General features: G+C 42.1%; 1 protein-coding gene and 1 non-coding gene across 2 annotated transcripts; one reads left to right on the top strand and one right to left on the bottom strand.

The window, feature by feature from the left end:
• Positions 1-53,895: 53,895 nt before the first annotated feature.
• On the bottom strand, positions 53,896-123,701 carry Efhb (EF-hand domain family member B). The gene is made up of 13 exons (XM_040729574.1): positions 122,750-123,701; positions 117,562-117,624; positions 111,251-111,394; positions 108,819-108,999; positions 103,430-103,540; positions 95,600-95,729; positions 88,592-88,675; positions 87,841-87,908; positions 84,221-84,375; positions 71,121-71,328; positions 58,498-58,710; positions 57,819-58,000; positions 53,896-54,122 (listed from the first exon to the last, which is right to left on the bottom strand). Exons 1-13 carry the CDS (start codon positions 123,611-123,613, stop codon positions 53,949-53,951), a joined length of 2,577 nt encoding a protein of 858 aa, XP_040585508.1. The 5' UTR covers positions 123,614-123,701; the 3' UTR covers positions 53,896-53,948.
• LOC121133406 lies at positions 69,744-69,875 on the top strand. Its single transcript, XR_005870232.1, has one exon. It is a non-coding gene; the product is annotated as a small nucleolar RNA SNORA70 (small nucleolar RNA).
• Positions 123,702-144,179: the final 20,478 nt, after the last annotated feature.

The raw sequence follows: 144,179 nt of genomic DNA, 5'->3' as shown, positions 1-144,179 counted from the left end.
AGTGGTGTTTTCTGGACATGACAGGGAAGTTACACACATGAATTCACAGAGACTGCGACAGTGGGTACAAGACCTGTGTAAGCCAGACAAGATCCCAGGATGGAGTTGTGAAGGGGGAAATGAAATCCCTCCACTAGTGGGGGAAACTGTTGGCATTTTATAGCTTCTGAGAGAGCAGCAGCAGCAGTTTTCTTTGATAGTACGTTCCCTGGAAAGCTGACCACACTCCTGTGCCAGCTCCATCTTCGAGAGCAGTTGGGCAACAGAAACTGGCCAAGGCAGAAAATGAAAGAAATTTAAGGTTGTATGGGTAGGAGAGTATAGAGCATTGATATAAGAGGAGTGAGGGCATGATTATGATCAAACTACATTGTAGGAAATTCTCTAAAAAATAATAAAATGCATATTTATAACATAATTCTTCATTGATTCTTTGGAAATTTGACATCATGCACCCCAATTCCACTCATTTCCCAGTCCTTCCGTGTCTGCCCTCCGTCTTTGTTGCCTTCTCACAAAATGAAATCTTAAAAAAGAAGAAAGAGACCAGGCAGCAGAATACCCTCCCGCCAACTATCCCGCTCTGCATCAGCAAACACCAGAGCCACAGGCCCCACCAGCACCTGGAGGAAAAGGTGGATGTCTGTGCTCCGAACTCGACAGCTTGCTCTCTAGGCCCGGACTCCAAGGGGCGCATCCTGTGCTCCTCCGCACTCACTGCAACCCCAGGGACTGAGGCAGCTGGATTCCCCCCAATCATCCTCCACCACATCAGTGACCAACAGAGCCACAGGGCCTTCCTGCACCGATTGCAGGAACAGAGGCCCTGGGAAGCACAGGCCCCGCCTGCACCGACTAGAGGAAGAGACGGGTAGACAGCAGTGTAAGAACGCATTCAACAACACAAGGAGCAGTGAGGCACCACCGGAAACTAGTGGTTCTACATCAGCAAGACCTGAACATCCCAACACAGATGAAGTAGAAGAAAAAAGACTTCAAACTAAAATTAATCAAAAGAAATGGAGGACGTTTCAAAATCATCACAGGAAAAACTGATCAAGATGAAGTCTCAGTTCTGAACATTTTCACACTTGTAAAAGAAACATACTAAAGCTTAACCATAAGGACAGTTCTACCTCTGTGGAAGCCAGAGAAGGTCGGGACCAAATCTCCCTTGCCTACACCAAAGGGGCCAGTTCTCCCAGGATAGAGCTGGGAAGCTCTCTAGCTGAGGCAGCCAACAAGGGGTGGAACTCGTTCTCTGATGCCCAGACCACTGGGGCCAGCTCTACCATGGACCCCGGTGGTAACACAAGCCATGGACATCAACACAGACCTCAGCTGCCATAGGACAACAGACACAGACATAGCCCTTGGACATCATCACAACCCTGGGTAGCAGCGTAGCTCACTCAGATAGGTATGGCCTCGGTGGCATTGTGGGGCTCAGACGCTAACATGGCCTCAGGTGGCATCCCAGACTCCAGGCATCCTCATGGATTTCAGTGGTAACACGGGACACAGACATCATCACAGATACCAGCTGCAGTAACACCATGGACCCAGACATGGCCTCAGCTTCACCTCAGGCCTGGACTTCAGCATGGCCGTGGTGGCCCCAGAAGCCACTCAAATTAGTTTGGCCCCAGCAGCAACAGGCATCTGCTTGGACTTTGATGGTAACAGGAGTCATGGACATCAATGCAGACCCCAGCTTCTGTGGGGCCACAAATCCAGACATGGCCCACGGTGGCTGCATAGACCACCCAGGTCAGCCTGTTCCTTACCTCCATCGAGTCTTCGGTTCTGCTTCTCTCTCCACAGTGCAAGGACCACTCCTTTTCATTCTCTCCCATTTGTCCACCGCATACCTGTTCATTGTAGTGAAACTCGCCCACTCCAGCTCACTTCTGAGCCACCAGGTGCCCAGCAGCTTGGGCGAGCCTGGGGCTGTCTTCCAGCCCACCTGGGTCACTGGGAAAATATATGTTTTTAAAAGAAAGCTTCCTACATATGAGTGGGCCAGCAAACACTGCTCTTCCACACCTTCTGCTTCAAGGTGCTGATTGAGTTTCTACCCTGACTTCCCTGAATGATGGGCTGGGACCTGGAAATGTAAGCCAAACAAATTATTTCCCCTTCCAAGTTGTTTTGGTCAGTATTTTATCACCACAACAGAAATCATGTTTACCCCTTTAGTGCCAAGCACAGAGGGAGGCAGATTTCTGTGGGGTTAAGGCTATCCTGGTGTAAAGGCCAGGGACACCCTGCCTCAAAAACAAGGGAGGAAGGAAACTAGAACACAAGACTCCTGAGTGTGGTCCCTGCAGACGGGGAGATGCGTGCAGAAGCAGGAGTTAGTATTTAAAGGCAGATTTGCTTCCCTGTGTTTCCTAAGTGCTGTGTCCTCACCTGCCCATTGGTTTAGACATGCGGTTTAACTGTTTGCTAAGTGCTGTGTCCTCACCTGCCCATTGGTTTAGACATGCGGTTTAACTGTTTGCTAAGCTAAACAATGTGAATGACTTATCTTGAATAACGTCTGTTTAAGGTTTCTTTTGCCATGGCCATAGCAACTCCTATAAAGGAAAATATTTAATTGAGTCTGGCTTACAGTTTCAAAAGTTTAGTCGGCTATCATCATAGCCATAAGCATAGTGGCATGCAGGCAGACATGGTGCTAGAGAAGGGGCTGGGGAATCTACATCTTAATCTGCAGGCATCAGATGAGACTGCGTGCCACACTGGGCATAGCTTAAGCATATGAATGTCAAAGCCTGCCCCCACAGTGACAGGCTTCTTCCAACAAGGCCACATCTACTCCAACAATGCCACACCTCCTAATAGTGCTGCTCCTTATGGGACAAGCATTCAAACATATGAGTCTATGGGAGTCATTTATACTCAAACCACCATAATATCAATTTTGTCCAAATTTTGCAATTCATACAATTATATTTCTCCATAGCTGGCTGTCAATATCTGCTACCAGCTAAATTCTTTTATGGAACTAAGCTATCTTCAGGATCGGTGGTATATTTCACAACAAATTACAGCTAAAGAACAAAGAAATGTTATAAATAAAATCATTTTTCTGTCACAGAAGAGCTTTCCGTGTTCATTACCAACTCCATTCACCTCATTTCATCTCCCTTTTGAAGATAAAAGTCATATAAAATTAACTCAAAGCATTCTTTTCTTGGAGGAGGGTGATGTTTATTTTGATAATCAAGATAATATTGACATATAGCAAACAGAGGCAAAGTAGCGAGTCAAGAGTAATGAACTGTAAAGATAGCAGTGCTCCGGCTACTGAAAGTCATTCCCAGATGCTGTTGAACTTCTCTAAGCCATGATTGGAAGAAGCCCTTTAGCTCGTAATTCCCTCTCCAACTTAAATTTTGTCTTCTTAGTCATTGTGTATGTGAGTCCTCCTCATTACTGTTTATGTGTGCCCTTATGTCTTTACCTCAAATCCTGACAGAAACTGCTGAGTTTCGTGTTAAGAGTTAATACAACAACTTAGCACTTATCAAAAACAATATAAGAAACCCAAGAAAGACAAATAACTTCTCTTGTTGAGGATGAGGAAGCCAGTACACCATGGGAAATAGCTTTTCAATTCTGTGTCCCTTCTGGATGGTGAAGAATATCAACAGGAGACGCTCTGTTGGGAACAGGAGAAGCCATGCTAATTAATTAGCAGCTGCGAGACTCTCTTAAGGTTGACATTTACAGTTTTCAAGATGAGGAGATGTTTTATGCACCTGCTGATATTGCAAATACTTTTCTTTATATATTTTTTATTATTTTAATTTTAAATAGCTTGTTTTACATGTCAATCCCAGTTCCCTCTCCCTCCCCTCCTCCCGCACTCCCCATCCCCCCCATCCTCCCACCCTATTGCCAATTCCTTCCACATAGGGGATATCTAGAGTCTGTCATTTCACTCAGGGTAGGGTCCAGGCACGCCCCTAAGAGTCCAGGCTGAGAGAGCATACCTCTTTGTGTTATGGACACACAATGTCTGTTAGTATTCGAGGGATAAACACTGGTCCACTGCTCAGGACCCCATAGGTTGCCCAGGCCTCCTCACTGACTCTCACATTCAAGGGGTCTGGATCTGTCCCATGCTGGCCTCCCAGCTGTCCGTCTGGGGTCCAAGAGCTCTTCCCTGTTCGGATCAGCTGTCTCTGCTGGTTTCACCAGCCCTTTCTTTGCCAATTTGCTCATCGCTCCTCTCTCTCTGTCGCTGGGTTCCTTGGGTTCAGTTCAGTGTTTAACTGTGGGTGTTTGCCTCTGCTTCCATCAGTCACTGGATGAAGGCTCCAGGATGGTTATAGACATCAAGTTCATTATCAGGAATGGGCATTCGGAGTGGTCTCTCCACTATTGCTTAGCTTGCCAATTGGTGTCATCCCTTTAGATCACTAGAGGTCACAATGGTGCCTGATCTGTCTTCTAACCTATGATTCCCTCTTCCCACTATCCTACCCCCCCAGTCAACCTTCCTGTTCCCCCATGACCTACTCTCTCTTCCTCTTCTCCCCCTCTCTATTTCCCAGCTCCCCCTCCCCCCACCTCTCGCCGTGTTCCCCATCTGTTCAGAGGATCTTGCCTCATTTCTCTTCTCTTGGATACCATGCATATCTTTTATGTTCTTTCCTGTTTCCCAGACTCTCTGTCATTGGAAGTGCAGACTGGCACTCTCCTGATCCTTGTCTAAAATCCATATATGAGTGAGTACATACCATGTTTGTCTTTTTGCGACTGGGTTACCTCACTCGGGATGGTTTCTTCCAGTGCTATCCATTTACCTGCGAATTTCAAGATTCCATTGTTTTTTTTTTTCTGCTGAGTAATACTCCATTGTGTAAATGTACCACATTTTCTCTATCCACTGTTCAGTTGAGGGGCATCTAGGTTGCTTCCAGGTTCTGGCTATTACAAATAATGCTGCTATGAACATAGTGGAGCAGATGCCCTTATTGTATGAATTTGCCTCTTTTGGATATATGCCTAAGTGTGGAATTGCTGGGTCTTGTGGTAGATTGATTCCCATTTTCCTGAGGAATCTCCATACTGATTTCCAAAGTGGCTGTATGAGTTGGCACTCCCACCAGCAGTGGAGGAGTGTTCCCCTCTCTCCACATCCTCTCCAGCATAAATTGTCTTCGGTGTTTTTGATTTTAGCCATTCTGACAGGAGTAAGATGGTACCTCAAAGTTGTTTTGATTTGCATTTCCCTGATGGCTAAGGATGTTGAACACTTTCTTAAGCATCTCTTGGCCATTTTAGCCTCCTCTATTGAGAATTCTCTGTTTAGTTCTGTACTCCACCTTTTAATTGGATCCTTTAGTGTTTTGGAGACTTGATTCTTGAGTTCTTTGTATATTTTGGAGATTAGCCCTCTGTCAGATGTGGGGTTAGTGAATAACTTTTTCCATTCTGTGGACTGCCTTTTTGTCTTGTTGACTGTGCCCTTTGCCTTACAGAAGCTTTTTAGTTTCATGAGGTCCAATTTGTTAATTGTCAATCTCAGTGTCTGTGCTATTGGTGTTATGTTCAGGAAGTGGTCTCCTGTACCAACTCGTTGAAGAGTATCTCCTACTTTCTCTTCTAAAAGTTTCAGTGTGGCTGGATTTATGTTGAGATCTTTGATCCATTTGGACTTAAGTTTTGTACAAGGCAATAAACATGCAGTCTTCTGCATACCAGTACCCAGTTATACCAGCACCATTTGTTGAAGATGCTGTCTTTTTTCCATTGTATAGTTTTAGCTTCTTTGTCAAAAATCAAGTGTTCAAAGGTGTGTGGGTTAAAATCAGGGTTTTCAATTTGGTTCCATTGGTCAACCTGCCTATTTTTGTGCCAATACCAAGCTGTTTTCAGGACTATAGCTCTATAATAGAGCTTGAAGTCAGGTATGGTGATGCCTCCTGAAGTTCCTTTATTGTATATGGTTGTTTTGGCTATCCTGGGCCTTTTGTTTTTCCATATAAAGTTTATTAATGTTCTTTCCAGGTCTGTGAAGAATTGTGTGGGATTTTAATGGGGATTGCATTGAATCTGTATACTGCTTTTGGCAAGATTGCCATTTTATTATGTTGATCCTACCAATCCAAGAGCATGGGAGATCTTTCAATTTTCTGGTATCCTCTTTGATTTCTTTCTTTAAAGACTCAAAGTTCTTGATATACATGTCTTTCACTTACTTGGTTAACATTATCCCCAGATATTTGATGCTGTTTATGGCTATGGTAAAGGGTGAGGTTGCTCTGATTTCTTTCTCAGTCACTTCATCATCTGTATATAATAGGGCCACTGATTTTTTGAGTTTACCTTGTATCCTGCCACTTTGCTGAAGGTGTTTATCAGCTCTAGGAGTTCCCTTGCAGAGTTTTTTGGGTCACTTATATAAACTATCATATCATCTGCAAATAGGGAAAGTTTGACTTCTTCTTTTCCTATTTGTATCCCCTTGATCTCCTTTTGTTTTCTTATTGCTGTAGCTAGAACTTCAAGTACAATATTGAAGAGATATGGAGACAGTGGACAGCCTTGTCTTGTTCCTGATTTTAGAGGAATTGCATTGAGTTTCTCTCCATTTAGTTTGATGTTAGCTGTTAGTTTGAGGCCCCAAGCTCACCTGGCTGGGCTGGCTGGAGTTTGGGGCCTGGAAGGCAACTCAAAGCATTCTTTTTTTTTTTTTTTGAACTGAGTAACTTGTATTTATTTTTTTTTATTTATTAATTTTTTTATTTTCCATTTTAAATTTAGATAAGAAACAAGGTTGCTTCACAAGTCAGTACGAGGTCCCTCTCCCTTTCTCTCCCCTCCTCCCGTGCCCTCCCCCCCATCCCCCCCCGTTATCCCCTCATTCCCCCAGGGAGGGTGAGGCCCTCCATGAGGGTGTCCATAGTCTGTCATTTCATATAGGGCAGGGCCTAGACCCTTCCCCAAGAGTTCAGGGTGAGAGTGCACCTCACATTGTTCTATGGGAGTCCAGAGACCGTGTGTATACTTGGGATGGGTACTGATCTGCTGTCCAAGGCTCAATAGATTACCTAGGCCTCCTCACTGACACCCGGATTCAGGGGGTCTTGATCAGTCCCATGCTGGATTCCCAGGCTGATGCCTGGGAATCATGAGTTAACCTTTGTCTGGTCAGCTGTTTCTGGGGGTTCAACCAGCCCAGTCTTAATCCCTTTGATCATCAGTCCTCCCTCTCTGATACTGGCTTTCTTGAGTTCAGCTCAGTACTTAACCAGCCAGTAAATGAAGTTTCTGTTTCCCAGACTCTCTGGCAATAGGATTGTAGGCTGGCACTCCCCAGATCTATGTCTAAAATCCATATATGAGAGAGTACATGCCATGTTTCTCTTTTTGTGACTGGGTTACCTCACTCAGGATGGTTTCTTCTAGTGTCATCCATTTGCCTGCGAATCTCATGATTCCATTATTTTTTTCTGCTGAATAGTACTCCATTGTATAGATGTACCACATTTTCTCTATCCATTCTTCGGGTGAGGGACATCTAGGTTGCTTCCAAGTTCTGGCTATTACAAATAAAGCTGCTATGAACATAGTGGAACAGACATCTTTGTTATATGAATGGGCATCTTTTGGATATATGCCTAAGAGTGCAGTTGCTGGGTCTTGTGGTAGGTTTATTCCCATTTTTCTGAGGAATCTCCATACTGCTTTCCAAAGTGGCTGAACCAGTTGGCACTCCCACCAGCAATGGAGGAGTGTCCCCCTTTCACCACATCCTCTCCAGCATAAATTGTCATTGGTGTTTTTGATTTTAGCCATTCTGACAGGAGTGAGATGGTATCTCAGAGTTGTTTTGATTTGCATTTCCCTGATGGCTAAGGATGTTGAGCACTTTCTCAAATGCCTCTCAGCCATTTTAGACTCCTCTATTGAAAACTCTCTATTTAGTTCTGCAGCCCACTTCTTAATTGGGTCCTTTGCTGTTTTGGAGACTTGCTTCTTGAGTTCTTTGTAAATTTTGGAGATCAACCCTCTGTCAGATGTGGGATTAGTGAATATTTTTTCCCATTCTGTGGGCTGCCTTTTTGTCTTGCTGACTGTGTCCTTTGCCTTACAGAAGCTTCTCAGTTTCAGTAGGTCCCATTTATTAATTGTTGATCTCACTGTCTGTGCTACTGGTATTATGTTCAGGAAGCTGTCTCCTGTACCAGTTCGTTCAAGGGTACCACCCACTTTCTCTTCTAAGAGGTTCAGTGTGGCTGGATTTATGTTGAGGTCTTTGATCCATTTGGACTTAAGTTTTGTGCATGGCGATAAACATGGATCGATCCGCATTTTTCTACATGCCAGTCTCCAATTATGCCAGCACCATTTGTTGAAGATGCTTTCTTTATTCTATTGTATATTTTTAGCTTCTTTGTCAAAGATCAGATGTTCGTACGTGTGTGGGTTAATACCCGGATTTTCAATTCGATTCCATTGGTCTGCCTGTCTATTTTTGTGCCAATACCAAGCTGTTTTCAGGACTATAGCTCTATAATAGAGCTTGAGGTCAGGGATAGTGATGCCTCCGGACGTTGCCTTGTTGAACAGGGTTGTTTTGGCTATCCTGGGTTTTTTGTTTTTCCATACAAAATTGATTATTGTTCTTTCAAGGTCTGTGAAGAATTGTGCTGGGATTTTAATGGGGATAGCATTGAATCTGTAGATTGCTTTTGGCAGGATTGCCATTTTTACTACATTGATCCTACCTATCCAAGAGCATGGGAGATCTTTCCATTTTCTGAGGGCTTCTTTAATTTCTTTCTTTAAAGATTCAAAGTTCTTACGATACAGGTCTTTCACTTGTTTGGTTAGCGTTACCCCAAGGTATTTTATGTTGTTTGTGGCAATTGTAAAGGGTGATGTTTCTCTGATTTCTCTTTCAGCCCTTTTATCATCTGTATATAGTAGGGCTACTGACTTTCTTGAGTTTATCTTGTAACCTGCCACTTTGCTGAAGGTGTTAATCAGCTGTAAGAGTTCCCTGGTAGAGTTCTTTGGGTCATTGATGTAAACTATCATATCGTCTGCAAACAGTGAAAGTTTGACTTCTTCCTTCCCAATTTGTATCCCCTTGATCCCCCTTTGTTGAGTAACTTGTATTTATATATTTAGGAATACACACACACAAGCATACACAATGTATGTATGTATATATATATATATATATACATATCACGCAAGCATATATATGTAACCACCATTTTTTCTTTTTTTTTATTTTAATTTTAAATAGCTTGTTTTACATGTCAATCCCAGTTCCCTCTCCCTCTCCTCCTCCCGCACTCCCCTTCCCCCCCCAGCCTCCCACCCTATTGCCAATTCTTTCCACATAGGGGATATCTAGAGTCTGTCATTTCACTCCGGGTAGGGTCCAGGCACTCCCCTAAGAGTCCAGGCTGAGAGAGCATCCCTCTTTGTGCTATGGGCACACGATGACTGTTTGCATTCCAGGGATAGACACTGATCCACTGCTCAGGGCCCCATAGGTTGCCCAGGCCTTCTCACTGACACTCACTCAAAGCATTCTTAAGCAACAATGTATCCTTTTAAAATTCCGCAAAACTTCCTGTGTTACCTTTCCCTTTGCAGACATGACTATTTGTAGAGTTAGTCGGATCTAGTTCCCTAGTCTCTGATTCCAAGGCTAGGTTGAAAAACTTTCCAACTGTTGGCAAATGGAGAACTACCCATACTCCAGAACTGGTGTCTCCCACCCACCTTCAGTGAGTGACTGAGCACCAGTGACCACATCATCACCAGCCACCAAATGTGACACATTGTCGCCATAAGTCACATATTCTTCCTATGCACACGTGCTATGCCCTTTATAAAGCCTGTGCCTACACAGTCTGCACCCATCCTTTCCATCCTCATTCAGAGGTAGCCTTTCATATATCACTCCCAAACACATCTCTCACATGATTTTGTGGTGTTCCTTGGCCCTCCAATCACTGCATAAATAGATAAATAAATAAATGAATAGATAAATAAATAAAGCTTACATGAACAGTCTTTTTTAATATATATGTATAATTAAAATACAATTACATCATTCCCTTCCTTCCCATTCTTCTTTCCATCCCCTCTCAAGATCCCTTGTTCCTGCTCAAATTCATGATCTCTTTTCCTTTGTTATTGCTAAACACACACACACATGTGCACCTACCTGCTCAGTCCATTTACTTTTACTTGCGTGTGTAAGATTGTGTAATAACCAAGTGGTATTAGACAACCAATAAGGGGTCTCATCTCATCCCTGGGAACGACTATTTCTCCTGCTCTCAGCACTCCTTAGTTACTTGCAGTTCTTTGCTTGGGTGGGCAGGGATGATGTGAGATTTCCTCCTGTCATGTCAGTTGGTGTTTTCCTTGTTCTGGTCTTGTCTTGGCAGCCATACTGTGAAGGTGTCATGACAAAGCATCCATGCCACGTCTGTCACTTCTGGGGGACACAATTTCACAGCAAAGTTCATGGGCCTCTTACTCTTACAATCTTTCTGTCACCTTTTTCACAACATTCTGAGAGCTTAGGTGAAGGAATTGTATTCTCACTGTATCTGTTGGTGCTGGGCACTCATGATCAGTTCTTTGCATTTCCATCAGCTGTAGCTTTACGCAATGGTCCCCATTTGCTGAAAAGAGAAATTCCTTTGTTAAAGGGTAAGAACTACACCTGTCTGTGGATATAAAGACAAGAATGTAGAATGCTGTTAGGAATTATTTTTGGTCTCATAAAGTGGTAATAGTAGGTTCTCTTCTAAGATCCATGGTCTTGTTATCCAGGGAAGTTGTGGGTGCTTTTTAAGTATTGGTCATGATTTTCCTCCTGGTGAGCAGTTACCACCAAAATATGAATTCCACTACTGTACCCTTAGGGACAGCTTGCCACACTGGATATTCTAGAATCCTCAGTAACTAGAGTATGTTAACACACTTCACACCTGGGTTTTCTCCACTGCCCTTGCTGCACTCTCACAACTCCTTGCTGTGTAGCAAAAAAAAGTCCATGTGTTTATTTTGCTTTTAGATTTCTACTTCAGCTGAATGAGACTCATTCACATTGGTTCCCCAGCCAAACTGGCTGTGCTATTGCTATGTGGTACCCCACATTTCACATGTATAGCAACTGTCGTGTGTGTGTGTGTGTGTGTGTGTGTGTGTGTGTGTGTATGACCCAAACAGCTTGGGTCCTGAAACCCTGACTAGAGATGTCAAGGGAACAAAGAAAGGACAAACATGTAGACAGTGAAGCTCAGATCAGGTTGGGATAAGGTAGGGTTTTGCTACCACAACAACCCCTAGCAATGCTTATTATGTACAGCAAAAGGTAGAGGGGTGAGCAAGCTAAGTGGTAGATTTCTGTAGGCATGCAGCTGGCTGGTAGTATCTGGGAAGGTGGAATCTTGTAGTTGCTAACCAATTGTTCATAAAAACTCACACTCAGACCTCCAAAGGAAGTTTAGTCATCCCTCTTGAGCCCTACCTGGGTAAGGCTTTGCCACTCCTGTGAGGCATGGCCATGCACTAAGGCCTTCAGTCAGGGCTTCCTGCACTCACTACATTAGCCTGCAGTACCAGTTGTTCATTGACATGTCTATTGCTCTCTGGGGTACAAAGTTTCTTTTAAAGTAAAGATTGCTATTATAAACTCAGTTGTATCCCTCCATGTAGGGAGATTTTAGATACCTGTGCTGCTGACCACCCCCACTTTGAGCATGGCTAGAGGTTCATTCGGATGTAGAAATAAAAGGCTATGCAGGAGAAAGGCACGCTCAAGAGACGCATGCTCTTTTCTGACTTCAGTTTAGTCTCAGAAAGCTGCTGACTCACCTAGGTTGCCAATTTCTCTCTTAAGTATCTTCCACAATAAATAGTTACCTATACCCTCATCAAGTTTGGATGATAATGGACTAAACCTCTGAAACTACAAGCAAGCCCCAATTCAATGATTTCTTTTACTTTTATTTTTTCATTTAAATTAGAAACAAGCTTGTTTTACCTGTCAATCCCAGTTCCCTCTCCCTCCCCTCCTCCCCTGGCCCCCATTGAACCCCTATCCCATCCCCTTTCTGCTCCCCAGGAAGGATGAGGCCTTCTATGGGGGATCTTCAAAGTCTGTCATATCACTTGAAGCAGGGCCTAGACATCCCCCATGTGTCTAGACTGAGAGAGTATCCCTCTAAGTATAGTGGGCTCCCAAAGTCCATTCATGTACTAGGGATAAATACTGATCTACTACCAGGGGCCCCATAGATTTTCCAGACCTCCAAACTGACATCTATGCTGGTTTCCAAGCTACAGAATATAAGATATGGAAGAGAGAATTTCAGGCATTGAAGATACATGAGGAGAAATAGATTCACTGACCAATGAATTCCTAACACAAAACATCCAGGAAATATGAGACACCGTGAAAAGACCAAACCTAAGAATAATAGGTATAGAAGAATGTGAAGAAACCAACTCAAAGGTGCAGAAAATATATTCAAAAAAATCATAGAAGAAAACTTCCCCAACCTAAAGAAAGACATGCCAATGAAAGTACAAGAAGCTTACAGAACACCAAATAGAGTGGACCACTAAAAAAGTCCCCTTGTCACACAATAATCAAAACCCCAAACATACAGCAAAACTTTCAATCACTATAGATGGAGAAAACAAGATATTCCATGACAAAAACCAGATCCACTAATCCAGCCCTACAGAAAGTTCTGGAAGGAAAACTCCAACCCAAGGAAGTTAACTACACCGACAAAAACATAGGCAATAGATAATCCTACTTTACCAACAGTCAAAAGAATAAAGGGGTGGAAATCCACAGACAATACCACAACAAAAACAAATCCAAAACAAGCAAGAATGAACAATCAATGGTCATTAATATCCCTCAATATTAATGGTCTTAACTCGACAATAAATTGACACAGGCTAACCTCAACTTCAAAGACAGATGTTACCTCAGAGTTAAGGGTTGGGAAAAGATCTTCCAATCAAATGGATCCAACAAACAAGCAGATGTAGCCATTCTAATATCTAACAGATTAAACTAAAAACAATCAAAAGAGACAAACGATTTCTTTTATGAGTTGCCATAGTCATGGTGTCTTCTCACAGCAATATAACACTGACTAAGACAGCACATAAGAACCAAGAAAAGGGAAGCAGCTGTTCCTCCGGCAGCATCAGGTAAACAGGCCTGCTTCCTGGCCTGTGTTCCAGTGCCTGCAGATCGCCTGGGAACTGCACAGAGCTCCCAATCACGGCGGGAGCCAAGCACCCCAGAATCCAGGTCTTCTCTTCCACCAACAAGACCAGGAAACGAGAGGATGCTGGGAGTCCAGGGAAGCAGCTGTTCCTCCAGCGGCATCAGGTAAACAGGCCGGCTTCCCGGCCTGTGTTCCACTACCTGCAGATCGCCTGGGAACTGCACAGAGCTCCCAATCACGGCGGGAGCCAAGCACCCCAGACTCCAGGTCTTCTCTCCCACCAATGAGACCAGGAAACCAGAGGAGCCAGGGAGACCAGGGGAGTAGCTGTTCTGGATCAGGTACAACAGGACCCAGCATAGGGTCCAGGGGTCCAGGTAGGAGGATAAGCGCCCCAGATTCCTGTTCTACTTCTCCTCCCACGGGACCAGCATTTGGACAAGGAATAAAAGAACCACCAGATTATTGGACTTGCTAGCACCCACCAAAAGGGAACTCTGGTCCCCAGACCAGTAAGGGGCGCTTTCTGCACCCACTAGAAGAAGAGATGGGAAAGAGACAATACAAAAACACAGTCAGCAACAGAAAAACAAATATGACACCGACAGATTCTAGAGACTCCACACCAGCAAGACCCCAACATTCCAATGCGAACGAAGTAGAAGAGAATGACCTTAAAAGCACTTTCATGAAAATGATAGAGGCCCTAAAAGAGGATATTGGGATATCCCTCAAAGAAATGGAAGAAAAAACAAACCAAAAAAATGCAAGAATTGGAAGAAAAAACAAACCAAAAAAGGCAGGAAATGGAAGAAGAAATGAAGCAAAAAAATGCAAGAAATGGAAGAAAAAACAAAACAAAAAATGCAAGAATTGGAAGAAGAAACATACCAAAAAGGCAGGAAATGGAAGAAGAAACAAAGCAAAACATGCAAGAAATGGTAGAAAAAAACAAAGCAAAAAATGAAAAAAATGGAAGAAGAAACATACCAAAAAGGCAGGAAATGGAAGAAGAAACAAAGCAAAAAATGCAAGAAGTGGAAGAAAAAGCAAACCAAAAAATGCAAGAAATGGAAGAAAGAACAAACCAAAAAATTCATAAAAGGCAACAAATGGACGAACAGATAAACAGAAAATTGCAAGAAGCAATGCAAACACTGCAAGGGTTGAAAACTGAAATAGAGACATTTAAAAAAACACAATCTGAAGAAAGGCAGAAAATAGAAAAGCTGGACAAACAGTCAGGCACAACCAATACAAGCATTACCAACAGAATAGAAGAGATGGAAGAGAGAATCTCAAGTGTTGAAGATACACTAGGAGAAATGGATTTATCAACCAAAGAAAACCTTAAATCCAACAAATCCTTAACACAAAACATCCAGGAAATATGGAACACCATGAAAAGACCAAACCTAAGAATAATAGGTATAGAAGAAGGAGAAGAAATCCACCTCAAAGGGGCAGAAGGCATATTCAACAAAATCATAGAAGAAAACTTTCCCAACCTTAAGAAAGACATGCCAATGAAGGTACAAGAAGCCTAAAGAACACCAAATAGAGTGGACCACAAAAAAATCCCCTCGCCACATAATAATCAAGACCCCAAACATACAGAATAAAGAAAGAATATCAAGAGCAGCTAAGGAAAAAGGTCAAGTAACATATAAAGGCAGACCTATCAGAATTACACCTGATTTCTCCATGGAAACTCTGAAAGCCAGAAGGTCCTGGATAGATATTCTACCTGCACTAAGAGACCATGGATGCCAGCCCAGACTACTATACCCGGCAAAGCTCTCAATCACTATAGACGGAGAAAACAAGATATTCCATGACAAAACTAGATTCAAGCAATATGTGTCCACTAACCCAGCCCTACAGAAAATTTTGGAAGGAAAACTCCAACCCAAGGAAGCTAACTACAACCAGAAAAACATAAGCATTAGAGAATCCCTCTCTACCAACAGCCAAAAGAACAAAGGTGTGAAATTCCACACATAAGTCCACCAACAACAACCATCGCAAATCGAAGAAGGATGAGCAATCATTGGTCATTAATATCCCTCAATGTTAATGGCCTTAATTCACCCATAAAAAGACACAGACTGGCAGATTGGATTCGAAGACAGAACCCTTCCTTCTGCTGCATACAAGAAACACACCTCACCCTTAAAGACAGACATTACCTGAGAGTTAAAGGTTGGGAAAAATTTTTCAATCAAATGGACCCAAGAAACAAGCAGGGGTAGCAATCCTAATATCTAACAAACTAGACTTTAAAATAAAATCAATCAAAAGAGATGAAGGAGGTCATTACATACTCATCACAGGTGAAACCCACCAAGATGAAGTGTCTATCCTGAACATCTATGCCACAAATACAAAGGCATCCACATTCGTTAAAGAAACATTATTAGAACTTAAATCTCATCTAAAGCCCCACACAGTTATAGTGGGAGATTTCAACACACCACTCTCACCACTAGACAGGAATACCAAACAGAAACTCAACAAAGAAGCAAAAGGTCTAATAGAAGTAATGACCCAACTGGGATTAACAGATATCTATAGAACATTTCATCCACATAAAAAAGAATATACCTTCTTCTCACCACCACATGGAACCTTCTCAAAAATCGACCACATACTTGGCAACATATCAAACCTCAGCAGCTACAAAAAAATTGGAATAACTCCATGCATCTTATCAGACCACCATGCTTTAAAATTAGAATTCAACAACAACACAAATTGCAGAAAACCTACAAAATCATGGAAATTGAATAATTCTCAACTGCACCATCCCTGGGTCAAAGAGGAAATAAAAAAAGAAATTAAAGACGTCCTCGAATTCAATGAGAATGAAGACACAACATACCCAAACCTATGGGACACTTTGAAAGCAGTGCTACGGGGAAGTTCATAGCACTAAGTGCTCACATGAAGAAACAGGAGAACAGTTATACCAGAGAATTAACATCACAGCTGAAAGCTCTAGAACACAAAGAAGCACACTCCCCAGGAGGAGTAGACGCCAGGAAATAATCAAATTGAGGGCTGAAATCAATAAAGTAGAAACCAGGAAAACAATACAAAGAATCAATGCAACGAAGAGTTGGTTCTTTGAGAAAATCAACAAGATAGACAAACCTTTGTCCAAACTTACCAAACAGCAGAGAGTGAACACGCAAATTAACAAAATTAGAAATGAAAAGGGGGACGTAACAACAGAATCTGAGGAAATCCAGAGAATCATTAGGTCATACTTTGAAAACCTGTACTCCACAAAATTCGAAAATTTAAAGGAAATGGATGACTTCCTGGACAGCTATCAATTGCCAAAATTAAATCAAGAACAGATAAGCAATTTAAATAGACCTATAACCCCTATGGAAATAGAAGCTGTCATCAAAAGTCTCCCAACCAAAAAAAGCCCAGGTCCAGATGGCCTCACTGCAGAATTCTACCAGAAATTCAAAGAACAGCTTATACCAATTCTTCTCAAAATGTTCCACACAATAGAAGCAGAAGGGTCTTTGCCAAACTCTTCCTATGAGGCTTCAATAACCTTGATCCCCAAGCCACACAAAGATACAAGTAAGAAAGAGAACTTCAGACCAATATCCCTCATGAACATTGATGCAAAAATACTCAATAAAAAACTGGCAAATCGGATCCAAGAACACATCAAACAATCATTCACCACGATCAAGTAGGTTTCATCCCAGGGATGCAGGGATGGTTCAACATACGAAAATCCATCAACGTAATCCACCATATAAACAAGCTGAAAAACAAAAATCACATGATCATCTCACTAGATGCTGAAAAAGCCTTTGACAAAATCCAACACCCCTTCATGATAAAGGTCTTGGAGAGATCTGGGATAACAGGGACATATTTAACATAATAAAAGCTATATACAGCAAACCAACAGCCAACATCAAACTAAATGGACAGAAACTCAACGCAATTCCTCTAAAATCAGGAACAAAACAAGGCTGTCCACTCTCTCCATACCTTTTCAACATGGTACTTGAAGTTCTAGCTATTGCCATACGACAACAAAGGGGGATCAAGGGGATACAAATTGGGAAGGAAGAGGTCAAATTTTCACTGTTTGCAGACAATATGATAGTTTACATCAATGACCCAAAGAACTCTACCAGGGAACTCTTACAGCTGATTAACACCTTCAGCAAAGTGGCAGGCTACAAGATCAACTCAAGAAAATCAGTAGCCCTACTATATACAGATGATAAAAGGGCTGAAAGAGAAATCAGAGAAACATCACCCTTTACAATTGCCACAAACAACATAAAATACCTTGGGGTAACGCTAACCAAACAAGTGAAAGACCTGTATCGTAAGAACTTTGAATCTTTAAAGAAAGAAATTAAAGAAGCCCTCAGAAAATGGAAAGATCTCCCATGCTCTTGGATAGGTAGGATCAATGTAGTAAAAATGGCAATCCTGCCAAAAGCAATCTACAGCTTCAATGCAATCCCCATTAAAATCCCAGCACAATTCTTCACAGACCTTGAAAGAACAATAATCAATTTTGTATGGAAAAACAAAAGACCCAGGATAGCCAAAACAACCCTGTTCAACAAGGCAACGTCCAGAGGCATCAACATCCCTGACCTCAAGCTCTGAAAACAGCTTGGTATTGGCACAAAAATAGACAGGTAGACCAATGGAATCAAATTGAAAATCCGGGTATTAACCCACACACGTACGCACATCTGATCTTTGACAAAGAAGCTAAAAATATACAATGGAATAAAGAAAGCATCTTCAACAAATGGTGCTGGCATAATTGGAGACTGGCATGTAGAAGAATGCGGATCGATCCATGTTTATCGCCATGCACAAAACTTAAGTCCAAATGGATCAAAGACCTCAACATAAATCCAGCCACACTGAACCTCTTAGAAGAGAAAGTGGGTGGTACCCTTGAACGAATTGGTACAGGAGACAGCTTCCTGAACATAACACCAGTAGCACAGACAGTGAGATCAACAATTAATAAATGGGACCTACTGAAACTGAGAAGCTTCTGTAAGGCAAAGGACACAGTCAGCAAGACAAAAAGGCAGCCCACAGAATGGGAAAAAATATTCACTAATCCCACATCTGACAGAGGGTTGATCTCCAAAATTTACAAAGAACTCAAGAAGCAAGTCTCCAAAACACCAAAGAATCCAATTAAATAGTGAGCTGCAGAACTAAATAGAGAATTTTCAATAGAGGAGTCTAAAATGGCTGACAGGCACTTGAGAAAGTGCTCAACATCCTTAGCCATCCGGGAAATGCAAATCAAAACAACTCTGAGATACCATCTCACTCCTGTCAGAATGGCTAAAATCAAAAACACCAATGACAATTTATGCTGGAGAGGATGTGGTGAAAGGGGGACACTCCTCCATTTCTGGTGGGAGTGCCAACTGGTTCAGCCACTTTGGAAATCAGTATTGAGATTCCTCAGAAAAATGGGAATAAACCTACCACAAGACCCAGCAACTGCACTCTTAGGCATATATCCAAAAGATGCCCACTCATACAACAAAGATGTCTGTTCCACTATGTTCATAGCAGCTTTATTTGTAATAGCCAGAACTTGGAAGCAACCTAGATGTCCCTCACCCGAAGAGTGGATAGAGAAAATGTGGTACATCTACACAATGGAGTACTATTCAGCAGAAAAAAATAATGGAATCATGAGATTCGCAGGCAAATGGATGACACTAGAAGAAACCATCCTGAGTGAGGTAAACCAGTCACAAAAAGAGAAACATGGCATGTACTCTCTCATATATGGATTTTAGACATAGATCTGGGGAGTGCCAGCCTACAATCCTATGGCCAGAGAGTCTGGGAAACAGAAACTTCATTTAGTGGCTGATCGAAGAAGAGGCGGACTCCCTTGGCTAAGTACTGAGCTGAACTCAAGAAAGCCAGTAACAGAGAGGGAGGACTGATGATCAAAGGGATTAAGACTGGGCTGGTTTAACCCCCAGAAACAGCTGACCAGACAAAGGTTAACTCTTGAATCCCAGGCATCAGCCTGGGAATCCAGCATGGGACTGATCAAGACCCCCTGAATCTGGGTGTCAGTGAGGAGGCCTAGGTAATCTATTGAGCCTTGGGCAGCAGATCAGTACCCATCCCAAGTATACACATGGTCTTTGGACTCCCATAGAACAATGTGAGGTGCACTCTCACCCTGAACTCTTGGGGAAGGGTCTAGGCCCTGCCCTATATGAAATGACAGACTATGGACACCCCCATGGAGGGTCTCACCCTCCCTGGGGGAATGAGGGGATAACGGGGGGGGGGAGGATTGGAGGGAGGGCACGGGAGGAGGGGAGGGAATGGGAGAGGGACCTGGAACTGACTTGTGAAGCAACCTCGTTTCTTATCTAAATTTAAACTGGAAAATAAAATATAAAAAAAAGAACCAAGAAAAGGTACTGCACAATAAACCCTTCCTTGCCAGTAAATTGTGTACTTAAAAGCCACTTCTGCTGAAATAAATTAGCTCCTCACCTAGGGCAACATCTCTCCTTATTTTATCTGTATCTCCTGTGCTTTAGCTAAAGATATAAAGATGAATAATATTTCTGAATCCATGCTCCCCTTAGATTCCAAGAATAGCAAATTATTAGAAGACTACCATTCCTCCCAATCAGGACAGTTGTCCATGAAGAAGAGGTTGAAATTCCACTTTCGGTTATTCTCAGATTAACAACCTAACAGTCACCTTTCAGGACACAGCAGAGTTGAAACAGTGATGTTGTTAATGGTGGACAAGACAACACCTTAACTAGAATGACTTAATTCTGCAAACTCCTTGCACTCTATTTGAATATAAACCTAATGTCTGTGCCCTCAAAAGTGGAATTAGGCATCATGCGACCCCTTTGTTTCCTGATGTGGCCATATTCAATAAACCTTCTTTCTCTCCTTTTGTCTGTTAGTCTTCTCATGATCAAACCTATCTGGTTTTTAATCCTAAAAGCCTGGTAACTTCAGCATCTTGATCTTGCCTACCATAAAAACTATGAGAAAAATATTGTTCTTGTCTACGGTGTTTTGCTGATGAAACCTAAGCTGACTAAAATAGTCACATCTCCCATGCCCCTATGTCCATCATCACCTGACACACTGCCTGGTACATAGGCTTAGAAGTTGGCTTTGGATGAAATGTGTTTCCATACTACTTACTGTCTAGTGGAAAACTAACACATAGTATTTTTGCACCATCTGTGTTATTAACTTTAATTGCTATCTGTCTAAATATGGACTTCAATGCAAATTTATATTGCTCAATGAGACCTCTCCATCTGTCTTCTCTTCTAAGAAATGTATTACTTCAAGGATATGCTTGATTCCATTTCTGTTGCTGTAAATTCCTTTATTTGTCTGTTTACTTGTTTTATTTTTCAGTTTTTAAAATTTATTATTTTGCTGAGGAGTAAAGAGTGTGTGAGAGTATGAGCACACATTTATGAAGGTCGGAGGACAACTTTAGGTCAGTTCAGGGGATCAAACTCAGGTCATCAGTCTTGCATAGAAAACACTTTTCCCCACTGAGCCATCTTGTGGCCTTTTCTGTTGTTGCTGTTGCTTCTTTGGACAGGGTCTCCCTCCATGGCCCTGGATAGTCTTGAATTAACATAAATGCTCCTGCCTCAGGATTCTGAGTACCAGATAACAGACATGAATGATCATACCTGATTGCGTCCTCTTTATGTGTAATGCTGAGGACTGAACGTAGGGCCTCAAAAATGCTAGCTAAAAAGTGAACTGTCTGTCCCGGGAACCAAACCCAGGTCCTCCTGTGTGCTTGTAAAGTCCTCTGCTACTGAGCCACAGCTCTAGGCTTGCATTTTTAGCTTCCACTGCATTCTTTATCATTGGCCAAGGGAATTATTTTTTTCAAGTTTCTCTCTCGTTTTATTTTAAGGACAAAAATTGTTATTAAAACATCTGCATTATTATCAAGGTACTAGACCTTATTGATATTTAATATTAAAGTGTGGTATTCTTAAATTTTAATACAGGCATTTAAAAGGTCCATTAGATTGACTGCCCAGCTGAGAAATGCAGCATCCCTTCCACTGGCCCACTCCGTGTCTGCTGTGCTGTCTCATTCTCCTAGGCTCCGGCTCAACTCTGAGCCTTCCAGCAAGAGGCAATTAACTATATTCACCATTTAAGATGTTTTGCTGTCTCCCACCCCAGGCCATCCCTGTATCTTTTTTCTTCTCTTCCTTGGGAGTGAATGGATGGGTGGGTCTAGAATGCAAGAGAGCCCAGGTCTGGATTCATCCCTCTCTGGTGGGAAACAAACACTAATCAAGTCCTTTTCCTGAGCACACTGGTACTCCCCTATAGACACGGATGTGTGGGAAACTAGCAGCCAGAGCAGGGCCCAGCTGTGGGCCACCCTGCCCTTTCTTCCCAAATCATCTCTGAGCCACGGCTCCAGTCCCAGTCCCCTAAATAGCTAGATGACCTCATCAGTACCCAAAACTCACAGGGATGTCTGCATTTTTTTTGCCAAATTCTTTATCTTTAGCTCTCATCAGAAGAAATCCCTTGGATACCACACACATACATACATAATATTATATAGAGCAATATATTTAATACCTGTGTATATATGCATCACAAGGGCAACATATATACCACTAAAAACAAGGCTGGTGATGACAGACTGCAACACCACAGGTCAGGATAACATGTATCATTGACTGTCCCCACCCCTCCAACCACACCTTCAGCACCCAAACTCTGCAGTGCTGGCCAGCTAAGGGCAGGGCAAAGGGGGCAGGGAGAAGAAAAGATGTGTGCCATGGTTACTGGGAGGTTGGGTAGCGGCAGCACGAGGAACTCGTCCTTTGTGCCCCAGGTACCTATCACTATGCCATCAAGCATTAGCAACCCTGGCTGCAGGAAAGATAAGTGTGTCTGTTCATTCCCTCTCACTCCTAGCTAGTCTTACTTTCTGGTTCCTTCTGGGGGTGCCCGACTTCTTATGCCAATGGTGTGGAGCATTCTGGAATGTCTTAGGGAGCCAGGGGAGGCTGTGTCTACTCATGGGGAGTGGGATGAAGGGTGAACACACACTTTAGATGATGGACGAGACCTTAGTAGGTGGGGCCCTGAGCTGGGGGTTAGCTAGGGTCCTAGGCAGCTGGCAGGGTTAGGAATAGGGTGGGGCTGGGTAGATAAGCATAATAATACAGTTGGGTCTTTTGGAGAAGATTACAGTAGGTTCCCAGGAAAGAGAGGCTATGGCCCATAATGGCCCATGGATCCCAGGTCACCTCCTGCTCTTAATATTACCTGGACTCTCTCCATGCTTTGTACCTTGTGCAGAACCTGAGCTCATGGTGCCTGTATTCTGCTACCTCTCTATGAAAGTTCTTGGAAATACAAGCTCTTCCCCTTACCCCAGCAACATCCCCCCCATAGGTTGCCAACAAGACCAACTCTTGTCTCAGCAGCCCTTCCCTGTTTCCCAGGTTATGCTGCATGGGGCTGAGGAGGCCAGAGGCTTCAGCTGCTAATGGGTGGGGTCTTTTGATCGGTGTTTACATCCCAGATCTGCAGCAAACTGAGGCTAGAGACCCTGGGCAAATCACTCCTCCTGCTAGTCCACAGTTTTCCTTTCTGCACAATAGGGTTTGGGCTGTGTCTACAATAGTGGCTTACAAAGATGGCTGAGTATGGGGAGCACCTAGAATCCTTGGTCTAGCTTCAGATATTACCTGCCTTCATTCTTGCCCCTTTCAAAGGCCAAGGGAATTATTAAGGAAGAAAGATCTAAAGGTTTTTGAGAGTGTGTGCTTGCTTGTTTGTTTGATTGGTTGTTTGATTTCATTTTGATTTTGTGTTTACCCAAATAAGTGAATACACTAAGGCCCCCAAACTTCGGCTGAATTACTAAGGGCCCACTATTTTGACTAAATGTTAAAGGTCCTTTGGAAATTAGAGGAGGTAATAAGAATATACTATGAGTCCAAGGGACTCAAATGCTGTCTGAAACCAACTACTTCCCTCAAAAAAAAAGTTCCTATCAAAAATATAGAGAGAGAAGAAAAGGAAAGTTTTTTCTTAGGCTTGGATCCCAATAGCCAATTGGCTGGCTTTGTGTCAACTTGGCACAAGCTAGAGTCATCAGACAGGAGGGAAACTCAGGTGAAGACATGCCTCCTGGAGATCCAGCTGTAAGGCATTTTCTCAATTAGTGATCAATGAAGTAGGGCCCACCCCATTGTGAGTGATGCCATCCTTAGGCTGGTGGTCCTGGGTTCTATAAGAAAGTGGGCTGAGAAAACCAGAGGGAAGCAAGACAGTAAGAGGCACACCCACCATGGCCACTGTATCAGCTCCTACCTCCAGGTTCCAGCTCTGCTTGGGTTACTGTCCTGACTTCTTTTGATGAAACCCTTTCCTCCCAACTTGCTTTTTGGTCACAGTGTTTCATTGCAACAGTAGAAATCCTAAAACACCAATACAGAATAATAATTGGCTTCATCAAGAAAGCTTTCATAAGTCTAAAGCCAAAGCTGACTCCCCCCGCCAGTCTCAAAACATTGTCTCATAAAGTATTTATTACTTCAGAAAGAAATAAAATAAAAATGTATAATGCAAGTACTTATCAGGGGTCTAATGATTAAAATTAACATATCTTTTGGTATGAAATAAAAATGCATAATATTATTTCATTGGTTTAATTGACAAAAATACCTGATCTCAATAAGATCATGAGAAAACATGAAACAAACCATTTGTGGGTCACTTTCATGAAAAGACTCACAGCTAATTTCCCAAGGTATCAAGGCCATAAAAGAGAAAAACAGGGTAAGCATTGCCAAAACTATGATTCACTAAAGAGGCAAAACCATTAACTGCAATATGGGATATTAGATCAGACCTTGGGTCAGGAATAGGACATTGGTGAATTAAGTGGAACATTTAACACTATCAGGGCTGCTTAACACTGTTCTACATACATTATTTTTCTGGTTGAAATCATTATGTTACATTCATATGCCATGTTAACATTATAAAAACTTCAATGAAAGTTAAAATTAACTTTTAAAGTAAGTGACTCCACTTACTTTTTCTGGCAGAATAATTTCCCTAGTATGGACATCAATATGGCTAAAGACTATGTTAGTGATATTTGTGGTTTTGAAAACTACAGGAGAGAAATCTTTCGTACCATCAAATCTGAATGCAAAATTCCAAGGAGAATAAAGACCTGAGAAAGTCACTGTTCACAGTACTCGTTTAGAAGCTCAATCAAATTTAATCAAATTTAGACATAATTACCAGACATGATAATACAATGGTTTTACTGACTTGAATTATTACTGTAAAGAACCCAAAAGGTCATATTTGATGAAGCTGAATAGGACTCAGCTGTTAATAACTCTTGCTGCTCTTGCAGAAGACCTGCATTTGATTCCCAGAAACCACATCAAGAAGCTCACAACTGTCTGTAACTCAAGCTCCAAGGGATCTGATGCTCTCTTCTGACTTCTTTGGACATCTGTATGCAGGTGTCCCACATGAACAAGCATAAAAACACAAAGATAAATAAATACAATTTAAAAGTGAAAGTGTACAGTGTGGTGTCTCTATGTTGACCTCTGAGAAAGGAAAAGCATCTCTGTCATTTGGGTCCTGATGGTAAGAATGTCCACATCTTTCTCTGTGCTGATTTTGGAACTCAGTGACCACTGAGGCTGTAGCTGCAGGTTTTACCCAGGAGTGGCAGGTCTTGCTAGATCTTATTCGGATGTACTTTTACAAAACGCAGCTGGAAACCTTCTGAAACCTAGACTTACTAAAGGCGTGCTGCGCAAACCCCATCTGGTTACCCACTAGGAACAACAGGAAGACCTGCAGGGAATAAAAGAGAGAACTGTGCCAGGTCACCTATAAAGTGGAGCACCTACAAAATCTTAAGAGTCAACCAACATCAAAGACTTGGTTGTTCAAGATGTCAATGGATAAGTGAAATTTGATTTTTAAAAATTGGTAGAATTGACAAGAAATGGTTCTTTGTCCTTTACATGAAAACTGGCTAGCCTATTGTGCTAATTTGAACAAGAATAGTTCCCATAGGTTAAGATATTTGTATACTTAATCACCAATTAGAGGAACTTTTTTTTTCTTTTTTGGTTTTTTGAGACGGGGTTTCTCTGTAGCTTTGGAGGCTGTCCTGGAACTCACTCTGTAGACCAGGCTGGCCTGGAACTCACAGAGATCTGCCTGCCTCTGCCTCCCGAGTGCTGGGATTAAAGGCGTGGGCCACCAGCGCCCCGTTTAGTGGAACTTTTTTTAGAGGATTAGAAGTATTGACATGTGTGGCCTTCTAGGAAGAAGTGTGTAACTAGGTTTTAAAGCATACTCCAGGTCCAGCATCTTTCTTCGTCTGCTGCCTGCAGATCAAGATGTAAAGGTCTCAGCTATTGCTCCATCATCATACCTATCTGCTTCCCACCATAATAATCATGGACTATCACTCTAAAACTATAATTAAGTCCCAAATTGAATGGTTTTCCTTATAAAAGTTGCTTTGCATGGTGTCTCTTCATGGTGACTAAGACATCCATAATATTAATCACCAAAAAGTAAGACTGTAGAGTTTTGAATGAGAAATATCTCCCAAAGGCTTGGACATTGGAACACTTGGCCCCCACTTGACGGTACTATTTGGAGAAGTTATGGGGAGGTATGACCTTCCTGGAGGTGAGAGCTTTGGGTGTAAATTGTCTCAATTTCCTTTTCACTCTCTCTGCTTCATGCTAGCATTTGAAGATGTAGCATCAGTGGTACTAAAAACCATTGGTGTTAGATGCCAGGTCTCAAGTGTAGACACACATTGTCTTACTTAGGGTTTTATTACCATGAAGAGACACCAGGACAACTGCAACTCTTGTAAAGGAAAACCTGTAATTGAAGCTGGCTTACAGTTCAGAGGTTTAGTCCATTATCATCATGGTGAGAAGCAGTCTGTAGGCAGACCTGATGCTGGAGAGGTAGCTAAGAGTTCTACGGGCCTGCAGACAGCAGACAGAGAACTGGCTTGAGCTTCTGAGACCTCAAAACCCTACCTACTACTGACACACTCCCTCCAACAAAGTCACACCTACTCCAACCTGGCCACACCTCCTAGTATTGTCACTCTCTATGGACCAAGTATGAGTCTATGGGAGCTATTCCTTTCAAACTACCATGCACATAGTCAGTCTCACCAGGGCTGGATATACAGTGGAAGTTCCAGCTTCAATGGTGGGAAATCAGAGGATTTGAAGCTCCTGTTCTATAGAACACAGGATATCTGGCAGCAGGTATCTCTAGCAGTTGGAGTTCAGACATGCAGCAAGAGCTTGGGTCAGTGCAAACAGAATGTTCCCTAGTTCCTAATCTCTGCTACCCTCATCCTGTGCTCAGCACAACCGTGTGATGTACTTCTGGCATCTCCTAAATCTCTTCTCATCCACAACAGTTGATTTCATCATTTTTTAAATTCTTAACCGGCAGTTTCATACATCTGTATAATGATCATTTTCTCACCCCCCTACTATGCTTCATCTCCTTCCTTCTCCCACTGGAACTGTTCTTCCCATGGAGTCCCTGACCTACTCTCAGGTCCTTTTGTGTATGGCCTACCATTTAATTAGAGTTCCTTACCCAAGAGTGGGTGGGAGATTACTTACTGGAGTAAGAATGACTTATCAGTGGCTACACCACTGAAGAAAATGACACCCCTGCCACCAACCACAGAGAAGGGTGGGTCCTCATGGGCCCTCATGCCTGATGAAGTATTGAAGGGACCAATCTCATATAGCCTTGTGCAGCTAACCACAGCTTCAGCAACTTCACAAGCTCAGTGGTGAAGGATGGAGCTGAGGGCTGGGGTCTCCTAATCTGCCATGGTGCTATATATTCTTTTGACTTGCTCTGGTTTTTGTTTATGATTTTTATTTTCATGGGTTTTGTCTGTTTGGGTTTTTGTTTTTTTGTTTTTGTCCATCACTAGTTTTATTTACAAAACAGATACTATATATTGAAAGTACTCTGTGTATATACTACATAGTCACCACCACTTTCAGAATATAGACCCCAGAATATGTCTAGAATCTAAGAAGAGTTTATTGAACTTAATGTAATTCTTTTGTTCCTTTACTCTTTTTTATTTAAACTAGAAACAAGGTTGCTTCATATGTCAGTCCCAGTCCCCTCTCCTTCCCCTCCTCTCACGCCCTCCCACCACCCCCTCAGCCGCCCACTCAATCCCCACTCTGTTCCCCAGGGAGAGTGAGGCCCTCCACGGGCAATATCCATAGTCTGTCATTTTGTTCAGGGCAGGGCCTAGGTCCTCCCTCAAGAGTTCTGGCTAACAGAGCATCCCTCATTTTGGGATGGGCACCCAAAGTCCATTTGTATGCCAAGGATAAATACTGATCTACTACCCAAGGCCCCATAGATTGCCTAGGCCTCCTCACTGACACCCACATTCAGGGGGTCTGGATCAGTTCCATGCTGGCCTGTCAGCCATCAGTCTGGAGTCCAAGAGCTCCCCCTTGTTCAGGTCAGCTGTTTCTGTGGGTTAAACAAGCCCAGTCTTGACCCCTTTGCTCATCAGTCCTCCCTCTCTGTCACTGGGTTCCAGGAGGTCAGCTTAGTTTTTAACTGTGCGTGTCTGCCTGTTTCCATAAGTCATTGGCTGAAGGTTCTAGGATGGCATACAAGGAAGTAGTCAAACGCATTACCAGGGAGGGGTATTTATGGTAGTCTCTCCACTATTGCTTAGTTTGCCAGTTGGTATCATCCTTGTAGATCTCTGGAAATCTCACTAATGCCACATCTCTCCTCAAATCTATAGTGACTCCCTCTATTACAGTATCTCTCATACTGCTCTCCTCTATTCTTCTCCCAACTCAACCTTCCTGCTCCTTGAGACAGGGTCTTGATCTATATCCTGGCTGTCTTTGAAATTTTGACAAATACTTCAGCTTCCTGATTAGTGAGATGTTAGACTTGCACCACCCTCTGAACTATTTGTGACATTTTAAAATCTCAGTTTATTTGAAAATAAGACTTTAAAGGATTGGGGCATAACCTGGAAGGCTGCATAAAGAGCCAGTTACTATGTTTGCCTATAAGAAGAGACACAGAAGTTAGAAGCAAAAAAGAGATTAATGATTTACTGACTTTTGCTGCATGATTTTTAAATCCATATTTGTGTGTCTAATACCTTATTAACTATATAACTTGGAAATAATGAAAGTGTGTTCATAAACACTAATGACTCTATAAAACTAAGTGTGAGGCAGAGAGCCACTGCAGAAAGGGAGAAAACAAAGGGAGATACTCCCTTGATTGCTAACAGAAGAGAATTCTATTGTGTGCATGCCTAAGTGCAGCTACTTTGTTTTTTAGGTTTTTTACTATATTTCAAGTATCTGTATGTGACTGTGTGTATGTACATGTAGATGTGTGTGTGTGTGTGTGTGAGTGTAGGGGTGTATGTGTGTATGATATACTATAACTACAGTTATACATTGTTATAAGCTGCCTTACATGGGTGCTGGAGACTGAACTCAACTAACTCTTCTGCAAGAGAAGCAAGTGTACTTAATTACTAAGCCATCTCTCTAGCCCCATGCAACTACTTTTTTTTCTTTTCTTTTATGAACCAGGCAAACAAAGCATCTGGAACCATCCTTAGAACATACACCTGCAACAGCATGCTTGCCACATTTGCATCAGAACACAGATATCACCTTGACAGCCATCCATATCAAGACAAAAGAAGCTCTGCTGTGCACAGACCTGGGAACATCTCACTGAGATGCCCATTTTTAAATGGAAACCCTAGTAACCACAGCACAGGCTTGGAACTAGTAGATAAAAGACAGAAGTCAAGCACTGGGATCGGCTTCCCACTGCAGCAGGAGTGCCTGTCTCTGTGAGATTATTAGCATGTGCGGTTGTCTAATCCTTCGCAGTTACGACCGCTCTGTAGATGCTGGTGAAAGTCTAGATGAATCTTCTCCAAGAGGTCATCACCGAGGCCATCAAGAAAGACTCTTCAAAGAAACCAAAGAAACACCTGTGTCACAATTGCCAGTAAGTGTCACGACCACCTCGACCAGCAAGGAAGACGCAACTCAGGAACCCTTCATGCAGACAGTTTATTCAGGACCTTGATGTACAGTGAAGCAGCCGTGGAAGAAACCCCTCCGTCTCCCTAAATAGTCAAGGCCAGCCAACCCTGAACGGCCACGTATGCATAAGCCATTGGTGCAACAGCACCCGTAAGCAATCTGATGATCCTGGCATGACCCTGGCGGGATAGGAGCACACCAAATAAGGAGTTGTTTACTACTGACAGCACTCACCATCAGGATGGTGGAAGGCAGAAGCTGGCGCCATCTTTAAGGCACGGCGTGGCGCAGCTCTCCACAAGTAAGGAGTCATTTCCATAGCACTGAACCCTCTTCTCGCCTGGAACAAATCCTGTCAATTCCAGATTTTCAAAGACCCTAGTTTCTTCTCCTCACTCCCTCATGTTAAATGAGTGCTTACTACAAATCACATTGTACAAGTCTCGCTCCCATTTCAGAAGTCAATCTCAGCCTAAGTATGTAGTAGAGCATGTGCCCCGTATGTTGAGGCCTTGGCTTTAATCCCCTGCCACAGAGGTAGAGTGTCATCATGTGCTTCCAATGGACATTATAATCAAATGGTCACTGTCCTAGTTAGTTTTCATTGTCAGTTTAATACAACCTAAAATTATCTATGAGGAAAGCCTTAGGTAAGGAATTGTCTAGATCTGATTGACATGTGAGCATGCCTATAGACTTTGTCTTGACTGTTATTTGATTTAGGAGCATCCAGCCACTGTGGGCACACCACTCGCTAAGTAGGTGATTTGGGACTGCATAAGAAAGTTACTAAGCATGAGTATGCTACCAGGACAACAAGCAGCCCTACACAGTTTCTACTTCAAGTTCCTGCCTGAGCTTCTCGCAGTCATGGGCTGTGACCTGGAACCATAAGGTCCTCTAGGTTGCTTTTTTGGTGGGTATTCTTTCACAGCAACGGAAAAGAAACTACGAATGTAATCACTGTTTTCTAAGAACTAACAATTCAGATGGGCTGTATTTGTAAGAAATGTTAGGATACAAATTATCAAATACTTTGGGGAGTTAGGAACCTAAAGTTTTATCTATCTCCAGAGGTCAAAGATAACACTAGTCACCTGCTACATGAAAACTTTAAAAAAATATATAAGATCACAAGTGTACAACCAAGTGCCACAGTTACATATAGATGCATGTGTACAGCCACCGTCCAGGTGAGCGTCTATCCTCCAAGGATTGGCAGTGGCACCAGGACCTATCCCAGGGGTATAAACTGGCTTTTTGGAGCCCATTCCCTATGATGGGATACCTTGCTCAGCCTTAATACAGCAGGAAGGGGCTTGGTCCTGCCTCAACTTGGTATGCTGGACTTTATTGACTCCCCAAGGAGATCCCTGCTCCCTCTGAGGAGTGGGTGGGGTGTGGGAAGGGTGGGAGGAAGGGAGGCAGAAGGGGAAGGAGGGGGAACTGGGGTTGGTATTTTATATAAAAAATAAATTTTTTAAAATGAAAAGAATACACATTGCTTGATTCTATTAAATGATGTGAAGATCACTTGCTTAACATAGCATGCCTGATATAGGAGGCTAGAGGAGTAAAATAAAGGGTACCTCAGGGATGTACAAGCATTGGGAAGTTGGAAGGTGTAGAAGAGTGTGGTTCCTTCTCTGGGTCAGGAACTTCTCTGTACAACAGTCTGACCACTGTAGCTGAATTGTATCACTTCTTTCCTTTCTCTGACCAAAAACGAAAACCATTAGTACTTGGACATTTTAAACACCTACTGTATGTTTATTCTTTATGCCCAATTAGTATATGTCTTTTTATGTTGATTTTGTATCTTGAAATTTTTCTGAGTTCACTGATTAGTTCTATTAGTATTTTGGTGGCATTTCTAGATTTTTCTGTAAGATTATATCATCTTCTAAGAAGAATAATTTTAATTTTCTACATTCCAATTATATTGAGTTTCTTTTTTATTCATCCTGATTGTTCTGGCTAAGAAATCCTATGCTGTGTTGAATAGAACTGGATTTTTTAACTGATATGTTTTTAATCTTAAAGGAAAAGCTGAAATATTTTCCTTCAAAGGTTAAATTATGATGGTAGCTGTAGAGTTGTTGTCCATGAGTTTTTATCATGAAAGCACACTCAACTCTCTTAGATACTCTTTGTAACTCTATTGAAATGACCACATGGTTGTGACATTCTATTAATGTGGTGTTCCACATTTTTTCTATATTAAACTCTCCTTGCATCTCTGGGATGAATCTCACTTGATTACAGTGAATAATTAAGATTTGTTCAATTTCTGGGGCTAGTGTTACAAAAGGTTGTGAGCTGCCTGACCAATACAGGAAACAGAACTATAGTCTTCTTTGAGAGCAGCACTCTTACTGAGCCATTTCACAAGCCTGAGTGAGTGCTATCTCTGATGTACTGAGGAACTTGATTTGCTTGCTTTTTGACTTCTGTATTTCTGCTTTTGGCTAACTGTTCTTGTTAACTGAAGTATGTAAACCTAAAATGTGGTTTATGTGCTTAAAAGCTCACCCTGAGAAAGGCTCAATATTACATCAGGAATTTTAACACCCAAGAAGCTGATAAAGATTTATTATTGGTTTAAACCCATTTCTAAGCAATCTTCTCTATGGATACCCCACAAAAGATTATGCAAGGGTTTTGAGAGCTATAGTCTAGGCAGCCCTTCTAGTCTTTCTTCATAGTGTTCTCACAATAAACAAAACACGGGCTCACCACTCCTCCCAATTCCTCCTTCCTCACCTCCAGATCCACACTAATAAGATGAAGCAAAAACTTGCATATCAAAGTTGAACATGGCAACCTAACAGGAGGAAAAGAGTCCCAAGAGCAGGCACAAGAGTCAGAGACCTGCTCATTCTCATAGCCACAAGTCCCGCAAGCTAATATCTGTAATATATATATGCTGAGGACCCAGTGTAGACCCACCTAGGCTCTGTGCTTGCTTCTTCAGTCTCTGTGAGCTCATGCAACCTTTGCTTAGCTGATTCAGAAGGCCTTGTTCCCCTGGGGTCCTCCATCCCCTCTGACTCTTACTATCTTTCTGCCTTCCTTTCCCTGAGATTCCCTGAGTTCTGAGGAAAGGGATTTGATGGAGACCTTAAATACAGACTCTCTCTCCACATAATGACTGACTGTGAGTGTCTGCATCTGTTACCATCTAGTGACAGAGGAAAGCTCTCTGTTATGACTGGACCAGGCATTGATCTATGAGGATAGCAGAATATCATTAGGAATCATTTTATTGATTTTTTTCAGACCAGTCATGTTTGCTTTTAACCTAGGTCTCTGGGCATTCTAGTCTCTTGTTCTTGGTCACTCAGTTAGCATCAGGTATGTGTTCCATGTCATTAAATTGGCCTTTAGTCAAATCAGACACTGGTTGGATACTCCCACAAGTTCTGTGTCAACATTGCTCTAGAATATTTTGCAGGCATGATGAACTTTTATTGTCAAAGGTTTTGTGGCTGGGATGGTGTCCACATTTCTCTTTCAGTAGAGATAGTGCAAAGTATCTTCCTGCATCAAAGAGACTAGAACTTAGGAGTGAAGGTGCCTTGTTGTATTGATGTTTTCTCAGCAATAGGGCTCACTGTCAGCTTTTGGAGAATAACCCTCTGCCCTGGCATCAGCCTGGGTAGTTTGAGGATCTCCACAGGATACCCCCTTTGGCCAACAACTCAACCAAATGCAACATAGCCCCACCACTGGAAGCCTTGCCTGTCTACAAGAGATGGCCAGTTCAGACTCCATATCCTCCATTAATAGGGGTCCTCACTAGGGTCACCCTTATACATTCCAGGAAGTTTCCACATCATACCCCCGAGAGCTCCCAATCTCCAGATGTCTCTCAGCACACACTCTCCCTCAATCCCCCAGTCCACATAATCCCCACCTTGCTGTTCCAACCTATCCCAAGTCTACACATAAAATCTTCTATTTGCCCTTCCCAGGGAGATCCATGCATCACCTCTAGACCTATCCTCTTTGCCTAACCTCTCTGAGTCTATGGATTGTAGTGCGGTTATCATTTACTTAATGGATACTATCCCCTTATAAGTGAGTACATACCATACTTAATTTTGGGGTCTGAGTTATGTCATTCAGGATGACTTTTTCTAGTTCCAACCATTTGCCTGCCAAATTCATAATGTCATTTCTTTTTTTTTTCCAGTTTAAATTTAGATAAGAAACGAGGTTGCTTCACAAGTCAGTTCCAGGCCCCTCTCCCATTCCCTCCCTCCTCCCGTGCCCTCCCCCCAAACCCCCCCATTATCCCCTCATTCCCCCAGGGAGGGTGAGGCCCTGCATGAGGGTGTCCATAGTCTGTCATTTCATATAGGGCAGGGCCTAGACCCTTCCCTAAGAGTTCAGGGTGAGAGGGCACCTCACATTGTTCTATGGGAGTCCAAAGTCCGTGTGTATACTTGGGATGGGTACTGATCTGCTGCCCAAGGCTCAATAGGTTCCCTAGGCCTCCTCACTGACACCCAAATTCAGGGGTTATTGATCAGTCCCATGCTGGATTCCCAGGCTGATGCCTGGGATTCAAGAGTTAACCTTTGTCTGGTCAGCTGTTTCTGGGGGTTAAACCAGCCCAGTCTTAATACCTTTGATCATCAGTCCTCCCTCTCTGTTACTGGCTTTCTTGAGTTACTGGCTTTCTTGAGTTCAGCTCAGTACTTAACCATCCGCTAAATGAAGTTTCTGTTTCCCAGACTCTCTGGCCATAGGATTGTAGGCTGGCACTCCCCAGATCTATGTCTAAAATCCATATATGAGAGAGTACATGCCATGTTTCTCTTTTTGTGACTGGGTTACCTCACTCAGGATGGTTTCTTCTAGTGTCATCCATTTGCCTGCGAATCTCATGATTCCATTATTTTTTTCTGCTGAATAGTACTCCATTGTGTAGATGTACCACATTTTCTCTATCCACTCTTCGGGTGAGGGACATCTAGGTTGCTTCCATGTTCTGGCTATTACAAATAAAGCTGCTATGAACATAGTGGAACAGACATCTTTGTTGTATGAATGGGCATCTTTTGGATATATGCCTAAGAGTGGACTTGCTGGATCTTGTGGTAGGTTTATTCCCATTTTTCTGAGGAATCTCAATACTGATTTCCAAAGTGGCTGAACCAGTTGGCACTCCCACCAGCAATGGAGGAGTGTTCCCCTTTCACCACATCCTCTCCAGCATAAATTGTCATTGGTGTTTTTGATTTTAGCCATTCTGACAGGAGTGAGATGGTATCTCAGAGTTGTCTTGATTTGCATTTCCCGGATGGCTAAGGATGTTGAGCACTTTCTCAAGTGCCTCTCAGCCATTTTAGACTCCTCTATTGAAAATTCTCTATTTAGTTCTGCAGCCCACTTTTTAATTGGGTCCTTTGCTGTTTTGGAGACTTGCTTCTTGAGTTCTTTGTAAATTTTGGAGATCAACCCTCTGTCAGATGTGGGATTAGTGAATATTTTTTCCCATTCTGTGGGCTGCCTTTTTGTCTTGCTGACTGTGTCCTTTGCCTTACAGAAGCTTCTCAGTTTCAGTAGGTCCCATTTATTAATTGTTGATCTCACTGTCTGTGCTACTGGTGTTATGTTCAGGAAGCTGTCTCCTGTACCAATTCGTTCAAGGGTACCACCCACTTTCTCTTCTAAGAGGTTCAGTGTGGCTGGATTTATGTTGAGATCTTTGATCCATTTGGACTTAAGTTTTGTGCATGGCGATAAACATGGATCGATCCGCATTCTTCTACATGCCAGTCTCCAATTATGCCAGCACCATTTGTTGAAGATGCTTTCTTTATTCCATTGTATATTTTTAGCTTCTTTGTCAAAGATCAGATGTTCGTACGTGTGTGGGTTAATACCCGGATTTTCAATTCGATTCCATTGGTCTACCTGTCTATTTTTGTGCCAATACCAAGCTGTTTTCAGGACTATAGCTCTATAATAGAGCTTGAGGTCAGGGATGTTGATGCCTCCGGACGTTGCCTTGTTGAACAGGGTTGTTTTGGCTATCCTGGGTCTTTTGTTTTTCCATACAAAATTGATTATTGTTCTTTCAAGGTCTGTGAAGAATTGTGCTGGGATTTTAATGGGGATTGCATTGAATCTGTAGATTGCTTCATAATGTCATTTCTTAACAACTGAGTAATACTCCATTATGTAAATGTACCACATTTTCTTTATCCATTCTTATGTTGAATAACAACTAGGTTCTTTCCAATTTTAGGCTATTATGAATAAATTCACAATGAACATCACTGAGCAAGTATCCTTAAGGTAGTATGGAGCATCCTTTGGGTCCAATAGTGGTATTACTGAGTCTTTTTTTTTTTTTTTGGTTTTTCGAGACAGGGTTTATCTGTGGCTTTGGAGGCTGTCCTGGAACTCACTTTGTAGACCAGTCTGGCCTGGAACTCACAGAGATCCGCCTGCCTCTGCCTCCCGAGTGCTGGGATTAAATGCGTGCGCCACCAACGCCCGGCGTTGAGTCTTAATGTAGATTGATTCCCACTTTTCTGAGGAACTTTCATATTGATTTACATACTGGCTGCATATATTTTCACTCCTACCAACAATGGAGGAGTGTTACACTTGCTTCATATCCTCAAGATTATGAGCTGTCACATGTGTTATTAATCTTAGCCTTTCTGACATTTGTAAGATGCAATCCCAGAGTCATTAGTCACTCAAATGGCTAAGAATGCTAAACATTTCTTTAAGTGTTTCTCAGTCATTTGAGTTTCCTCTATTGAGAATTCTGTTTAAATCTATATCCAATTTTAAAGCAGATTATTGATTTTGTGACACCTAGTTTATTGAGTTCCTTATATGTTTTGGACATTAGTCCTCTATCAGATATGGAGTTGGTAAAATTCTTTTCCCATTTTATAGGTTGCCATTTTGTCAGACTGATGGTGTTCTTTGCCTTACAGAAACTTTTAAGTTTCATGGGGTCCTGTTTATTAATTTTTATCTTAGTGTCTGCACTATCAATATTCTGTTTAAAAATTTTTCTCCTGTGTTAATGAATCCAAGGCTATTCCCCTCTTTCTCTTCTATCAAATTCAGTGTATCTGATTTTATGTTGCGGTCTTTGATCCACTTGGACTTGAGTTTTATGAAGGGTGAATAGTATAGATCATTTCTTAAAGATACCTCTTTATTTCAGTGTGTATTTCTGCTTTTTTAACCAAAAGTAAGGTGTCAATATGTTTATTAGTTTATTTATTTCTGGGTCTTCATTTCAATACCATTTATCAACATGCCTGATTTTATGTCAATACCATGCTGTTTTTATTACTATGGCTCTGTACTACAACTTGAAATTGGGACTGGTAAGACCTCTATCTGAATTTTGTCATTTAGACTGTTTTAGCTATCCTGGGTATTTTGTCTTTCCATACAAAGATGAAAAATGTTCTTTTAAGGACTGTAAAAAATATGTTGGAATTTTGATGGGGGTTACACTGAAATTGATTTTGTTAGGATGGCCATTTTTACTATGTTAATCCTACCAATCCATGAGCATGAGATCTTTCCATCTTGTGATATCTTCAGTTTCTTTCATCAGTCTTCTTTCTTTCAACACATATTTTCTTGGTTGTTATTGTGTTTTTATGTTATGTGCAGTCATCTGGATTTGAGCTTTATTGGGTCAGTGTGCCATAATAGAGGGAGCCATTGTAGGTTTAAAGAGAAATCTGGCACTAGGGAAATGTCCAGAAATCTACAAGGATGACCCCAGCTAACAATCTAAGCAATAGTGGAGAGGCTACCTTAAATGCCCTTCTCCAATAATGAGATTTATGACTATATTATATGCCATCCAAGAGCCTTCATCCAGTAGCTGATGGAAGCAGAAGCAGGCACCCACAGCTAAACACTGAGCTGAACTCTGCATTCCAGTTGCAGAGATGGAGGAATAATGAGCAAAGGGGTCAAGACCAGGCTGAAGAAACCCACAGAAACAGCTGATCTGAACATGGGGGAGCTCATGGACCCTAAACTGATAGCTGGGAAACCAGCATAGGACTGATCCAGACACCCTGAACATGGATGTCAGTTTGGAGGTCTGGAAAATCTATGGGAACTCAGGTAGTGGATCAGTACTTATCCCTAATACACAAACAGAATTTGGGAGCCCATTCCACATAGAGAGATACTCCTCAGCCTAGACACATATAAGAGGGCCTAGGCCCTGGTCCAAATGATATGACAGACTTTGAAGATCCCCCATGGAAGGCCTCACCCTCCCTGGGTAGCAGAAAGGGGATAGAATAGGGGGTTGGTGGTGAGCAGGGGAGGAGGGGAGGGAGAGGATACTGGGACTGACATGTAAAACAAGCTTGTTTCTAATTTAAATTTAAAAAAGGAAAAAGGTACCAAAAAAGGAGATGCTTATAAAGACACAAGAAGCATGCAGATCACCAAATAGATTTGACCACAAAAGAAAATTCCCTCAGTACATAATACCAAAACACTAAACAAAGAAAGCATTTTGAAAACTGAAAGGGAAAAATACCAAGTAGCACATAAAGGCAGACCTATTAGAATTACACCTGACTTCTCAGTGGAGACTATAAAAGTCAGATGGGTCCAGGCAGATGTACTACAGACTCTAAGAGACTACAAATGCCAGCCAAGACTACTATACCCAGCAAAACTTTAAATCAAGATAGATGGAGAAAATAAGAATTTTACATGATAAAACCAAATTTAAACAATGTTTCTCTATACATCTAGCATTATAGAAGGTGCTAGTATGGAAACTCAAACCTAAGGAGGCTAACTACACCCATGAAAACATAGGAAATAAGTAATCTCACACAAGCAAAACTAAAAGAAGGGAGGAACACTCACTCATCCACACACCCACCTTGTATGTGTTCTAAATGGTCTTAATAGTAAAAATTCAAAGCCAGATTTAGGGTAAATGCTGAAAGATTAGAGAAACAAAGGAGCAAGCCACAGCCACCTCTTGCCTTGCCAACTCCTCAGCTGAAAAAGGCCAAACTCTTGTCTCCTCCCACCTTATATCCTTCTCTCTGCCGAGCCATATCACTTCCTGTCTGTCTATACAGACCTCCAGACCTCTGATTAACTAGTGACTATCTCTGCCCTCTGATCTTCAGATAGGAATTAACATTCATTGGTCATTGATATCTCTCAATATCAATGGTCTCAATTCCCCAATAAAAAGACATAGACAAACAGAATGGATACAAGCACAGGATCTGTCCTTCTGCTGCATCCAAGAAACACACCTCAATATCCAGGATACACATTACATCAAGGTAAATAGTTGGAAAAAGCCAATGGACCCAAGAAGCAAGCTGGTATAGACATTGTAATATCAAAGGGGGGGACTTCAAACCAAAACTAATAAAAAGAAATGAGGAAGAACATTACAAAATCCAAAGAAAAAAATACAACAAGATGACACCTCAACTCTGAACATCTATGCCCCAAACACAAGGGCTCCAAAGTTTGTAAAAGAAACACTACTATATCTTAAATCACACACTGACCCTCATGCACTGATAATAGGAAACTTCAATACCCCACTCTCACCAATGGTCAGGTCATCCAGACAAAAACTAAACATAGGAATGCTGGAGCTAGCAGACATTATAAACCAAATGGGCCTAACAGATATTTACAGAACATTTCACCCAAACACAAAAGAGTGCATCTTATTCTATGAACCTTATGGAACTTTCTCCAAAGCTAACTACATACTTGGACACAAAGAAAGCCTCAACAGATACAAGGAAATTGAAATACCTCCCTGCATCCAGTTGCCTGGGTCCTGCCACTGTCTCAGCCAAAAAAAAAAAAGAAGACACTATATTAACTATGAAGCTGTTGGATGTTTGCTATGGTTTCTAATCGGCTAGCACTGACATAATTATTAACCCATAACTGCTAAACTGAGTATTTCCACATGGTCTTCTCTTACTGGAGAAAAGGTCCCACCTCTTACTTCTCTTGCGTCCTACATGCTGACTGACTGTGCCTCTGTTTCCCAGAATCCTCCTCGACTCCTAGTCCCACCTATAATCTATAATCTGTATTTAATTATACATTATATTTTAAATGAGTTATACAAACACCATACCTAAACAAGAGGAGAAATACACATATCACAAAACTGACCTTAAATTTGTATCAATAAATGAAAATCCATACCAATACAAAGTATTCATTTCTATATCATATTCCCTTTTTTCTCTTTAGAAAGAGATTGGCTGTGATCATTACAATTTATAGGCAACCCCATTTAAATGAAAACAAAAATTTATAAACAATATTTAGGAATTTGAACATTGTTCATTCCAAACTACTTTCTGCTGGTTTGGGGCGCTATACATATCATGGATATCATGACAAAACACAGAAACCTGGCCAGATCCTTGTTTTTGTAATATGGTCTTAGATGTTGGATCACGTGGAACACCGTTTTAGGGGGTCTTACTTCATCAAACCACACTAGTATAGAAGGAATCCACAGCTTTTCATTTTCTGTAGAAACACAAGCAAAAACTCTTTTTCCAAGTAACCTATCCTTATATTTAAATTTAGAAGTCAAAGCACTTTCAAAATATATAGGTTGGATTAATTCAGCAGCATTGATAATCAAATGTCTTTTAGCAGTTGTTGCTCCTTCCACAGCAAGTAAACAATTCAAAGACAACACAATAGCTTATAGCATCCAGACTCTCTATGTATTTTCCATCTTTACGTGGCTTTTTTATTATTCTATCTCTTTTACTTTTATTTTTTTCTCTGAGACAGGATTTCTCTGTGGAAATCTGCCTGCCTCTGCCTCTGGAGTGCTGGGATTTAAGGTGTGCATCACCACAGCCTAGCTTCCCTATTTCTTTTACTACTATCCTGTTTCTTTTACTCTTCCAAGCCTACATATATTTTTAAACATAATACAAACCTTTTAGAGGTTTTATTTTAGCTGAATCTGGCCAGTCTTTATGTTTTGTCTTTTATCTGCTAAAAGCTGCGGCTGTTTTAATTGCTGCCTATCCAAGATGGCGGCCATTAAGTTTACTGCCAGCACTGGCCGTGCAAGTCTCTGCTTGTCTCTAGCAAAGCAGAGCCCACCCGAGAAAATGCTGCTACCAAGCAGCAGTGCTTCTCTCTGTTTTTCTGTTTCTAAAATCCCTTTTAAGCTTTTGTCATTCTACGTGGAAATTCATGTCGCACGTTTTGAGCACTATTTGTAACATGTGCTCTTTCCCGCCAGCTGCCTGGGTCCCACTGCTGTCTCTGCCCCCAAATAACACGTGAGACACTATATTAATTATGAAGCTGTTGGCCATTTGCTATGTTTTCTTATCAGTTAGCTCTGACTTAATCATTAACCCATAACTGCTAATCGGAATATTTCCATGTGATCTTCTCTTACTTTCCCCTAGACCTTTTACGCCCTACATGGTGACTGACTGTGCCTCCATTTCCCAGAATCCTCCACCTTTTCTAGTCCCACCTATCTTGCTTCCCTATTGGCCAACAGTGCTTTATTTATTAACCAATAAGACAAACACATACACAGAAGGACTTCCCCATCAGAAGCAAGCAAACCCAAGAGGAGTAGATGGCAAGAACTAATCAAACTCATGGCTAAAATCAATCAAATAGAAACAAATGGAACAATACAAAGAATCAATGAAACAAATAGTTGGTTCTTTGAGAAAATCAACAAAACAAACTCTTATCCAAACTAAATAAAAGGCGGAGAAATGAAAAGGGGACCATAGCACAAATGGAGGAAATCCAGAGAATCATACTTTAAAAACCTGTACTCCACCAAATTTGAAAATCTAAAAGAAATGAAAAGATTTGATGAGCATAAATTACCAATTTAAATCAAGATAAACAATTTAAATAGACCTATACCCTCTATTGAAATATAAGCAGTCAGCAGCCACCATAGCCATATAGCAAGATGGCGTCCTCCATCTTCACAGGTGTGGTGAGAGCCGCTTCAAGAATATTATGTCCCCAGAATGTTTTGGCATCTTCAACCTATCAGAACTGTGAAAACAGTTGTAGTCAGCACCAGACACTTGCCCAATACAGACTCCACAACAGCATAGACAGAGGAAAGACAGCCGACCAGGACTTCAGCTGATACCCCATTCCCATGCATTGATGCATTTATATGTGACTGTATGTGGGAGACATACAAGTAGATGTCAAATGACAACCCACCATGAACCAAATACTCTAATCAGAAGAATATGTGCAACAGAACAAACCACAGTCTGTTCTTTAGGAAAAGACGGTATAGTCACTGACTAGCCACCTCTGGCTCAGAGACTATGAGAGCCGGCTTTACTGTCAACTCTCCACTAATTAGAACACCTGAGCAGGAAGCCTTGCCCGAAGTATTCCGATTGCCATGCTGATGCAGGGAGGCCCAGCCTGACTGTGGCTGACACCTTCTGGTAGTGCCAAGATCAAAAGAGCATAGCCACCAGGTGTTGGTGGAGCATGCCTTTAGTCCCAGCACTCAAGAGAGAGAGGCAGGCGGATCTCTGTGAGTTCAAGGCCAACCTGGTCTACAGAGCGATTTCCAGGACAGCCTCCAAAACAATACAGAGAAACCCTGTATTGAAAAAAACAAAAAAGAATAACAGAGCATAGACAAAGAAAGGTCATCTCAGCTTTTGTTGGCTTTAGCCTTCTCTCTTGGCACCGAGTTAATGCACACTGTCAATGATGATAATTTCCCCACTGATATCAGAACCAGCACGTCCACATTTTCATTATGGACAAAGAACAAGCTTCTTTGGGAACTTTTCAAGGTTTGGGCACAGATTGAGGCTGCTGAAGCAACCAGCCTAGAGGACTGAACAACGCAACCTCCCCAGGGAGAGAGCTGCTGTGGAGCTCTCCCAACTGCTGAGGTAACAGCCTCAAGACCAAGGAACTACAGGGTTCTCAGCCTCAGGTGTGATATAAATGATGCTGCTTTTTTTTTTATAAACAAGCTTGTTCAGATGGTCCGGATCAGACCTATGCTGGTTTCCCAGGTATCAGTCTGGGGTCCATGAGCTCCCCCTTGTTCATGTCAGCTGTTTCTGTGGGTTTCTCCCTTTGCTCATCACTCCTCCCTCTCTGCAACTAGGTTCCAGGAGTTCAGTTCGGTGTTTAGCTGTCTGTCTCTGCTTCCATCAGCCACTAGATGAAGGCTCTAAGATGGCATATAAGGTAGTCATCAATCTCATTATCGGAGAAGGGCATTTAAGGTATTGTCTCCGCTATGCTTAGATTTCCAGTTGGGGGTCATCCTTGTAGATCTCTGCAAATCTCACTAGTGCCAAATCTCTCCTCAAACCTATAATGACTCCCTCTATTATGATATCTCTTATCCTGTTGTCCTCTGTTTTCCCCTGACTCAACCTTCCCATGTATGGGTTAATATCAGGGTGTTCAATTCGATTCCATTGGTCTACCTGTCTGTTTTTGTGCCAATACCAAGCTGTTTTCAGTACTATAGCTCTATAATAGAGCTTGAAGTCAGGGATGGTGATGCCTCCAGATGTTGATTTGTTGAATAAGGTTGTTTTGGCTATCCTGGGCCTTTTGTTTTTCCATACAAAGTTGATTATTGTTCTTTCAAGGTCTGTGAAGAATTGTGCTGGGATTTTGATTGGGATTGCATTGAATCTGTAGATTGCTTTTAGCAAGATTGCCATTTTTACTATGTTAATCCTGCCTATCCAAGATCATGGGTGATCATTCCATTATCTGGTATCTTCATTAATTTCTTTCTTTAAAGACTCAAAATTCTTGTTATGCAGGTCTTTCACTTGTTTGGTTACCCCCCAAAGTATTTTCTGTTGTTTGTGGCAATTGTAAAGAGTGATGTTTCTCTTATTTCTTTCTCAGTCCATTTATCATCTGTATATAGTAGGGCTACTGATTTTTTTTTAGTCAATCTTGTATCCTGCCATTATCAGCTGAAGGAGTTCCCTTGTAGAATTTTTCAGGTCACTTATGTCAACTATCATATCATCTGCAAATAGTGAAAGTTTGACTGATTTAAAAGATAAGTGTACAGTGATGAGTTTCATATTGACATGGCATCTAATTTCACTCCAAATGGGACAGAATACAATTCTTCCTCAGCTCAGGTGGAAGTATCTTCATCCTGTCTACAAAAGGGGGATCTAGCATCAAGGTTACAGGTAGAATACGAGCTAAGCTCTAGATGACTCAAAGGAAGCATTTCCTACTCTAAACATACTTTTTAATTAGCTCCTCCAATAACATCAAGTTAATTGGTTAATTTGGGAATGATATGAGACCCTATGTGCTTTAGAAAAAAATCTGTTTGTTGGTGTATTTATTTGCAACCGAGGGTGTCTTATTGCTGGCAAGACAGAAATTATTAAAACAGACTCACCTGCTTATTTTAAACATTTTTTTAATGAACACACATGAGTTGGCTTATCCCTAGGGCTTCAGGGGGAAGTATTAGCATTTTGAGTGATGGGAAATTGCCACTTAGCTGGGAAATAAATGAGCTTTAAATAGATCCCATTATTTTTACAGGGTTATTATTGTAAATGTTTCATCGGAGAAACAAACGCCCTTCTAGTTTATGATTGGGGTGTTAACCTCTAGCTAGCCCAGCTCTTCACGCCTACCACAGTGGGTTTTCATAAGCGATTACTACATAAAATGAAAGTGGTCTTTCCATCCCTCATAACATTTATAGCAAGTTCCCCATCTTGTTAGTATGGTATGAAAACATGCATTGTTTCTTTGCCTGAGCTAAGAAGAAAAATGGCTTCTTGAAATTTTTGTCAGTGTAATATATTTTACTATTAACAAAGCTGTCCTGAATGCTATAAAAACATTATTTCCCAGCACTCAGAAAATTGAGGTAGAAGGATTGTGAGTTCAAGACCAGCCTGATCTACATAATGAACTCCAGATCTGCCCCAACTAATAGCGGTACCATGTCTGAAAAAATAAAATTTGTTCCCCTGTACTTTCTTATTTTAAATGTTCATTTCTGCACTAATTACTACCAACAAATAATTTTTAAAGAAATTTCATGGATCACTATATATTTTTATAAGTGTGATATGAAACAGTCCTTCCTCCAGTTTAAGCATTCTATTTGTATCAAAAAGTAAAATTGAGCAGACTGCATCCATTCTCAATAGTCAACTAAGGTTCATAGGTAAGTTTGGAAATGCTAGGGTGCCCCCTACTGTTATAAATAAGAAACACTTCTCTTTGACCCTCCATTCAGAGAAGAGAATTCTTCCAAAACAGAAGTATATTTAACCAAATCTAGTAAGTGGTAGCTACAGCTGTGCATATAGAGGGACATAAGGAGAGTAAGAGGCAGGCAGGGAGAGGAGGGGAAAGGAGAGACAATAAAGGTCTGCATGTAATAAATCTACCTGTGAATAAAATGCTTGGGGGTTGGGAGTTATTTTAATATTCAGCTGGTCTAGAAATTTATCTGTAGGTGAGGGGATTATATGTTACATAGCAAAATGTATGTATATGTATTTCTAAAGTCACATTGTATCTCATCATAACATCAAGACAATATGAATTCTGGGTCTAAATGTGTGTGTCTCATTCTTCTTCTTCCTCCTGGCCTTCCTCTTCTCCTTCCCATCCCTCTCTCTCTTCCTTTCTCTTCCTCTTCCCACCCTCTCCCTCTCTCCCATCCTTCCGTCATCATCTCCCCCCTCCCTTTTATCTTTATCTCTCTCTTTCTCTGTCTTCTCTCTCTACTGGCAATAGGTGATTGGATGATATAAAAATCCACAAAGACTTCGTGAATTCATCTTCAACTGTTCTGTTCTCCATGTTCATTCATGCAGACGTGTCACACCCAAAATGGCATGATAACTAACAACTGTTCAAACTCTAGAAACTCATTTGGAAGTGTCCTGGGTTCTAGTCAAATGCCTTGCTTCTCAGCTGTTATTTATTCCATAACCCCTCTCCAGTAGTATCCTGTATGTGAACTCAGATCCTTTGTCCATCCTTTCCACCATCACCAGACAAAAATCCATCCCTAGCAAAGACATTTCTTCAAATCTAACAGATGCATATGAGGAAAATGAGTTAAAAAGGACATGATGGCCAGGGTCTGTGTTTCTGGAACTACAGAGGGAAAAGCTGGAGGAATAGAAGTTTTAGGTTATCCTTAGCTGTATGACCCCTTCAAGGTCAGTCTGGGCTACATGGTGAGTGTTTGGATGCAGGCACCGTCTGCCTCCTCCATCTCTAATGCAGCCAGCCGAGGCCTCTTTCCAGCTGCAGATACTTTCTGTGGCTTTTGTATTTCAACTTCCTTCTTTCTGGTGTTCAGATTCCTTCCCACACCAAATGGACTGAAACACCTCTGGAGAACACGTGGAAGTCATTGCCCTCCCTTTTGAAAGTCTATTAAAGTGTTTATTCTGTGCTCACTTCCTCCAATAGGCACAAATCATTGCTAGCCCAATTGCTTGAAAAAGTGGTGGCCTCCTCAGGCAGCAGAGGGGCCTTTGTCAGTGGGGTCAGAGACGTGTGCATTGCCAGGCCTCATCTTTATCTGCTTCCATGAGACATTTCCTGCATTCTCAAGTCTTCACTTGGCTAAGGACTCTCTAAGTGTCTGTTGACGCTGGAGATTCCTAAATGCAGAATTAATCACCAGTCGTGCAATGTACACATGGAAGATCAGATATCTATGAATGACTAACCTCATAGATAAGAAACATGGGTGGTAATAGTCTGAAATTCCCAGAAACATAGTTGTACAATGGCTGAAGCTTCCCAAAATAATTTAACCAGGACAATGACTTCAAAAAATGTAACTCTGGTCAGCGCTACATGTGCGGGTGGGGTGGATATCTCACTACAGTTTTCTTCTGGAAGTACAGTGGTAACATTAGATTTTGAACTACTACTTAAGAAATGGATAAAGATGGCTTGAAAGAGGGCTCAGCATTTAAGAGCACGTAGGTTCAGTTCCCAGCACCCACATGGCAGCTCACAACTCCCTGTAACTCCAGTTCCAGAGAATCTGATTCCCTCTTCTGGCTTCTGTGGATTCAGAACATACATGCAAACAAAACACTCACACATATACAATAAATAGTTTTAAAAGATCTGGAGGAACAAAGTTCAGAAGTTCAGGTCGTCCTTGGCTACATGATAAGTTCAAAGTTAGCCTGAGCAGCCTGAAATGCAGTCTCAAAAAAGGTAATTTTTAAAAATAATATGTATATCCCAGCAACCAAGCTACACCTCTAACACTATTTGCTTTTTTAATATATAAAAATATTATTATTTAGGGGCCAGTGAGATATCCCAGGGAGTAAATACACTAGATGCCAAGACTGGTGACTTCAGTTAAATCTCTAAGAACTATTACAATGGTGGAAAGAGAGAAATGACTCCAACAAGTTGCCTCTGACCTCCACAGACAAGTGTTCACACACACACACACACACACACACTAAATGGAATAAGATTTTAAATGTTTTTAACAAACAGAAATAAATAATAACATAAAAAGTTGGTGTTAAAACCTAGAACAAGTTGAGCAATGAAGTAATGAGAATCAAATTCATCTGTGTCAGCAACAGTTATCTGCTAATCAGAATGACAGGGACGAAGGAGAGCCAAGAAGTCAGGGGCAGTATTAGCAGACGGAGAACACAGTGTTACCTCTAAGTGGATGATCCCTTCTGATTAACTTTTATTATTGAGCTCAAACAATGCTGGGCACTTAACATACCTTCCCACAAACATCAAAAAAACTCACACATTGATTAATAGTCAGTGTTATCTCTATTTTTTAAGTTTACAGCTTTTAAAGTTAAATGTCTTTCCAAGGTCATAAACCCAGACAATAGCAGATTTATTGTTCATAGCCAATGCTACTAGTTTGCTCCCAGGAGGGGTCTGATTGGTGAACCAAAATTACTAATGTTCTGCAGTTAGAATAAGTGAAGCATTGTGCTGGCCGAGTGTGCCACACTGGAGACTATGATTGGCTGCAATTAAAATCAAGAAATCAGCACTATGTATCAGAATACATACAATTTGGAAAGGGTGTATCATTGCAGCAAGTAACATAAAGAAACTAAATGATGATTTAGGAACTGTTGAAGGGATGAAGCTTGATTAAAATTGTGATTTTCTGTTCTTTATTAATTCAAAGACAAGAAGCACAAGTCATGAGATGTTCATATAATTCTCAGCACTGTACGCCTTGTCACAGCCTAAGCCAGAATGCAGCATAAGCAAGTGTCTTACATCAGTGGTCCAAGTGCTCTGAGGCTAATTTCCAATGGACTATCAGCTTTTCACCAAGCCCTGGTCAAATGCAGCTGAAGTTCATGTTAGGGAGGTTCACAGGCTAAAGATCGTTTCTTCAAGGTTGCATCTGCAAAATTAAGACACCAGCAAAGAGCAAAGACTGAGCCCCAACAAAAGATGCAAACGTAAGACGTCAGCAAAGAGCAAAGACACAAGCCTCAGCTAAAGATAAGCTAGAAAGTTTCACCTGATAGAATATTAATATTAATGGTGAGATTTCTGAACAGATACCTGCCAGGCAACAATAAACAGGTCTTCAACAGACGGGTAGGGCTTGCAGACACTGCCAGTGTGATGGCTAAGGAAGACTCCATTTTGTGTTAGACATGCTTCTAAATTCCTAAAAGACAAGCTCCTAGCAACTCTGAATCCTTGCCCAATCCCCAGAATTGTAAACTAGTTATGAAATTGTTAACCACTTGCTCTGGTTTCTGTAAGTTCTCCTTATTACTCCGTAAGGGCTGGAGTGAGACAGTTCCTCACCCAGCTGTAAACTCCCCAGGGCTGAAGTAATTGTAATCTGCCTTTAAAAGTCTTCTTCCCTCATAGCTGGCCCTTAGTTCTAAATCTGACATAGGAACTAAAGTCAGTTTCAGATCAAATAAAAATTCAACTAATTATAATTTAAATCAAGTGTTTGGTCTCTCCCAGAGGATTTGAACTCCATAAAACCAGCTACAGCTTAACTGTAAATTCTGTTAGAAACACTAGGTGTTCCCTAGGCCTAGCCATCAGCTCATTGAATGTTGCCAAGATTTAGTCAGACTCAACATAGCCTGGCATGGGAGCATGCCCGTAAGAGCGAGGCAGGAAGATCATGAGATTGAGGCCAGCCTGGGCTACATGGCAAGACAGTCGAGAAAGAAGGAAGGGATCCTGGCATGTGACACACACCTGCAATTCCAGGAGACTAAATCAAGAAGGTTAGTATTTCAAGACCACCCTCACTAAATAACAAGTTCAAAGCCAGCCTGGGCTATGTAAAACCAGTTCTCTAAAAAGAAAAAGAAAAAAAAACAAAAAATGAAGGGATGGAGGAAGGAAGGAAGGAAGGAAGGAAGGAAGGAAGGAAGGAAGGAAGGAAGGAAGGAAGGCAAGGAGGAAAGAGAGAGAGAGGTGTATTATTATTTTTAAAAATTACCTTTTTTGAGACTGCATTTCAGGCTGCTCAGGCTAACTTTGAACTTATCATGTAGCCAAGGACGACCTGAACTTCTGAACTTTGTTCCTCCAGCTCTTTTAAAACTATTTATTGTATATGTGTGAGTGTTTTGTTTGCATGTATGTTCTGAATCCACAGAAGCCAGAAGAGGGAATCAGATCCTCTGGAACTGGAGTTACAGGGAGTTGTGAACTGCCACGTGGGTGCTGGGAACTGAACCTGGTCCCCTGTAAGAGCAGCCGGTGCTCTTAAATGCTGAGCCATTTTTCAAGCCATCTTTATCCATTTCTTTTTCCTTTTTTTTGTTTTTTGTTTTGTTTTGTTTTGTTTTACAAGACAGGGTTTCTCTGTATTGTTTTGGAGGCTGTCAGTCCAGCCCGGCCTCGAACTCACAGAGATCCGCCTGCCTCTGCCTCCCGAGTGCTGGGATTAAAGGCATGTGCCACCACCGCCCAGCTATCCATTTCTTAAGTAGTAGTTCAAAATCTAATGTTACCACTGTACTTCCAGAAGAAAACTGTAGTGAGATATCCACCCCGCCCGCACATGTAGCGCTGACCGCAGGTACATTTTGGGAAGGTTTTGCTCTACTTCGTTGCATTTTGTTGGCACAGGATCTCTACACAACCCAGGTTGACCTTGGACTCCTTTCTACTGCTTCAGTCTCTGGTGCTTAGATTACAGGTGTGAGCTACCACACTTATAAATACATAATATTGAAAATATGTATTTATTATTGTGTGTGTAGATAATGGGATAACACACATGCCATGGCCCACATATGGAGGTCAAAGGACAACCTTGTGCAGTGAGTTCTCTCCTTTCACCTTTACATAGATTCCAGAAGCCAAACTCAAGCCTCCAACCTTGCATGCCAAGTGCCTTTACCCACTGAGATCTCATGCCAGCTCTGATAACTTTTTAATAAAAAAGAGGAAGCAAGTTGAGTATGGTGGCTCACACTTGTAATCTCAGCAGGATGACTCCTGTGAGGTCAAGGCCAACCTGGGGTATGTGGTAAATTCCAAGCCAGCTTAGGCTACAGAGCAAGACCTTGAGAGAGACAGAGACAGACAGAAAGACAGACAGACAGACAGACAAAGAGAAAGCACATATGTGCAAGGGAATGTGGAAGCCAGGGGTTGACTTCAGCTGTCATCCCTCGGGTGCTGTCTACCCTATTTTGAAGAAATGTCACTTCCTGCGACCTAGCGCTTGCTGATTAAGTGGTAAGGACCAGGATTCTGCTTGTCTCCACCTCCCCAGCACTAGGTTGATAAATGCAAACCACAATGCAGCCGCTGGAGACTGGACTCAGGTCCTCATGGCTGGCTTGGCTGAGCTATCTCTCTTCAGCCACAAGATTTTGCTTTTATGGTTTTAACTCTCAGTCCAGTAGCTAAACATGAACACACTCACACATTTTCTTTTATCACCTGTGACAAAGTACAGTTCAAAATGGCTGAATTAATAAAGATAACAAGTTGTTCTATACAGCTATAGAGCTAGCTACTAAAAGCTAGATAGAGGATTTACAATGTCGTAGTCATTCAGGACAATACTAATGCACTCTGGACACGTGAGCTCTGCTTCCTCTCTGATCAGCTTCCATTTTCTAGCCTAAGACAGAAAGGTCTACTTGCAGCCATAGCTAGCAATTCATTGTTCCAGCATTACTTTCTCAACAGCCTAGCAATAATGTTTCAGCATTTAAAGTGCTGTGTTCATCACAAGGACAGCCATAGACACGCAACAAGACCACAAGTCTTCAATCCCACACAGGAAACTAAAATGCTCTGAGCAGGAGAAGCAGTGTTCCCTGGAGAGAGCACACCTTCCCTGAAAACATGCGCACAAGCAACAGTACCCAGACTGAGTAGGCTGTGTTTAGGAACATATATGAATATATCAGCAACCAATTAAAAAAGACCATAAATTTGAAAGAGAGCAAGGGAGAGTATATAGGAGGACTTAAAGGGAAGGGAAAAATATGTAACTGTATTATAATCTAAAAAAGAAAAGAAAAAATAGTCTTGTTCAGATGGCTTGATTTGGGTCATTCCTGAAGCACTCACACTCATCCACAGAAGCTCATGATACCCAGGCCTAGCTGACACCACACACCCAGCCCTAGAGTAGAAAAGGCTGGCCTTAACAAGCCACATACACTAAAGCAAAAAACAAAGGGGGTTGCTCAAGAGCTAGGATGCTTTCACTAGAAGGAGAATGAACAAGTATGCATAAATGCCCACTTCAAATAAGGCCTGTCTGTCTGTTCACACTGTCTGTTCATGTCTGGATCAGAGCTGATGTGTTTGAAAGGAGATTTTCAGTAAGCAAAAACCACAAGTGTCCTAGTACTCAAGACTGATTCAAGGGCTTTGAGTAGGCTGGGAAAGATCTTCCCATCATATGGAGAGAAAGCTAGTGAGGAAACGCTAAACAGAGAGACATCGCAATCAGTGACAATGCCGTTGTACAAGCTTCATCTTTTTTACCCCTACTTTTTATTTTTGATTTTGAGACAGTGCCTAGTGAATAAATTTCCTAGGTTAGACTTGAATTCATGTTACAGCTAAGGCAGACACTTGATCCTCTTATTTTAACCTCCAGAGTAGTTGAATCATGGGCCTGTGCCCCTAAGCACCATTAAGATACAGTCTACAAAGAACTCATTTAATTCATAGATAGCACTAAGAGTTAGGAAGCTGATCCAGACATAGTGGCACACACCTTTAATCCAAGCATTTAGGATACAGAGGCAGATAGATACCTATGAGTTCCAGGCCAGTCTGGTCTGCATAATAAGTTCCAAAATACCTAGGACTACATGGTGAGACCATGTGTCAAAGAGTTAAAGAGTTCAAAGATAAAGAATTGTTTCAGATTAATGGCAACCAAAGAGGTAAGCCACTAAACACAGCATATAGTTGTAGTTTGAATCTGCCCTAAATCAAGGTATTTTTAAATGTTGTTATAATATTAGAGGAATTTGAATGAACTCTGTAGATTAGATAACAACGCCAGATTCACCGGATAGTCTTAGTTGTCACCCTGACTACATTGGAAATGAACTAAAATGCACACCTGTGAGGGATGCTTTTTGCTCAGTTTGAAGTAGGTAGATCTACTTCCAATCTGGACCTTCAAGGTGGGAAGACACACGACGTTAACCCAGATCTGGAGGCTGGAAGAGACACCTTTAATCTAAGCCACACCTTCAGGATATGGAAGAAGGAAGTTTTTGCTCTTTGCCTGCTTGCTCTCACCTTATTAGCAAGCCCATTCCTTCCCTAGCATTACAGCTTAATTCTTCATAATTCAAAATATATACTAAAGACTAACTGAGACATCCAGCCTCTTGGACTGAGCAACTGCTGGGTTCTTGGACTTTGCATTCACAGCTAGCCGTTGTTGGACTAGCTGGACTGCAGCCTGTAAATCATCTAAGAAATTCCCTTTCTATCTACAAAGAGACATTCATTTTCTAAGTTTTGTTATTCTGAGAACCCTAACTAACATACCAGAGTTTTCCTGATTTGGTAACTACAACATTGGTGGCTGAGGGTGTGGTCCTGTGGTCATTAGCCATCTAGGTGACAAAATGTCCTGGGCTGGAACCAACACCTTGAAAAGAAGGGAAAGAGAGAAGCAGAAAGATGAGCCACCATTGCCCTGTATTGTGAAGAGAGGCACAATATATACACATTGCTTTGACACATGGACAGATAAGCAATAGACACATAAACAGTTGGATGGGTGGGAGTGATAGTATCTGGTGCTTTACTCAAAGAACACTTTCACTACAGCTGGTATCAAGCTACCAATGATTCCAATACTGGAAAGAGAGACTTATATTTGACTTTTGTGGGCTGATTTGTGTGTGTGTGTGTGTGTGTGTGTGTGTGTGTGTGTGTGTGTGTGTGTGTGTGTAAAGGGCAAATTCTAGGACACCCCTACTATGTAGTACTGATTGCTACTTTTGTGAGTTTCCTGTAGTTGTTGAATCACTCCAAAGTATTTTTTCTGGCCAAGAAATCACTATGTAGCCTAAGGTGGTCTTTAACAGCAGCAGTCGTCCAGACGCATGCAAGGTCAGGAAGCAGAGAGGTGGGAAGATGCTACTCAGTCTGGTTGGGTCTTCCCTCTGAGGTTAAACTTTCTGGAAATAGTCTGATAGACACATCCAGAGACTTGTGTCCATGTAGATCAACCATCACACCACCCCTGCCCTATCCTGTCCTGTACATTGGAATGTGTATCAAAGAGTCAGGGTGTGAGCAGAGAAGCCGGTCAGTACAGCCTGCTGCTGGTAACCTCCTGTTACCAGCCTGTGTCTGTCATGGGGCAGCCATATCCTCTTCAGAGCATCAAGGACAACGTGGTATTTTGTTCATAGGAAGGTATTAAGAGCCAAATGTGGGAAAAACTAAGGCAGGACAGCAGGCCTGGCTACATTAAATTTTTTAAAAATTAAGATGATATTAAGCTAGTGGTCATTATGTAGTCAGTTGTTGGGTTTTGAAACTTTACACCTTACATCCTGTTCTTTGAATAACCTACTTTTCTTGGGTTCAGCAGAGACCAAAGGTACTCTAAATAGGTGTCTTGTCATAACAGGACCTAAGCACAGTAGCAAAGCCCCACCATCACAGATCAACCACTTTTCAGATGCACTAAAATGCTGGGGTTCTTAGGCCTACTAAACATTATTGGCTTTCAGCATCATTCTAAGCTGTAAGCAAGGTGAGGCAGAGGGTTCTTACAGCACCTATCAAGTTCTTAGATGCTTTAGAATCCACAAGAGGATGCAGCCCTACACACAGGTGCATGAATTATCCCAGAGTGACTGCTGAGTTCCAACACAACAGCAAAACCAGAACATTTAGATGAACACAGATTTAATGATTCTTTTGTTTAAACATGTGAGATCCCAAAATGTCACGTGACCGTTTTACACTTGACTCGGCCTGCATGCTGCAGCTCATCAAGAACGTTCCTGATGGTCTCAACACAAACTTCTCCTCTGTGGTGTTTTTTTGCTGCAAGATTCCATACATTTTCAAATTCTTCTTCAGAAAGCTTGACTCCAATGTTAGTTAATATATCTGAAATCTAAAAACAATAAATTTAAGACCAGACCAAGATTTATGTTTTTAATATTGTATTTTTTTAAATTAAGTAAACTAAAATTTATATTTTAAAACTTTTATAACATTTAATATAATGGACACTGATCCTTCCCCCAAAGTATGTGGGTTCACATGTGCATATGTGCCTATACATATAAAATGAGAAGGTATCAAAATTCAAGCACTTGCCAGGCAAGTGGGGGCAGTGGCTTTCCTGTAGCCCTAGCATTTGGGAGGCTGAAGCAGAAATCCAGGAGTTTGAAGCCAGTCTGGCCTACACAGTGAATTCCAGGTCAGCCTGTGCTGCAGAATGAGACCCTCCCTCCTCTGGGGCAGTGAAGGTGGCTTAGCCAGTGAAGGCCTCGTTTCAAGACTGATGACCTAGGTTTGATCCCTTAATCCCACATCATAGAAGGAAAGAACTGATTCCCACAAGTTGTCCTCTGATGTCTATACATACTCAGGTATACATGAAGCACACACACAAAATATAAATAGCGGTAGTTTTAAATTGAACCCCCAAAATAAAAATTAACTAAATTTAAATGAGGAAAAAAAACACTGGGCATGGTAGTTTGTGCTTGTCAACACAGCACTTGGGAGGCAGAGGCAGGGAGATGCTCTTGAATTGACGGTCTACACAGTAAGACCTTGTGGGAGAAGGAAAAAAATTACACAATACACCCAGAAAAAAAAAATTAAAAGAAAAACGTAGCAGCCTGTCACAATATGCAGCAAGAGTTCTAATTGGTTTTAATAATAAAAACCTGAAGTTAGATGTTAAGATGAAAGATCAGAGGAGTAGCCAGTCACTAGAGTTCTTACCTCTACGAAATCCTCAGACCAAAAAGGGGCTAGCTCCTGTCTTTGCCCGCCTTATATTCCTCTCTCCACCCAACCATATCACATCCTGTTTCCTCCTCCCTGGTGCTGGGATTAAAGGTGTGTGCCACCACTGCCTGGCCTCTATGAGTAACTATTGGCTAGCTCCGCATTCTGTTCTCCAGGCAAGCTTTATTTGTTGGAGTGCAAACAAGACATCACCACATTGTGGATATTAGTGTTCTCTTGAATTTTTTACTATTAGTGAGCTAACTACTAAGAGACATTTGATTATGGGGGCTACTAAGTTAAACCAACATATATATTTTAAAGATATCTTGACTTCAAATTTAAGTCCAAGGATATGTTGCTTTGGAAAAGAGATTCTGCTTTTGCCTCCAATGGAAACAATGGCCCAGGTGATCCAACATACACAACAGTTTCTAGGCTATTGGCTGTGATGGGCCAACCACACAAAATACCCCAGTCAGAGCCTAGATATTGCCTCTGATTTTCTCATGGAGCCTAAAGATACATTATCCACAGACAGCAGGAAGCAGTTTGGAGAAAACGGCGTCCACATTGCCAAGAGTCAGGGGGTTGGAGGAGCATGGATGGTCTTTGGTTATTTGGTAGGTTATGGACATTTGTTATATTTAGGGGAATATAGGATAAAAAGACAACTGTAGTCTCAAAATACTTGATATTGGTATGGATTTTGGTTTATTGACACAAATTAAGGTCAATTTTGTTATACTTATATTTTTATATTTCTATTCCTGGTTAAGGTATTATGCTTATGCAGTACATTTTAAAATGTATAGTTAAGAAATACAAATTAATAGTCATCTATAATAGTCAAATTTATAGTCATGTTAGGTTTTCTAGATATGCAGAGATATATTTCAGATGGATAGGTAATCTTCAAAAACTTAAAAAAACCTACAGAATATGGCATTTAAAATGTTTTCAGAACTTAGACTGTTTTTGAGAGTCTTCTCCTGACAGCATCAATTACTTCAAGAGGGAGATGGGCATGAAAGAAATTCCTTATGGAGTTTGCTTTCAGTGCGGCAAGACTAGCCATTTGGGCAAGAAACTGCTCTAGCATGAACTGCTTGACTGTGTGCTGTACAAACTGGACATGCAAGAACCACAGAAAAATGACTGTTGAACTTGACAAAACAAGGTGGGACAGTCCTTCAGGATTTCTGCTGCATAAAAGAGTCAGCCAGACATTCTGCAGGACACAGAAGAAAGTGACTGAAGAATTTTGCCACAATAGGTAGAACAGTCCTTCAAATTTTCTGCTTTACTAGTAAATCTGCCAGACATGCTAGGCCTGTAGGCTGAAGATGAATGTCCCAATGTTACAAAAAAAACTTTGGGTGACTGTCATGGCAGCCATATTTCTCTGTCATTTCTGAGTTTTGGAAGTTGCTTATAACATACTTCCTGTTTACTTAGGTAATATTATATCCTTCTGGGGACTTTGATGGAATTGAAGACTAGATATTTGTAATTTTGCCAAATACAAATAGACTAAATATTATAACTTTAATTCTTACTTGATACTGGTTTTGTTATATGTAATTTTACAATATTAAAGTTAAAACCTTCCTTTTAATTAGATAGAAAGGGGAAATGATGTGGGATGTCCTTCTGGATGCTGTGAGTATGGGTTGCTCTTATTGGTTGATGAATAAAGCTACGTTGGCCTATGGCAGGGCATTATATAGTCAGGCAGGAAAGTCAAACTGAATACAGGGAGAAGAAGGTGGGGTCGAGGGAGAGATGCCAGCCAACTTCCTAGGAAGCAAAGCATGCAGAAAATGAGGTAATGCCACAACCACATGACAATACATAGATTAATAGAAACAGGTGAATTTATATGTAAGCTAGATAGTAATAAGCCTGAGCCATTGACCAAACAATTATAAATAATATTAAGCCTCTGAATGATTATTTCATAAGTGACTTTGGGACCAGGCAGGACGCAGAAAAGCTTCTGGCTATACAACCAAACTGAGTATCACTTATCAAGAATCTATATTTGAGGATCCCTATACAAGCTATAATTCTAAAAAATCAAATATGATAGTCATGGTTTGGAACTGGGACTAGGATTGGGGGTGGAGCTCAGTTGGTAAAGTTCTTACCTAACATGCAAAAAATCCTGGATTTGATCCCCAGCCCAACAGGTACCAGGCACATACCTGAAATCTCAACACTCAGGAGATGGAGGCAGGAGGATAAGAAGTTCAAGACCAATCCCAGCTATATAGCCTGGATCACACAGGATAATGATGATGGTGGTGGTGGTAGTGGTAATAATAATGATGATGATGTAAATTAACCTAGAAGCATTACCTTACACCTATAATTCCTACACTTAGTAGAATGAGGCAGGAAGATCATGATTTCAAGTCCAGTCTGGGCTACATAGCAAAATCCAGTCACAAAACAAGTGCCGGGCGGTGGTGGCACACACCTTTAATCCCAGCACTCGGGAGGCAGAGGCAGGTTTGAGGCCAGGCTGGACCGAAAGCCTCCAAAACAATACAGAGAAACCCTGTCTCGTAAAAACCAAAAAAAAAAAAAAAACCAAGTAAATAAAACACTAGCCAAATATGTTGGCTCATGCTTTGGAAAGCTAAGGCAGGAGAACCAGCAAGAGTTGTGGCCAATATGGGCTACAGAGTGAGTCTCAGGCCAGAGTTGGGGTTAGAAGTGAAACACCATCTCAAATAAAAATAAAAGACAACAACAACAGAATTGGTCACAATAATAACAGTGACCATTGCTAAGTCAAAATTTGTCTTTGTATATTTGCATAGGATTGGGGTGATTTCTGTACCTCTTCCTTTGATCTGGTCTTGAAGAAGTCTCTCTCAAATACACCTTTCTGGGAGAAGATGGAGGGGTGCAGCAGTGAGTAAGCATTGCCCTCTTCCCCATAATTATTTACATCACTGACACGGCGGATCCGAGGAGCAGGTATGTCAGATCGAACGGTTGGAACACCATATATGGGGTAACCTGGGTCACCAATGAGGGAGAAAAATACACTTGAAACCCAGCTGTAAAACAGCAGCCACCAGTCATAATTGACCACTGAGCACTTTCAATGTAACTGGTCTAAACTACAATGGCTTAGATATAAAATTCAAAGACTACATAAAAGGCAGAGTGTAGCCAAGCACAGCAGGGCACACCTTGGCTTCAAGGACATAAGAAACTGAGGCAGGAGAGATAATGCTTGAACCCAGAAATCCAAACACAGCTTCGGAAAGCATTCAACATGCTCACCCATCAGAGTCTCAATTTTGTTAATACAGAATTTTTTTTTATTTTGGACCATCATGAACAGGTCAGTAAATTATATCTGTGAGACCCCCGAATGCTTACAGCACACAGTTGAACATAAAGTCCAAGGCCTTGAGAAACACACAGTCTAATGCAGAGAGAGGCTAGGGACAGTGCCAGGACATACTACAAACATTGCAATTACTTCGTAAGGAATGTGACATGCTTACATATGGAAGGAACAGCCCCAACAATCGCATTGATCTCCGAAGAAGTTGTCTTATAGTGGTTAGAAACTTTGTCACTTGGTCTCAGGAGTAACCGGACAGTCTCTTCTGAACTTCCTGGTTCTTTGGGGACTATATCTTCGGGCTGTATCAGCAGAGTTGGTTCAACTTCTCCCACCTTAGTCTCAGTAATGTTTCTACAGTCTTGTTTTTTACCTTAAAGCAAAATCAGAGACAGGGACAAGAAAGTACAGGAAGATGTCAGTTCTTGGTGCTGGCTGTTCTGTAACAAGCTAGATTGTTTGGCCCCGCAAGATGGCTCGGCAGGTAAAGGCATTTGCCACCAAGCCTGACAGCCTAAGTTAGAGCCTCAGGACGCACAGAATGTGTGTACATACAGATAATAATAATCAAATATAGTAATAATAGTAATAAATGTAATGGCTTTAAAGATTAATTTCCTTGTAGCTGCTTCCCATCAGCAGAACAGAAGCCTGTGAAGCAGCCGCCAGTGCTCCACTGTGGAATAGCCAGTTCAGGCCAGCGTCAGGTGTGACCCCAGTGTGACCTACTGCCGCTTTCTGCTACTCCACTTACTTTACTCCAGAAAAGGTTTTGCAGTCAGAGATCTCTTTATTTTTTTTCTTCCTATACCAGAGTAACCCGGAGCCTCATGGAAAAATAGAAAAGTGCTCTACACCTGAACCGTTTCCTCGGCTCTCCCTTTATATGAGCTCACACTCCTATTTACCTTGAACTAAGACTGAGTCCTGGAGCCTGGATGAGAAGACATACTTGGAACTGAAAATTCCACACCATGGGAAGATGGCTCAGTGGGTAAAGGCCGTTGCCACCAAACCTGACAACCTGAGTTCTGTCTCCAACCCACATGGCAGAAAAAGACACACTCAACTACTGCATGTAGTCCCCTGACCTCCACATGTGCGCTGTGACACACACTGTGAGCACACACACACTGGGAGCACACACACACTGGGAGCACACACACTGGGAGCGCACACACACTGGGAGCACACACACACTGGGAGCACACACACTGTGAGCACACACACACACTGGGAGCACACACGCACACTGGGAGCACACACACACTGTGAGCACACACACACTATGAGCACACACACACACTATGACCACACACACACTGTGAGCACACACACACTGTGAGCACACACACAATGTGAGCACACACACTGTAAGCATACACACACTGTGAGCATACACACACTGGGAGCACACACACTGTGAGCACACACACACTGTGAGCACACACACACACTGGGAGCACACACACACTGGGAGTACACACACACACACTGGGAGCACACACACACACTGTGAGCACACACACACACACTGTGAGCACACACACACACTGTGAGCACACACACACTGTGAGAACACACACACTGTGAGCACACACACACTATGAGCACACACACACTGTGAGCACACACACACACTGTGAGCACACACACACACTGTGAGCACACACACACTATGAGCACACACACACACTGTGAGCGCACACACACACTGTGAGCACACACACACTGTGAGCACACACACTGTGAGCACACACACACTGTGAGCACACACACACTGTGAGCACACACACACTGTGAGCACACACACTGTGAGCACACACACTATGAGCACACACACACACTATGAGCACACACACACTGTGAGCACACACACACACTGTGAGCACACACACACACTGGGAGCGCACACACACTGTGAGCACACACACACACTGGGAGCATACACGTACACACTGTGAGCACACACACACTGGGAGCACACACACACACTATGAGCACACACACACTGTGAGCACACACACACTGTGAGCACACACACACTATGAGCACACACACACTGTGAGCACACACACACACTGTGAGCACACACACACACTGGGAGCACACACACACACTGGGAGCATACACATACACACTGTGAGCACACACACACTGGGAGCAAACACGTACACACTGGGAGCAAACACGTACACACTGTGAGCACACACACACACTGTGAGCACACACACACACTGGGAGCATACACATACACACTGTGAGCACACACACACTGGGAGCAAACACACACACACTGGGAACACAAACACACTGTGAGCACACACACACACTGTGAGCACACACACACTGTGAGCACACACACACTATGAGCACACACACACTGTGAGCACACACACACACTGGGAGCACACACACACACTGGGAGCACACACACACACTGGGAGCATACACATACACACTGTGAGCACACACACACTGGGAGCAAACACGTACACACTGGGAGCAAACACGTACACACTGTGAGCACACACACACACTGTGAGCACACACACACACTGGGAGCATACACATACACACTGTGAGCACACACACACTGGGAGCAAACACACACACACTGGGAACACAAACACACTGTGAGCACACACACACACTGTGAGCACACACACACTGTGAGCACACACATACACTATGAGCACACACACACTGTGAGCACACACACACACTGTGAGCACACACACACACTGGGAGCACACACACACACTGTGAGCATACACACACACTGGGAGCACACACACACACTGGGAGCACACACACACACTGGGAGCATACACATACATACTGTGAGCACACACACACACTGGGAGCACACACACACACACTGGGAGCACACACACACTGTGCGCATACACACACTGTGAGCACACACACACACTGTGAGCACACACACACTATGAGCACACACACTGTGAGCACACACATACACTATGAGCACACACACTGTGAGCACACACACACTATGAGCACACACACACTATGAGCACACACACACTGTGAGCACACACATACACTGTGAGCACACACACACTGGGAGCACACACACACTGGGAGCACACACACACTGGGAGCACACACACACACTGGGAGCACACACACACTGGGAGCACACACACACACTATGAGCACACACACACACTGGGAGCACACACACACTGGGAGCACACACACTGTGAGCACACACACACTGGGAGCATACACATATACACTGTGAGCACACACACACACTGTGAGCACACACACACACTGTGAGCACACACACACTGTGAGCATACACACACTGTGAGCACACACACACTGTGAGCACACACACACTATGAGCACACACACACACTGTGAGCACACACATACACTGAGCACACACACACTGTGAGCACACAAACACTATGAGCACACACACTATGAGCACACACACACTGTGAGCACACACATACACTGTGAGCACACACACACACTGGGAGCATACACACTGGGAGCGCACACACTATGAGCACACACACTGTGAGCACACACACACTATGAGCACACACACTGTGAGCACACACACACTGTGAGCACACACACACTATGAGCACACACACACTGTGAGAACACACACACTGTGAGCATACACACACACTGTGAGCACACACACACTGTGAGCACACACACTGTGAGCACACACACACTGTGAGCACACACACACTGTGAGCACACACACACTGTGAGCACACACACACTGTGAGCACACACACATACTGTGAGCACACACACTGGGAGCACACACACACACACTGGGAGCACACACACACTATGAGCACACACAAACTGTGAGCACACACACACTGTGAGCACACACACACTGGGAGCACACACACACTATGAGCACACACACACTGTGAGCACACACACACACTGGGAGCACACACACTGTGTGAGCACACACACACTATGAGCACACACACACACACTGGGAGCATACACATACACACTGTGAGCACACACACACACACTGGGAGCAAACACACACTGTGAGCATACACACACTGTGAGCACACACATACACTATGAGCACACACACTGTGTGAGCACACACACACTATGAGCACACACACACTGTGAGCACACACACACACTGTGAGCACACACACACTGTGAGCACACACACTGTGAGCACACACACTGGGAGCACACACACACTGTGAGCACACACACACTATGAGCACACACACTGTGAGCACACACACACTGTGAGCACACACACACACTATGAGCACACACACACTGTGAGCACACACACACACTGTGAGCACACACACACTGTGAGCACACACACACTGTGAGCACACACACACTGTGAGCACACACACACTGTGAGCACACACACACTGTGAGCACACACACTGTGAGCACACACACACTGGGAGCACACACACACTGGGAGCACACATACACTGGGAGCACACACACACACTGTGAGCACACACACACTATGAGCACACACACTGTGAGCACACACACACAATGGGAGCACACACACACTGGGAGCACACACACTGCTGTGAGCACACACACACACTATGAGCACACACACTGTGAGCACACACATACACTGTGAGCACACACACACACTGGGAGCACACACACACTGGGAGCACACACACACTATGAGCACACACACTGAGTACACACACTGTGAGCACACACACACTATGAGCACACACACTGTGAGCACACACACACTGTGAGCACACACACTGTGAGCACACACACATTATGAGCACACACACTGTGAGCACACACACTGTGAGCACACACACACTATGAGCACACACACACTGGGAGCACACACACTATGAGCACACACACACTGGGAGCACACACATACTGGGAGCATACACACACTGGGAGCACACACACACTGGGAGCACACACATACTGGGAGCATACACACACTGGGAGCACACACACACTGGGAGCACACACATACTGGGAGCACACATACACTGGGAGCACACACACACTGTGAGCATACACACACTGGGAGCACACACACACTGGGAGCACACACATACTGGGAGCACACACACACTGGGAGCACACACACTGGGAGCACACACACACTGGGAGCACACACACACTGGGAGCACACACACACTGGGAGCACACACACTGGGAGCATACACACACTGGGAGCACACACACACTGGGAGCACACACACACTGTGAGCATACACACACTGGGAGCACACACACTGTGAGCACACACACTGGGAGCACACACACACTGGGAGCATACACACACTGGGAGCACACACACACTGGGAGCACACACACTGTGCACTTTGTTTTTAGAATTGAGTTTTCTGCCTGCACATGTGTATGTCCATCAGGTGTGTGACAGGTGCCGCTGGAGAACCAGAAGAAGACGTGTGTTCCTGATGGTTGGAAGCTACCATGCGGGTCCTGGAAATCAAACCTGGGTCCTCTGTGTAAGCAACAATTGCTTCATACCAATGAGCCATCTCTCTACTCCCAATTTTAAAGTTAAAAAGATAACCCCACATATACTTGGATTGGAAGGGCAGAGCATGCCCTATCCAGACAGAGAAGGGATAAGAACATACTGTGAGCTGGGGGCCTGAATCTCTAAGTAACTTCCTACAAGTAAGTGAGTATACAGAGAAAAACCCAGGACTGTGAGTGGCATTGCAGAAGCACGTGTAGTTAGCATGCACCAGGCACTGGGACCAATACCATGCCAAAAGGTGAAAATCTTGATGCCGAACTGAAACTGCAGAATGATTTTATTTTTAGCTAAGACTTCCCTTCGAAGAGCTAGCTATTTCACACACACCACTAGAGGGCACTGTGGTGTTTCCACAGGCACAGAAGACCGCTGAGGAAATCCTTGCAAAGGTCAGTACAATGTACAATGTAGCAGGCTTGTCTTGGAAGCACCAGAGTCTCTACTAAAAGCAGAAAACTGCATGGTTTGAAAAGTTGCTGGCCATAAAACTGAAAGACAGTCACTATAAATACCTGTCCCCCAAATGCCAGCCCTGAGACAGAATGTGGTGTAGGAAATGCATTGTAAGGCTGGACAGAGTGACACAGACCTATAATCCCAGTACCAGGGCAGCTGAGACAGGGGGATGATAATGTAAGACAGCCTGGAATAAACAGAAGTGAACCTTTCCCCCAAAACAAAATAAAAAACAAGAAAAAGTCCAAGAAGAGAAGAGACAGGCAGTGGTGGCATATGCCTTAAATCTTAGCAGAGGTAGGCGAATCTGAGTTCAAGGTCAGCCTGCTCTAATCAGTGAGTTCTAGGACATCCAGAGCTACACAGAGAAACCCAGTCTCAGGAGACAGGAGACAGGAGGGGGAATGAAAGAAAATAAAAGGAGGGAGGAAGGGAAAAGGGAAGAAAATTTCCTAGTAAAACATTTCTGAATTCCTGAACCAACCAACTACCTTAAAAGTTTGTGCCCTAAAAACTAGAAAATAAAGTCCTCAGGAACTCCACTGATGGCAGAGGAAGCAGACGCAGAATGATCAGTTCAATGCCAACCTTGGCTTCAACTCTCCCCACCACCCCACCACTGCCACCCCTACCCCCAAAATGGACTCCATTGAAAACATGGTTCCTGGGGACACCGCTGTGATCCCATAGCACTTCAAGGCTAAGGCAGGAGTACTGATTTAGGGTTGAGACTTAGCAGCACAATCAGACCTTGTCTCAAAGCAAAGGAGAAGAAGGGAGGGATGGAGGGAGGGAAGGAGGGAGGGAGGGAGGGAGGGAGGGAGGGAGGGAGGGAGGGAGGGAGGGAGGGAGGGAAAGCCAGGAATAACTTGAGCATATTGGAGTATACCTGTCATCCCACCACTGTGGTGGCTGAGCAGGAGGATCCAGCCTGAACCACCAAGTGCACCCCAATTCAAAAGACAAAAGGAAACCAAATGTGACAAAGCATGTCTATAACCCAACAACACAGGAGATGAGGCAAGGGACTGAAATGCAAAAAATAAAATAATAAAATAAATAAAGGAGCATTCTAAGAACTACCTGACTTGAAAACAATCCTCTACTTTCTCTTAAACATCATGAGTTGTGCCATGAAAGGGAGGAATTCCAGGTGTGGTAGCTCACATCTATAATCCTAGTACTTGAGAATCAGGGTTAATAGGCTGCCGCATGTATGTGGCCAGCCTGGGTTATACAGTGAGAAATTGTCAAAAAATAACAATGATAAGGCCAGGGAGAGGGATCAGCCAATGGGTAAAGAGGGAGAGGGATCAGCCAATGGGTAAAGAGGGAGAGGGATCATCCCTCAGGTACAGGAGCTTGCCTCAGGCTGACATCCAGAGCTCTATGGATAGGACCCACTTGAGGGAAAGAGCACTAACTCCCACAAGTTGTCCACTCCCCTTCATACCTGTTTGTAATACACACATGCACACACATAAATAAAACAGAAATGTAATGGAAAACACTGAAAAAAGAAAAAGAAGAAAAGAAAGAATATTGCCCCTTCTTTATTTCTGAGGGACAGAAACAACTGTGTTTGGTGGGATGTGTTAGCAGTAAGGAAAAAGTCTCTCTGCATTCTCAGTGGGTGAAGAGAATAATGTCCCAGACACAAAGGGTTTCCATCAGACACAAAGGATGAAATTTAGTTTTTTGGGTTTTGTTTGTTTGCTTGCTTTTTTTAGTTTTAGCCTTACAGAATGACATGCCAACCCAGGAATAAAAGTGGAAATAGCAGTGTTATTACTTTGGAGAGACACTTCACAGGGGAAATAAAAAATGTCAGTAACCTTTTAAAAAAAAAAGTTAATCTGAGCAACCAGATGCTGAAAGAAGAAGCCAAGCCAGTATCGTTATAGACCAGATAAATTGTAGCCTGTGAAATAACTCCCAACAGACTCCCAGCCTTAGCTGATAAAACTGCACATTCAGAAAATACTACAATCATTTAGAAAAGCAAAGTGCAATCAAAAGTTTGTCCTGACACGATAACATCCATTAGAAATGAAATAAAGTAGAAACAGAAAGTTTATGAGGTGTGGTAGATACAGAGCTGCCCATATATTACCTTTAAAATATCTGGGAAGAACTTAAATTTCAGAGTGAAGGATGATTTAGGAAATCAGAATGCATAGCAAGTTTGACAGGCCTGAAAAGAGTTGTGAAAACCATAAAAGAATCTCTTTCTGGGCACCTTTAATCCCAGCACACACTTGGGAGGCAAGACAGGCGAATCTCTGAGTTCATGGCCAGCCTAGTCTACAGAGTGACTTTCAGGATAGGCTCCAAAAACACAGAGGAACCCTGTCTCGAAAAACCAAAACCAAACCAAAGCAAAAGAATCACTTTCCTCCAGAGAAATGTGAAGGCTACATTTTTGTTTGGTTTACTTTCTTGAGCCAGGGTTTCACATAGTACAAGCCGGCCTCAAACTCACTATGTATCAGAGAATGACAAATTTCTAATCATCCTGTACTTTACCTCCCAAGTGGTGGGGTTACAAGTGTGTTCCACCAGGCCAGGTATTTATTTGTTTTCTTGTTTGCTGTTGCAGGTTCCCTGTGTATCCCTGACTGGCCTGGAACTCACCATTGGTCAGACAGGCTTCAAACTCACAGCCATCTTTCTACCTCTGCCTCCCAAGTGCTAACTAAGGTCATAGTCACACAGCACCACACCAGTTCTGAAAGCTAAATTAAAAAATAAAAATGGTACATTAGTGGTTATTTTAGACACAGGTTGGGCAGAACTGTGTACTTGGACCCTCCTACCCCTCTGACACCCAAATGCTCAAGATAAACTGTGACAATAATAAAAGCCACAACATTCGAGTTCTGCGGTCCTACGGCTGTTGACCAGAGAGTCTGTGTCACCACAGCTGTCAAGGCCAAACTTCTTCTTGATAAAATGCCATAGAGCCAAGGGCTGACTGCAGTGGAGTAACCACAGAAAACCTTCCACAGGGCATCTCAGGGAAATTAAAAAGAAGCTGAAACTAAAATAACAAAGGCAAGAAAACAGGAGGCTGGAGAGCTAAGAGCACTTTTTCTTCTTGTAGAGGATCCAAGTTTAATTTCCAGCATGTAGAAAGGGGCTTACAACCATCTGCAACTCCAATTCCAGGCAATCCCTTGGCTTATTCTGATCTCCAAGGTTACTAGGCAAGCACATGGTGTACATACATACATGCAAGCAAATCACACACATAAAATAAATCTGAATAAAAAGTAGATGAGCATGGGTGGGGCTTGCCTGTAATCCCAGTCCCAACACTTGAGAGGCTAAGGCAGGAGGGTTGCTGCTAGTTTAAGAGCAAAGCCAGCCTGCAGACTGGCCTATATAGTGAAACCCTTTCTTTAAAAAAAAATCAAGGGACTGGAGAGATGGCTCAGTGGTTAAGAGCACATACTACTCTTTCCGAAGACCTAGGTTCACTTCCCACTACCATATCAGATGACTCATCTGCCTGTCACTCTGGTTCAAGAGGATCTGACATCCTCATAGGAACCCCATGGGTACTTGCACACATACCTACATGAACACACACCTATACACATAATTTCAAATAAAAATGAATTTTTAAAATCCCCATTTTATATAAGAAAGAGGAAAGGAAGGAGAGAAGGAAGTGGGGGCAGGCATAGTATCCCAGCACTTGGGTGGTCCAGCAGAAAAATCAGGCATTCTGGGTTGCCTCAGCAATAAAGAAAGTTCAAAACCAACCTGGACTACAGCAGATCTTGCCTCAAAAGATATGGAGGGGACAGGGGAAGGAGAAAGAACAGAAAATAGAAAAGATAATAGGAATGCTTTCAAAAATTTGAGGAAAATAGTAATTAATTCTATTCATAAACCAGACATGACAGAATATACCTACAACTCCTATACACAGGAGGCTGAATTCTAGGCCAGCAAGAGCAATACCGTGAGACCCTGTTATAAAATATAAATAAGCAATCAAGAAGTAGGGGAAAGAGATACATACCTGGAATCTCAGCACTTAGCCACACACAAGAAGATCACTGGAGAGTTCATGGGCTGGCCAGCTCTAGAATTGAGTTCCAAGCCAGCCAGGAATACATTTAGAAAGCCTTATCCCAAAAATAGACAAATGCACAGCTGCATGCATGCATGTGAACATTTACATGCATACTTACATAAATTTGGGTGGTAAGGAAGATAACATATAAACATGAAAAGATTTTAATCAAAGGTAAAGAGCACCAGGCCTGGTAGTACATACTTAGGCTGAAGCAGGAAGAGTACAAATCCGATGCTTACCCGAGTTTCTTAGAGAGTAAGTCTAGGCAAGTTAGTGAGACTCTCTCTCAAAATAAAAAGTAAACAGAGGGCCAGGAGGTGGTGGGCGCACCTTTAATCCAAGCACTTGGGAGGCAGAGGCAGGCGGATCTCAGTGAGTTCCAGGACAGCCAGGACTGTTACACAGAGAAACCCTGTCTTGAAACTCGCCCCACCCCACCCCCCCCCAAAAAAGAGGGCTGGGGATTAACTCACAGTGCTTGCTTTCTGTGCACAAGGCTCTCCATTCAGTCTCTAGTACCACAAAAATTAAGACTACAGTGTTTTATTTCTGTGGAAATCTGTCTTGTTTTTGTTTGACTTACTTGGAGGATGTTTTTGAGACAGGGTCTCTATATAGCTCAGAGCAGGAGCAAAGTCATGATCCTCCTGCCTCTACTTCCTTGGTGTTGGAATAACAACCATGTACCACCATGCTTAACTTTACGTGCAAAAAACTATTTTTGATGTTATTGTGGGGGGGGTGCCTTGCCTACATGTCTATCTGTGTACCATATGCATGCCCAATGCTGGCAGAGAACAGAAAAGGGTATCATATGCCCCAGAACTAAAGTTACAAACATTTGTGAGCCTATAAGTACTGGAAATTGAACTCAGGTCTTCTGTAAGAGCAGCCATTGTTCTTAACCACTGAGCCATCTCTCCATCCCCTATGTAAAAATTTAAAAATCGTACATTCTTATGTCAAATTCTATTTCAATATTGATTTTTCTTGAATGTGGAGAAGTAACTGAAATGGGGTTTTCAAAACCCTTCATAAGGAACTATTAAATTTTGAGATTCAGAGTAATTTACTTTTAATTTTTAAATATATAGTCCCAATATCAAAAGATACAAAAACACACATTGAAAAGTTAAGTCTCTGGTTGGGAAGAGAGGGGCTAGTGAGAGTAATTGGTGATAAGAAAGGGTGAACACTGTTAATTACATTATATTCATGTATGAAATGTCATAATGAAACCCATTACTGTGCATAACTAATATATGCTAACTTAAAAACTGTTTTAAAAAAGTTTCCTCTGCAACCACAAGTAAGCCAATCAGGTTCCTCTCCTCACAGCTTCCATGTGCAATGGCTGTGAACAGCAGCATTCTTGGAAATACATACAGCCCACTGTTTATGAGATGCTCTAAGGGACCATGGGACAGTCTTCTGGGGAACATTCATATCCCTGACACAATGCTGTCTCCAATCTAGGCTCTAGAAAGGTATGTAAGATCCTTTGGGAAGCCCCGGAGCACAGTGGCCAGGGTTCACATTGCCCATGTACCATGTGACAGGAGCTCCATTCAGGGCCAAGTCTGCATTCCCTGGCCACCAGACGATGCACATCTCAAAGAAGTGGGGCTTCCCCAAGTGTAACATGATCAAATTTAAAGACACTGCAGCTAAGAAGTAGGTTACCTCCTAAGGCTGAGGAATCAAACACATCCCCAGTTGCTGCCCCTTGGACAAGTGGCTAGCCTGCACTCATGAGGGGTGCCATTTTGCTTAATGTCCCATCCCAACAATCATGTTCACTAACAAATCTTATATTCAATTTTAAAAAGGCAAGTCTCATTGTTGCCCTGCCCCTCAGCCACACATTTCCATCTTCATGAGTGCTCTCAAATTCTTTCCTTCCCTTCCCTATACATCCTCCATATTAACAAACACATATGTCCTAGCTCCCTTTATGCTGCAGTGATAAATGTCATGCCCAGAAACAACTTGGGGGAGTAAAGGGTTTATTTGGCTTACATCAGATCTCAGTCCAGCATTGAGGGAAGTGAGGGCCTGAACTGAAGCAGGAACAGAACCAGAAACCATGGAGGAGCATTGTTTGTGCTCATGCTCAGCTATCTCCTTTTAAGACTTACGTAATATTTTTATTTATGTGATTCTGTGAGAGGCTGCATGAGTTTATGTGCAGCACATTCATGCCGAGGCCTGTGGAAGCCAGGAGGCAGAGAATAGCCCGGGGACTACGGCCACATGCGGCTGTGAGTCACCTAGTGTGGATGCTGGGAAACGAACCTCAACTGGCTGGGAACTAGCCTCTCTGCAAGAGCAATAAATACTCTTAGCCACTGAGCCATCTCTCTGGCCCCTTGAATAGCCTGATACAGCCCAGACCCGCCTACCTACCTAGGGATGGTGCTGGGCTACAGTGGACTGTCCTCCCTCAGTGGCTTGGACCCTCTTACATGAATCACTAATCAAGACAATCTCTCACAGAATCCGATCTGGTCAACCCCCCCACCCAGTTAAGAGTCCCTCAGATGACTCTGGGCTGTGTCAAATTTGACTGTTGAAGCTAGCTAGCTAGGATAAATACTATTAAAGTTGGTCGAGATCCTAAAAACTATGGAAATGTAAAACTCATATAGTAATTCAATAAGCTTTAAACAAATACCTCTAATAATGACCCTCTTCTCATACTCTGTGAGAGGTACTTTGTCTTTCCAATTAAGGAAATTGGCAAATTCCACATAGTTAATCAGGCCATCCTGATCCACGTCACAGTAGTCAAACAGCTGGTTCAGGAGCACCTCGTCTAGATGCAAGTTTGCCTGGTCACAAGCTTCATTGAGTTCTTCTCTGTCAATCATCCCATCTCCTTTCTGTCAACCAGTAAGCAAAGGAGGGTAAGGTGAGTGTGGTCTCTGAGTTAAAAGAAAATGGCTCTAGCACACATACTCAGCAAATTCCAACCTCCACTAAGAATCAAATATTTTGTATGCAAAGCTAGAGTTATCTTCATTGAGTCAACTTGATGGACATACTTTGTAGTCTGTGATCCTACTATAAGCAGAGTGTAATTCAGAACCTTTTGTTATTGGTCCCGAAAACTGAATCCAGGCCACTGCACAGTCAACACACATGAACTATGCTCATAACCCCACTTATTTTAATTACCTTTTTCTTTTCTGTTTTTTTTCTTCCTCCTTATTTATTTTAGTATTTTATTGTTGCTTTGAGACAAGGTCTCAAGTAGTGCAGGCCAGGTTTAAGATCAACTATGTAGCTGAGAATGGCCTTGAATTCTGGTCCTCTGCCTCCCAAGTACTAGGATGACAGGCTTGTTCTCACACACCCTGCTTAATCATATCCTTTAAACCAAACTGCTTGCGCTGGAATGTAGCTGGCGTAATCATAAAACATGCTTGGCATTTCACTTGAGCAATGTTTTGCATGTCTGACAGCTCATTACAATTTTTCATACTGACAGAGTTTTAACACCTTCTGTTTCTCGCTGGGGCTGTAAATGGTCCTGCACATCATTGCTTACTAACGAGGAAAACAGACACAAGGTTACAAAGCAAATTGTACAGAGACCTGATTGTGATTGATATTATTCCCACTAGCAAGGAAAAGAGGCTACCACCATTGTAACACTGTAAGATTCATTCTTCCAGAGAGGGAAAAACCCCTACTCTACTTTCACATAATAGTTAAAGGCAGAAATGTCTACACAAAATGTTATTGGAGGGAAACTGATGAGAGAGTAAAGAGAAATTTGGCTGGTTCCCTTAGGAGATGAGGGGGCCAGAGTATATAGTACCTGCTAAGGGAGAAAGTCAAAAGCTAAGACATCTTAACCACTTGGTGCCCAATGCATCCCTTCAAGCCAACCTTAGATGCACTCAGAGATGATGCTAATTAGGAGCTGAGGATTTTATTTCATGCATGCCACCCCTCCCATGGGAGGTTGCTTTGGGTGGTGAATTCTGGATGCTACATGTAGAGATATACCTCAAGAGTAGAGTGTTTGTCTCAAATGTGTGAGACCCTAACTTCTACTTAAAGAGAAGACAAAATATATGAATGTGTTGACCCATTAAAGACATTTAGGAGAGAGAATCTATCAAGAGAAACTACTTATGAATGAATAATTGAGCATTACTGGGGCTCCACCAGCCCAGAGATGAATTCACAATGCCATTGAAGATAAACCCCTGCAGAAATGACCCAATGAGACAGACCAAGTGAATTCTAAATAAATTACTATGGCCCTGGAGAAGTTCCTTATGCCTCCTTTTGTTAATACATATTACCATGACAATAGAGTTATAAATGGCCTGGATTAATGTAAACTCCTTTATAAATATCTCTATGGCAAACCCAAGTGAAGCAAAATCATGAACCTGCCATCCTGCCAGGAAAATAATGTGGTAGCTATTGACAGAATCAAAATGTCTACAAAGCTAAAATAGACACTGTCAATAATGACAGCTTTGCTGCCCAATACAAGGCTTGTATCCATTGAAAGCCTGGGTGCTTTATTTTCATTGAACTCCATGTAACCATCATACCACTCAAAGCTCAAGGAAAGCTGACCATGTTGGGGGGTTGGGGAGCATACAGATTTCCTTTATGAATTATAGGGACAAAGACAGCCAGTAGCCAAAATCCCCAGTTGCAACTCTGGGTCCCTCAGGGCTCTTAGCTGTCCTTGTGTCCCAATACTGTGTGGTGTGCATGTTTAGCAACCGGCTCTCAAGTAATTTTTTAGGGACAGAGTTGTTTTGTTCATTTTTTGCTGCTTGGGTCTTGGTTTTTTGAGACAGAGCCTCACCCAGGTTGTGCTCTATTACGAATCTCCCTGCCTCTGGCCCCCAAATGTTGGGATTTAGGCATGTACTGCCACCACACTCCTCAAGAAGCCCCGATTTGTACCAGGTGCTACTCTCCATGATATAACTTTTCCTTTCTTCATTGGGGCCATTTTATAGCTGCCAATATGATATAGCTTTGCTTGCAAACTTGATGGCAGCTCAAGTGGCATAATACTGCCACTCAAATTTGTGGTTAACACCTTCAGATTCTAAGTGACCTAAACCAAAGGTCTACTATTATCCAGGATGGTGCTTAACGGGCAGATGCCTTCAGTGAACAACAGGGTTAATCTTCGAATGCAAGAGTATCCATTTCTAAAAACCAAAGTTTGTTTGCTGTTTTCATTATTTTTTCTATGAAACTGAATCAGAGCACCCAGTAGTTTTGGATTCCACTGCACTAGAATGACATCATCTCAGTAAAACATTCCTTAAGGATGCCGAACACTACACCATGCAGATTAAAAGCTGATGGTTTAAAAAATGCATCATCATTAAACAATGTTCGGTGAAGTGATGTCATCATAAGGAGCCTGCCTGGTGGCTTAGTCGGATGGTCACCAGCTATGAAGATAATTTTATTTCTTATAATTTCATTCAAAATGGACTTTTAAAAAAGCAAAGGACTATGCATCATAGCAGATACCTCAGTTAAGGCTTCTATGCCTGTGATGAAAAACCACGACCAAAAAGCAACTTGTGGAAAAAGGGATGTATTTGGCTTACACTTCCATATCACTGTTCATCTTCAAAGGAAGTCAGAACAGGAACGCAAACATGGCAGTATCCTAGAGGCAGGAGCAGATGCAAAGGCCACAGAGGGATGCTTACTGGCTTGTCTCATGGCTTGTTCTGCCTGCTATTTTTAGAACCCAGGACCAGCAGCCCAGGGATGGCACCATACACAATGGGCTGAGTGCTCACCCATCAATTACTAATTAAGAAAAATGCCCTATATCGTGTGGAGGTATTTTCTCATTCGAGGTTTCCCTCCTTTCAGAGAACTCTAGCTTGTGTCAAGTTGACATAAGACATCAGCACAGCAGATTCTATTATTTTTATTTGGGAGCTGTTTAGAACTTATTGAAGGGAATTAGAGTGCAGCTTTGTGGCCAAGCACCTGTCTAGGAAGTGTGATGCTTGAGTTTCATCCCAACAGTAACACACACACACACACACACACACACACACACACACAATAGACTTGGGCCAGATATTGTTGTACATGCCTGTGTTCTCAACTTGAAGGTTCAGATCCAAGGGCAGTCTATGCTACATGCTACATGCAACCCCATCTAGAAAAATTTGTATGGGTTTGGAGGGGGTCTGTTTGTATATCTGTATCTCTGTCTGTCTCTTTTTTTTGTATGGGACTAAAAATTTAAATGTGCCTATTCTAGCGTACATGTTTTCATATTGAAGATCATCTTGAAATTAATGGAATACCCAGTAGTCACTAAAAACCAGACAAAGAATCAAATATATTTTCCTCTTATATTTAATTTTTAATTATGTGTATGTGTCCCTAGTGGGGGGGGTGTGCACATGCGCAGGTGCCCAGAGAGTCAAGAAGAGGGCATCAGATTACCTGGAGCTGAAATTACAAGCAATTGTGAGCCATGCGTTACAGGTACTGGAAAATGAACTCAGGTCCTCTAAGACCACAAAGCCATCTCCCCAAGCCCACTTACCCTTTCTTTCCTTTTCACTCGTTTCTTCTTTTCCCTTCTTTCTTTGTTTCCTTTATTGTGACAAGGTATGATGGAGGATGTTTTTCTGTGTATATGTTTCTCTTATTGGATGATGAATAAAACGCTGCTTGGAAAATAGAGATAGGAAGATAGGCGGGGCAATGAGATGAGAATTCTGGGGAAGATAGGCAGAGAGAGCCCGCCAGAAACAGACGACATGTAGCAGCCATAGGAGAAACAGGCCCAGGCCTTCTCCAGTAAGCCAAGACCTCGTGGAAATACTTACTTTATAGAAATAGGCTAATAATTAAGACAGAACTAGCCAATAAGAAGCCTAGTCATCAGCCAACAGTTTAATGATTAACATAAGTCTCTGTGTGTTCATTTGGTGCTGAAGTGCGGCAGGACCTAAGCGGGACAAGAGAAACCACCAGCAATAAAGCTATATATCCTTGGTTGTTCTGGAACTTGGTTTGTAGACCAGGCTGGCCTCAAACTCACCTGAAATCTTCCTGTGCCTGGCTACACAGTGCAGGGATTAAAGGTGTGCTACCTTGACCCACTTCTAAAAGCACAGTAGTTTATAGATATCTGTTGTCTCCTATATGGTTATCATAACTTCCTCACATGGGACTGGAGAAATGGCTCAGCAGTTAAGAAGACTGGCTGCTCTTCCAGAAGACCTGGGTTCGATTCCCAGCACCCACATGGCAGCTCACCACTACCTGTAACTCCAGTTCCATGGCAAAACACCAATGTACATAAAGAACAAAAAATTAAAAAATAGTAACTTCCTTATGGAGGGTGGGAGACAAAAGAGTTTTGCTTGCCAGCCCTACACAGGCCTCAAAAAGTTGATGCTCCTGCCTCAACCATGGAATATTAGAATTCCTGGAATTAGTACAAATTTAAATGAAATGTTTTGTGTTTATTTTATTTTACTGTTAATGAGAATTGTTTTACTTACCCATTGGTGCACACTTATGTAGTTCCCAGGCCTAAAACCAAAGCAGTTGTATGGATGGAAGTTTCTGACCCACCCAGTCCTGCCATTTACATAGTTGTGAGTAATTTAATTAATTTTTAAAATGAAAAAGTGCTTATGTAGCATTCACAAACACTGTGCTCAGGAAGGGAGATAGGAATGTTTCTTTTTTCTCTTTTTAAAATACTCTGCTCTTTTTTCTCTCTGCCTCTCACATAAAGATTGTGATTCCTGGACAGAGTTTATAGGTAGATCCCAGTGCTGAGATGGGAGGGAAGGGAGGGGAAGGGAGGGGAGAGTGAGGAGGGAAGGGAGGGGAGAGTGAGGAGGGGAGGGGAGAGTGAGGAGGGAGGGGAGAGTGGGGAGGGAGGGGAGAGTGGGGAGGGAGGGGTAGGAGGAGGGAAAGGCATGGAGAGAAACACAAGGCAGATTGTGTTGGTACCTGATGAGAAGTAAGAAGATCAAGAATTCTGTCAACCTGAGAGGAACAGTGAGAAGTTATCTCTTCTGCCTCCCCCCCCTCTCTCTCACACACACACACACACACACACACACACAGAGTGTAGCCCACAGTTTAACAAGATATATGTACTTAGGAAATTACATAGTACATAAACCCATTCAGGATGGGGGAAGGGAAGCTTAATGCAGAACTAAGATTTTATGTTTTTTTTAAGACTTTTAAGGTTTGTTTTGTTTTTCACTCAGCCTTATTAATATCTCAGTTAGAGCAACATGCAGTGACATGGTTTATACTCTGCCCTGGATTCTTTTATAATTATTTATTGCAAACTTGTGGCTGTTTCTATTAACTTACTTTTATGTTAATAATATATACAAATTTCTTAAAATTTCTGCTCATGTAATTTTGAATAAAAGCTACATTCATAATTTAAAATGATTGTGATACTCTATCGGCACACATCATATGTACTGATATCAAACGCTTTTGAAAATGGTTTGTAGGTCAGTAGGTAGGCGCACTCACACCAGACCTGATGACCTCAGTTCAATCCCTGGATCCTATAAAAATAATAATCTTTTTTAATTCACTTAAAATGGATTTTTTTCTGGGCCACCTGCCTGTCCTTGTGGACTGCCAGGCGGCTTCCATCCCGGCAGCAGGAGACAAGGAACCCCAGCAGCCTAGTCTTCTGCTCCATCCACAGAACTAGGCTGGCTCCCTGCCCTTTGGGTCTACCACTGCTTCTACCATCCCAGCGCAGGAAACCAAACCACCCTAGTCTCCTGCTCCACACACAGGTCTAGGTAAAACAGCACCCATTTCCGGGACACCTGTCTGTGCTTGGGCTCTGCCACTGCAGCTTCCATCCCAGACGTAGGAGCCAACACACCCCAGGATCCTAGTCTCCTGCTCCACCCACTTGGTTAATACTATCAGGGCCTGTCTCCAGGCACACTCCTGTGCCTGAGGTCTACCAGTGGGGATCACATCCATCCCAGTGTGATCCAAAGCACCCCAGCATCCTAGTCCATTTCTACACGCACAAGATGAGGAAGTGGAGAGCTACCAGAGCATTGGACTTGCATACACCCACCAGAAGGGAACCCTGACATTTAAAACAACTTCATGAAAATGATAGAGGCCCTCAAAGAGGACATGAGAAAATCCAATAGAGATGGAAGAAAAAAACGATTCAAAAAATGAAAGAAATGGAAGAAAAGACAAAGCAAAATTTGCAAGAAAAAATTCAAACAGTACAAGGGTAGAAATCTGAAATAGAAACAATAAAAAAGTCTGAAGGAATCCTGGAAATAGAAAAGCTGGGAAAAGGGTCAGGTACTACAAATGCAAGCATAACCAACAGAATACAAGAGATGGAAGAGAGAATCTCAGATGTTGAAGATACACTAGGAAAAAATGGATTCATCAACCAAAGAAAATTTTAAGTTCAACAAATCCCTAACATGAAATATGCAGGAAATATGGGACACCATGAAAAAACCAAACTTAAGAATAATAGGTATAGAAGGTGAAGAAACCCATCTCAAAGGGACAGAAAACATATTCAACAAAATAATAGAAGAAAACTTTTCCAACCTAAAGAAAGACATGCCAATGAAGGTGCAAGAAGCTTACAGAACAACAAATAGAGTGAACCAAAAAACAAACAAACAAACAAAATCCCCTCGACATATAATAATGAAGACCCCAAAAATACAGAATAAAGAAAGAATATTAAGAGCAGCTAGGGAAAAAGGCCAAGTAACATATAAAGGCAAACCTATCACAATTACCCCTGACTTCTCAATGGAAACTATGAAAGCCAGAAGGTCCTGGATAGATATTCTACCAACACTAAGAGACCATGGATGCCAGCCAAGACTACTATACCCAGCAAAGCTTTCAATCAATATGAAACAAGATATTTCATGACAAAGCCAGATTCAAACAATACATATCCACCAATCCAGCCCTACAGAAAATTCTGGAAGGAAAACTCTAGCCCAAGGAAGTTAACTACAATGAGAAAACATAGGCAACAGATAATCCCATTTTACCAACAAGCAAAAGTGATGGAAATCCACATACAATTCCAACAACAAAAACCATTCCAAAACAAACAAGAATGAGCTATCAATGGTCATTAATTTCCCCCAATATTAATGGTCTTAACTCACCCATAAAAAGACACAGGCTAACAGAATGGATTTGAAGACAGAATCCATCCCTCTGCTGCATAAAAGAAACACACCTCAGCTTCAAAGACAGACGTTATTTCTGAGTTAAGGGTTGGGAAACGATTTCCCAATCAAATGGACACAAGAAACAAGTGGGGGTAGCAATCCTAACATCTAACAATTTAGACTTTAAACAAAAATCAATCAAAAGAGATGAAGGAGGTTACTTAATACTCATCACAGGAGAATTCCACCAGGATGAAGTCTCAATTCTGAACATCTATGCCCCAAATACAAAGCCATCCATGTTCATAAAAGAAACATTACTAAAACCCAAAGCACATATAAAACCTCACACACTTGTAGTGGGAGACTTCAACACCCCACACTCACCACAAGACAGGACCACAAGAGAGAAACTTAAAAAGGATAGAAGTTATGACCCAATTGGATTTAACAGATATCTATAGAACATTCCATCCAAAAAAAAAATAAACTTTCTTCTCAGCTCCACACGGAACCTTCTCAAAAACTGACCACATACTTGGCAACATAACAAACCTCAAAAGGTACAAAAAAATTGGAATAACTCCACGTATCTTATCAGATCACCATGCTTTAAAGTTAGAATTCAACAGCAACACAAATTGCAAAAACCCTGTAACTCATGGAAATTGAATAATGCACAATTGCAGCATTCTTGGGTCAAAGAAGAAATAAAAAAGAAATTAAAGACTTCCTAGAATTCAATGAGAATGAAGATGCAACATACCCAAACCTATGGGACACTTTGAAAGCAGTGCTACAAGGGAAGTTCATAGCACTAAGTGCCCACATGAATAAACTGGAGAACAGATACACTATAGAATTAACAGCACAGTGGAAATCTCTAGAACACAAAGAAGCAAACTCCCCCAGGAGGAATAGACAACAGGAAATAATCAAACTGTGAGCTGAAATCAATAAAATAAAAACTAGGAAAACAATACAAAGAATCAATGCAACGAAGAGTTGGTTCTTTGAGAAAATCAACAAGACAAACATTTGTCCAAACATACCAAAGAGCAGAGTGTGAACATGCAAATTAACAAAATCAGAAATGAAAAGGGGTATATAACAATGGACTCTGAGGAAATTCAGAGAATCATCAGGTCATACTTTGAAAACCTATACTCCACAAAATTCGAAAATTTAAAGTAAATGGACAATTTTCTGGATAGCTATCACTTGCCAAAATTAAATCAAGAACAGATACGGAATTTAAATAGACCTATAACCCCTATGGAAATAGAAGCAGTCATCAAAAGTCTCCCAACCGAAAAAGCCCAGGTCCAGATGGCCTCAGTGAAGAATTCTACCAAAAATTCAAAGAGCACCTTATACCAATTATTCTCAAAGTATTCCATGCAATAGAAGCAGAACGGTCTTTGCCAAAGTCTTTCTACAAGGCTTCAATTACCTTGTTCCATAAGCCACACAAAGACACAACTAAGAAAGAGAACTTCAGACCAATATCCCTCATGAACATTGATGCAAAAATACTCAATAAAATACTGGCAAATTGGATCCAAGAACACATCAAAACAATCATTCACCACGACCAAGTAGGTTTCATGCCAGGGTTGCAGGGATGGTTCAACATACACAAATCCATCAATGTAATCCACAATATAAACAAGCTGGAAAACAAAAATCACATGATCATCTCACTAGATACTGAAAAAGCCTTTGACAAAATCCAACACCCCTTCAAGATAAAGGTCTTGGAGAGGTCTGGGATAACAGGAACATACCTAGATATAATAAAAGCTATATACAGCAAACCAACAGCCAACATCAAACTAAATAGACAGAAACTCAACATTATTCTGCTAAAATCAGGAACAAGGCAAGGCTGTCCACTCCCTCGGTACCTTTTCAATATTGTACTTGAAGTTCTAGCTAGAGCCATATGACAACAAAAGGAGATCAAGGGGATACAAATTGGAAAGGAAGAAGTCAAACTTTCACTATTTGCAGATGATATGATAGTTTACATAAGTGACCCAAAGAACTCTTACAGCAAAGTGGCAGGCTACAAGATCAACTAAAGAAAATCCATAGCACTACGATAAAAGGGCTGAGAAAGAAATCAGAGAAACATCATCCTTTACAATTGCCATAAACAACATAAAATATCTTGGGGGTAATGCTAACCAAACAAATGAAAGACCTGTATCGCAAGAAATTTGAGTCTTTAAAGAAAGAAATTAAAGAAGACACTAGAAAATGGAAAGATCATGCATGCTCATGGATAGGTAGGATCAATGTAGTAAAAATGGCAATCCTGCCAAAAGCAATCTACAGACTCAATGCAATCCCCATCAAAATCCAAGAACAATTCTTCACAGATCTTGAAAGAACAATTCTCAACTTTATATGGAAAAACAAAAGATCCAGGATAGCCAAGACAACCCTGCTCAACAAAGCAATGACTGGAGGCGTCACCATCCCTGACTTCAAGGTCTATTATAGAGCTTTAGTACTGAAAACAGCTTGATACTGGCACAAAAAATAGACAAATAGACCAATGGAATCCAATTGAACACCTTGAGATTAATACACAAACCTATGAACATCTGATTTTCGACAAAGAAGCTAAAGTTAGACAATGGAAAAAAGATAGCATCTTCAACAAATGATGCTGGCATAACTGGATATTGGCATGTAGAAGACTGAAGATAGATCCATGTCTATAGCCATGCACAAAACTTAAGTCCAAATGGATCAAAGACCTCAACATAAATCCAGCCACACTGAACCTGTTAGAAAAGAAAGTGGGAGGTACCCTTGAATGAATTGGTACAGGAGACCGCTTCCTGAACATAACACCAGTAGCATAAATACTGAGATCGACAATTAATAAATGGGACCTCCTGAAACTGAGAAGCTTCTGTAAGGCAAAGGACACAGTCAGCAAGACAAAAAAGCACCCTACAGATTGGGAAAAGATATTCACTAACCCCACATCTGACAGAGGGCTGATCTCCAAAATATATAAAGAACTCAAGAAACAAGTCTCCAAAACATCAAAGAATCCAATTTAAAAATGGGGGACTAAACTAAATAGAGAATTCTCAATAGAAGAGTATAAAATGGCTGAGAGGCACTTAAGAAAGTGCTCAACATCCTTAGCCATTAGGGAAATGCAAATCAAAACAACTCTAAGATATCATCTTATTTCTGTCAGAATGGCTAAAACCAAAAACACCAATGACAGTTTATGCTGGAGGGGATGTGGAGAATGGGGAACACTCATCCATTGCTGATGGGAGTGCCAACTTATACAGCCACTTTGGAAATCAATACAAAGATTCCTCAGGAAAATGGGACTCAGTCTACCACAAAACCGAGCAATTCCACTCTTAGGCATGTACCCAAAAGATGCCCATTCACACAACAAGGATATCTGTTTCACTATGTTCATGGCAGCATTATATGTAATAGCTAGATCCTGGAAGCAACCTAGATGCCCCACACTGAAGAGTGGATAGAGAAAATGTGGTACATTTACACAATGGAGTACTACTCAGCAGAAAACACAATGGAATCTTTAAATTTGCAGGCAAATGGATGGCACTAGAGGAAATCATCCTGAATGAGGTAACCCAGTCACAAAAAGACAAACATGGTATATACTCACTCATATATGGATTTTAGACATGGATCAGAGGGGTATCAGCCTACAGTCCCAGTGCCAGTGAGTCTAGGAAACAGGGAGATTCCCAAGAGATATGCATGATACCCCCAGAGAAGTGGAATAAGGCAAGATCTCCTGAGCAGATTGGGAACATCGGGGGAGGAAAGAGGGAATCAGGAAAAAGAGAGGGGGAGAAGACGAGGGGAGAAGAAGGCATGGGGGATCAGGAAGGTTGAGTCGAGGCAAGAACAGAGGAGAGCAGGATGAGAGATACCATAATAGATGGAGTCATTATAGGTTTGAGGAGAGAGATGACACAGTGAGATCTCCAGAGATCTACAGGATAACACCAACTGGAAAACTAAGCAATAGTGGAGAGACTACATTAATAGCCCCTCCTTGATGATAAAGTTGATGACTACCTTATATGCCATCCTAGAACTTTCACCCAGTGACTGATGGAAGCAGAGACAGATACCCACAGCTAAACACTGAACTGAACTCCTGGAACCCAGTGACAGAGATGGAGGAGTGATGAGCAAAGGGATCAAGATCGTGCTGGTGAAACCTACAAAGACAGCTGACTAGACAAGGGGGAGCTCTTGAATCCCAGACTGAGGGCTGAGAGGCCAACAGGGGACTGATCCAGACTCCATGAATTTAGTGTCAGTGAGGAGGCCTCAGAAATATCTGGGGCCTTGGGTAGTAGATCAGTGTTTACTGTGGCGTACGTGAGCTTTGGGAGCGTATTCCACATGGAGGGACGCTCTCTCAGCCTAGACACATGGGGAAGGGCCTAGGTCCTGCCCTAGATGAAATAACAGACTTTGGAGATTCCCCCCCAAGGAGGGCCTCACCCTCCCTGGTGAATGATATGGGGATTAGGTGGGGGCTGGGGGGGCTGGTGGAGGGACAAGGAAGGAGGGGTGGGAGCTGGGATTGACATGTGAAGCATTCACGTTTCTAATTTAAATAAAAACACATACTGAGGAAAAATCACTTAAAATGGTTTCTAAACTGCCTAGAAAACAAGATACAATGAGGCACAAAAGGGAGTAGACAAAAATCAAAGCAAATTACTAAAAAAGAAAGAAATCCAAATGCCCACAGTTGACACTGAAATTATTCAATGGGCTCTGAGCTTCCTGGAAAGCAGGGCAAAAAAAATGCACATTCAAGGAACTGGGGGTACAACTCAGAGCATGCCATGTGCTTGACCTGTGCAAAGTCCTAGGTTCAGCCCCAGTACTCAAACTAAATGAATAAACTATATATACAGTAGTTTAAAAATGAACTGATGTTGGCCTAGTGGTGCAGCCCAATTGACATGGTGCTTGGGTAGCACACACATAAACCAGATGTGTGGCATTTGGGAGGCAGAAGCACAAATAGGAAGCTCACTCCTACTCTGTGCTACAACATGTGTTTCGGGCCTGCCTGAACTACAAGTAACCATGTCTCAATAATAATAATAATAATAATAATAATAATAATAATAATAATAATAATAATAAGCTGATTTTGTACCCTTTGGATGAATAGGAGCCCCTGCTACCCAAGTCAATGGCATTCTATGAATGAGTTAGACATAAACTGAAGTTGTTATGTATAGATCCCAAAACTTAGGTATAAGACAATTATCCAGTGCCCCCCCCCCACAGAGATCCACAGAGCTACATTTGCCCTTGTTCCCAGACACTAAGATTTGCTTATGTAGGACAAAAGTAGTCATTGATCATGCTTAAAACCACACAGTCACAGATGTGTTTCAAATAAACTTCACTTACAAGGATAGTAATGAGTTGGATATGACCCTCAAGCTGTGGTTTACTGATCTCCCCCATAAGCACCAGTCTGCTAGAATTTATCTATGCATCATAAACCGCATGTTATACTGGCCTTGTCATAGTGCCTGAAAGCCAACAGCAAAGTATCAAAGTGCTGGTAATTAAATTTTTTCAAGTGGTGGCGGGCAGCTGCGATCAGGGCTCGCTGGCGGTCTGTCCCCCGAAGATATTCACCTGGGAGTCTGTAATGGATGAGATCGCCGGCTCCTATTGAAGAAAGAAGTTGTCTTGCATGTGAATTTAAAATATAGCCATAGCATTTCCAAAGAGAGAGAGAGGCACAGAAAGACAAAGGCAGAGAGACCTAGCAAGCTCTAGGAAGGAAAAAGCAAAAACCAGTCATAGCTAATGCTGGCACTTCCCACCACTGGTCTTGTAGACAAGGTCTCATGAGCTCAGGCTGGCCTCACTGAACGCATGGCAATCCTCTCAGTTTTGCCTAAAGGCTGGGATTACAGGTGTGCACACCACACTCACTCTGACACTATTATGCAGAATGCTTCTGTGTATTTAAAAAAAGTGCATAAACCAATTGACTCTTAAAAGTTAATGTTTCTGTTGGTTTGGCTTTTTTAATGAGGGTGTAGTGCATGCACTGGTGTATGCAGGCATGCACATTCCTGAAAGTGCATGCAAGAGGCCAGAGAAGAACTTCAGGTGTCTTTATCATTGTCCACCTACTGCCTTGAGCCAAGGTCTTTCGGTAGGCAGGCAACTCATATTTTCAGGACAGCTGTCAGCAAGCAACACCTACCTATCTCTGACTCGCAACGCTTGAGTTACATATGTGTAGAGCCATTCCTGGCTTCTTATATAGGCTCTAGAGATTCAAACTCAGTCCTCAGGCTTACACAGCAAGCATTCTTACTACTGAGCCCTCTCCCCATCCCCAAGTCTCTGCTCATGAAAACATCTACAACATTGTAGATTTTGCCTGTAATCTCAGCACTACGGAGGCTGAAGGATGATCCCTAGCTCAAAGCCAGACTAGGTCACACACTGAATTTCATGCTAGCCTGAGTTACACAGTAAGATCCTATCTCAGAATACAAAAAAGAAAATCGACCAAACCTACTAGCATGCTTCTTCCCTAGTGAAGTATGTCTCCTATTTTATGTTTACAGTGATGAGGACTCCACCGAGGGCCACAGCATGCTAGGCAAGTATTGCGCCCCTGAGCTCTAGCTCCAGGCCTCTCTGTTCTTTATATTTATAAAAACAAAGACGGCTCTAGCCAAGAGTGGAGCACACACCTACCTTGTCCTGGCTGTCAAAGACAAAACATCACTGGAAAAGAGGAAACATCCTGAGAAATGCCTCCCTCAGACTGACCTGTAGGCAAGCCCGTGGGGCACTTTCTTGACTGGTCATTAATGAGGGAGGGCCAGCCCACTGTAAGTGGGGTCATCCCTGGCCAGGTGGTCCAATGCTGTGTAAGAGAGCAGGCTGAGCAAGCCTTGGAGAGCTGGCCAGTGAGAAGTGCTCCTCCCTGGGCTCTGCTTTCATTTCTGGTTTCTGCATTCCTGACCTGGCTTTCTTCCGTGGTAGAGGATAAAATGTGAGTTGAAGTAAAACCTTTCTTTCCCAAGTTGCTGTTTTGGTCATGGTGCTTATCACAGCAATAGAAAGCACACTAATATATACCTGAGGCCAGCCTAGGCTATGCAGTGAAACTGAACCAAAACAAAAGCTCAGCTTATTGGTACAGTGCTGTGACCACTGTACATGGAAGGAGCTGGCTATATAGTAAGTTGGAAGCCAGTCATGAGAAACTGTTTTTGAAAAAAAATTAAAATATAAACTAAAAGAAAGACCTGCTAACTAAAGTCTTCTGCCACCTGTAGATTAGTTGACGATTTGCTGGCTGGCTGATGAGACTGGTTCTAAAGTATGTGACAATACAACAGAGTGCTTATGACCTACCCTTCTCCCTCTCTCCCTCCCTCCCTCCTTCTCTCTCTGTCTCCTCCCTCTTCCCCCTTCCTCCTCTCTCTCTCTCTCTCTCTCTCTCTCTCTCTCTCTCTCTCTCTCTCTCTCTCTCACGCACACACACACACACACATACACACTTTTGAGACAGGATCTGATCTCTCTTGGCTAAAAATATACTTACAGGTAGGTCACTTGCTCTGGGTTCAACCCCATAATGAGGAGAACAATAACACCCCAAATTTTTTTAGACAAGATCTCTTACTCTACTGGCTGTGATATCCTCAAACTTGAAGTAATCATCTAGCCTCAGTCTCTCAAATGCTGAGATTACAGAATGAACCACCATGCCTGACTAGGATGCATACAGTTTAAATGTCTTCAAAGTTGGGTCCCAAGAATAAAAAAAAATATGTTGCTGTGCATAGTATTACCTTCCTGTAATACCAGGATTTGGAAAGAATAGGTAAGACATAGCAAGATGTCTGTTGTATTGCCTCAAAAATAAACACCACAAAACACTTTCCTATTCTGTTAATTTATAATGTGGCCTAAAATCTGCACTTTGTATTTATTTTTAATATTTTGCACATATGAATACTTTGCATGTGTGTCTGTGTGGCAATGTGTGCCTAGTACTCACAGAGGCCAGTTATAGATAGTTTCAAGCCACCAGGTGAGTGCTGGGAATCGACCCCAGCCTTCTAGAAGATCAGCAAGTGTCTTTAGCCATTGAGCCATCTCTGCAGCCTTTATTTCTTTATTGAATGTGAACTTACTGAGAAAAAGAGATGGTTAAGAGCAAGTACTGCTCCTCTAGAGGACCAGAGTTCAATTCCCAGCACCTATATCAGATGACTCACAACCACCTGTAACTCTAACCCTGTCACCTCCAGGAGACCTGCACACACACACACACACACACATACTCACATATTTGTGTTGTAAATAGGGGGCCTGGGGGACACATGGGCACACTCACAAGCTCACACACGTACCACGGCACTCATGGGGAGGTCAAAGGGCAACTCTTGGGAGTTGACTCTCATATGGGTCTCAAGTACCACACTCAGATTGTCAGGTTTGGCACTAAGCCATCACACCAGCAGAGATTTTGCATTTTTAAGAAGCAACAAGAGACCTCCATATTATGATGTAAGAACAATACTAAAATGAAATAAATCTGCCTTATCTCACTAAGTTTGCTTAATAAGTTTACATTTATTTTCTAAGCAAAAGCCCACTTACAATATTAATGATAAGGCCTCTAAATTGTATTAATTCAAACAACAACATGAAAAATCATTCTTCTATACCATTACTATTATAAAGCTTTAACCCCTGAACATCAGACCTTTCGAGACATAGCTCAGTGATAAAGTGGTGTATCCTAGCATGCACTGGGTCCTGGGTTCCACCTCAACACTACAGAAAAAAAATAATACATGATGAAGGGAACAGCATAGCTTTCTGGGGATTTTTCCGCAGTTTATTTAGTATGCATCCAGGGGCAGCTCACGGGGCAGTAACAAGAAGGACCCCAGCACCTGCAGCTCTCTATGGGGACTGGAGGAAAGGGATTATTTCAGATATTTTAATACAGGCTAAAAGCATGTTGGTTAAGAGAAAAAGAAACTCTCAGAAAGAAAGTCTTACCCAGGACTGGGTGTGGGCTTCTCTAAGAAAGTCAATCCTTTTATGGGGATGTGTTTATTTTGTCAAGAAGAAAATTCACATATTTACCATATTCCTCAGGCCGGAGGCAAGCTCCAAATGTGTGGTCTGGGGCAACATTCATGGTTTCTGCAATGCTATAGGAGAAAAGAGACTCCTTAGTTAAAGTTCCCACCATCTGAAGCTAAAAGTTACATGTTTGCTTTAGGACCTTAACAACCCACAGACTCTCTCCTATAGACACACTGAAAAACCTAAGGGAAGGCACAAGAATCTGGTGTCTATCTACATTAACAATGGCTGAAGATTTTCCTTGCAGACCAGGAGAAAGAGAGAGGGGGAGGGGGAGGGAGGGATGTGGGGAGGAAAGAAGGGAAGGAGGGAGGGGGAAGGATAAGGAGACCGAGAGAGAGAGATTCAAAAAATGGCAAAATAGTTTTTTCTGATATCCCAGAAACAAAGCTTTACACAGAATCCTCCCTCCCTCTTCTGCAAATATGTACAGGTCCACTGATCTCCTGGGAGCCCAAATGCTGTAGGCAGTGACAGTGCTCCATTAATAAATAAATAATAGAGGAATAATTTTCTTATTCAATATAAACAATATAGTAAAATGCAAACAAACATTTGGTTTTTCAATGTATCCCATGTTGGCATCCAGTTCAAAACTATAGCTAATGGTGACCTTGAGCTCCTGGTCCTCCTACTCTCCTTTCCAGTACTAAAGTCACAGGAATGTGCCACCAAGTCTACCCAGATGACCAGAGGGTCATTCATCGTCGAAGCAAGACAGCTGACACGGCCTCAAGCTCAGACTCACGGGTCTAAAACTCTTCCAAGTTTGTGTTGAAACTTTTCCTTGAAGTCATCAGCTCTTTTGGATACAATTTTAGCTCCTCTTTCCCTACAAAATGAGAAAATTGTCATGTATCTTTATTGTTAAAATGTCATTGGCTGCAAAAAATATTCACATAGTAAAAAGTGTCATATCACTGTGCTTTCAATGAACAAGTCTCAAAAGACATTCCATGTTTAACACTACATGTATTGCTACTTCTATCACATACACTGTAATAAAAATATATTTGGTAGATGGCAGACATCAAGGTCTGCATATAAAGTGGGGGTATGACCTATTAGAGCTAAGGGATGAGGGGAAGGTTTTTATAGTAGATATGAGGGAGAGTGCAGACAGACAGACAGACGGAAGAGTCCAGAACAGGGGGAGCATGTAGTGGACTAAACATGACCCACAGATTGGACAGGTCCATGAGAGGAGATAGAGAGGGAGAGCAATAGATAGAAAGAGAAAGATAAAAGAAACCAAGGCATTGGGCCAGGAGAGAGGGGGCTGCAAAAGCATGTGGCCAAAATGGCAGGGTTATATAGAAATCAAAATCTGGGGCAAGGGAAGCCCATGGGCTGGAGAAGTTTAGAGTAGGGAATGGGTGTGAAGAGCTAGAGGAGCCTTTGGTACTGTGTCAACCTGGAGGCCCTAAGACACTTTGGTATGCTAACAGGTACCACAGTTAGCCATTTGGACCTTTCTCTTTTGAACCTGACAGTCTAGAGATACAATTCAGTGGAAGAACATTTGCCCAGCATGCAGTTCAATACTTAATACAAGAAAGGAGCGGGGAGAGGAGCACGCAAAAGGAAACACTTTGGCAATTATGAAAATATAAAAATGTTTTCAGGCTGGACAGAAAGAACATGAACATATGATATGAAGAAAGGCACTCCACACTCCTACATAGCACCAAACTCCTTTTATGTAGAAATATCTCAAGAATGCTAAAAATGAATAGTGAACCACACTTTGTGTGTAACCATATACAGCCTTAGTCCTATGTCACTTAGAATATTAAAATAATAATGAACCTTTTTTTTTCTTTTTTGAGACAGGGTTTCTCTGTGTAATAATCCTGGTTGTCCCTGAACTCACAGAGAGCCCCCTGCCTCTGCCTCCCAAGTGCTGGGATTAAAGGTGTGGAGCACCACCACCCGGCAATAATGAACCACTCTTAAGATCTAAGTGTACCCGTCCTTACTCCTAACCCAGTTGTAAAGTGCTTATTTCAAAGAATGTCATTAAGAAAACTATAAAAGCTAACATACAAATATGTCTTGGGGACAAGCTCACCTTAGAATACCCACACATATCACACCCACACTAAATAAACCTTTAAAGAAAAGCACATTTGCTTTCTTGCACAACCTTAGGATACATGCTTTTACTTCATGTTGTCCTACTCAGTGCCCCCTCAGGTCCCTGATCTCAATTACTGGAGGAAAAGGAAGAAAGAAAAAGTTCCTTAGCAATCCTTTTCGGTAGTACTTCAGAAGCCACCAAGTTGCATATACAAATATAGAGACTTAAGCAAGAGGCTTTCTTGAGAAGGCCACGCCCACACCTGGGTGTGTTCTGCCTTCCTTTCCTAGGAGCCTGTCTTTCTCCTAACCCCACTTGTATTTGTGTTAAATACAGAGGAGTTCTGAGCATCGAAAGAGGAGGATGTGGGTTCAAATTCCAAACAGCCACATAGAAAACCTGAGTCTGGCCATAAGTGCCTTCAATGAACATTGGACAGGGGATGGGGAAGCAGATCCCACTGGACAGTCAGTGTGCCAAAAATGGTAAGTGAAAGACACTGTCTGGTGGGACTAAAGTGGAGAGTGACAGGGGAAGAGAGCTGATAATGTCCTCGTCTGACCTGCAATGCACTTGGACAGTTTTGCACATATACTACACATGTGCATGCATACACACATACACACACACACACACATATAAATACCACAATTTTTAAAATGTTTTAATCTCTTGGAATAAGCTCAAACTCTGCCTCTCATACCGAATCACCCTGAAATTCTTTTCTGTGACGATGTCAAGAAGGCTAGCTTCTCTCAGAAAAGAACTCCTGATAACGTGTGTCTGTGTGGAGCTGCATGCCTCCCATTCCCACCATGTTTATTCATTTTATATCCATCTAAGAATCAGTAACGAGGAGGCACCCCACACAGTCTTTAAAAATATGGGAAGCAGAGCTGGGGAGATGGCTCTGGGTTAAGACCACTTGTTTCTCTTTTAGAGGCCTCAGGTTCAGTTCCCACAACCCACACAGGGGATCACAACTGTCTGTAACTCCAATTTCCAATGATCTAAAGTCTTTTTCTGCCCTCTGTAGACGCTACACACACATGGCACACAAGCATACACACAAGCAAAACGCCAATATACATATAAAATAATGCTAATAAAAACATTTTAATGTAAAAAGCTGGAGTCGGGGGGCTATGGCAGTGGGACCTGTCAACCCAAGAGACAGAAGCAGAGCCCATCTAAGAAAAAGAAAGCAGAAAAGTGTATGCATCTTTAATACACACACACACACACACACACACACATGCACACACTTGTTGAGGGCTGGGGAAATAGCTCAGTTGTTAAAGAATTTGCCTCACAAACTACAAGCTGGAGCTCTGGTACTCGGAACGCATATGTTGGCATGCTTATCATACTGGTTTCTGAAGGGAGAGACAGGATCTAGGCTCTCTAAGGAAAAGTAAACGTCAGTGAGCACAGGGCTTGACTGAGCAACCCAGTCTCAAAAAAATAAAGAGAAAGAGTAATCAAAGAACCTTAGCAACTACATATGACACACACATACACAAGAAAGAAAGGATGAAAAAACTGACTAGCCTAGCTTGGTGTGTGTGTGTGTGTGTGTGTGTGTGTAAGGATACAAAACTCAATGGTTAATGAAACATTATTATATTCTCATTAGTTATAATAGAAAAATACAAATATTCAGCCATGGCAGGTGATTACAAACAGCCACGCATACATTTTAGGCTCCGATTATGAAGATTACACAGTGCTAAGTACTGTTTCATAGTAACTTCTTAGTAAGGCTACAGAGTGGGGTGGCAGTCTGGTGAGAACTGTGCAAAACTGCCTGCAGAGTCATGCCAAAAAGAAAACGTTAATGATGGTCAAAGCAAACTGGCAGGATTATGGACTTTCATTGTGTTGATTTTCTGTGGTATGACTGTTACTTCCATAATCATTATCAAATGAGTAAAATTACAGCAATATTAACTAATGACATTAGTAAATCCCCCCATTAAACACAGATCCTTACAGTCCCTCTGCTTTTAATAGCATTTCCTGATTGGTCAGATTCTGGTCTGAAATTCTGAAGAATAAATTTGTGGAAAAATCAAAGCAGGGGTAGGGACAGCCGCTGAAGCCATCCTGCCAAGATTCTAGCCTAGCACTGGGACTTCCCAGTTGCATGACCTTAGACAAATGATTACCTTTAAAGCATTCATCTGTGAACTTAAATCCCCTACTTCATGACGTTCAAAATGAGATAAAATGAATACTATAAAGAGTGTTTCCGACTTGCCCTTTGTGGCTGAGAGCTGTTGATGTGGGAACAACACTGGCAACAGAGTAGGCAGTTGGATGCCTCGCCGAGGACTGCTGCAGATGGCAGAAAGCAGAGTAAAGCCAGGTCTTCCCTAACGCCTGGGAAAGCAGGCCAAACGCATGGCCTTCCTATGGATGCTCTAATAAATTACCACAGACAGCTTCAAACAAGGGAACTGTGTTCTCTCACAGCTCTGTAGGCAGTTGTAGAATCAGGAGGTGAGTATGCTCATATTTCCTCCACATTCCTCTAAAAGAGAAACCATTCTTAGTGTTTTCCTGTATCTGTTGGCTGCTGGCATTGCTGGTGCCCTTGGTTAGAACTATCTCCCCCCTGCCTCTGCCTACCTCTATTTTCAGAACACCTCTTTTACATGTCTTTCCTCTTCAGCTTCTAGTCTCCCTCTGAATAACCTGCACCTCCTTCTCCTCCTCCCTCCTCCTCCTCCCCCTTCCTCCTCCTGTTTTTTGTTTTTGTTTTTGTTTTTGTTTTGATGGAAGAATATGATGGCTAATTGTGTTTGTTGACTTGACTGGATCTAGAATATACTACAACACAAGCTGCTGGCATTCCTGGGACTAACTTTTTTCATCAGATAATTTGAAGCAGGAAGACTTGCCCTAAATCTGGACCACACCCTTCTGGTGGCAGCCCCTGTAAAAGGACATGGAAGAAGGAAACTACTTTTGGCTGCTTGCTCTCACTCTTGCTAGCAAGACCATCTGCTCTGTTGCTGCTGTATTCCTTCAGTGGGATTTCAATGCTGACTGAAGATCAGCATCTCTGTAGAAATCCTCCAGGACTCCAGCACTAGATCTGGACTGCCGAACAACTGTCTGATCTGGGTTTTCCAAGTACAACATGGCCATTGTTTGGCTACCCAAACGACACCCTGTAAACCAATCAAATAAACCCCAGTAAATTCCTGTCGAGAACTCCAACTGATGTAAGGCGTGTGATGGATAGTTTTATATAAACTTGACACAAGCTATAGTACTCTGAGGAGGGGAGCCTCAATCAAGAAAATATTTCCATAATATCTGGCTGTAGACAAGCCTTAATTAGTGATTGATTGGGGAGGGCCTAGCCCATTGTAGGCAGAAACTTCCCTAACATGGTGGCCCTGGGTTCTCTAAGAAAGCAGACTGAGCAAGCCATGGGGAGCAAACCAGTAAGCAGCATCCCTCCATGGCCTCAGCATCAGCTCCTGCCTCCAGGTTTCTGTCTAGTTTTGAGTTTCTGCCTTGGTTTCCCTCAATGGACTATGACTGTGTATATATAAGCCAAATAATCCCTTTTCTCCCCAAGTTGCTTTTGGTCATTGGTACCAGAAGTGGGGTATTACTGTGACAGACCTGACCTGACCATGTGTTTGGGGGAGAGGGATTATTTGGAACCTTGACTTAGAAAGGTCATGGAGTATTCAAACCTTAGTGATATATTCTGGGGAAGCTTGAAAGATAAAGATGTTAAGAACAGCAGATGATGAAGGCCTGGCTTGTGAAGTTTCAGAGGGAAATTTAAGAGTCCCTAAATGACTCTATCAGGATAATTTTCTGTTTTGAGTAAGAATCTGTGGTTCTGGTCAGCTGAGACTGAAGAATAAGCTGCGATTAACAAGATACCAGAACCACTGAAGCAAAACCTTTGCTTTACTGGGACAATTGATGCTGCTCAGCTGGAGCTGAGAACTCGGTAGTGATTAAGAAGAAACCAGCATTACTGAAGTGAAATTTTATGGGAAGTGTTTCCTCAGAGTCAGAACACAGAAGCTGTGTTCCAGAGGCAGCCACAGTTGTACCTTATGCTGGCAGCACAAGTTGGTTTTGTGGAAGAGTCTCCCAGGTGGTACTGGTTTTGAAGGTATGGAGGGGTCATGGAGATCAGCTGAGGCTTGGCACTGTGAGAGGCCAGGAAAAGCTATTGGTGAAGGAATAGATGGAGTAGCTATGGAAGCCCCAGGATTGAAGGGATTATGGAGAAGGTTGACGCTTTGCACCAAGAAGAAAGCCCAGTAGAAGCTACTGGTGAATGTGAAACCCAGTTACAACAGAATACCCCAGCATTGAGATGCCAATACTATGGGATGACCACCAAGAACAGTAGCAGCCATGGAGTGCAACCAGCTGGAGCCTAGCAGTGTGTACTGCAGAGAGCAGGGACAAAGAGGTGACCCAAACCCTTTGGAGGAGCCCAGGAGATTGTGTGTGAATCCCATATACTGGATATTGAGCAATTTATACTGTTGGAGCTTGGTTTACTTTGATCTGATTGTGACTGTGCGCTGGTTCTTCCTTCTTGAAATAGGAAGGTATATGACATTTTCTTTGTGTGGGGGGGGAGGTTCAAGACAGGATTTTTCTGTGTACCCCTGACCATCCTGGAACTAGCTCTGTAGACAAGGCTGGTCTCAAACTCACATAGATTCTCCTGCCTCTGCCTCCTGAGTGCTGGGATTGAAGGTGTGTGCTGCTACCACTGCCAGCAACACCCAGTGGACTTATGTTTTTAATTAAATTTGCTTATTTATTTTATACCCTGACCACGGTTTGCCTTCTCCCCTCTCCTCATCTCCCCTCCAACCCCCAACCACTCCTTTTCTGGTTTTGTTCAGAAATGGACAAGCTTCCCATGGGTAGCAAGAAAGCATTGCATATGATGTCCCAGCCTGTGAGATGCACCTGCACTCACATGTGTGCATACACAACATACATACACGCACACATACAAAGAAACACACATACACATAACACATGCATATACATGCACACACACACACACACACTTAAAAATAAAATCTATGGCTGGGAAACGGTGTAGTGGTTAAGAACACTGGCTGCTCTTCTAAAGGCATCCACATGGCAGCTCACAACTGTCTGTAACTCCACCTCCAGGGGATTCCACAACCTCACACAGACATATTGCAGACAAAACACCAATGCACATAAAGTAAAAATGAATAAATAATTAAAAAATAAAAATAAAATCCAAAGCAACAACAAAAAGTAAGTAAAATCTAAAGCATGCCTGTAATTCTAACCCTAGGAGTCTGAGCAAAACGATTGCTACAAATCCTCGGCTATGGTAGGCTTCAGAGTGAATCCCTGTTTCAAAAAAAAAAAAAAGAAAGAAAAAGGAAAAAAAAACAAGTCATGAAGTAATTTCATAACAAGCACAAACAAGAAAACAGTATTATCATGGCTGTCTGTGGAGGAACCAGACAGAATGGTGGTGGAAGTAAAGAAATTGTAAGATTTATTTTTTTCTATGAATGCTATATTGGATGTGTTGATGCATTTAATATCTCTTAAAAATAAGTTTTAAATGGGTAGTTTCAGGTGCAATGCTAAATTTCTAAGATTTGTTGCTGGAGCAGGTATAATCACACTTACATTTGTAGTTCATGGAGCCAATGTAAATTTTTGGCCATAGTGCGTCCATCATTAAAGTGAGGTGTCGGGACTCCATACAAGTTAAATCTATGAAAACTTTCTGGGTTATACTTCCGGTTCTTTGGTTCTCCTGTGGGTAGTAAGAGCAGGGAAGAAGACTTCTGAGTTAAACAACAAAATAAAACAAAACAACAACAAAAACCCTTATAGGGAAGGCACACTGTGTTCTCATTGGCATTAGATGGGTGGGACAAAGACTGTAATTGTACCTATACAAGGAGTTGTGCAGATTCAGCTACAAATGGCAAAGACCTTCCCTACACATGCTGCAATACCATGGGATGTTACATAATAAGCTTCCCCTACACATGCTGCAATACCATGGGATGTTACATAATAAGCTCCTTGTGTTTGTATTTGCCAGGCGTTGTGGCTTGTGGCTGTAATTTCAGTACATAGGAAGCTGAGACAGGAGGACAGTGAATTCCAGGCCTGCCTGGGCCACACAGTGAAATCATGTATTTCTCAAAAAGCCAAAAACTAAAGTTAGTAAGCTCTAAGTAAAAAACATAAATAACCACAGACACCACCTAAAACCAGTAAGACTAATAAATAAATTCAGGAAAGTTGCTGGACACAAAATCAATATACAAAATTAACCATAGGGGTCCCTGTAACTACCAGGACTGGCAGACTGATGATCTGTGATCTGGTTCAACACAACTCAGTAGCCAGTGTTAGTTTAAACTTCTATAGTCTGACACCAGAAAATTTATTGAGGCATGTTTAAATATAGTCCAATTTGGAAAAAAGGTTTTGGGTGTAACACAGTCCTCTGTACACAAATTACATCAAAACTCTTTTAAAAGTACATGTCACTTGTATGAAGATAAGAATCAGAGATAGACTACATGTATTATCTTAAGGGCCTAGGAAGGATATGATGTGGTCTCAGACACACAGATACTGCAGAGGTCATCTAGGCTATTAGCAACCCCAGTCCTTCTTGTGGGCACTTAGGTGTGGCACTACACATATCACTGATTGCCCAGCTATTAGCCACCTCTCCAGTCTTCTGGGTGGAAAACAGAATATATATATCTCCTGTTGAAGAGACTATCCTGCGTGGCTAACATTCCTAGCTTCCCTAGTGCTTATCTATGAGTGTGAGGCCTTTTGTGCTCTCCCAAAATAACTACCTAGAACAAAAGGAAACTGGGAAATCAAACCCTCTTACAATATCATCAACTAAAAAACTACTTAGGACTAAGCTTGCTTTTTTGGTTAGCTGGTCGGTCAGTTGGTCGGTCGGTTGGTCGGTTGCAGTTGAAGCTCAAATGCTTAGCCCTGCACATGCTAGGAAAACTCTCTACCACTAAGCACTCACTCAACCATTTTCATTGCTGCTCTATTCATAATAGCCAAAAAATGGAAACAGCCTATATGTCCATCAGTGGATGAATGGATAAAGAAATATAACGTATTTACACAATGTAATATTACTCAGCTGTTAAAAATGAAATTCTCAAGTAGATGGGTGGAGCTAGAAAAAAATGATCCTGCCTGAGGTAACATAGGCCCCAAAAGATAAATATGCTATGTATTCACTTATTTGTGGATGTTAACAGTTAAGTCTTCAATAATGGTTACTATTCATATAATCACTGAGGTTAGGTATAGACTAAGGATTTGAGGGGAGAGAAGGATCTTCCAAGGAAGGGAAAATCAAAAATAAAGTTATTCACAGACAAAGGGTGATCTGAATGGGAGAATTAAATGGAGACAGTGAGAAAAGAGGTAGGGAAGGGAAGGAAAACTGAAACTAAGGGCCATTTGAGGGGTCATATGGAAACCTAATACCATAGAAGCTTCTTGAAAAATACATATATGGAAATGGAATCACCAAACAATGGAGAAGACAGTGCCCCGACTGGATTTTTCTTGTCACCAAATGAAGCCTTCAGTGTCAGGGATGGGTTATGTCTAACTGAGTTGTTGGCCAAAGGGGTCCCAGGAAACCACCAAACAATCCAGGCTATTGCCAAGGCTAATGGTTGCTCACCATAAACTGATGGTAAAGACCTATTGCTGAAGACAACAGACACACAATTCACTGACCATGGAGAAGTGGTGTTCATGGCTACCTAGAGCCTTCATCCCTCCTGACCAGTCTTCATGGCCTTAGAAAGCACTCTGTATGATATCAAAGGACAAAGGAAAACACCATCTGAGCTACAAACCTGATATCTACAATGGTGACCTACCTGCGTGATACACTGATGCAACAGTGACACAGATGTTGTAGGAGTAACCACTATCTGATTGAATTTAAGACCCACTTCGTGCAAACCATGCCTGGCATTGCTAAAGTGGCCAAAAACCTGAGGTAGGCCATGAGCCTAGGAGAAAACCAAATATTATTCTGCCAAAGAAATATAACAATAAAATAGCGACATCTGATATATCCATAGATTAGTATCTCACTCAGTCATCATCAGAGAAGCTTCCTCTGGCAGTAGATAGGATCCAATATTGTGGGAACACCAGACCTTGAGCAGAGACCCACTTCCCCTTCTGCCTGGGAGTAGGCAGCTGTAAGACAATGTTTACTACACATGTTTACTAAAAACAATACAATGCCTGGGGGCATTAAGTTCCTGGAAAAGGCCTGCCCACAGAAACCACCCTGACCTCGACCTTGTCCAAAGACTAACCACCTCTTCTGCCACACCCAGATCAGTTTCTGGGGTCAGAGCAGAACCAGCCAGGGGAGAGGAGAGAGCAGAAGCTTCTCTGGTGGGAGCCTTTCTTAGGAAGTTTTCTTGAACCTTTTTGGAGCCTGTTTAAAGTTTTCTTTACATCGTTGAACAAGTCTCTGTGTTGTCAATCCCCGACACCCTCCGCACATTCTCGGACACAGGCCGCGCAGCAGACGCGACACAATATGGAGATGAACAAATGGACAATGTGCAGAGACTGAGACTGTAAAGCACTCAGGCCCAAATGTGATGCCTTCCTCAAACCCTTCCCTCAAGGCTCAGGGAGCTGTGCAGAAGAGGAGGCTGGAAGATTGTGAGAGTCAGCTATGCAGAAGAGGAGGCTGGAAGATTGTGAGAGTCAGCTATGCAGAAGAGGAGGCTGGAAGATTGTGAGAGTCAGCTGTGCAGAAGAGGGGGCTGGAAGATTGTGAGAGTCAGCTGTGCAGAAGAAGGGGCTGCAAGATTGTGAGAGTCAGAGGGGATGAAGGACACAAAGGGAACAGTGTCTCCAGACACCACAGGACTGCTGCACATGCGAACTCACAAAGCCTGTACAAATTCAAACCAGATAGAGTCCCAGAGCTGAGAGGTAGGTGTGGACATGAGTTCCCATCTCTAACCAAGGAATTATCTCTAATGGACAACTGCTTGCAAAGGAGAAATTAGTTTCTCCAATGGAGTCTCACTGGGCATATAAACAGCAAAAGATGGCCAAAACAAACTAAACTCAATGATATTTTTGGAGACTTTTTGTCTCATAATGGTCTGCTTGGGTATTTTTTTTATCTTAAGAGTATTTTGCTTGGACATTATGGTTTATGAATTTTTGTTTTTAAGGGTGTGTGTGTCATTTGCTTTTTCTTTTTATTCTGTTTTTTGGCTTTTTTTATTCGCCTGTTCTCCAAGGATATAGAGAAAGAAGGCATGGAGTTTGATGGGTGGTCTAGTGGAGGGGCTGAAGGGGGAAGGGAACCATGATCAGAATATATTGTAGGAAAATTTTATTTTCAATAAGAATAATGGAAACTTGCTATAGATTCAAATATGAAAAAATATTCCAAGAGAAAAATCAAGTGGGAGTATATAAAAGTATATATATATATATATACATCTATATTGTACACTAAAGTACACGATAAGCTGGGCATGGTGGCAATATATCTGTAATCTCAGTATTTGAGAGGCAAAAGTAAGAGGATTACTACTTCAAGGGCAGCTATACAGTGAATTTTGGGACCAGCCTGAACCACATAGGAACTGCTGTCTCAAAGCAGAAAAAGAAAAAAAGAAGAAAAAACTGGAAACAGAAATCTTTTGAATACTATGTATTTTTGATATAGTTTGTATTTATACAAGAATTATCTATCATTTCAGTAGTTATTTAAAGTAAGTGTATTCAAAAGATGTTGCAGGTCTTATTGTCTCTGAACATTGTCCCTCATGCACTATCTTGAGTTTCATTTATTTATTTATTAAAACAGGGTCTTACTATGTAGATCTGGCTGTCCTGAAAATCACTATGTAAACCAGGCTGGCCTTGAACTCACAGAGATCCTCCTGCTTCTGCCACCCAAGTTCTGCGATTAAAGGTGTGTGCCACCATGCACAGCTTATTTTTATTATTTTTAATTATGTGTCTATGGGGAAGTAAGTGTACATGAAGGCAGGTGTCTCTAGAGGCCAGGAAAGGGTGTTGGATCCCCCTGGAACTAGCGTGGGTGAGAACTGCCGGATGTGGATTCTGTGAATCAAACTCTGGCCCTCTGCAAGAGCAGTACACACTTTCACCCAGTGATCCATCTCTCCAATCCCTTAAATAATCTTAAATGTGTATCAGATTCCATGAAACCACAAGATGCCATATCCTATTTGTCAAACCTAGGAACTCAATGGATAAGGGCTAGAAAATGCTCAGTTTATCAACTGTGGTTATCTTGGGCTAAATGGCACATTTACTTTCTCAGCACCAAAAAGAAAATCATATTATGTAGCTTTCAAAAGGCTAATGTATTTTCCATAAAAATTACCAAAATGAAGATAATTTTGAACTCATTATTGTCCATTAGAGCTGTTCTTAGTATAGTTTTAATACTCAGGTATATGTATGACACATGTGTGTGTGTGTGTGCATGTGCGTGTGTGTGTGCGCGCGCGTCTGCATGTGCGTGTGTGTGCGTGATGCATTATATGATGTGTGTGCACGTATATGTGCACATGTTCATATTCGTGGGTTGCTGTGTCATATCGAGCATGTGAAGGTCACAGGGAAACCTTAGGCTTCACCTTGGTCCTCACCACCTACTTTGTCTGAAACAGAGCCTCCTTGCTGTTTTCTGCAATTGCATAGCCAGGCTAGCTGGCCTGTGATAGTCCAGGAATTCTCTAGACTGGAGTTGCAGACACATATTACTCTGCTCAGCTTTATGTGAGTTCTGAGGATTTAAACACAGTTTCTTACACTTGTGCAGCAAGTACTTTACCCACTCAATGCATTCAGCCCTATTTTAAATAGTCTTTTCTTTTTTTATGACTTGAATTTTCTCATTTACATCCCAACTCCAGTTTCTCCTCCTTCCTCTCCTCCCATTCCCTCCCACCCAACCCCATCCCAGCCTCCCCTCTGATCCCCTCCCCCATACACTCTTCTGTTTCTGTTCAGAAAGGGGCAGGCTCCCATGGGTGTCAACAAAACATGGCATATCACGGTAAGGAAGGACCAAGCTCCTCCCTTTGTATTAAGGCTGGGTGAGGCAACTGGGACTAGGTTCCCAAAAGCCAGCTCAAGTGTTAGGGGCAGGCCCCAATCCCACTGTTAGGAGTCCCACAAGTAGACCAAGCTGCACAACTGTCATACATATGCAGAGGGCCTAGGACGATCCCATGTAGGCTCCCTAGCTGTCCATCCAGAGTCTGTGAGCTTTTGTGAGCCCAGGTCGAAATAGCTTTTAATCATCCACCAGTTCTTACTCACTCACACACACACACACACACACAGAGAGAGAGAGAGAGAGAGAGAGAGAGAGAGAGAGAGAGAGAGAGAGAGGGTTATCTTTTGCTTTTGTTGTTTGTTACAGGTCATTGTTTTGAATCAGGGTCTTATGTAGCCAAGGATAGCCTAGAAGTCTTGGAATACTCCTACATAGTCATCATGGCCAGCTCCAAATTAAGTATTGACACAACATTGGGTATAGTGGCACAGTTCTATAATCCCATCACTTGGGAGCTAGAGACAGGGGAAGCAGAAGTTCAAGGCAATCTACAGCTGTGGAGTAAATCAGGCAATATGTGATTTTCTAATAAGAGTGGAGAGAAGGAAGAAAAAAGGAAAGAGAGAGGGGGAGGGAGGGAGGGAGAGAAGGAAGGATAGAAGGAAGGAAGGAAGGAAGGAAAGAAGGAAGGAAGGAAGGAAGGAAGGAAGGAAGGAAGGAAAGAAGGAAGGAAGGAAGGAAAGGCAGTCATGGAAGCAGAGGGAGACAGATAATGAGAGGAGTCAAAGGCTTGAAAAGGATGCTCTGGTCAAGTGAGCAAGGACAGTGGCAGCTGGAGCCAGAGGTAGGGACTATCGGCCTTGGGAACGCATTAGGAAGTGTAGAAAACAGCAGAGATTAGCTGAGAGAGAAGAGAATTACAGTCTCCAGACAGTGCTTCCTCAATACCCACATCAGAGCCCAATTCATTTCATTATTCTATCAAAATTAGCCTTCACATATTTTATAATTCAGTTGTAATTTTACAGCACTATAAAATGCATAATTTTGGTTCTTAAAATCATTCTAGTACTGTGATGCCATTAGACAAGGACACTTGATAGCTGATGGTTTTTGTTCTAGGGACCAGGCTAAGCATTTTTGCATGTAGTCAGCTCTCACAGGATTACCATGCCACTGAAGAACTAAGAAAGCTTGATGATCAGGTACGTAAACTCTCAGATTCTAAGATAGTAAATGAATGAACTAGAATTTGAACCTAACCTATCCAATCCATAAACCTGCACACTAGGCCAAGATTGGTGTTTCGTGCCCGCAGTCCCAGCTAAATGGGGGGGATGAGAAGGAAGGATTACATAAGTCTAGGAGTTTAAGAGCATCCTGGGCTACACAGATTCTTTCTTAAATATGGTAAGGGGGTGGGGCTGAGATTCTAATAAGAAATCATTAAAACTAAACATCACTAAATGAAATAAGAACATTTCACCTGATGTTTCACTCATTATTATTGTGTACCTGCGTGATGGGATGCGGGGTGTACCACAGTGCACATGTAGAGGTCAGAAGACAACTTTTCATACTCCGCTCTCTCAACAGCTTTATGTGGGTTCTAGAATTAAACTCTGGTTACCAGGCTTGCATGGTAAACTCCCTTTCCCAACGAACCATCACTACAACTGATTTTTCATTTTAATAGTACATGTGTATCTGCCTTTTACTTTTGTCCTTGCTGCCTTGACACAAGGTTTCACTATAGGCAAGAGTGATCTAGAATTCACTCTGTCGGTCAGAGTCCTCAAACTTATGGCAGTCCTCCTATCTCATGCTGAGATGACAGGAGTAGGTCACCATACCTATTTCTTGTATGTTTACCTTTCTTACTATTTATTTATTTACTTATTTTCAAGTCAGGGCCTCACTGTATCACCCAGGGTGGCCTGAACTCACAGAGCTTTGCTTGCCTCTGCCTCCAGAGTGCTAGGATTTAAGGCCTGTGCCACTACACCTGGCTCTTTACTGCTTGCTTGATTGCTTGCTTGCTTGCTTGCTTCTTTTTAAATATATAGCTTCACTCTGTACACCATGCTAACATCACACTTGCAATCCTCTTTCAGCCTCTTGAATGACAGGAGTAAAATCATGTTACATCATGCCTAGTTAGTTCTATAGTTTATGAATTTGATGCATTAGTCTACATGTTCCCAGCTACCAAGATTTATGATGTTATGAATAATAATAAATTGCCACCTATTGATCAACTTCATCATTCCTCAGGTGTCTAACTTCATAAACATTATGCTCTGTCCTTTTCTTGACAAATCTGATGGTCCCATATCTCAGCCTCACTTCACACTGAATCTTACCTGCAAAATAATCATGGTGAGAGACAACGTACAAATCGTGTCCTTCCTGTGCTTCTTTAAACACATCTTCGAAGGATTTTGGTGGATTCACAGTGTCACTAGCAGACAGTTCTGAAGGAAGAATCAACAAGATCATTATTAAGGGTTCCTACCTGTTGTGTATATAAACTACAACATATGACAAATGTGGTCTGATAGTATCATAAGCTACACAGAATGCCTTGAAGATCACATAGCCAATATAAGTGAATATCAGCAAAAAAAAAAAAACCAAAAACAAAAAACAAGATGAGTTGGACATAGTCATAGTGACATATGCCTAGACTCTCAGCACTTGAAGGCAGAGGAAGGAGGACCAGGACTTCAAGGCCAGGCTGTACTATATAGGGAATTTGAGACCAGCCTAGGCTACATGAGACCCTCTCCTAAAAGAGAAGAGTGGGGAGGGAGAGGGGGAAGAGCAGGAAAGGGGAGAATAAATAGAGAGAGGGGAGGAGGGAAAAGGGAAGGAGGAGGAAGAGGGGGAAAGGAGGGGGAGGGAGGGAGGGAGTCTACGTATCATCTGCTGTAGTGCCCTGAGGACTCTGAGGATGAGAACTCTGCCAGAGCCACTCAAGTCATCCTCAGTCATACTCTGACTCCAATTAAATCTCAGCACTAAGACTCCAGGCAGTTTTGGTTGACATTTACTCCCCACTTCTTAAAAGAATGAAAGCAAATCTGAATAACAAATGAGCAACCTGATGTCCAATGGGATGTTGACACATGCAAGCATGGGCAGCTGTAATGTGGAGCACGGACATCCAGTCTGTTTTGATCTGAATCTCCCTGCTCATCACAGCCAGAGATAACAGGGAACTCGAGAAGTCAAGAGGTTCCTCTTCCCACAAATACTCAACCTTATTTCACTCCCTTTTCTTTGAATGCTGGGGGTTGAATACGGGGCCTGAGCCTGCCCTCTATCACTAAGCTGTGTCTCTTCCCTTCGGCTTTTCCAGACAGGATCTTGGGGTGTGTGTGTGTGTCCCTGTGTGTGTGTGTCCCTGTGTGTGTGTGTCCCTGTGTGTATCCCAGGCTGAGCTCACACTTGAGACTGTGCTGCCTCCGCCACTTCAGTGCTAGGATTACAGACATATTCTCCATCTCAGTGAATGAAAAGTCTCTCTCACAGGCCCATGTTTGGCTTGTTGTCCTGCTAGGAGTATGGTTTGGGGAGGTTGCTAGGTAAAAGTAGGTTGCTAAGCTGCTGTAGCCCAGTCCCACTTTTACCTGCTACTTAGTTCATGACTATGTAGGAAGCTACATGCCTCAGCTGCCATGAACTCCTCCACACCTTCCCTATCATAAGGGACTATGCTCTCTCAAAACATGAGACCCAATAAGCCCTTTCTTAAGTTGGTTCTGTCACTTATTCTGCCTGTTACTGTAACAAAAGTGGCAACTAATGGATGTCACTATGTCCAGCTTACTCAATACATTAAACAATCTTTTCTTGTTTTTGATGCCTTTAAACTCTTCATCTTCCAACCTCTGCCTCACAAATGCTTTTGTTAAAGACATATACCTGGCTACTACCTAATCATCTTTTAAATGTCACCCCACTGCTTTTTCACTGTCTCCTGCCAATCTGTCAATATAGATTAATGTGCTACTTTCACAAGTTCTTTTTTGGCTTTTCTTGGAGAATGCATGAAGTCTATGAACTGGTAGTTAATGAAGTCAGAAGCTGGGGATAAAGCTCCATAATAGACTACTTCCCTTCCTTGTATGAGACCCCAGGCCCAATCTCCAGCAACGTGATGAATACACACAGGCACAGAATGAGAGGGAGAGAGAGAGACAGACAGACAGAGACACAGAGACAGAGAGAGACAGAGACAAAGATTATGTTTAAAATAATATGATAAAAGCCACTGTGGTAGCACATGCCAGCAAGCCCAACATTCACAGGACAGAGTCTGGAATTCTGAAGCTCAAGGCCAGTCTGGACTATACAGTGAGACTTTGTCTTATAACAAAAAGTAGAAAGATCCATGGGAAAGCAGCTCAGAGGTAGAACACTTGCCTACTTTGTTCAAGGCCCAAGGTCCAATCCCTAGTAGAGGGTAGCTCCTACAAAACACTACTTGAAGATTTTTAGGTGTTTATTTTTAATGTACAGAGAGATACTATGTGTCTTCCACTTGGTAGATATCCTCAATGATAATTCAAGACCCATGGTGAGACTTCCATTTGTAATTCTAGTGTTTGGGAAACAGAGGCAAAAGAGTCAATGTGAGCTTGAGGCTGGACTACAGAGTAATACAAAAAAATAAAATTCAAGGAAGATCACTTAGTTGAACTTAATGATGACTATATCCTTCAAGTGTTCTGATAGAAATGCTGCCAGTACACAGTGTGTTCATATTTCAGGATCAAAATGACCAGAATGAGAACACTAGGGGTGCCAGGCATGGTGGTCTACAGCTTTAATCCCAGCACTCCAGAGGCAGAGACAGACATATTGCTAAGAGTTTGGAGTCAGTTTGGTCTATATACTAAGCACCAGGCCAGGCAAGGCTATATAGTGAAAGATATTGTTTCAAATAAATAAATAAATAGTAAAACAAACATACAGAAAAACCCTGGAGGGTTTCTCAAAATATGGTTCCAACGGAAGTAATAATGGCCTGTTTTACTTTCAGGGATTAAATTTAAAAAAACACAATGTTTCTTTTGATGTGTGAACTATTATACTCATTGATACACATTTTGAAGCACTGGTTCAAGGTTTTGTTTGTTTTTAAAAGGGGTCTCACATACAACCCAGGCTAGCCTCTACCTTTTTGTTTGGTGAAGATGACCTTGAAGTCCTGGTCCTCCTGCATCGACCTCCTAAGTGCTAGGATGACAAGTGTCTACTACCACACCCAGGTGAGTATTAGAGAGTACTTTCCCTATTAAAATGTACATTAGTCCTAATAGTGGTTATTATGCAATTACTATAGTATTGTTTCTATCACCATCGTGTGTGTGTGTGTGTGTGTGTGTGTGTGTGTGTGTGTGTGTGTGCATGAATGTGTGTGATGGGGATGACACTTTACATGGGTTCCCATGCTCTATCACAGGTCTCCCTACCCACACAAGTGCTTTTGTTTCTGAGCCATCTCACTGGCCCCTAAGATTCATAAAAGTTCACATAAATTGGATTTTTGTTTCTGTCATTGTTTTGAGACGGAATAACTAACTTGTGATCCTCCTGCCTATACTTCCTGTGTGCTGGGATCACAGATATGCACCATCTCAAGTGGTTTGTGTGGCACTAGAGACCAACTAGGGTTTCTGCATGCTAGGCAAGTACTCTACCAACTTAGCTGTGTTCCAAGAAGGGTTATTCATTCCTACTTTTCCTAGTTTGCTTTCTGTTTCTGTGTTAAAGATAATGACTAAAAGCAACTTGGGGAGGAAAGGGTTTACTTATTTTTATTTTATATATCTCAGGTCACAGTCCATCACTGAACGATGTCAGGGCAGGAACTCAAGCAGTGTGGGAAACTGGAAGCAGGAAATGAAGCAAAAATCACAGAAGAATGCTGATTTTTGGCTATTCTTCATATCTTATTTAGCTTGCTTTTTATTATTATTACTTTTTAATCATGTATATTTGCATGTCTGTGTGTGGGTAAGTACATATGAGTGCAGCTGTCCCACTAGTTCAAAGGTATCAGATGCCCTGAAGACTGGAATAAGCCAATGTGGGTCCTGGGAACCCAACCCAGGTCCTCTGGAAGATCGGTGTACACTCCTACCCACTGAGCCACCTCTCCAACCCCTCAGTTTGCTTTTTTTTAATGCAATTCAGAACTACCTGCCTAGGGGTAGCACCACCCATAATGGGCTTGGCTCTCCCACATCAATTATGAATCAAGAAAATACCCCCAGATTTGTTTGCAGGCCAATAAGATGGAGGTATCTTCTCAGTTGAGGTTCCCTCTTCCCAATGATTCTAATTGTGTCAAGATAACAAAAATTAACCAGCACACCACTAAAAAGATAAAGATACTTTATTCTTTATAAAGTACATTTTTAAACTAACAAACACATGTTTACTAGAGCAAAATGAAAAAGGACTTTCACAGTTCAATTTTTAATAGATCTTAGCTTTAGAGCTAAGACAATAATTTACCACAGGAGACTGTTGCATTCCAATAATAATTTCTTTTCAGAGAAAATATTACTACCTAAAAGAAAATAATCTAGTGGGCATTTTAGTTCAAAACGACCCAGCACATGATAGGGTCTTTTAAAACTAACCTGGGGGGGTGTCAAATGGCTCAAGTAAAAGTACTTTTACTCAGCTTGACTTGAGTTTGATCCCCAGAGCCATGTAAGGTGAAAAGAGAAAACAGACTCCACAAAGATGTCCTCTGACCTCCTTGAGAACTATGACACACATGCCCCCCACCCTTGAAGTAATAAATAAAAAGAAATTATAAAAGAAGAAAGGACCTGTGACCAATTCCATTATAAACTGTGTGTGTTGAACAATGGGACGTGGTGTCCTGTGTCTATGACCTGGCACTTAGAAGTTAAAAGTCGGGGTTTACCGAAAGTTTGAAGCTGACCTGCCCTTCTGTCTCTCAAGCACAATGAGTTTGAGGTCAACTTGTGTTAATGAACAAGAGCCTCTCTCAAAAAGGGGGTGGGGAGTTCTATTCCATCTCTAAATCAATGGAGAAAGTTGAAGATATACTCTGCAGTAATGCAGGGACCTGAGTTTAATCCCCAGTAACTAAGAAAAACACACAACCCAGGGAAGCTCTAGGTTGATCCTGATGCAAATTTCTCTAACTTTCTCCTGCCTATATTATATCTACTGTTCTTAACTGTTTCTCCACTGCAAAACCTGAGTTCTTACTGCCTTGGCTGTCACAGAGAAAATCTACAAGGATTCGGGTTCAGAAAGTAACGGAAAAAGAAAGAAAAATGACAGAAAGGCAGGAAGGGTGGGAGTGAGGGAGAGAGGGATGGAGAAAGAGAGGCAGGGAATGAGAAAGATCTTGCTATAATACCATCTTTTTACTTTTCCATGGAGAACTTCAAGGATCATTTTCTGTGTGTCTTTCTCTGGGTACTATGTCAAGATACTAACTAGAAAAAAAAAAGAGGTTCAAATAAAAGCAGAAAATTGAAAGCTAAGAATGCAAAACTGGAGCTGTAGTTAGGGGCAAAGAGGATGTGATGTCCACTGTAAGTAAGGCTAGCTAGTGATGAGAGAATGATCCAACCAGAAAACAGAGTGTGTTTCAAAATGATGAGCATCTTTCATTCTTAACAATACATCAGTGACATATGTGATCCAATTTCATACGACATTTTCCCACCTCCTTCTACCCCTTAGTTTTAATACCTCTGATAACTGGTGTCCCAAATGTTGTGTTGATTACATCCAGTCCTTTAGGCAATCCTGGTGTTTGATCATGAGATTTCCCCAATGGTGCCCGTTGATTGCTAAAATATATAGATTCTTTTTTGTCCTTAATTTTCTGTTGAAACTTGGTAATGGGCGGCGGGTTTACCAATGTGCTCATCTAAAGAAATTATAGACTGCATATGTATCAAAACAAGTATATGTAAGGAAACAAAAATCCTAATGAGAAGAAAACATGATTATAGTGATAATTTCTCATCATCATTGGCTTTGCTCACCTTCCTCTGAACTTTCAAAAAAGTAATGAAAGTTTAACACACCAGATGCAGAACTTTCAGCTAGGACTATAACCCCAGCTCTCAGGAAACTGAAGCACCAGGATACCAAGATCCCGGATGGAATGGACTGCAGAGAGAGCAAGGCCAGAAGGAGATATGACTACAGAGCTTATAGTTCAAGTCTTGGAGCCAGAAAAAAAAATCAAAACTAAAAAATAAAAGAAAGAAAGAAAAAGACAGAGATACAGCTCAGCAACACAGCACTTGCCTAGCAGACCCCAGACCACGGGATCTATCCCCAGTACTAAATAAATAAGTGAATAAATAAATAAAAACCTTTAGAAGTAGTTAAAAGTTTACAACAGTACTAGAAGGCTCACACCAGGTGTTCCCAAGTTATGGACTCAAACACTCAAGAACAGCAGGCACAGGACACAAACCATTTCCAAAAACTGTTAAGCATATGCATCCCAGTCTGGGCTTGATGACACAGTACTCTCACCCTAGCACTTGAGTAGTAGAGACAGGAAGATTGAGGCCAACGTGGACCACAGAACAAAAAAAAATGCAAAGAACAAAAGATAAAAATGGTGGTGCATGCTTTTAGTCCTAGCACTGGGATGACAGAGGCAGGTAGGTCTGAATTCAAGGCTAGCCTGGTCTACAAAGCCAGGTCCCGGACAATCAGAGCTACACAGAAAAACCGTGTTTCAAAATCAAAACAAACAAAAAGATATAAAAAAGATTGAAAGCAAGAAACAGGGAGACAGGAGGAGAAAGACAAAAGAGAGATGCTGAGAATGGTACTTTGTCTCAAAAACAAACAAAACAGGGCCCGAGAGATGCATCCCAAGGTGTTATGGGATAGTTGTATACCATGTGAAGATATATTGTTATGACTGCTTTAATAAAGAGCTGGACAGCGCATAGCTGGGCAGGAGAGACAGGACTTCCAGGCAGAGAGAGAAAGTAGAGATAATCAGGGTAGGAAGGAGCTGCCAATGTGATGTGGTGGCGATCAGACATAGAGAGAGAGAGAGAGAGAGAGAGAGAGAGAGAGAGAGAGAGAGAGAGAGAGGTAAAAAGCCACAAGGAGAAATGTATATTAATATAATTGTGTTAATTTAAGTTATAAGAGGCAGTGGGATAGGTCTAAGCTAAGGCCTAGCTTTCATAATTAATTAATACTAAGTCTCCATGTTATTTGTGAGCTAGTGGTCCTGACGAGAAAGCATATTACATAAAGGTACTTCCTACAACAGATCCCATGTAAAAGTGGAAGGAGAGAGTCAACTCTAGTTGTCCTCTGGGTCCCTATGTGAATGCCTGCACATATATCACACACATACAGAGACAAACATGTAATTATTAATTAATTAATTATTTTTTTAAAAAAACCAAGAAGATGGCTCAGGCTTGTTGCCAAAACTGATGGCCTGAGTTTATTCCCCAAAAATCACTTGATGGAAAGAATTGACTCCCGCAAGTTCTCCACACGTGCACTCCATACATGCTGTAACCCATGTATGCATGCGCGCACGCACACACACACACACACACACACACACACACACACACAATGTGGGAAAAGGTTTTTAAACAAACAAAAAATAGATTAATTGGTGATCAATTAGAAGGTTGACAGTTAGACTCAATGGTAAGGGGTGTTTACCCAGATCACATAAGACCCTGCCAAGAAAAATTAAATAAAAAGCAGATATAACAGGCAGGCAGATAACTAAATAGTTAGGTGACAATTATAGCCAGGCCAATATCAAATATGTTCTGATCCTACTCAACATCTACATATACTCTCTGTTGTCCCTCTGGGGACAATCCTGATTGACAAATGTGACATTTCTCTGTATTGGGAAAATGGGATGCCACTGCCTCATACCAGCCAAGGAACAGAAAAGTCTGTAGTTTGAGCCCCTGCTTCTATCACACATTCTTTGTTGCTGCTCCTTGAAAACTCAAACCATTGTCCCAGACTGATGTTTTTAGAGGACAGGATGAGGAAAGGAAACACACACAGGAATTACAAATTTCACATATACCTTGATGTGTGCAACTTTCTAATTGGTAAATTAATAATGCAACATAAATTATTAAGGAAGAAAAAGAAAGGTTTACCGGTACTGAAATTCTAGATCTTATTCCATGTGTCAAATAAGGTGCAATCTGAGGATTGTTTGCTCTGCCATAAAATACTCTTTCTGCTCCAGGAGGTGGGCATCTGAAGTTGAGATACTTCTTTACCTCTGGGGGAGTAACAAGCTGGAAAAGAGGAGACAAGAGAACAAGACCATGAAGCACAAGTTCTAAACTATCAATTCAACATCTCTAAGCAGTGCTGGCTTCCTTAGTAAAGAAGGAACTTCACCCCCAAAATGAGGCTGTCTCCCCTAAAATCTGTTTACTGACGGGAACAAAATACTTGAAATATTATAGTGAGAGGGGCTGAAGAGATGGCTCAATCATGAAGAGCACTTGTTCTTACAGAGGACCCAGGTTCAGTTCCAGCACTTGTTCTTACAGAGGACCCAGGTTCAGTTCCAGCACCCACATGGTAGCTCAAAGCTCTGGAACTCCACTTCCAGGGGACCTGGGTATCTATTCTGACCTCCATAAGCACCCGGCTTGTATGTGACACAAAGTCATAAACACAAACAAAGCCACCCCTGTGGCCTCGGTGGCTCCCTGAGACACAGGCTGTGACTTCCTAAAATTCAACAAAAACGAAAGCACAACATACCCAGGCCTAAGAAAGCAGCCTTAAGAGGAAAGTTCATAGCACTAATCGCCTACGTAAAGAACGAGGTGTCAGTCTCACACTGGAGAATTAACAGCACACGTGAAAGCTCTAGAACAAAAAGAAACAGACTCACTCAGGAGGAGTAGATGCCAAGAAATAATCAAATTGAGGAGTGAAATCAATAAAACAAGAACAAAGAAAACAATGAAACAAAGAATTCTTTGAGGAAATCAACAAGATAGATAAAACTATCCAAACTAACCCAAAGGTGGATAAGAAACATGCAAACTAACAAAATCAGAAACAAAAAAAAAAGGGGGGGACATAACAACAGACACTGAGGAAATCCAGAGAATCATCAGGTCAGAACCTGTAATCCACAAAATTGGAAAATGTAAAAGAAATGGGAAATATCCTGGATAGGTATCACATATCAAAATTAAATCAAGAAGAGATGAACAATTTAAATGGACCTATATCGTCGCTACCCCACCTCATCCTCCACCACCACTCCTCCCACCCCCCCCACCTTCCCATCCCTCCAGCTTTAAATACCTCCATGCCTGCAGGTGGCTCCTTCAGATAAGGCATGCCACTCTGAGCCTTGCTCTAAAGCACATGATTCCCCACATCTTATCCCAGGAAGACCATCTGTGAATGATAGGTGAGCAGAAGAAATTATCACAGGCTGGGGATACAGCTAAGTGATTAAGTGCTTGCTTAGCCTGTATCAAGGCCTAGTAACAAGGTTCCACCATACAACTAAAAAAAAAAAAAAGACTTGAAAATAAATAAATAAATAAATAGACCTACAACCCCTAAGGAAATAGGAGCTATCATCATAAGTCTCACAACCAAAAACAGCCCAGGGCCAGATGGTTTCAGCTCAGAATTCTATCATAACGCCAAAGAAGAGTTAATACCTATACTCCTTAAACTGTTCTACAAAAGAGAAACAGAATAAGCATTGCCAAACTCTTTTTATGAGGCTACAATTACCCTGGTACACAAACCACATGAAAATTCAACTAAGAAATAATTACAGACCAATCTCCCTCATGAATGAACATTGATACAAAAATACTCAATACTGGCAAACAGAATCCAAGACCACATCAAAAAATCATCCACCAAAATAAAGAATAATTCCTATATATTACTATAGCTTATTAGTTTTAGTCCTTTGAGTTTTGTAAGTTAGTATACATTTTTATGGTCAAACCCTTTTGTGTTTACATAATGAATATAATCCTTCATTTAACAAATTTCAGGAATGTCTGTGAATCTGCAATTACACTTTCATATGCCCAAATTGATTTCTTTTTACTTTTTAATTTGAATAAATTTTGAATAAATACAATTTCAAATTACTTTAAGAAATAATGTAAATAAATGTGATTGCTATAAAAAAAAATCATCCACCATGATGAAGTAGGCTGCATGTCAGAGATCCAGGGATGGTTCAACATGAGAAAATCAGTCAATGTAATCCACCATAATAATAAACTGAAAGAAAAAAAACCACATGATCATCTCATCAGATGCTAAAAAAGCCTTCAACAAAATCCAACACCCCTTCATGATAAAAGTTTTGGAGAGATCAGCGATAACAGGAACACATCTAAACATAATAAAAGCAATATACAGCAACTTGACAGCCAGCATCAAATTAAATGGAGATAAACTCAAAGTGATCCCACTAAAATCAGGAACAAGACAAGGCTGCCCACTCCATATCTATTTAATATAGCACTTGAAGTTCTAGCTAGAGCAACAAGACAATGAAAGATCAAGGGGATACACATTGGAAAGGAAGAAGCCAAACTGTCAGTATTTGCTGATGATATGATAGTATACATAAATGACCCCAAAAATTCTACCAGGGAACTCCTATAACTAATAGACACCTTCAGTAATATGTCAGGATACAACATCAACTTAAAAATATAAGTAGCCTACATATATAAATGATAAAAGGGCTGAGAAGGAATCAGAGAAGCAACATCCTTTACAATAGTCACAAATAATATATCTTGGTACAATACTAACCAAAAGAAGTAAAAGACCTGTATGACAAGATCTATAAAGCTTTGAAGAAAAACTGAAGAAGGTATCAGAAAATGGAAAGATCTCCCATGCTCTTGAATAAAGAGTACCAACATAATAAAAATGGCAATCTTATCAAAGAAATCTACTGACTCAATGAAATCCATCAAGATCCCAACACAATTCACAGACCTTGAAAGAACAATACTCAACTTATTATGGGAAAACAAAAAAAACTAAGATAACCAAAACAATCCTGTACAATAAAGGGTAGTCATCTAGGGTCATCACCATTCCTGACTTCAAGCTCCGATGTAGAGCTATAGTAAATAAAACAGCTTGGTATTGGCATAAAAAAAAAGACAGGTGGACCAATGGAATCAAATTGAAAACCCTGATATTAATCCACACACCTATGAACACATGATTTTTGACAAAGAATCTAAAATTATACAATGGGGAAAAAAGCATCTTCAGGAAAGAGTACTGGGATAACTGGATGTTGACCTGTAAAGAATGCAAATAGATCCATATCTACTACCATGCATAAAACTCAAGTCCAAATGGGATCAAAGACTCCAACATAAATCCAGCCACACTGAACCTCTTAGAAGAGAAAGTGAGAAGTAGTCTTGAATCCATGCGCGGAGAACACTTCCTAAATATAACACCAGAAGCACAGACACTAAGAGCAACAATTAATAAATGGGACCTTCTGAAACTGAGAAGCTTCTGTAAGGCAAATGACACAGTCAGTAAGACAAAGCAGCAGCCTAAAGAATGGGAAAATATCTTCACCAACCCCACATCTAACAGAGGACTGAATTCCAAAATAAACAAAGAACTCAAAAAACTGGACATCAAAAGACCAAATAATCCAGTTAAAAATGGGGTACATATCTAGCCGGGTGTTGGTGGTGCATGCCTTTAATCCCAGCACTCAGGAGGCAAAGACAGGTAGATCTTTGTGAGTTAGAAGCCAGCCTGATCCACCGATCCAGTTCCAGGACAAGCTCCAAAACAATACAGAGAAACCCTGTCTCAAAAAACCAAAAAAAAAAGGGGGGGTACATATCTAAACAGAGGATTCTCAACAGAGGAATCTCAAATGACCGAAAGACACTTAAGGAATTGTTCAACATCCTCAACCATCAATCAGGGAAATACAAATTTAAATGACTCTGAGATACCATTTTACACCAGTCAAAATGGCTAAAGTCAACAACACTGCTGATAGTTTATGCTGGAGAGGATTCCAATTAAGGGGAACACTCCTCCATTGCTGATGGGAGTGAATGTGGGGACACCAGACCTTGAGCAGAAACCCACTTCCCCTTCAGCCTGGGAGCAGGCAGCTGTGAGATAATGTTTACTGAAAACAATTCAGTGCTATAAAGCTCTTGATAGGGCTCACTCACTGAAACACCATGACTTTGACACCCCCTATGGCTAGATGCTTCTTCCTGTCCCCCCTGCTGTTTCTCCCCGATTCTGGGGCTGGAGATTAAACCATCAGCCAGGAGGGTGAGAAGTCTGGGAGAGTTGTTGGAGAATTGTATGTAGATGGATGGCAGAAGTCCTTAAAAAGGGAAGCGTTTTTTCTTGGAGGGACTTCTCTTCTAAACCGACTTGGGAAGCATAAAGTTTTCTTAAAGCAACCGACCGGTCTCTGTGTCATCTATCCCGACCACCTCGCTACATTCTCGGATGCAGGCTGCACAGCAGGTGTGACAAGTGAAAACTTATACAGCCACTTTGGAAATCAGTATGGCAGTTTTTCAGAAAATTGAGAATCAATCTACCTCAAGACCCAGCAATAACACTCTTAGAAATATACCCAAAGGATATACTCTCATACCACAAGGACATTAGCTCAACTGTGTTAATAGCAGCATTATTCATAATACCAGAACCTGGAAACAACCTAGATGTCCCTCAAGGAAGAATGGATAAAAATGTGGTACACTTACACAATGAAGTACTTACTCAGAGGTGAAAAACAATGACATCATGAAATTTGCAAGCAAGAGATGGAATTAGAAAAAAAGCATCCTGGGAAAGGTAACACAGACCCAGAAAGACAAAAATGGTATGTTGTCACCCATGAAGCAAAGGATAACCAGCCTACAGTCCACAATCTCAGAGAAGCTAGGTAACAAGAGAACTCTAAGAGAGACATACATGGATCCCCCTGGGAAAGGGAAATAGGCAAGATCTCCTGAGAAAATGCAGAGTATGGGGGTGGGGAATGTGGACAGGGAGGAGAGTAGGGGAGGGAAGAGGAGAACATGAAGAAACAGGATATTTGAGATGGAGAAAGGACTGCAAAGGAGCACTAGGACAGACATATTGATTGAGGGAGTCATTATGGAGCTATTGAGAAACTTGTCACTAACGACATTCCCAGGAATTCCCAAAGATGAGCCAGCTAAGACCCTAAGTAGTAGTGGAGAAGGTGGCTGACTTGACCTTCCCCTGTAATCAGATTGATGACTACCTTAATTATCATCACAGAACTCTCATCCAACAACTGATGGAAGCAGATACAGACAGAGATCCATAGCTAAGCACTGGGCTGATCTCCCAGAGTCCAGTCAAAGAAAGGGAGGAGGAATAATATGAGCAAAGGGGTCAAGATCATTTTGGGGATACACAAGAAACAGTTGAACTGAGCTAGTGGGAGCTCACTGAGTCCAAACTGACAGTGGGGGAGCCTGCATAGGACCAAACTAGGCCCTCTGAATGTGGGTGACATGGCTTGGGCAGTCCGTGAGGCCACCGGCAGTGGGACCAGGATCTATCCTTAGTGCTTGAACTTGTTTATTGGAGCCCATTCTCTTTGGAGGGATACCTTGCTCAAGTAAGATATAGGTGGGGTTTGCTGATCCTGCCTCTAAGAGATGTGCACACTTCATTGACTCCCCCCGGGGAAGCCTCACCCTCTCCTGCTCTCACCCTGGGGAGAGCAGGAGGAGGGAAGAGAGCAGGAACTGGGATTGGTATGTAAAATGAGAAAATAATGTTTAAATTTTTTAAATGATTTTAAAAATGCAAAGTGCTCAAACACTTAAAGTTAAAAAATCAACTTTAAAACATTTTTTAAGATTATCCTTTAGGGGACTGAAAAAGGCTGAGTGGTTAAGAGTATCTGCTGTTTTTGTAGAGGACTTGAGTTCTGTTCCAGCCTCCACATCAGGAGGCTCGTACATCACCTGTGACTCCAGCTCCACACAATTTAACACCTTCTCTGGCCTCTGGATACGTGCACACATGTGGCATATGGTCACACACACACACACACACACACACACACACACACACACACACACACACACACACACGCAAATCAGGAAATATCCAGGTTACAACCCATCTCATTCCTACTGAAACGCATTAAATCCTAGAGGGTTTTTTTGGTAAACTACAGGAAATGTAAACTTCCATTTTCATTTTCTTGAACAAAATCAATAGGCATCTTAATAATATAGTAAAAGCTCAACATTGACCACATTAAATCTGTGCACCCATTCACGGGAAAGCTCAGAATCCAAGCTCCTGCAGTTCTTACCAGAGGTACAAACAGAAATCCAAGCTCCTCCAGTTCTTACTGGAGGTACAAACAGAAAGACTGGGAAGGACTTACCCTGGGAAGCTTTTCAGTCAAACAGGTTGCAACTCTGTATCCAACAGGCTTAACTTTTCCTGCCTTAGAGAGAGAAAACATTGATCATTTCAGGGTGAAAAAAAAAAACATTTTAAAAGAATGGACTTTGCCTCATTGAGGTCTGTGCCTCAAATGCTACAAAGGGTATTTTTTAGCTACAATAAAATAAATGAACAATTAAATAATAAACAAACAAAAGGCAGAAATGCATCCAGTAATTCTGGGATGTTCTGAAGCGTTCACTTGTCTCCAACTGGTGTTTCTTTTGTGCTTTGTTTGGGTCTGGGACTGGCTTTGTAGTATAGGATGACCTTGAACTCCTAATCCTTGCCTACTTGTGGTGCTGGGATTGTAGATGTGTATCATGTCAACAAGGCTTTTGACTGTTTTTTTTTTTTTGACAGAGAGTTTTTCTGGAATTTATGGCAATTCTCCTGCCTCAACCTCTTGGGGCTGGGATCACAAGCATTACCATGCTCAGCCACAAACAATTCTAAAATTTTTCACTGCTTAATTATTTCATGCCCAAATACATGTGTATATCATGTTTCCAACACAAACTTTTATTTAAGATACAGATCTTATATAGCCCAGATTGGCCCCTAACTCACACTTACTTCCCTGCCTCAGCCTCTAGACTTGCATGTGAAGACATGTTATCTACAGCCCAGTCCCTAGAGAGAATAATCCAAATCTTACTTGGCTTTTCTCACTTTGCAACTTGGGTCTTATCTGGCCTTCCTTTGCTCATAGCACGGCCTGTAAGAATGTACTCCCAGAAACACAACATATATATCTTTCCTCTTTGTCTACTTCAAAGTAGCTGATGTTGTTTTTTTTTTAATGTGCACACTGCTTTTATAAAAATTGAAAGAATTGGGAACTCAGCATGGTAGTTCATTCCTATAATCCCAGCACTCGAGAGTCTGAGGCAGGGGCATTCCCAAGAGCGCAGGGCCAGTCTGGATGAGTTACAATAGCAAAGTTCTGTCCAGAACAAATAAAAAGAATGGGGGCTAAAGATGTAGCTCAGCTTGTAGAGCACTAGTCTAACATGCCTGAGCTCCTAGGTGCGACCATCAGCACTGTGGAAACCAGGCCTGCTGGGACACCCCTGCACTCAGTGCTTCACAGGTAAAGGCAGGGGATTAGCCATTATAGTCATCCTCAGCTACATGAAGTATGAGACTGGCTTGGGATATGGAAGACCTTGACTTTAAAAAATTAAAATATCCTCTAAGAATCAAATTAGATCACCTAAAATATCCAATGGGTTATTTGAGCAGAGGGTAATGAAAATCAATAGACATGAGTCCTCTTCCCTACTCTTGCTCTGCTTAAAAGTGGGGTTGTTGACTTGCTCTTGTGAAGCGGCTCCAAACCCAGCAAGAGCAGCTCAGTGTCTGAGGACATGAAGAAGATCCTGCATAAAAACAGACTTCTGGTTTCATTCTGCTGCTGTGACAAAACACTGAGCAAAAATAACGCAGTAGAGGAGAGAATTTGGCTTCCACTTCCAGGTGACAATCCGTCGTCAAGAGAAGTTGGGGCAGAAACCCAGGTAGACCTGCCTGCTATTTTTCATACTAGTAGCTCTCACCAAGGAACTCTAGGTCAAGTACAGTGAAACCACGGAGCAACACTGCTTGCTGGCTGCTTGCTGGCTGGTTATGTTTAGCTTTTTATGCAGCCCAGGACCATCTGCTGAAGGAATGGTGCAGCTCACCGTGGGCAGGGCCTCCTTCATTAAAAATCAAGACAACCCCTCTACAGGTGCTCCAGGTTAATCTAATCTGGACAATGCTTCAATAGAGACTCCCTTCTAAGATGACTTAAGTCAGTGTTTCTCAATCTATGGGTCGCAACCCCATTTCGGGGTGGAACAACCCTTTCACAGGGGTGGCATATCAGATAGTCTATATATCGGATATTTACATTAGGATTCATAACAGTAGCAAAATTACACTTATGAAGTGGCAACAAAATAATTTATGGTTGGGGTCACCACAATAAGAACTGTATTAAAGTATCACAGCATTAGGAAGGGTGGGAACCACTGTTCTAGGCTGTGTCAAGTTGACAGGTAAAGTGCACACAGCACCCCACACCCACTCCCCACCCTACTCCCCTCCCCACTCTACTTCCCCACCCCACACCCATCCCTCCACCCCCCACACCCACACCCTCTCGTTTTAGCAGCCACAACAGGCTAACACATGCTAGTCTGACCTTGCCGTTCCTTTCCTGGTCACTAGGAGGTCAGATGCCCGAAAGGAACCAATCAGAAGTTAGCTGGCGGGGTTGTGCTTTATGGCTCTGGGTGTGTTTTACAGACAACTGCACAACAGTGACGTGCAGAGCATAGCAACCACCCTGAGAGAGCCTGTGGGCCATGACAACCAGTTAACCAATCAACACAGGCAGGTCACCCAAGCCTGGAAGCGCACCAATCCTGAGACTGTTGCATACCCGTAGACACTCCCCTAAGCTGCCCTATAAGATCCCTGCCTCATGATTTCTCAGGGTCTTTTCTCCAACCATCCAGCTGAGGTGGATGGATGAAAGGCCTGAGCTAATGGGCTTAGCTTGTTAAACAACTACAATAAAAGACTCTTTGCTTTTGCATTGAAATGGGCCTCTTGGTGATTTTGGAGTTCAGAATTTGGGCACAACAGACTACCAAAATAGCCTGTGTCTTGCATTATTTCTCCCGGAAATATTTTCTAGTAGCATCTCCATAATCTATCATTCCTTGAAGACTAGTTCTGTGTGTGTGTGTGTGTGTGTGTGTGTTTCTGTGTGTGTGTGTGTGTGTGTGAGTGTGTGTGTCTTCTTCCTGACTGCCTCTCCATCCTCTCTTTCCCCTCCCCCCACCCTCTATTACCTCTATATTGACCAAGCTGGTCTAAATTTACTCTCCCCTTACCTCAGAATCCTAAGGAGCTGGGGTTCATAGGTCTCTTTTGTTAAAATAATAAGTTCCCAAGTCAATCAATTTGAGCCTCACTTATTTTCTGTGAACCCCTGTGCCTACAAATGAAATGTCACTTTTCTGGTTAATCTTTCTTCTAATTTGAATTACTATTTTCTGCAGTTCATAAACCAGAAATAGCACTGTAAAAGGTTTTCCTCTGCAATAATTCAGTGAAAACAATCTTGTAGGGGTTCCATCCCATACCAAACAAAACAGTTCTGTATTATATAGCGAAATTTTTGTTTATTAGCTAAATGAAAAACAGACCATTTTTAATGTTCAAATAACAACTGTGTAGAAGAGCATTTGGTGCAGATTTCATCTTTCTGTTGACCCACTTAAACAATGCTGGTCACTGTTTGCCCTCTAGCCAGGCTGCTCTAAATTTGTGTCCATCCTCCTGCTTCCGCCGCCGAATATCTGGGATTACAGGTCACCCCACCCAACCAGTCACTGTCTCTACCGTGAAGAAGCTAAGTCAGAAAACTTTGAAGTAAGCACAGAGTATAGAGAGAGTAAGCGATGGAGGGAAGAAACAGGAAGGAGAGAGATGGTCAGAGAGAGAGAGAGCCGTGCAAGCATGACAGCTCTCAGCTATAATCTTCTCAGTTTGGAAGGCTGAAGCAGAAGTAACACTGAGTTCCAGGCAAGCCTGAGATACTGTATACTGAGTTCCTGATTAGCCTGCACTTCAGTGTAAGATGATACTCTGCTTCAAAACACTATATATATTTGTGAAAAGAAAAAAAAAGACATGGAGTGGGGGGGAGTGGTGCACACTTTTAGTTCCAGCACTGGGGAGGCAAAGGCAGGCCTATCTCTGTGAGTTGAGGCCAGCCTGGTCTACAAATCTAGTTCCAAGACAGCCATGGTTGTAGCACAAAGTCTAATTGGTCTTAATAATAAAAACTTGGAGTCAGCTATTGGGTAAAAGCTGAAGGATCAGAGAAGCAGAGCGTTACCGCCTCTTCCAATGCTCAGACCGTAGGGGTGATCCTGTCCTCACACTGCATTCATCTCTATGAATCCTGAGACTGCTCTGAACTCCTGTCTCCTACCGCCTTATATCCACCCAGCCATATCACTCCTATCTCCATCTCCCTAGTGCTGGGATTTAAAAACTTGTGATCCCAAGTGCTGGGATCATCTTTGTGTGAGCTGTTTCTCTTTTAGACAAATTCAATCTTGTACAGCCCAGGGTGGCCTTGAACTCACTTTGTTATAGTATAAACAAAATATACTATAACACAGAGAAACTGTTACACAGAGAAACCCTGTCTAGAAAAAACAAAAAAGAAAAAGAAAAAAGAAGCGGGGAAGGAAGGAAGGAAGGGTAAGTGGGTGGAGGAAGGGCGGACAGCGGCAGAGGCAAACACTCTAGGATTGCTCACTTTGAAAGCTGTCTTCACTGGAGTTTTTATTGCTTTGATGAATCACCATGGCCAAAAAGCAAGTGTGAGAGGAAAGGGTTTGTTAGGCTTACACTTCCATGTTGCTGTTCATCATTGAAGGATATCAGGACCTGGAGTCAGGAGCCGATGTAGGTCATGGAGGGGTGCTGCTTACTGGCTTGTTCCTCATGGCTTGCTCAGCCTTCTTTCTTAGAGAATCCAGGATCACCAGTACAGGGATGGCCCCACCCACAATGGACTGCACCCTCCTCTAGACATCACTAATTAAGAAAACGCCATACAGGCTTGCCTACAGCCTGGTTTTTGGAAGGCGTTTTCTCAATTGAGGCTCCCTCCCCTTTGAAGACTCCAGCTTATGTCACATTGACATAAAACTAGCTAGTACAGATTATTATTTTCTAAAGAATATGTTTATTATTATTGGATTTTTGTGAGACAGGGTTTGTGTGTGTAACCCTGGCTGTCCTGCATCAGGCTGGCCTCCAACTTAAAGATTTACCAGCCTCTGCCTCTGAGTGGTTGAATTAAAGGTGTGCACTATCACTGACCATTGAAGAGGCGATTTTTCTTGTGATGTGAAAGTATTAGAATAAACCCCAATTTGCCTTTGGTCGTGGTGTTTCATCATAGCAATAGAAACCCCAACTTGATGCCAGCAAAATTTTAGTCTCTCCAAACACAAACAAGCCTCACTACTATATCATCTGGGTAAAGACATGGCTACCACATAATCAAGGGGAAATCCTAGGGAAAACAAAAACCAAACACAACAGGAACTTACACTTGGCCAGCAAGGCATCCGATCAAAGAATTTCCCAGAATATATGGGTCTGAGGTGGGCTGGATCCTCCACTCCAGGTTCCATGGCCTCTGACTCCTTTTTCTCTTCAGGTTGTTGGGCAAATGGGCACTCAGAAGCTTCTGTCACTAAACCTATTTGAGGCTCTGCATTACTGGCTTCACCTGGTTCCTGGGTTCGTGGCAACCCGATGTCTACACCCTCAGGGGGTGTCTCTGCGTAGGGGTTCACCACAACACAGGTGGGCTCTTTTTCCACTTCTTTTCTGAGTTCCAAACCTGCAACGGGTTGTTTTTCCACTACAGCATCCGTCCACGCAGGCCCACAGGTGACAGGCCTCCCTGCGCTCCCCGCAGCCTGTGAACTTCCATGCCCTGCGTCCAAAGGAGACTGCAGTGTCCTTCCCCAGGGAAGCCCCGGTGGAAGGCCCTCGTTTTCTGACCCCACTTTTCCTGGCAACACACCCAGAGGTTTTGGTTCCTGGAAGGTGGAGCCCCTGTGGACTCCTAAATTACTCGACTCCACCGGTGTCCTAGAAATAGTATGTCTTTCTAATTCTACTCCAAGAGCATGGCACAGTGGTGATTTTGTTTCTGGTGATACCATCCTCTCCCTGCACCTTCGATTTTGTCTTAGTTTTAATTCGAGCCCCAGCTCCGAAGGAGATTTTGAATCCCTAAGAGTCCTGTCTATTATATCATCCTTTTGTTCTTGAGTGAGTCCAACCTCCTTGATTTCAGGTGCCGTCATCCTCCCCGGAGAACTCCTCTCTAACGGGAAAGCTGTACTTGGCTCCAAGGAAGTTTGCAAAGCTTTAGGGGACCCCACTCTCACAAATGAACACATTCTCCCGGTACTCCTTGCTGGCTGGCCCACTGCTTCTTGTCTGCTGCCTTACACCTTGGAGAAGGAGAGTAGCGGTAGTCTGTTTACCCCGTTACCTGGGAAACAGACTTGGGGCGGGGCCTGGTGAGCAATTCTTTCCTGTAGCCCAACCCCGCCCCCCATCTCTCATTCATTGTGCCTCAGGCTTCACTCCTTTTCTTTCCCAGAACCTGGTTTCTTTCTCTTTTCTTTCCTCCTTCCTTCCCTTTCTTTTCCTTTTCTTTCTTCTTTTCTTTTTTTTAAGTATATCATTTTTAATTATGTGTATGCTAGTGTGTGTGTGTGTGTGTGTGTGTGTGTGTGTGTGTGTGTGTGTGTGTGTTAGATGACTCAAAAGCCAGATGTGTTTGTGGGCCCAGGCACTGAAGTTATGGGAAGTTGTGAGGGGCCTAGAAACCAAAGGAACTCTCCGTAATAGGAGAAAGATTTTAATCGCTGAGCCATCTCCCCAGTCTCAGTCTGTGTTCACACGAATCCCAAACACATCCCACCACTACACACACACACACACACACACACACACACACACAGGTTTCTTTTTACTACAGAAGGCAGGAACACTTGAGTGATGTGCTTTTGGATACTAAACATAATATTTGTCAAGTTCTCTTTAGTTTCCCGAGTTACATAGTTCTATTGTGATGGCTTTAGCAGACTAAGTGAGCCATGGTGGTTGTACTTCTGCAATGGCAGAAATCAGGAGGCTGAAGTAGGGGGGTATCTGTGAATTCAAGGTCAGCCTGGGGTAAAACAAACAGGCAAAGAGGAAGGAAATACAGACACAGAGAGATAGATTTAGTTCTGAAGGTCATTGGCCTCTTCACTGGTGATCTGGGAGCAAATATTTTGTGGTGACTGCTTCTTTTAGGTGTTCCCTTGCCTGCAAGTATCTCTATCACACATCTTTAATGTCAGCACTCACATGGCAGAGGCCAAAGGATCTCTGTGAGTTCCTGGTCAGCCTGGTCTACAAGGGAGGTACATACCAGCAAGGGTTAGTTGGCTACTTAGTGAGACTCTGTCTCATAACTATTACACACACACACACACACACACACACACACACACACACACACACACACACGACAAGTAGACGGCCATTCTCCCTACTGTTGACACTACATTGTGATATCCAGAGTCTCAGGCAGCCAGGCAACTGCTCTCCTGAGGACCCAGGGAGACAGGATAGCCCTGTGGTAGGGTCTGTGGTAGAGATAAGAACTCTAGTGGCTGGCCACTTTGCTTCTCTAACCTTTCAGCGCCCACCCTACCCCCAATATCTGACTCCAAGTTTTCACTATGAAGAACAATTAGAATTCATGCTACACCTAGGCTTCCAATCATATGAAGTGTCTGTGCTAAAGTTTGAAGACCAGGCACAGTGACACAAGCCTGTAACCCCAGCAACTCAAAAAAGAGGCAGGGTAACTGCATGTTCAAGGCCAGCTTGACCAGCATAACAGTTGTGATGTGACACACTAGTACACACTGTAGTTTATAAACATGGCAACTGAATTGTATTCCTTTTAAATGTGAAATATTCCATAAATTGGAGTTGTGTCTTTTGTTTTGTTTTGCTTTTCTTAGAGGTGAGGGTATATTGTAGCCCTAGCTGGCCTGTACCTTAAAATTCTGTATCAGCTTCTCAGGACTGAGATCTTACTTATGTGCAATCACAGCTTCAATCTTTTTTTCTCTTTGAGAAGGGAGTTAGAACCAGGGCTTCACAGATGCTAAAAAAAACAGTGCTCAATCACTAAGCTATACCCCAACCTTTTTACATTTTGAGATAGGGTCTGTCTAAATTGCTTAGGGTGGCTATGAATTCTCTCTGTAGCCCATGTTGGCCTCGAATTTGTAAGCCTGCTTCTTCACCTTCTAAAGTAACTAAAATTATGTATAGGATTTTTGTTTAAGTGTGTGTGTGTGTGTGTGTGTGTGTGTGTGTGTGTGTGTGTACTTGTAAATACATACATAGGTATCTTGCAGAGTTCAGAAGAGAGTGTTGAATTCCTCCAGAGCCGGAGTTATAGGGAGTTGTGAGCCTCTTGACTTGGGAACCTGGATTCTCTGCTGGAGCTATATGAAGTTTTAACCACTGAGCCATTGCTCTAACTACACACACACACACACACACACACACACACACACACACACACTTATCCTAGCCCCATCCCTAAGTGTCCTGTAAATCCTTCAGACTCCTAGCCTAGCCCCATCCCTAAGTGTCAGCTCCCAATACCCAGAAACACATTTCACCTGGAACCTTGGTGGTCACAACTATCAGGTCCAAAGAGTGTTTTCTACCAGTCAACACACAGCCATCATACTCTCCAAAACTTCAGAGAAGAAACAGAAGCCAAGGAATAAAACACCCACCCAACAAAGACAAATCAAGAAATCAGCACCCAGACCTAAAAGCCAATGTAAGAACAGTCAACAGCCAGGACAATATCTCCACTAGAGCCCAGCCATCCTACCACAGCAGCCCCTAAATATTCCAAAATAGCTAACACATAAGAAAAAGACCTCCAACTAACTGCCCAAACGAAGATGATAGAAGTCCTTAAAAAGAAAATTAATAAATCTCTTATAGAAATCAAGGAAAACCCAAACAAACATTGCAAGGAAATCAATAAAATTGTTCAAGACATGAAAATGGAAATAGGATCAGTAAAGAAAACCCATACTGAGGAAATTCTGGAAATGAAAAAGTTAGGAATTTTTACAGGAACTGCAGAGGCAAGCTTTACCGACAGAATACAAAAGACGGAAGAGAGAATCTCAAGAGTTGAAGACACAATAGAAGAAATGGTCAAATACATTGATGAGAGGAAAATTTACATCTAAAAAAAGGTCCCGAAACAAAACATCCAGGAAATCTGGGATTCTAGGAAAAGAACAAACAAAAATATATGAATAAAAGGAGAAAAATTACAGCTCAAATTCCCAGAAAATATTTTGTTATGGCTAAAGGAGCTCAATTTTATGCCAGGCATCGTCTTGGTACCCACTGGCTGTTTGTCTCTGACTCCAGTCCATGGAAGATAAGTTCCCAGAAACCCTGATTCAGTGACCCCTCCACCCAGAAATGTATAGCTGTGACCATATACTTGTTACAATATAACTAACTGCTTTTTTGGCTTCTATAACTTGCTTACACAGATACACAAAGATTGTTAATCTCTTAACATGGCAGAACAGACCAGGTCTTACTTACACAGCTAGAGAAGGTCTTCATGTAGTTTTTCCCACACCCCTCCTTCAGGACAATATCAAATTTGTCTCAGAGATTGTTTGTCCTGCTAGCAACATATCAATAACTCTTGTAATTGTAATTGGATTGTGTCAATGGTCTTCTCCCAGGAGTTACAAAGTCCATAACATTTGGAAGTTCCAGACTCAGGGCCAGGGTTCTGATTACAGGCCTGCAGCATGTACAAGGTGGACTTGATATATGCTGGAGATCCCAGACTGCAACTGTCCCAAAGTTGCAAATTGAAAGCAAGAATTGCCAGCCGACATACTTCTGAAGCTTGGATGATTTGAGAGTTGTCCTATTCTGTTTCAGAGTCCAGACATTTGGAGACACAAGAGGAAAGATCTGACAAGACTGTAGGCTGTCTCTGGGGCAGAGGGGATGTTCTATTGTCCTTCTGGCTTGGGCGTATGTCTGAGTTCCTCTGTTTGGTTTGTTTCTACATGTGTTGTTATACTGCCTTTTTCTGTTGTTTTCTGTTGTCTGTTGAATTTGTGTTTTCAAGTTTTGTTGCAGAGAACTGAATACAGTCAAAATTGCTCTGTGCTCCATGCAGCTTTTTCAGGATTTCTGTGATGGAGACTGTTCCTGGCTGCTCATCACTGAAGCTTAGTTTGTCTCAGCCTCTCTCATTGGCTCACAGGAATCTACTATTGAAGTTCCACTGGTAAATTCTCTATGCCCTGCTTTTTGAGATGGTTTTGCTTCACTCTGCTTCTAAAGGATGTCTTTTTTTCCAGGTTTCCCTATCTCCCAGTTGGCTCCTGTCTCCAATGATGTCAATCTGGCTAAGGCCATTCCCTAGCTGCTGGGCTTGGGTGATATGGGTGTCTGGTGTGAAGCTCTGGTGGGGACCATAAGCCGCCCCCCTGTTCTGCTGTCTACAGCATTCTGTGCTGCCGCAGCTGGACTACACCTAGAATTTCTTATCTCTAAGCCTTTTTGTTCTCTGCTTGCTCTGTCTCTCCCTATGTCACTAGATTTGGTTTCATAGAGATTAAGTGTCTTTAAGGTATGCTTAATATTAAAATATTGTTTTATAGTATCCTACATTATTAAAAAGCTGACTCTGAACTCACAGAGATCTGCCTGCCTCTGCCTCCTAAGTGCTGGGACTAAAGGCATTTGCCACCACTGCCCAGATATCATGGATTCTTAGGTTTGGTTGGAAGAAGGAGGACATACTGCAACTCCAAAGAATAATAGGAATAGAGGAAGATTAAGAAGAGTCCCAGCTCACTGAACAAGACCCCCCTGAATGTGGGTGTCAGTGAGGAGGCCTAGGTAATTTATTGAGCCTTGGACAGTAGATCAGTACTCATCCTGAATATACACAGGGACTTTGGACTCCCATCCAGGAGGGCCCTGGATGAAATGACAGACTATGGACACCCCCATGGAGGGCCTCACCCTCCCTGGGGAAATGAGGGGATAATGGGGGGTTGGGGAGAGGGCACAGGAGGAGGGGAGGGAAAGGGAGAGGGACCTGGAACTGACTTGTGAAGCAACCTTGTTTCTAATCTAAATTTAAACTTAAAAATAAATTTAAAAAATATCAAAAAAAGAAGAGTCCCAGCTCAAAGTCCCAGAAATTATTTTTGATAAGATTATAGAAGAAAATAAACTTAACCTAAAGAAGGAGATGCCTAGAAAGAGATGCCTAGAAAGGTACAAGAAGCATACAGAACACCAAACAGATTGGACCAGAAAAGAAAACCCACTTGGCACATACTAACCAAAACACTAAACATACAGAACAGAGAGAGGCTATTGAAAGCTGTTAGGAAAAAAGAACAAGTATCATATGAAGGCAGCCCTGTGAGAACTACACCTGACTTCTCAATACAGACTCTAAAAGTCAGAACGGTCTGGGAGATGTCTGCAGACTCTAAGAAACCACGGATGCAAGCCCAGAAAAACTTTCTTTCCTTTTTTTTTCTTTTTCTTTTCTTTTCTTTTCTTTTCTTTTTTTTTGGTTTTTCGAGAAATGGTAACAGCCCTAGCATTCCTGGAACTAGCTCTGTAGACCAGGCTGACATTGAACTCACACAGATCTTTCTACTTCTGCCTCCCAAGTGCTGGGATTAAAGGTGTACCTGGCTCAGAAAAACTTCAGTCACCTTAGGTAGATTAAAATAAGATATTCCATGATATCTGGGCAGTGGTGGCAAATGCCTTTAGTCCCAGCACTTAGGAGGTAGAGGCAGGCAGATCTCTGTGAGTTCAGAGTTAGCCTTGTCAAGGGCCATGAGAAATGCAGCAGGATAACTAATATTCAACAAGCCAACCTACCACATGAGTCATAGTGAACTCCACCTGGCAAAGCTGTGGAGTCATTGGCTGTGGAAATCAGTTGGCCCTGTCTGTACTTTCTCTCATGTGTCATTTCATCTCTTCCATAAGAATGTTTTTGGGTGTTTGTGTATGTGTGTTTATCTCATGAAATATTCCACCTATTTGGTACATATATCAGTGGGCAGTCAGGAGGATGACTTCATTTGGCTATGAAATCTTGATATAAAGACTATATACTGGGTGCTTTGTATTCTCAAAAAGGTCCTAGAGAAAGGAATTCCATTTCACTTGGGCATCAGCGGTAAGAGTGCCCTAATGCTTACCCCAAGGCTAAAAAGCAGCAGCCTCCAGATCTTACACTACATAGCCTTAGCCTTTTCCCTTTTTTTATAGCTCTGAGAAGTGCCCTTTAATCAACTAACATTTGGCAAAAATTACCTTCTGATCCCCTGTATTTCAGGCGACAAAATATTGAGAAACCCCGAGTTCCAGCCTCAGTGTTCTATCAGGGTTCGGGCCGGATGCCTGCAGCAAGCGGGTAGGACTGACTGAAAGGATCTGAGGGTGAAGGAAACAAATCAGCTCACATACATACTTTACTCATGGCTCTTTATTCTTCAAAGAAAGTTGTTGTCTTCAAACGTTCATTCAGAACCCACAGGTGTCCAGTTTATATACCCACACAGACACAATTAGCAACTCTCAGACTGTAGCAAGGTTAGCAGGCATTCATGTCTCAGGACAAGTCATGTCTCCGCTGAGATCTGGCGAAAACTGGCATCTCATATCTCAGGGGAGACATGACTTCTAAAACATCCAAGCACAGCTTAATTAATGTTTTAATTGTGGCAAATAAGGTCATTTTAAAGGGGATTATAAACACAGAGTTCTTAGAAACAATGCTTTTTATAAACATAATCCAAACAGAATACCCCTCACTTCTGGATTATGCGGAAGCAGGCATTGTACTAATGAACGTAGGTTAACAAGAGACATTCAAGGCAATCCTTTGTCATTGGGACACTCCCTGAGGGGCCTCTTGCAGGCCTCCATACCAAGTCCAACTCAGTCCTTTCCTGTCACCATGGAAACTCTTTTCCAGAGCAATTAAAGAACCTAATGCCTATTGTAAGAAATTATTCTGCACTGGATGATAAAAGAATTATAAAAGAGAACAAAACAAAAAGTCAGAATAAAAAGTGAGTATATTGGCAAACTTCTATAACTGAGCAGAGACCAAAAACTTTCAATCACCATAGATGGATAAAATAATGGTATCTGGGCAATGGTGGCACATGTATACTACTACAAGAAAAGGACAGAGAAAAATTTGCATTCACAATGCCTACTCATAATAATTCCCAGCCTTCTATGAGATATCAATGTAAGATTCTCCCACAGGGAATATTAAATAGCCCAACTCGGTGCCAATATTTTGTAAATAAGCAATTTCCTCAATCTATAGTATACCATTACATGGATGACATTTTATTATCTGACTCAAATGTAGATAATTTAGAAATAATGTTTGAAGAAGTAAAGAAAAGTTTGCCTTGTTGGGGACTACAAATTGCTCCCAAAAAAAATGCCAAGACTAGAGTCTATTAACTATTTAAGTTATAAAATAGGTTTACAAAGTTAGACCCCAAAAGGTACAAATTAGGAGAGATCCATTGCAGACTCTTAACGACTATCAAAGGTTGCTAGGAGGCATTTCCCATCTATGGCCCAGTATTGGGATAGGTCCTGATGAACTGAGTAATTTGGTCAAAACCTTAGAGGGTGACAAGGACATAAATAGTTCCAGGGAATTAACAGCTGAAACTGAGAGAGAATTGGTTTGGTGGAAGACAAAATAGAGATCAAACATGTAGATTGTGTAGATCCAAAGTTCAAGTGTATTGGAGTCATATTACCCTCATATTATCACATTCCCCTACAGGAGTTTTAATGCAGAGGGAAGATATTATCATAGAAATGACGGGAACTTAATTTATAAAGAGAACTGACTAGAACCTTCCTCACATTGTAAGGGAAACACCAATATTCTGTACTGATGTAAGTAAATCAGTAAAGTACATCTAAGTCAGAATTATATGCTATTCTCATGGTATTAATGGATCATAAAGAACCTCTCAACATAGTTACTGATTCACAATATGCAGAAAGCTGTTTTTGCATATTGAAACTGCTAAATTTATACCAGATGATACAGAATTGACCTTATTATTTATTTAGTTACAAAACATAATCAGGAACAAGAATCATCCCGTGTGTGTGTGTGTGTGTGTGTGTGTGTGTGTGTGTGTGTCTGTATCAATCACACATCTGATCCCATACAAGTCTGTCTAGCACAAGGTAATGATGAAATTGATTGGCTATTGATAGGAAATGTGTTAAAGGCCTCAGAATTTCATTAAAAACACCATGTCAACAGCAAAGGTTTGAAAACAGATGTTTCCATCACTTGGCAAGAAGCCCAAGATATTATAAGGCCATGTCCTACTTGTTCTTTATACTACCTAACTCCACTACATGCAGGAAGTAACCCAAAGGGTACTCAAAGGAATAAAATCAGGCTGATGGATGTGTTCCATTTTGTAGAATTTGGAAAATTAAAATATATACACCACACCATTGATACCTATTCAGGTTTTCAATGGGCAACTGCTTTGAGTCCAGAAAAGGCTGATTCTGTAATTACACATTTTCTAGAAGCTATGGCCATCATGAGTATACCTGCCCAAATAAAGACAGACAATGCTCCAGCATGTCTCTAAGAAAATTAAACAGTTTTTTGTTTATTATAATACAAAACATATTATGGGTATACCACATAATCCTATAGGGCAGGCAGTTATAGAAAGATCAAATAGAACTCTAAAGGATATGCTAAATAAAAAGAAAGGGATACCAGATGACCCCAAAAAATATATGCATAGTGCTTTATTAACTTTGAATTTTCTGAATGCTATTGAAAAAGAAACAATAGCTACAGAAAGACATTGGATAATAGGAAAAAAAACTACAGAAATAAATCAGCTTGTATAAATTAAAGATGTATTGACCTCAGAATGGAAACCAGGACATGTGTTACATTGGGGGAAAGGTTTTGCTATTGCTTCCACATGTAAAGAAAAGCTATGGAGATACCATCAAAATTGGTAAAGATTCTATTTGAACAAGACACCTCTTAATTAGAAGACATGATAGTTCATCAACAACATGGATGTTTAATCTAAACTAATCTATAAATATTGCTGTCTGGGGGCCAGCCTCTAGCAGCACAGGGCTTTGAGTCCATGACGTCAGGGAGGCTAGACTTTCTATATGAGGGGATTTTAGGGGAAAAGGTGCTCACACTCTTGGTGATTTCCTTCTTTATTCTCTTGTTTATTTATTCTCCCTCTCTCTCACCTCTCAAGTTTTTCCACAACTTTTATACCCCAACAGTATATTCTAGACAGTACAAAAGTCAAAACAGTATGCTATCCAAATTGGACAAGCAGGACACCAAAAAGAGTGACTGCAAACCTTGCCAAGTCAGGGTGGGAAAGTCCTTCAGAATTTCCTGCTTGGCTGAAGTCTGTCAGATATGCTAGGCTTATAGGCTGGAGAGCAATCTTGGCAGCCAGCTGTTTCTGTCGTTTCTCACACTTTTTGGAAGTTGCTGGCTTGCACTTTGTGCTTACTCAGGTAGTATTACTTGCTTCTCAGGTCTCTGATGGAGTGAAGATTTTATAGTTATAGTTATAGTTGTTATAGTTATAGTTATAGCTATAATTTTCCTTGTTACCAGATTCAGAAAAGAAATTCACTAAAGATACATAAAGTATAAAAGGTTGAGAGACATTAAAAGATAATTTGATAATGCAAATTGGAATAGAAAGTAAATTAGTATAAGACTTTGGACTCACCAAGATAGGACAGATAATTTGTCAAATGCTGATGGACTCTAGTCCATTGTTGATCAGTTTATTGCCTCTAATATTATATATAATTATTGTACTTGTATACAGTTTTTCTTATACTAGTTATACCTTAATTTTTTGACAGAAAAGGGGATAGAAACTATCAAAAAAGACAACTTTTTTAAACAAATAAAGCATGTCTGAAGATCAGAGGGTAGAGCTTGCCACTAGAGATCTGGATGACTGAACAGACAGACAGGTAGGTAATGAGCTGGCAAGGCAAAGAAAGAAATATAGGTGGGAGGATTTTCCCCCACATCTGATTCCTCGCTTTTATTATTAAACCTATTGGAACTCATGTAACAGTTACCCTGATTCCCAAACCACATAAAAAAACCAACAAAGAAAGAGACTTGAAGCCAGGCAGTGGTGGTACATGCCTTTAATCCCAGCACTTGGATGGCAGAGGCAGGCAGATCTCAGTGAATTCAAGGCCAGCCTGGCCTACAGAGAGGAGTTCTAGGACAACCAGGACTGTTACACAGAGAAACCCTGTCTCTGAGGTCTCTGAGGAGAGAGAGACAGAAATACAGACAGACAGACGGAGGGAGGGAGGGGGGAGGGAGGGAGGAAGGAAGGAAGGGAGAGAGGGAGGGAGGGACAGAGGAAGGGAGGGATGGAGGGAGGGAAGGAATGGAAAACAAATTTCTCTTATGAATATAGCTGCAAAACTTCTCAGTAAAATGCTTGTGAATCAAATCCAAGAACACATCAAAAAGATAATTCACCATGATCAAGTAGGCTTCATCCCAGATAAGCAATGATGGTTCAATATATGAAAATCAGTCAATGTAATCCACAATGTAAACAAACTGAAAGAAAAAATACATATGATTATCTTATTAAATGCAGAAAAGACCTTTGAGAAAATCCAACTTTCCTTCATGATAAAATTCCTGGAGTTGATTTTAACCAGCCCAGGAAAATGGATTCAATATATAGCTGAAGAGTAGTAGCCTTGACCTCCAGAGCCTTCTACCCCACCTTCTCAAATGCTGGGATTTCAGCCATGAATCTCCATTCTTGGTTCTTGCTCAAGAACTTCCTAGACCATCAATATAAATGTTCCCCCTCTTCTGGTGATATATTATTTATGATCTAATAAAGCTTGCCTGGAGATCAGAATGCAAAGCTAGCCACAGCCATAGAAGTCAGGCAGTGGTGGCCACACCTTTAGCCCCAGCACTCAGGAGACAGAGGCAGATGGACCTGTGAGTTCAAGGCTTCCCTGGGCTACATGAAAGTGACTCAGTGTAAAAAAGAAACAGGGCTCTTTGATCCCAGGACTTGGGATGGCACACCTTTAATTCCATCACTGGAGAGGATATAAAAGACAGGAGCTCAGGGTTTTATCCTGGATTCTGACAATTAATCTCCAGTCACATTGAGGACAGAATTCCTTCCCTCTTCCAGCCTTGGTAGAGATAAGAGTTCTCTGGTGACTTAACTGATGATTTAATCTTCAGCTTGACTCCCAATATCTATCTCTGGGTTTTTATTACTTGTGCTATACCCTCTAAGTTATTCAAATGATTTGATAGTATGTAACTCGGTGTATGGTTCTATAAGGGCTCATTTACTCACTCCACAAATATGTATTGAGTACTTTTGTCAGTGCTGGGAATAAAAAGAGCATCTCATAGGATTTATATGGGAATGGGAAGATAGCAATTAAACCAATAAAAGCATTTCAGATAGTATTAAGTATTAAGAAAAAAACAGGGACATACTTTAGGCTTAACAGTCCCCTCAGTGACATTTGAGATAAAGCCTGAACTATGTCCTTCAATTTTTTTTTTAACTTTTGGTACTGGATATTGAGCCCAAGGTCTAGCTCTTGCTAAGCATAAACTTTAACACTAAGCTATGCCCAAATTCATAAAAAAATTTTAAAGCTGACCAAAGTTCTGCTTATGTGGACTGTATGTATGTTGTGCCTAAAAAAGCCTGGACACACGGCCTAGTGGAATTTCCTGAGCCTGGCTAGAGTTTGGAGACCTGTCTCTGAGTTATCACTTCCGCATAGGAGTGACTCAACAAAACTGCCTCTGTCCAGCTACTGCTAACGCTAATGTGGTGGAATATTATTGGCCCTTATACCTCACCCATCCTGAGGTTCCCACCTACTTTCCCAACTCTATATAAGCACATACCAGTTACAATAAAGGAGACTCTGCTTCGACAGCTCTCCACTGCTCAGTGTGGTTCTCTCTGGTGACTAGGAGGGTCTGGGTCGTCGATATTCACCATCTCGCTCAGCCCTGGGAAGTGACCAGCTGTACTGGCCGTTCCCACAGCCCTGACTGCCGGAAGACCCAGCATATGTACACCATTGGAGACAGAGGAGAGTATCAGGTGCCCTGCTCCATCCCTCTCCTTGCTCCCTTGAGACAGTGTCTCTCCCTGAACCTGACACTAGGTTGGCAGCCAGTCAGCCCTAGAATCTCCCTGTTTCTGCCTCCCTCAGTGCTGAGTTATAGGCAATGTGCTGGAAGCCCAGCTTTTCACTTCTGAGCTCTGGCTTTAGAACTCAAGCCAATTCCTTAGACCCCCTGCTGTTTTAACTTTGGCACAATCACTGTGCCTTAGTCTACTGCTACTTCAGCCAGCAAAATTGCAACTCTGCAGTTACCAGCCTGCTTCTCTAACACCAGCCTGGCCCACTCAGGCCACAGCCTGGCAGGAATTCTGTTCCCACAGCCACCAGCTCTGTCACTGCCACCAAAGGTAGCTTTATTAAATTTCTGTTGTTCTGTTTATAAATAAGACTCAAGATTCGAAGGCTGTGGTGAGATCCTGCTAGCTCAGAGAAGCTGGGTCACAGCTAACTGACCTTCTCTCCTTGCTGGCATCTGTGAAAGACTCATGTTTCCTCCCCACCAAACCTGAAAAGGCCGTGCCATTCCAAACCCCTCCCTACTCCTTCCCGTGTCTCTGTCTCTCCCAGATGCCCTCTGAGGCTCTACAATCTTTTCTGTCAACTAGTTTCTAATTCAGCCTCCTGATCCAAGGTTAATTTTATTTAATCGACACAAACACATACTCCAGGTTCACAGTGCGATCAATACCCAGCTCAAGTATTAATAGCCTCTTTTTGGCCGGGCGTTGGTGGCGCACGCCTTTAATCCCAGCACTCGGGAGGCAGAGGCAGGCAGATCTCTGTGAGTTCGTCTCCGTATCGAGTTCCAGGACAGCCAGGAAACCCTGTCTTGTAAAACTAAAAAAGAAAAAAAAAAAAGATAGCCTTGTTTTGCATTTGCTTTGTTTTCTGGGCTGTATCAAAGTGCAATGTCTTAGTTACTTGTCTATGCTGTGACAAAATGCCTGACAGTCGCAGCCTAAAGAAGGAAGTGTGTGTTTTGGCTGAGAGGTATGGTCAATCATTACAGGGAACATCGAGAAGAGGGACTTGAAATAGCTGGCTGTGTTTCATCCACAGGCAGGAAGAAGAGAGTGTGGGATGGGCAAATATGTTTGCTGGCACCTGTTGGGAAGGACTGGGAGATATGCATGGCCTTGTTAGAGGAGGTATGTCACTTTGGGCGGACTTTGAGGTTCTCTGTTAGCACTCTTTATCTCCTACTTATGGATCAGATGTAAGCTCTTAGTCACCGCTCCAGCACCATTTCTACCAACCATGCTCCTTGTTATAATGGCCGTGATGGTCATAGACTCTAACACTCCAGAACTGTCAGCCCCAAATTAAATGCTTTCTTTTACAAGTTGCCTCAGTCATGGTGTTGTCACAGCAACAGAAAAGCAACTAAGATAGAAAGGGATGAATGCTGGTGTTCAACAGGCTTTTTCTTTTTTATGTAGCCCAAGACACTAGGCCAGAGAACAGTGCCAAAACATATGGGACAGATCTTCAAACTTCAATTAACCTAATCAGAATAATCCGTCATATGTGTCTCCTAGAGGACTCTAATCCTCTCAACTTGATAATCTATTTTAACCATCACACCACTTGTTTTCAGGGACATTACAGAAAGGCTTAGCTCAGTTGCAGAGTGCCTAGCTTGTGAAGGTCTCTGTCCTCCATTACCACTGTCACAAAAAAATAAAAAGGATGAAAGTAAGTCAACGGGGCATGGTGGCTCATACCTTTAATCTCAGCAGTAAGAAAGTAAAAACAGGAGGATTGGGGGAGTTACTGGCCAGTTTAAGCTATGTACTTGAGGCTGTCCCAAAATATATAAATAAATAGTAAAAGCAAATGTGAGTAGGCATGGTAGCACATGTCTAATAATCCCAGTACTGGGAAATAAAAGGCAGGAGAATCTTGAGTGTTAGGGCCAGCCAGCTTAGACTATATAGTAAAACAGTCTCAAAACAACAACAAAAAATGCAACCATTTATTTCCATCTATGCAAAGATTAGTTCTTCAGCTAAACAGAAAGTGAAGACACATTGAAGAAACTGAGCATAGTGGTACACACCTATTATCTTAGCACTTGGGAGGCAGAAGCAGGTGGGTCTCTGTGAGTTTGAGGCCAGCCTGGTCTACATAGTGAGTTCCAGGATAGTCAGAGCTACATAGTGGTACCTTTTCTAAGGGAGACAGAGAGAGAGAAAAACAAAGGGGAGAGAGAGAGAGAGAGAGAGAGAGAGACAGACAGACAGACAGACAGACAGACAGAGACAGAGACAGAGACAGAGACAGAGAGGCAGAGAGACAGAGAGAATACAGAGTTAGAAGTAATCACAAATGCAATAAGGTTTCTTTGTTTTGTAGCTTGCTTTAACAAATTCTATTAATGAGTAGAATTCCATATTAGACACTAAAATATGGGTAATTGTTGGTTCTCTCTAACTATCCGTGGTCAGAAAAAAAAGGAAATGCTATGAGAGGCAACCCAACAGCAAAACCTTATTGTGGCATGTCATTTTCTTTAAAATGACCATCAAACAGAACTCAGGAGAGACATGTGGAAGTCCCTGTTTTAATTCAATAAACTAATAAATACTAGACAAACTAAATAAATACAAAATCAGCAGATGGAAATTAATGAGCATGCAATGTTCTGTAGTAGTTCTCAACTTGTGGGTTGCAACCCCTTTGGGAGTCAAGCAGCCCTTTCAAAGAGGTCACCTATGGTCATCAGGAAACACAGAAATTTACATTATGATTGATAACAGTGGCAAAATTACAGTGAGGAAGTAGCAACCAAAATAATTCTATGATTGGAGGTCACCATAACCTGAGGAATGATACAAAACAGTCACAGCATTAGGAAGTTTGAGAACCACTGCTCTAGAATAACATAATGGACATATCATAGTAATTCATGAACTGCAGCATCTAGCATGCTATTTGTGGGGTTTTGCAAAATTTTAGTTCAGTTTTTAAATGTCTCTCTTTAGGGGTAGAAGGCATAGATAGGTCATGGAGAGTATGTGAAGGTCAGAAGACAGCTTGTGAGAGGCAGTCCTGTTCTTCTACCACGTGGAGACTGTGGAGAAAACACAGGTGGCTTAACCTAGCAGCAAACACCCTTATCTGCTGAGCCATCTTTTTGGCTCTGTGAGGCTGTCTAAGTAAAACATTCATCACACTTTTTATTTTATGGGAGAGGCAGGATTAAACCTATTTTAATATATACTCAAGCACAATGATTAAGGAAAGGAGAAGTGCATATACACTAAGTTAATTTAAAATTTTTAGAAATTTGGAAATAGGATCAAGGAAATATGAGTTGAAATTAGAGTTTAAGAATTGGCTCCATTAGCAATTAGTATAGTACTGTCAAATATGAGTCAGAGCATAACTGGCAAATATCTAAGGAGTGAGCTTAAAAGGTATGAGTGTATGTTAATTCCAGTTCTTATGAGTACCACCAAGGACTAAGTTTGGAAATTATATACATTTTAGTGATAATGGTCTACAGATAATGGTTTATGAGGGAAAGAAACAAGGCTGAAAAGATGCTGCTGTTAGTTCCAAGACCAGGCAACTATTAATATATCACTAAATGGAAGAAAGTTCAGAGAATAGGTTTGGTTTGGGGCATACTGTTGACATTAGATTGATGTGACATATCTATCCTATTTCCTGATTCTTCCTGGAGTTGTCCACAAGATATTAACATAACTAACATATTAGAATAAGCCCTTGGGATATACTGCCACAGATACTATTTACACATGACGCATTCTGGGGAGTTGATCTGAGAGACTGGCTGCTCAAGGATTCAAATAATCTTCATTGCACAACATAGAATGAGCAACCACAAGATACCTCTGCCCAGGTCCACGTCAAGGAAACTGGGTTTTCCAGATATGACAGAGGTATTGCACAAATAAACGCATAGCTTCAGTGACTGCATGCATAACACCTGCAATGAGATCAAGCTAGTCAAAGTCCAGCATGAATGGAGGACAGGCTCACAAAGTGTTACTCATAACTCAGGAGCTCCTGGGAAACTCAGAGCTGCAGGCAAAAGTCAGGTTCTTCTGATACATCCCCAACAGGCTGCCCATATTCTAGAAGACGGCCCTAAGTGGACTGGAGAGATGGCTCAATGTTTAAGAGGATTTGCTCTTGCTCAGGACCAGGGTCCAATTCCCAGCAGCTACATGTTGGCTCACATTTATCCATAACTCCTGAATGAAATGAGGATATGATCACTTCAAGGTATGGTTGAGGAGGAAGTTTTTCTTGTAGATATGACAGAGAATGCAGCCAAAGACTTCTGGAAGAGTCCAGAGCAGGGGGAGAAAGTAGTGGACTAAACATGGTCAGGAGATCAGGTTGGGTCATGAGAGTTGTGGGGGCCTGAGGAGGTAAGAGGAGAAAGAGGACCAAGAGGGTGAAATGGCAGGACTACACAGGAATCAGACGAGAAGCAAAGCTCACAGGCTGGACAAGTTTAGGGTGGGGTAGTGGTGAGAAGAACTGAGAGGAGCCACGGGTACTGAGTGAGCCAAACTGACACTTTGGGATGTTCACAGGCACTACAATTATCCATTTGTCCCAAGTTTCTTTGGGACCTGACATTCTAACCTTTTTGTTGATGGCAAATTGTTATCTTTTCTGTATCTGCTTCTTAGTTGAAATTAGGAAGTCATTGTCAGGGACCCAGGGAGACTAGACAGTAGGTCAAAAGCCAGGAAGGGAGAGAAGAGGCTGGGGGACATCTGCTTCACTAGCTGTCCAGGTTCTGTGGGACCACCTGGGGCTAGCCAAGTGAAGGCCACTTCAGAGTAGTCTGAAAGTGATGGTTCAAGCCAGAAGTTCAGGACGGCTGGAAATGTGTCAGCAGCACCTAGTTTACATCAGGTTTCAGCAAGTTCAGGGCCTTTTGATTCTAAAGTAGTTTACAGGTCATTGGAAATCTGCTGGGAGAGCTATAGAATAGGGACAGAAGATAAAGTTGAGAAGCTTAGGGGAAAATCTTTATCTGGGTGTACACTTGAAATTTGTAGATCTCTGGTAGTTAGGGGTGTGGAAGTAATCCCAAGGCCAGGAGCACAGAGAAAAAAAATAGATATATTAGCATTACCACTGTTTGTAGTCTGTACTGAAATCCATATTGTAGTAAAACCAGTAGACTCACACCTTTGAGTTATAGCAAAAGCTATTGTTTTGAGTTAAAGGTATACACATTCTTTGCTCTCTCCAGAGGACTGGATACATAGATTGGACAAAGATAGCTTCAGTAGAGTGAGAAGTACTTTTAAGTCTATACTTAGAAAACAAACAAAGGAAATTTAAAAATTTAAGCTTGGAACTATGATAATATAATAGTAGTCAGTACTTTACCAGGGCTAGACTAATAGCCCATCAGAACCCCACTGGTTAATGCTAACACTCTGAAGTTTTGAAATGTTAGTGTAGCAATAGCACAGACAAGGAAAGAAATCTGAAACATTTCCAATTTTTTACATACTTTAAATCACTTTCTCAGACCATTACAACTTATTTAAGCTTTCATATTCCCAGACCTTTGTGATTTATATTTACTTACTCTCAATTAATGTTTTTCTTGTTGTTGTTTTGGTTTAGTTTTTTTTTTAAGACAGGGTTTTCCTGGCTCTCCTGAAACTCACTCTGTACAGACCAGGCTGCCCTAGAACTGAGAGATCCTACTGCCTCTGTCTCTTGAGTGCTGGGATTAAAGATGTGCACCACCACCACCTAGCTGTTAAATTAACCTTCTTACACAGTCACAAAGTAACATCAACTTCAAACCTTTTCTTTCCAACCAGTCTTTTACCAGGAGACACAAGTGATTGACTACTGAGCAGTAGGAAGTTCCTTTAAATAAAGGAATAGTAAAAAGTTATATTGAAACTTGTTTTGAGTTTATCTTTCAGTGTCAGCAAGGTAAACTATTTGTGCCTGCCTTTCTCAGCAGGAGACCTAGCTGCTCTTCAGAAAAGCAAGATCTAGTATGAAATTAACTGATCAGGCAGCTGCAGCAAAATGGAGAGGAACTGGTTTGCTTGTTGTTAGCCATCAACATCATCAGAGATCTGAGGAGGATGGATTAGAGTGGAAAGTATAATTCAAATGGACTCTGTATCAGTTAAAATGACAGAGACTTACTACCTACCTACATGGTTAACCTAGGCTCCCAAATGCTTTCCTTGGGAGCAGAGTTTGTGTTTGGCTTCACACAGAATAGCATTACAACTTCAACTACCATGCAGGACAGCATTGACCTTCACATGCCAGACTCAAAAGCTCAGAGAGAGGGCTGGAGAGATGGCTCAGAGGTTAAGAGCACTGACTGCTCTTCCAGAGGTCCTGAGTTCAATTCCCAGCAACCACATGGTGGCTGACAACCATCTACAATTCAATTTGGTGTATATATAATAAATAAATCAAAAAAAAAAAAAGCTTGGAGAGATTTTACTTTGGAGAAGGAACTTGGAAAAACTTAGTTTGGTTATGTAGAGTAGGTCAGTCAACCCCACAATGTCCACAGTTAGTATCATCAGAATATCCAGGTGGAGTCAGTCAGATCCAAAATAAACCCAGGACAAATAGCTAACTGAGGTGCCTATTAACATACCAAAGTGTATGCTAAATTCATAGCATATAGTGTAGCATATGAAAGTTCTTTATCAGTGTGATGCACTCACATAAATACAGTAGCTAAACAAGCTGCTATCTAAGCTGTAAAGCAGCATATGTGTAGTTTGTAGCTTTCTCTGGGGTTTTGTTGAAGTGAAATTCTCTTCACATATCTGCGACTGGTGATCTGCATTTGGTCAGTTCGGTCCTCGCCTCCTCGTGCGCTGACCTCTGATCTTAAATAAAGTAAAGAACGAGACGGAACATGCCTCTTGCTTCCAGTTCGATTTTGTTCGCCTGATTACCGCCAGGTTTGCAGGCTGGTGCTTCATGCATTACTATAAGCGCGTCGTCTTTTAGCATTTACTGGCGGTTTCTGACTATATGTTTGACGATTCAACAGATGCAAGTGATAACACGCTGCCGAACAGGGTTGAGCGCGAATAGTTCGTACGCAAACTAAGATTTGCCATGAGCTATTTTATTCGCAAAATTTTTCTTTACCATTATCCAGCCATGTGTTTGTACTTTACAGATTATAAGTCTACCGGCCTGGCGGGCGATTAGCAAAGCGCCTGATGATTGAACGCCACTTCATCCCTGAACATCGTTTCACCGTGTTTGAATTTGCCCTCATATGGCGCTGCAGGGTTTATGCCGCTTTTAAATCGTCACCATCCTGTTCAGCTGCGGCGACGTGTATTGCGCCTCTTTTGATCTAAAGTTCCTGACAGAAGGCTGAATTCTGAAATAGCTGAAGTTTTATAATTGTTGCTCTAGTTGTTTTTGTTACAGTTAGTGAAGCGAGAACTAATTACACAGTACCACAAAGTCATGAGGAAGTTTATTGAAAGGGTAAGGGTGTTATACCCAATTCTGAACCCCCAAATCACCAAGAGACCCATTTTGATGCAAAAGCAAAGAGTCTTTTATTGTTTAATGACTTAACTGTCTTTAACTGTGGGTAGGCATGAGGCAGGGATCCCAAAGGGACCTTGAGGCAGGGAATTTATTGGGGAGTGTCTAGGGGTACACAACAGCCTCTGGATTGGTGGCCCGTCCTGTGTTGATTGGTCAGCTGGTTGTTATGGCCCATAGGCCCTCCCAGGATGGTTGATATACCCTGTGTGTCACTGTTACTATGAAGCAGTCCAGAGCCGGCTTCTGATTGGTTCCTTGCCACATGGAGGGTATCTGACCTCCTAGTGACTGGGAGGATGGGCAAGGTCAGCCATGGGCATGTTGCTGAGTCTGTCATGGCAGCTAAAGCAGGGGGCTAGGTGAGGGTCTTGTCCCTTCAAGGGAAGAGAAGGGGGTCATGGAGGCCGGCCTTGGCAGGAGAAGTGATGGGGAAAGGGGTGAGGTGGCATTTGCTTTTAAAGGGGGCTCATCCATGTGCACAGAGACTCTGCCGTCAGTTAGCATATGTGCACAGGGAGTGTTCTTAGTGACCCTAGGGGCATTCTAGTATGATGCCTGAGATGCTAGTCAGGGCTTGCGTGTAGGGTGTGGTCATGGTTGATGAGGTCTCCTGCCAGGTCCCCAAGAGCAAGACTGCATGCTAACAGGTTTATACCATGTGATCATCTTAATCAAGATGATGGTGAAGTTACATGGCATGGATTCTCTTTTAACCTTAGTAAAGATGGCTGCCAGCCACATGTTCGCCTCCATCCTGATGAGGTCATCAATCACGATGGAGGCAAGCCACATAGTTGCTATTTAAAAACATGTATTTCCCTAAACAAGAGTTGAATCCAAATTACAATTATAGTAAGAAGATCTATTTTCCTAAACAAGAATTGGATCACATACATAGTATGCTGTAGAAAATTAAGATTACCTATGTATAGATTTAAAAAATATCAACCTTTTGTTACAGGTTTTAAACTAATTTTTGTTACAGATTTTTTTTAAAAAATGTATTTTCTTATTATGTATACAGTGGTCTGTCTGTATACCTGTAGGCCAGAAGAGGGTACC

This window comes from Mesocricetus auratus, unplaced genomic scaffold (genome assembly GCF_017639785.1).
Source record: "Mesocricetus auratus isolate SY011 unplaced genomic scaffold, BCM_Maur_2.0 Super-Scaffold_100021, whole genome shotgun sequence".
NCBI lineage: Eukaryota > Metazoa > Chordata > Mammalia > Rodentia > Cricetidae > Mesocricetus > Mesocricetus auratus.
Note: the sequence above shows the minus strand (reverse complement) of the source record. Positions and strands in the feature narration are given on the sequence as shown.

Bases quoted from the DNA above. Each gene is read 5' to 3' on its own strand.
- Efhb (XM_040729574.1), bottom strand. From the start codon at position 123,613: ATGTGTTCATTTGTGAGAGTGGGGTCCCCTAAAGCTTTGCAAACTTCC. The intron at 88,676-95,599 runs GTAAGTGTGATT...CTCATTTTGTAG, and splicing joins TGGCTCCATGAACTACAAAT to GGAAAGAGGAGCTAAAATTG. The intron at 54,123-57,818 runs GTACAGAAATCA...TATTGTTTTTAG, and splicing joins AGACCAGATCAAAGGAAGAG to ATTTCAGATATATTAACTAA.